Source organism: Dermacentor variabilis, chromosome 3, assembly GCF_050947875.1.
Source record: "Dermacentor variabilis isolate Ectoservices chromosome 3, ASM5094787v1, whole genome shotgun sequence".
Lineage (NCBI taxonomy): Eukaryota > Metazoa > Arthropoda > Arachnida > Ixodida > Ixodidae > Dermacentor > Dermacentor variabilis.
The window spans coordinates 151,070,626-151,214,804 of NC_134570.1; the positions used below are offsets into that span (position 1 = coordinate 151,070,626).

At 46.6% G+C, this 144,179-nt stretch overlaps 1 protein-coding gene across 2 annotated transcripts; it reads right to left on the minus strand.

The window, feature by feature from the left end:
• Positions 1–42,511: 42,511 nt before the first annotated feature.
• Positions 42,512–111,693, minus strand: LOC142576394 (monocarboxylate transporter 9-like). Of its 2 annotated transcripts, none has more exons than XM_075686513.1 (5): positions 111,585–111,693; positions 63,619–63,829; positions 55,855–55,998; positions 45,009–45,881; positions 42,512–42,935 (listed from the first exon to the last, which is right to left on the minus strand). In XM_075686513.1, exons 1-4 carry the CDS (start codon positions 111,585–111,587, stop codon positions 45,751–45,753), a joined length of 489 nt encoding a protein of 162 aa, XP_075542628.1. In that variant the 5' UTR covers positions 111,588–111,693; the 3' UTR covers positions 42,512–42,935; positions 45,009–45,750. The 2 variants fall into 2 exon arrangements, with proteins under 2 accessions (XP_075542628.1, XP_075542627.1); XM_075686512.1 differs by having other exon boundaries at positions 63,619–63,869; positions 111,585–111,692.
• Positions 111,694–144,179: the final 32,486 nt, after the last annotated feature.

A 144,179-nucleotide genomic window follows, 5' to 3' on the forward strand; every position in this document is an offset into this window, starting at 1 on the left:
ATATGTCGTGTCTGCATCACATATGTAGTTTAGTAGAACTTGTTGTTGGGCGAGTTGGTAGATGTTAGCGAACATTGTTTAACTGCGCGAACAAACGAACCACAAAGACTGCGCCCGTCCTTGTCCCTCGCTGTCTTTGTGGTTCGTTTGTTCGCGCAGTTAAACAATGTTCGCTGCATCACATAGTTTCACGGCTGCGTGAGTGAGCCCCCACTGGTTACCATGTAAGAGCGTTCATGATGTTTGCTATGCACTATCCACTTTATTTGCAGGTCAACCCTATCTTGAGATTTAAGCTAATGTTGCCTTTAGAGAAATTGTGGCTGCGAGCTTGCTTTCTGAGAGCCGGCTTTTAAGAATACAGAATGAGGTCAACACATTAAATGCCAGAACAAGTTTATGAGGATTTCAGATTGAGATTCTTAGGCTCCAATTTGTATAGTCGTGTTAATATTCTGCCCGAAAGTGTTGATTGTTACGTTCATTTCGGGCTCAAGCAATGTGGTAGCAACTTCTGTACATGGAGTACATAGCAAGGGTGTACTCCACAAAGCTGGTGGCTTTTTGCTCCATTTTAAAAAACTAGTTTCTTGTTCAGTTGAGATATTCAAATTTTGCATTGTTTATTAGGTGTTGTGTCCTGTTTTGTTTTTCTAGAGCTCCTTAGTTGAAAATCTGAATAGTTAACACAACTTGACCTTTTGCTTGATTTCCTAGGTTGCACGCCCTTGCCGCAAAACTATTTAACTTCAAAACTGATTGCACCTTACTGAAAGAATCACTTGAAGCAACCATAGCAACCAATAAAAGGAAGGACATGATTATGAAAAATGTAACATTGTTTGATCTACAAGGTGTGCGAACTGTCATGCCGAAAGATTTAGAAATATGTAAATGTCATGTAACTAGACAGAACCAAGGTTGTTTGCGGTCGCTTGGAGAGACTCAAATTATTTTTTCTTTGCATTCTGCCTAATTACATAATTACTTTTAATTATTTAATAAATGTATCAGATAATCAGAAGAAAAGTGTCAATGACAAAATATTAGAGCAACATGACAGCCTCCCGAAACAACTTTCTGTTGCTAAATGGGCAACAATACAAAAGTGTTTTTCCAAGAATGAAGCCCGCGAAAACACGTAAAGTGCATTGAGTTGCCAGTCACCCGGCAATTTTGTGTCGCAAAGCTGCGAGTACAACTTAAATGGGTTCTTTTAGGAAAAAGACTTAGCTAAGAAAATTATCATTTTTTACGCAACCTGTGGAGACAAGGTTTCCCAGATATGACCATGCTCCTCAATAAAGATGCCGAGGACACAGCAGTTTACTGCAGAAGCCAAGACCACAAGCAGTTCCTCCAGTGACTGTGAAAAGGTCCCCCGGGCACAAGTTTAATTCTGCGCCACCACCTTTCGCCTGCAGCTTTTATACCTTCTTAGGTAACCAAGTGGGTCAAAGATGGCAAAGGGAAAAATAATCAATGGCTTCAAAATAGAAGTAGCTCAAGCTCAATGCAGTTGGAGTGTGAAATTCTTCCCTTATCATTCATCAAAAAACGGGAAATAAGTTGATGGTATGGTCTTCATATGGACACCTCTTTCCCACAGAGAATTTGCAGTCAAAAAGAAGCAGCTTATGAAGGCTTTATTATCGGCCAGGATGATTTGGCATAGACGGGATAATCATTATGAATGTTTCTGGTGAAGGTAGTGGTAGCAGATTGAATCATCAAAGAGTTTGTATATAGGTTGGAAGACAGATTTCATTCCCCTGCCACAATTTAAATCATCCAATATTTCTTGCGTTGGATAGTCTATGCGTGTCGAGCGAGTTATTCCTGATACAGTGCGTCTTGATGCATGCTTCTTACTGACATCATTCTTATGCTGCATTATTAACCTGTTTAACTCCCAGTTTTTCCTGTACAAGTAAATTTACGTTCATCGTAAGAAACTTTGTAGATGATTTCCGGAAACTTGATGATGAGACTAGAGGGTGGCATGCGCCCTAGGCTTAGATATGCATTGAAGAGCCTCGTATCCTACAAATGTTAAATATATGCTCCCGCTAAGCAAGTTTTGGAATCATCAAGTTCATTTGCAAATACAAATTTGCATAAATTGGGAAAACAGTCAATTTAAAACATGTCAAGCGAAATTGCTGACAATGTATACACATTCGAACTTAAATAAATAAAAATAAGTATAGTGCCAAAGGCAAGAATCATTGGCATGATGCGATTCTTTCAGTGGGATGAAATCTGTATTCCGATCTAAATCCGGAATTATTTATAATTCAGAACACTAAATACTTCATGGAGGGTTGCAACGTGAAATATACATGTTCTATTTATTCCTCTTTTTTTCTACTGTAGGACCCAATGATACTTAAACAGCAGTGAAAGAACTGAAATCACAGTACTTAATACTTCATATTGTTCCAGAAATCAATCTCTCTGTCGACCGCAGCACCCCTCACTAACAATTTTTGACACTAAATATGAGACAGAAAGCACCTAACACTTAGGACCGCGCAATTCACTCTGATTGTTTGGATTAGCGTACATGTTATGGCCCAAATGTCATTTACCTTTAAACAACAAAAAGAGGGTTTTGCATTTTTCAAAACTGCGTGGACATTTTTATTGTATGCGGTTTAAATTAGAAACCTTCACAACTGATAGTACATGCACTCTCCAGAGCTTTAGGCTATACAGGCGTCCTAGTTTACACAGAACACTCTTCACCTCGTTATGGCCCTGGTGGCGATTCAGGTTCTTCAAAGGTGGTTCGTTGTATTGAATGGCACATAGCGCTTCACTTATTTGCAAAATATTGCATTCCAATTGTGTCATATGAGAAAAATTCATTAGAGAGTTTTAACTTGCCCTAAATATGTTACAGCTGTGTACCAGTAAACTGGCAGCAGCCTGCAGTAACTACAGCTTCTGCGAAACAATTGTAACTGTCATATTATATGTAACTGTAGTGCGAAGGCATCGGCAACAGCAATGGTTAGGGTACACTAGTTTCTTCAACTCTTGGGTATGCAACCTTCACCAGGAAATAAATGTTCCTCCTCCTCTTCTACCAGATTGGAATGTGAAGTGGGGTGTAATTTGTAGGGCATGCTCTTGCATAAGCTTCAGAAGCATTCCTCCTTGTCTGCATCACAGATCACTGTTACCATGACTGTAAAAGCAGGGTGCCTGTTTGCAGCACCCATATGGAACAGTCTGTGAATCCTCAAAGTGCAGTAAACATAATGTATAATCGAATAATTTTTTTATTTTTTTCTACAAATTTAGCGCTCTTTGCCTTACACTGTGGTGTTTTTCAAAGTCGAAGGTTGGCACGTCAGCAGAAGGTTTGACTGCAGGATGTAATCTTGCATGAGAGTGCACTTGTGGGCATAAAACCTCATTGCCAATGTTCTGCTGCGCAGAATGTCATGAGCTCTCGTATGCATCGGTTAACATATCACAAACCGGCTCCTCCTTTTTTAGTTGGAATGTTGCATTAATGTAAAGCCCCCTTGATGTTCTCAGAAAATGAATTGTGCCCTCTGGTTCTCTAATTTTCCTCACTGGATGGCTAGTTGTATAATAGCATGATCGACACCATGAGAGTCAGTGTGGTGTATAATTGTGTGTATGGTGTGGGGGGGGAGTAGAAGAATGTTAGCAACTTTTCCTGATGACATGAACCACTATTGTGGAATGCTGCTTGTGTCTTTCACTCATCTTCACCAAACTTCACTTTGGTTGTGGCAACAAGTATAATGTAATTTGCAAGCACTCCTGCCAACATATATAATGTGTAAGCATCTGTGTTGAAATTAAGAGCAACTAATGGTTTTCCAGGAGTTAAGGTCCATTTAGACAATGAAATTTTGAACTTACCACCGGTGGCTATAACTGTTCAATAATTGCTCAGCTAGGAGAACTGACCATAACATTTTCTTCCGTTATAGTAACGCTCAAGCTTTGAACAGCATTTGAACTTAGACGTGTATAAAAAAATGACCCATTTCTTTGTTCAAGTAAGACAAAGGTTACAAAGAAAGGCAGAAACTTGAAGCCATCAACAGCGGCATAAATATAAACAGCGCTCAAGGTTTCGCAATCTTGCACATCGTTATGATATTCGCCATCCCATTTTTTTCTCAGAGTGTTCTTTACAGTTTTATGGTCATACCCAGTTTAATTTTGATGTCGTTACTTTTTAATATTTGGTCAATAGATTTTTCTTCATCGGCTTTCAACAAAATGTGTAATAATAATGTGCCTTCATTTACGATATACACTGATCCTAACCAGATACATCCTGATACAAAATTTATTTTCCTTAATTCTTCGTTGCTTATTCCCAAATGAGCAAACCGTTTTTCTTAATTCCTATTTTGATTTCCGGGAAGACTGAATCGACTGGAATAATGATTGCTTATATGTGTAAATTGTTTTCTGTTTTGTTCAGCCCTACTTTTTGCAAGAACTGAGAGCAGTGCCCCTACCCGCTCCATCACGATCACCACTGCTAAGCCTACCATTCGTGCCTTTATTTTAACACTTTGGCTTCCCTTGGTCTATTTATGCACCAGCTCCTCCTCCCGCACTGATGCTAGGGGCTAGTGAGCTATGCCCAATATAATGCTGCTAAGGAAAACATTTGCTTCCCAGATGACAAGCACCTTTGCTGAAATGTGGGCTACAGCAACATCCCTTTTTCCAAGAATGTTGGTCTACGTACATGTTTTCCTAACACAGAAGACACTGCTTTGTTGTCTTCTGTGATTATCCTTCTTGCCGCTTTCTTTAGGATGGAAATTCACGAATACTATTTGTTTCTCCTAACAGCGGCAAGTTTATCCTTGCAAGGCGTTTGGGGTCAAGAACCACTTTCACTTGCAAAAAGTGCAAGACGAGTGATTGAAGAAAATAAAGTTCCTTCTGGGATCTAAAAAAACTTGAGGATTCAAATACTGCACCTTTGTTTACATATTCTATGCAATGCATTCATAACACAAAGTGCAGTGTTTTATCTCTGCAGCTATGTAAGTGCGTTGGCAACACAATTTTCTCAATGTGGACCTGCTACTTCGGATATGAACTGCGTTCATAATATTTGCATTAAACGATATGCATTATCGTGGACAAAAGGGCCCTGGAAGTGGAAGCGTCGACCAAATTGCGTCTCTGCGTCCAAGACCGCTGGAAACAGTGGGTCACCTATGCACATTCCGAACGCAAATGTTAGCGCGGCTGATCCCAGCAAATAGAGCACCAATAAATTCGGTCAACTTTGCGCGTCCTGGGCAATTTCGTCCCCAATGGTACATTATCCATAAATGAATATGCCCTGCAAAACGAAACACGGGAAGCACCTGTACTTTAACGCATAGTACAGATTCAGGATACAGAGTCTTTTGTTCTCTGAAAATGAGAAGAACCTGTATTTTAACGGTTATAATACAGATTCAGCATGCAGTGTGTTCCGTTTTCTGAATACGAGAAGCATCTGTACAATAACGGTTATAGTACAGATTCGGTATACAGAGTTCCGTTTTCCAGATACGAAAGAACTCGCATTTTTTCTTACAGTCTCTATTTTCGGCTCTCCGTTCCATGGAAATGACCGTTCTTTTTTTACGGAAGAACGCTCAGTCACAGACTACCAGCAGATTTTCTGTAAAGTAAGGCAACTTTTTTTTCAGTGCTTCGCGTTGTACTATTAGACGTGCGCGCCTCATAGCGTGAATATGTAGAAACTTTGTATTTCAGTTCCGTTGTATTCCATAAGGTGTCCCGACATGTAACAGCTGCACCCTCCATGTAGCTCACCCTGGTGTAGCCGGCTAGGTGACCATTTGTCACCATCCCGTTTCAAAGGGGATGTCATCATTATCATCACCATCATCGGCATGCCCGCTACGTACCATCGGCATGCGCACGATTTGCATTGTACTTGCATATTATTACACGGGGTAGAACGCTTTGTAACTGTACAAGGCAGCTAAAAAAGGTTTGAGGAAGAAAAATAAGTTTAAGGAGATGTATACAAGATTGGATTGGACAAACTTTAATAAAGGTCCTAGGACGCTCGTCAGCGCGCAGTCGGCGTCTCCCACACAAGGACCGATAGGGCGTACCTGGCGGCCGCTGCGCGAGCCTGCTGGACGGCCCATTGCTGGTCTTGTAGGAGCATGCTTCTTAGGGTCTTCTCCCACTTGTCGGAGGTAGAGTCGGGCGGAGCGTTTCTGCACCTCCATAGCACGTGTGAAAGTGTCGCCGTGACCCCGCACGAGGGGCACGCATCGTGAGTGTAGACGTCCGGGTAGATTATGTGTAAGGTGGCGGGGTCGGTATAGGTATGTGTTTGTAACAAGCGTAGCGTTAGCGCCTGCGTCGTCCTAAATAAAAGTGTTTGGTAATTTCATTACACGTTACTGGGGCATCCCTATTCGCCTCCAACTCATCGAGACGTGGTTGCCCGGGCGTGAAGGCGCGGTCGGTAAACGCGCGTGCAGCGTCGTGGGCTGCCTCGTTGAGGTTGGGCGGGGCGCCCGGGGTCCGACCCAGGTGGGCGGGAAGCCAGATGACGGTGTGGTGTTTTATGGTGCTCGGATCAGCGCTGCAAAGGACGCGTAACGCCTGGTCGAAGACGAATCCTGTCTCGAACGTTTTGATGGCCGGTCTCGAGTCGCTGAATACTGTCTTTCGTTTGTCGTCGAGCATGGCCAGGGCTATGGCCACTTGCTCCGCCACCTCGAGGTCGCGTGTGAGTACCGTGGAGCCGTTTAGGGTCCGCTGCGAGGATGAGACCGCTACCGTGGCGAAGGCTCGGTTGCATCGATAGGTGTCGTCGTCCGCTTTCTTGTTTATGCGTTTATCGGTTTGAGTTTGAGTTCCGGATGTGCGTTTCGCGGAACGGGCGCAATCGTGATCAGGTCGCGGAGCTCACGGGGAATCGGCGTAAACGCCGGTGGACCCTCGGTGTTCGGTGAGAATTAGCCGAGCTCGCGCAAGACGTGACGACCGGTCTTGGTCATCATCAGTCGTATTATCTGCGCTCTCTCCTGAGCCTCAGCGATCTCTTCGCGCGTGTTGTGCACCCCGAGCTCGAGGAGTGGATACTTCGGCGTGTGATAGGGAGCCCAAGGGCCCGCTTCACTACCTTTCGGATGAGTGTACTGAGCTTGTCACGCTCCGATTGTTTCCACTCGTCTATCGCTGCGGCGTAGCTAAAGTGACATACGACGAACGCGTGTACGAGACGCAGCATATTGTTTGCTTCGAGGCGGTAGGGACGGTTGGCCACTCTGCAAAACGAGTCGTATTGCGTTGTCCGTCTTTGTCGTCAGCTTGCGGACCGTTTGGGTGTTTGATCCGCCTGCCTCAATTATCATTCCCAGTACTCGGGTGGAGTCGACCCTGAGGATTGGGCGACCGTCTCTCGTGCGGACGATGATGTTGTGCTCGGTCGGGGGTTTCCACCCCTTAGGCCTTTTGCCTTGTCGTTTTGGACAGTACAACAGCAGCTCCGATTTGGCGAAGGAGCACTTGAAGCCCGTGTGATCGAGGTAGGACTCGGCGGTATCGACTGCCTGCTGCTGAGCGGATTCGACAAATCCTTCTGACCCAGCGGAGAACCGGATGGTGATGTCCACGTGTACCGTATGGTTGAGGTCTTGTATCTTCGAGAGGCGTTCGGACAGCCCAATCATCACCAGGTTGAACAGCGTTGAGGAGAGGACGGAGCCCTGGGGTTGCCACGCTGTCTGAGCTCGACTTCTTCCGACGTAAGTTCTCCGGCACGGAGCCCGACCTTGCGACTGGTTAGGAAGGAGCGGACGAAATCGTAGAACCTGCGCCCGAGCCCTACGTTCGCGACCGCCTTAAGTATTGCCGAGCGCTCATGTTGTCGAACGCCTTCTTCAGGTCGAGACGGGGTATGGCGCTAGTACCCCAAGTGGCCCCGGTGTCTATGGTCTGGTGTTTCAGGAGAAACATCGTATCCTGCGTCGAGAGCCCGGGTCGGAAGCCGATCATGTGATGTGTGAAACAGTGTTGGTCTTCGAAATACTGGCCGACTCTGCTGAGTACGACACGCTCGGCCACCTTACCCACGCACGACGTCAGCGACATAAGGCGAAGGTTATCGACACTAGGCGCCTTGACCGGTTTTGGAATTAGGATCGTCTGGCCGAGTTTCCTTGCATCAGGTAACTCGCCCCACCCTCATACGTCATTGATGGCACCCGTGAGGTACATGACCGAGGAGTCGTCTAAGTTTCGCAGGAGTTTGTTGGTTATGGCATGGGGGCCCAGGGCGGAATGGCCGTTCACTTCGTGGTGAGCCCGGCGTACCTTTTCGACGGGAAATTCGGCATCGAGGAAGTTGTTGTCGGTACCTGTGTAATCGGGATGCACGGTCGGTGGGCCTGTGGGTTTCGGCAGGCACTTATGCACAAGGGTCTTGACTACGTCATCCAGCGAAGCGGTGCCTCTGGCCTGGTAAAGGACTTTGGTGAGCGAGTGGTGCTGGTTCGTGGAGGTGTTGGTGTCGTCGAGCAGGTGTTCGAGGAGGTTCAACGTCTTCCCGTTGCGGACCTGTCTGTCGACGGAGTTACAGACCTTGTCCCATTGCTGTTGGGATAGGGTGCTGCAGTGTTCGGTTATTGTTCAGTTCTACAATGCGTTTGCTGGCCTGCGGTTGAGACGCTGGCTCTTCCACCGTGTCAGTAGAGACTGTTTGACTTCGAGCAAGTGGGCGAGGCGGCTGTCTATCTTTCGGTTGGCATATCCGTGCTGAATGTTTTCATGGCCTTACCGACGTCGGCCTTGAGTTGATCCGTCCGCGTCTCGAGGTTCGGTTCAGTGTCAGGAGGGAGTCGTGAGACGCGAGTCTTGCGAAAGAGGTCCCAGTCGACCCACGTGTACGACTTGGGCTTCCTGGCGATGGTGGGAAATTGCACTGCTAATACGAGAAGTCGCTGCCAAGATCCTCCGAAAGATTTGACCAGCGGCCACCGGCTGTGTTCTCCACGAAGCAGAGATCCGGGGTGGTGTCGCTGTGCGTGGACGTGCCGATGCGGGTAGGGAACGCTTTGTCCATCACTAGGGTGAGATCCAGGTCGTTCGCGTGCTAGCACAGCGCGGTACCCTTGGTGGTGCCATACAACTAACCGCAGGTGCGAGGCGCAGCGTTAAAATCGCCGGATATCACGAGCGGGTTTGAGCCTGCAAGACGGATGGCTCTCTGGAATCATCATCATCATCATCAGCCTGGTTACGCCCACTGCAGGGCACAGGCCTCTCCCATGCTTGTCCAACAACCTCGTTCATGTAATAATTGTGGCCATGTCGTCCCTGCAAACTTCTTAATCTCATCCGCCCACCTAACTTTCTGCCGCCCCCTGCTACGCTTCCCTTCCCTTGGGATCCAGTCCGTAACCCTTAATGACCATCGGTTATCTTCCCTCCTCATTACATGTCCTGCCCATGCCCATTTCTTTTTCTTGATTTCAACTAAGATATCATTAACTCGCGTTTGTTCCCTCACCCCAAATCTGCTGTTTTCTTATCTCTTAACGTTACACCTATCATTCTTGTTCCCATAGCTCGTTGCGTCGTCCTCAATTTGAGCAGAACCCTTTTCGTAAGCCTCCAGGTTTCTGCCCCGTAGGTGAGTACTGGTAAGACACAGCTATTATACAGTTTTCTCCTGAGGCATAACGGCAACCTGATGTTCATGATCTGACAATGCCTGCCAAACGCACCCCAGCCCATTCTTATTCTTCTGATTACTTCCGTCTCATGATCCGGATCCGCCGTCACTACCTGCCCTAAATAGATGTATTCCCTTACCGCTTCCAGTGCCTCGCTACCTATTCTAGATTGCTGTTCTCTTCCAAGACTGTTAAACATTAGTTTTCTGCCGATTCATTTTTAGACCCACTCTTCTGCTTTGCCTCTTCAGGTCAGTGAACATGCATTGCAATTGGTGCCCTGAGTTACTATGCAAGGCAATATCAACAGCGAATCGGAAGTTACTAAGGTATTCTCCATTAACTTTTATCCCCAATTCTTCCCCATCCAAGTCTCTGAATACCTCCTGTAAACACGCTGTGAATAGCACTGGAGAGATCTATCTCCCTGCCCGACGCCTTTCTTTATTGGTATTTTGTGGCTTTCTTTATGAAGGACTACGGTGGCTGTGGAGCCGCTATAGATATCTTTCAGTAATTTGACACACGGCTCGTCTACACCCTGGTTCCGTAATGCCTCCATGATTGCTGAGGTTTCGATAGAATCAAACGCTTTCTCGTAATCAATCAAAGCTATATATAAGGGTTGGTTATATTCCGCACATTTTTCTGTCACCTGATTGATAACGTGAATATGGTCTATTGTTGAGTAGCCTTTAGGGAATCCTGCGTGGTCTTTTGCTTTTGCTTGTTCCTGATTCTATCTGCGATTACCTTAGTAAATAGTTTGTAGGCAACTGACAGTAAGCTGATCGGTCTATAATTTTTCAAGTCTTTGGCGTCCCCTTTCTTATGGATTAGGATTATGATAGCGTTCTTCCAAGATTCCGGTACGCTCGAGGTCATGAGGCATTGCGTTTACAGGGTGGCCAGTTTCTCTAGAACAATCTGTCCACCATCCTTCAACAAATCTGCTGTTACCTCATCCTCCCCAGCTGCCTTCCCCCTTTGCATATCTCCCAAGTCTTTCTTTACTTCTTGCGACATTAGCTGTGGGATTTCGAATTCCTGTAGACTATTTTCTATTCTATTATCGTCGTGGGTGCCACTGGTACTTTATAAATCTCTATTGAACTCCTCAGCCATTTGAACTCTGTCACCCATATTAGTAAAGATATTGCCGGCTTTGTCTCTTAAGGCATACATCTTATCCTTGCCAATTCCTAGTTTCTTCTTCACTGCTTTTAGGCTTCCTGCGTTCCTGAGAGCATGTTCAATTCTATTCATATCATACTTCCTTATGTCAGCTGTCTTACGCATGTTGAATAACTTCGAACGTTCTGCCAGTTCTCTTCTAGCTGTAGGTTAAAGACTTTCATACATTGGCGCTTCTTGATCAGATCTTTCGTCTCCTGCGATGGTTTACTGGCATCCTGCCTAACGGAGTTACCACCGACTTCCATTGCACACTCCTTAATGATGCCCACAAGATTGTCTTTCATTGCTTCCATACTGAACGACAATCTCTCTGGAATAGGCATCGGAAACGTTGACTCTTTTATCTGGGGCTGCTGTAGACGTTGAGGATGAACACACTTTGTCGGGACGCGTCGCTTGGGAGAATCTCTATCATCATGTTGTCCACCTCGGACGTGCTGAGGTCATGCGCGAAGCAGGTGAGCTTTTTAGAGACCAGCGTGGTGGTACCACGTCCTCGCGCGAGGCCGGGTAACCATTGGTAAGCGGTGAACGTCGCTTTGAGTGTGAGAGCTTCTTGCAGTAGGATTTCGTGGCGCATGGCGTCGTGGCTGCGTAGGTATTGCTGCGGGGAGGCTTTCCGCGCAGTGAAACTTCTGCTGTTCCACTGCGCGCTGCAGAAAACTTCCTCTCGCCTAGCCATCTTGATGCTTGCGGTGATCGGCCCGGCCGCCTGACGGTTGGAAGGGGGCCGGGGGGTGGATTGGGCGTGGGGTGCTTTGGCGAGACCGGCTCACCAGCGGCAATGGTGGGGGCTACGACGTTTTCGAGATAATGTTCGACTGTCCGCAACCGGTTACCGTGGGCCGTTAAGGTGCACTGTACGCGGGCCATATTCTCTCGGAGAAAGCGGAGGCTCTCTTTAATTGCCGACAGCGTACAATTAGTCTTGGTTAGTCTATACAGCGTACATTTAGTCTAGCGCGAGCGACGGCGCGTTTCATGGGCGCACTCTGGCAGTCGGCACTACCAGCGCTAACAGGTTGCGGTGGTATACAAGGATGCTAGAAAAATAATGCATTGTGTACCTGATTAAATGAAGCTGGCTAGGTGACTATTTCAGCGCTGTGTTTTAAAGGCGATGCCAAATAATCACCATCATCATTAGCATTGTATCGTGCCACTTGCCTTGCAACTGGAGATTCGCACCGCGTAGCGTCTATACGTGCGCTCTTAGCATTGCAGATGCATATTGTTACACCAGGTGTCAAGCCATCTAGTAGCTTCATAGGTAGCGGTGCAAGGTAGAGTCTTGAGGAAGGAAAAGAAGATTACGGAGATGTATAAATATTGATGTAATAAAACACGTATATGACATACCTGGGTAATTCAAGCAGGCTAGGTGACTCTCCCGTTTCAAACGGATTGGTATTAAGTCATCATCATCATCATCACTACTATCGTATTGGGCCATTTGACATGCGCTACGCGTAGCGTCGATAGCTGCAAACTTTGCAATGCCGTTTCGTTATATTCCACGAGTTGTCCCGACATGTAGCAGCTGCAATAGCATTTACATGCTGCATGTAGTTTCCCCTGGATGTAGGAGGCTAGGTGACTATTTGTGGCGATCCGTTTCGAAGGTGATGCCATTACTATCATCACCATCATCAGCAGCAACATAGCGTGCCATGGGTCAAGGAATATGACATGTACGCCCCGTAGTATGGATACCTGTGTTCGCTATTCGGTGCAGGTTATGGCGCCTCCTCGCAAGGGACGAACCTAAAGAAACGATTTGTATAGCTACGCTCATGGCTGCACCCGTAAAACAACGGGCTCAGCAGACTGCATCGACGACTGGCGGACAGTGTAGATCGTTCTCCTGAAAAGGACCCGAAGTTACTTGTCCGCGAAGACCAGTAGTGCGTGGTGCCGAAAGTGGAGACCCTATTTAGCCACTCTTCCAGCTTACGCTGTGAATGTGCTACGTGTGCCATGCAGGCATGTGGCTTTTTCTGCTGTGACGCTCACGTTTGCGAACGCCACTGCACTTGCGATCCCTTACGACGTGATCATGAAGACATAGACAACATAGAGTCCGTTTTCTGCTCTTCTTGAGCTTCCGACGCCCAGTGATTTCACAGGCCTATTTCTCGTGCAGTAGACACGAGCCACAGAAACCGCTTATGGCTGGGGCAGTATGACCGAAACTACCCGCACTAAGGTACTTGTCACTCTGACTTTGGCTTCGTATGACTTGAAACGATGTCGAAGACGCTATTTGCACAATTTTGAGAAACAGTGCGCTACAGCAAAAAGAAAATAGCAAATAGAATTTAACACATTCACTTGTATATTTTCCTCCGCTGCTCTTGGCAACTTGAGTTCACTGCATTTTTAAAGTGCAACCTGATTGCTTATGCAAAGTCGGCTGCCCAGATCAAGTGAAAGGTGTGAATTGATAACCTCCATTGCATCATGCCCACATTGAAAGCTCTCTATATGATTTTCTGCCACGTGACTATAGTTTAGCTAGGAGGGTGTTGTAGTGGTATTCAGATCCGGAAATTGGAGACGTAAACATGCACTGCATACTAGTAGTGATTATCTGATTTTCTTAATGCACACATAAGCGCCGTGCACGACTTTCTTTCTTTTTGACAGCGAAGCTGTTGATGGGGCTCAAATCCGGGGATTCGTGTCGTCTTCGAGCAGAACTTGTCATCTTCAGCATTGGCAAGAGCGTCGTGAGCATCGTGACTCGAGCGTGGAGCTTCGTGGAAGAAGACCACCACATGCGTGTTCTTCTTCCACAGCTGGCTCCGTTGTTTCATCATCATCGCCGATGGCTGTTTCGTGTGCGGCTGACGTCACGGCTATATAGGTGAATGACTTAATTGATCTCAGTTTCGTTCCGCCGGTGCAATGGGTAGGCCGCGCGTCGTCAGGACTGCAAAAGAACAGCGCGTGTATGAAGAGTGACGGAGGCAGCAGCGATGCGATTGTGATAGTCCACGGCATACGGACGCTAAAGCGGCGGCCGACGAGCGTGCCCACGAGACTGCACGTAAGCGACTTGCGAGAACCATTGAAGCATACTGTGAGTAAGGGAATGACGCGAAGCGTATTCAGCGTCAAGGGGTCAACGGAAATGAGTTCAAGAGGGCGAAAGCGAGGTTCCAAAGAGACTTTACTGATCGTCATTTGGACTCTTCCTGCAACTTCTTTGACAGACTGCGATTCGATAACGATCTCACTATGGTAGCTCCCGTGAAGGATGACGAGAAGCGGCTTCTCCTGCGAGTGTGTATCGGACTTTTGTGTGTGTTACGTGTTGAGAGGCTCTACAAAAGGGTGCCTTTCATTTTCCTTGATGACGAAAGGCTCCGTGTACCCGCATGTGCCTACACATCTTCTGAAGCTCAACGCCGATTGCATCATCTTTGCTGGTCATCCACCTTCACACATTGGAATGGCTCGTGAATTTTGTTTTCACATTCGTGCCCCATCGGAATGTGCGAGCCCTTGCGTGAAATGAAATTCGTGGCCTTGTGGTCAGCACAGGAAAATTGCAGCGCCCACTGACGCCGCATCCCGGGGACGTTCTTGGAGTGACAGGCGGCCTCGGGTGCAAGGTTGCAGGCGACCTCCCTGTTGGGCGACACCATCTCGGTGCTCGGAAATCGCCCGTTGCCTTTTCACGTCTAGGCCATCAAGGACTTCCGAGCACCCAATACCCTACGTCAGCTGCGCGAGTTCCCGGGACTAGTGAATTTCTCGCGTCGTTTTATTGCGCGTTGCCCTGAGCTTCGACACCCACCGACTGACTTCCGTACAAGCAAGTGCAGTTCACTCCCCATTTCCTGGTCTTCAGAAGCTCAGGCTGCTTTTAGAGCTGCTGAACCAGCCATGGTCGATTCGGTATTGCTCATACACCCGAGCACAAACGTGCCTAGTCGCATCACGGTAGATGCTTCCAGCGTGGCCATTGTCGCTGTTCTCCAAAAGAGAATGGGCCCCGATTGGCACCTAATGGGCTTCTTCTCATGGAAGCTCCAACCTGCCGAGACTGGCTACAGCGAGATTAGACGTGAGCTGCTAGCCTTCTTCTTCACCATGCAGCACTTCTGGCACTTCCTGAAACGCCAGTCATTTTACGTTCTAACCGATCGTAAGCCTCTGGTTTGCCTTCCATAAGAACTCTTCCATGTACGTCGCACGTGAACTTCGACAAAGAGTATCGGAGTTCGAAACAGATATGTGGCACATCAAAGGTACTGACAACGAGGCAGCTAGCGCAGTTTCACGCATCACTTCCCTCAGCACTTCTATATCTGCTGTGGACTGGAAACCTCTAGCTCGGCCCCAGATGGAAGACCCTGGGTTTCAAGCGCTGCATGGCCACCACCATTCCGGCTTTCTGCAACTCGTTCCTCCCCCGTTTGTTCCTGGCTAAGTCTGGTATGGAATGTGAGCGGGTGCACCACGCCCCGTCATACTGGCTGCCTTTCGTGTGTGGTTTTCCAATAAATTTACATCTGCCATCCCATAATCGGAGCTACGCAGGGCCTCGTTGCACAGCTATACGTCGGACCAGAAAACCAAAGTGGCCGGTCACACGAGGACTCCCACGCAGTCTTTTTTTGTGACCTGGCTGTCGCATTGACCACGTTCACTTGGTTAGACTGCTTCCTCCATCTCACGACGGCTGGTACATTTTTATGATTGACGTCTTCATCCCCATTGTGGGCATCACTGTGGAAACGGTCGCGAAAGTCTTCGTTCCGCAAGGGTTTCCCGCTTCCGCTGCCCCAGCATTGGTACAGCTGATTACGGCAGGCAATTTAACTCAGCTCTCTTCACTTTGCTCAATCGCCTGCTTGGCACTAAGCGCTTCCGTACCACTGCATATCATCCCTGTGCCAAAAGCGTAGATGATTGTCTCCATCGCCAGTTCAAGGTTGCCCGCACTGCGCGCCTGGATCCAAAGTACTGGGTCGACCACCTTCCTATGGTGGTTCTCGGCCAGCGGCTTTCTGAAGACTTCTTCGTTCGTTAGGCCCCCTCGGCTCAGCCAATGCAGTACTTCCAGTGCCTGCAGGACAGAATTCAGTAAATGCACCCCGTCTTCGCCTCGATCTTCTGACCACACCATCTATGTGCATCCGCACCTTGCTTCTTCAACGCACGCTTTTCTCAGACGAGACGCTGTAAAGGCGCCTCTTGCGCCCTCCTACGATGGGCCGTACCGTGTCCTCTACAAGACGCTGAAGTCCGCCACCTTCATATCGAATGGTCGGGAAGAGGTCGTATCATTAGACCACCTCAACCGGCCTACCTCGATATGCCTCCCAAGGAGTTCCCCGCGAATATCGCCGGCGTTTCCTCCGATTTGCACATTACCAACGCAGCGCCGTCTCTACTTCTTCGTCGAGTGCATTTCGACATTCGGTCTGGGCGGAGGGCCTTGTAACGCCGACTCACACCGCAGCGGCGTTACATTAGGATCATTACACAGTAATTGGTGCTGGCTGCGAAAAACGACGGAAATAAAGTTGGGTGGCGCGTTCTCGAGGCGCAACCATGACACGCCCACTTCGGTTATGGAAGCCTGCTACGCTGGTCCTCTTGTTCAGGCACTCCGTTGCGGCCCCTTGGTTTCCGACGTCGTCATACCTGTGAGTCGCCACGGAGTACAATATTTGTCGCTAGCTTTCATAATTGCACGTAGGCAGGAGGGCTTTGGCTAGCTCACAGGTACCTTGCTTTTTAATAACTTTCTGCAAACGTTCGCTCAAGCGTCAAAATACGTCGAAAAAACCAACAATCTATAGGTTGCGCTTGGAAAGGGAGCAGTGTTTAAGCCTATGCTTCATGCACCCTGCCTATTTGGTCAGCTTGCCCAGACCATTAGATTATATTAGCCAGTTGTGATTTTGCGACCTACGGAATCCGAACTACTAACGCGAGCTAGATGGGAAAACTCGATTTTAACGTTATGCAAAATCATCCAACAAAAGCAAGTCGAGGTGTTTTCATCTCTCATTCAAAAAAATTTATGTCCTTCCGCTCTGTTGAGAAGGACGGGCAGCAAAGCTGTGGTTTGTTTTACCTCAATCGACGCGTCTATGTATATACATGTATTATTATTATTATTATTATTATTATTATTATTATTATTATTCCAAAAATCTATATCTGCCTCAGCCTTCCTGCCGAAGTTGTCGCAACTTGACTTACGTAGGATTATTTTCAGCTTGAGACAGAACAAACCACCCGGTCTTGATAGCCTTTCACTTCACTTCTTCACTTCACTTTATTACCTTAAAGGCCCCCAGGAATGGGGGTATTACATAAGAGGTGGGTAGCTATTAAAATAAATTATATACACAAGGGAAAGATGTTTAGGTACAAGTTTGCTCGCTGGTAAATATGTTAATTATACAGTTCAAAAACGTCGATGGGCAGGTGATTGCGGCGATGTCGTGTGGAAGGCCGTTCCAGTCCGAGGCTGAACGTGGGAAGAATGATGTGGCAAACGTGGTAGTGTGCGTACGTGGACGGGCGACTTGAAAGGGATGACCAATGCGGAGAGAAATGCGTGCAGGAGGGCTGATGTAGGGTGGATGATGAAGTGAGCTGTAAAAAAACCTATGAAATAAGTACATAGTAGCGATACGACGCCGACAAGTCAGGCTTGTTAAGCCGGATTCTGCTTTTAACGATGATATACTGACATTATATGAATAGCATGAATGGATGAATCTTGTGGCACGATTCTGCACTGATTCTAGACAGTTTGTTAGATATTTTTGGTTAGGGCTCCAGATGGCAGAGGCATATTCCAGCTTAGAGGGTACGAGTGACTTGTATGCAAGCAATCTTAGGTTTGGTGGCGCTAGACGTAGATGACGTTTTAGGAAACCAAGGCTTCTGTTAGCAGATGATATCACTCTAGTGACATGCGCGTTCCAGGTTAGATCGTTAGACAACGTTACGCCTAGGTATTTGTAAGACTGTGTTAATGCTATCGTGACGTGCGAAATTGTATAAGGGAACAGGAGAGGATTACGTTTTCGATGAAATGACATGAGTTTGCATTTATCGGGGTTTAGTTCCATGAGCCATTGGTTACACCAGTCCTGGACGCAAGTTAAATCTCTTTGAAGAGTTAGTTGATCAGAGGGGTTACTGATTGTGCGATAGATAACACAGTCATCGGCAAAGATGCGAATGTTACAGGAGACCTGTGTTGGTAGGTCGTTAATATATATTAAAAATAGAAGGGGACCAAGAACTGATCCTTGCGGGACGCCTGATGCTACTGCAAGAGACCTACAGGTTTGATTATTAACGTGAACAAATTGGGTACGGTTTGCCAGAAATTCTTTTATCCACTGCAGTATGTTATGATGCAAATTTAACCAAGAAAGTTTTAGTAGCAAGCGCTCGTGGGGAACCTTGTCGAAGGCTTTCGCGAAATCTTGGAAGATTGAGTCAGTTTGAAGGTTAGAATCAAGGGCCATGTGCAGGTCATGGACAAAAATAGCTAATTGCGTTTCACAAGATAGGTTTTTACGGAAGCCGTGTTGAGAAGGATGAAAGAAATTAATAGAGTCGAGAAAGTTCATTATGCAAGAATAGATTACATGTTCCATGATTTTGCATGGCACACTTGTTAAAGAGATGGGGCGATAATTAAGGGGCGATTCTTTGTTACCTGATTTGAAGACCGATTGATTTGATTGATTCAGCGCGCATGTTCCAAAGAAACTTGGAAACACTGTCGGGCATTCTTCTTTTCATGCTTAACGGGTTTCTGGACGATTCTTCTATCCCTGAAAGACTCAAAACTGCTTTAGTCAAGCCACTTCACAAGGGAGGAAAAAAGGATGTAATTGAACACTATAGACCCATATCCATTTTGCCTATACTGTCCCAAGGGTTAGACAAGATTCTTTTGGAAATAATGCTTTCCTTCATTAATAAGTTCTCGATTTTGTCCCCTCATCAGTTTGGTTTTGTCATTGGTAAAGGTACTACGTTACTTTTAGAATCCTTTTCGGCTGAAATTTTTTCCGCTTTCAACCAAAATTTGTTTGGCATTGCATTAATCCTAGATATTAGTAAAGCCTTTGAGACAGTTAACCAGGACATTTAGTTGAACAAATTACATTTATTGGGCTTCCGGCGGCCGTTTCATGACATCCTTAAAAATTATCTATCGAACAGATCGCAAACAGTAGTATTAGGCAATCACTCTAGCTCTATTTTGCCTATTAAACCTGGAGTCCCTCAAGGGTCCATCATAGCCCCGCTACTGCTTAATATGTTTATGAGTGACCTTGCGTCCACTGTTTCAAAATGCACAATTTTTCAGTACGCCGATGACACCGTTCTACTAACAAAGCGTTTACGCTACAAATCAGCAATCAATATGCTACAAAAACATGTCTATAACGTAATTGATCGGTTTTCTAAAAATTTTATTGTAATCAATCATTCAAAAACAAAGCTGATTTGCTTCAGAAATCCCTTGAAGATGACGTCGATAGATGAACATATCTGTTTGCACAATAAGTCATGTTCGCTTTGTAGCTGTACTCCAGTGGAATATGTGCAGTCTATAAAATACATCAGTCGGTCAGTCAGTCAAGAACTTCAGTGAGGTCCTGAGGAGTTTTAAGCCGTTAGAGATCCCATGCGGGGAGCTCCTCGGGCCGAAACCGTAGGCGACGCCCAAGTCGGTGACGCTCCGCCAGTTCTTGGGCCCTCTGGACGGCCTTGAGCTGGAGTTTGATAAAATACATCGGCGTATTTTTTTTTATTCAAACCTGTCGTGGGAATCGCATTTAGCGTATTTATGTAGTATACTCCGAAGCGTTGCCTGGGTACTCTATCACTGCAAGAGTATAGTTCTTTTTTCAGTCAAAAAAACAATTGTGAACGCTCTTGCGTGCGGAATATTAAGGTATGACATCACAATTTTCGCCTTCTGTTCTGCGCGTTGAGAGAGCCGGTTGGACGCTCTCTTTAAAAACATGCTCCAAAGTGTAGCGTATAATTCGCCTCTGCTTTCTTCTCGAAACATATTTACCGCCATAGATTTTCCTTCGTTCCGCTCATTGTTTGTTGAAACAGTGGTATTACGTCATTTTTGAGACTCGGATTTCAATGTTGAGCATAAACCTGTGCGCATGCAACGTTCGGGCTTGCGTTTCACTGTTCCTATTTCCGCAACCAGATACGGTGAGGCCCGGCGATGTGCGTACGTTCCTAATCTGTTTACCAATCTACCAGAGGGAATTCTCACAGCAACTTCGAAAATATCACTGAAAAAGATGATACGTGCTCTGTAGGTTAAACGTGTTCCATATTCACATTGCTTTGCCTTCTTATCTCGGGTAACAGTTATGTGGAAATTGTTTCAAAGATTTGAATTCCTGCTTTTTGTGTTGTCTGTTTTGTTTCTTTTATGTAAGCTTGAACTCTAGGTACTGCTGCAATAAATTTGCGCAACCAAATGTAATGTCGCGCGCTTTATGTAACAGCGTCATTATTTTTGTTTTGATATGTGATTGTTTTCCTATTTCAATGTATACTGCCTTGCCAATTCTGCAGGGCCATGTCCCACAAGCCCTTGCAGGCTCAGACAGGCCTGATTATAATGCTGTATATGTGTTATGGCAATGAAGATATTATTATTATGATTATTATTATTATTATTATTATTATTATTATTATTATTATTATTATTATTATTATTATTATTATTATTATTATTATTAGTTACGAAGGACAAAGACAATCAATGTATCTTTTGACTGTGGAGTGATTTATTCTTAGTATTTTATGAAGTAGTGACGTGTGCAAGTACCGCGGCATGGCAGACTGGAATTTCCCAATATTTAGAACTCAGTGTGGACTACGTAATTAAGAAAAGTAGATGAAACTCAACCCAATGTTACAGTCTTCTTAGCGGCTAATCGTCATATAATTTTTTCGGGATAGTTTCGACAGAACAAGAGTTATAGCATTTCTCTTTAACCATACTCCCTTCATAGACGGCCATGTATTCATAGCAGGCGGGAATTCTGTAACGTTTACAACTTCACAGTCAACTAACTAATCAGGAAAAGTAAATGAAACTCGGTATAATGATAGAGTCCTCTTAGCGGCCAATCTGAATATATTTTTTCCAAGATGCCTGCAATAGATTGAGAGCTACAGAGCATTTGCAAGAAACTGGAGACGAAAATTTTTACGCGTTGATGCGACGCGTAGACGGACGCGCATCGACCACCGCCGGAGGGTAGCTATACGGTTTCTATAAAAAGTATTCGGAACTGCTTGCTGACGTGACTGTACGTCGCAGCGTGCGCTCCCCGCGCATGCGTGGTGGTGGAGGATTTTACCTTCAAGGCACGTCAAGCGCCAGTCGGCCGCCAGCGTTCGTTGCGGCTATATCGGGTTCTTAGTGGACCGCTGTCGATTGACAGGGCGCAAGCTCAAAATGCAGCGAACAATTCAACAGCGGTACGCCATCGAATTTTGTGTTGGACTGGGGAAATCAGGTCTGGAGACGTTGCACTTAACTCGGCAAGTGTTCAAGGATGAAAGCCGGTCACAAACTGCAGTGTTTAGCTGGCACACGCTCTTGAAAGATTGCCTAGAAATAGCGGAGGGTGAGCTCGCGCGGATGGCCGTTGACGTCAAGAACCGCCGACAACGGGCTACGTGTGCGTGAAGTTCTGAATTCAAACTGTCATTGAAGTGCGCGAATAGTTGCAGATGAACTTGGTATTGATAAGACGACAGTGCACAGCATTATAATAGAAAATTTCGCATTGCGAAATATCTGCGGTAAACTCGTACCGCAAGTCTTGACGGACAATCAAAAGCAGAGGCGGGTGTCTGCTTGCGAAGAACTTCGGCAACGCGTTGAAGAATACCCCGGCGTTTTTCCCAACCTAATCACGGGCGACGAAAATGGGATATTTGAATGCAACCTGTAAACAAAGAGGCAAAGTTCCGAATGGCACACTCCGGCATCACCTTGTCCAAAAAAGTTTCGGATGAGCAAATCCAGAGTGAAGGCCATGTTCGTTGTTTTGTTCGACTCAAAGGGGGTGGTCCACTGCGAATTCGTAAGCGAGGAGCAGACAGTGAATGGTACTTTCGATCTAGACTTGCCAAGAAGGCTGAAGCGAAAGGTCAACTGGGTAAGGCCAGACATCGGCGGATTTGGAAATTGCATCCCAATGCAACCAGCCGCATATGCAACAAGGTCAGTGGCTTCCTGACAGTAAACAGCATTGCGACAATTCCGCAGCAGACTATTTTCTATTCCCAAAAGTGAAATCCTTCCTCAAAAGATACGACCATAAGACCCCAAGTGCTGTCAAACAAGTTTGTACGCATGTCCTTAAGGACCATCCGGAATACGCCTGCCTGGGTCCCTTCGGGTCGTGGAAAAGCCGTTGGCGAAAGCACGTGTAAGATGATCAGTTCTGGAAGCAATGTGGTCAATGCATGGATTCTTAAGTTTTTCTTTTAAAATTTCAGCGCCTAGTTACCTCTGTAATAACATTTTCGAGGCAGAATTCAGCGAATAAATTGAAGTAATTTCCCACTCCTGTGTTGCTTGGATTAGGCGTGCTAGTATTTAAATTACCCGCCGATATTAGGTTAGTAGCACCGCCGAATTTATTTTGAAGTGCCTAAAGCTATAGAAGCATTTCATTTACGACACCAATTAGCGGATGTTAAATTGTGCAAATAATGGACATTTTCCTTTCTCCGATATTTGAATAACAACTATTTCTGGGCTTGCACAAAACACAACCACTTTCTCTGAAATACAACTATCTTTTACATATAGAATGATACCATCTCCTCTTATTCCTTCCCTACAAAATAGTAGGAATGATACTTAGGCAGTTTACATGTCCAACACGTGGTTTTATAAATATTAGTGTCTGTTAAAATGATTACATCTGCTTCTTCGAACTCGAATACGTGAACAATTAACTGGTTCCAATGCTTTCTAATACTTCCAATGTTAATATGTATCAGGTCAAGGTACTTCGTGCACCCCTCTGCATTTAAAACTGTATTCCGTGTCTTGCGCCACACTTTTATATTGAAATAAGTTTAGTCGTCATGGAAGGGCTTGCACGTCGTCAACGCATTTTATTCGGACTGAATATCCCCCCCCCCCCTTTTTTTTTCTGATGAATAGTTTACATTGCGTGTCCATGTATATTTCTATGGTTTTTCTTTCGCCGCTGTCCTGGCTGCCCGCATCAATTGCTTCACTTACTGGGTCAGGTTATGATTAACAAATATCTCTTTCGATCTTAAATTAGTTATTTTTGTAGCCCACTCATCACGAATGCACCGGTCATAAAATCTAATCGGAACGGGCGCAACTTTTCCTAGCTTAGCCTTCATTCTGTGTGCCACTTCGACGTTGTCCACATTTGGTGTTTACACACCCACTTTGGTTGCGACGTTTTCCAAAATGGTCATAATATTGTTACAGGGATGTTGGGAGTATATAAAGACTGTATTTACAATATATATACAGGATGGGTCAGAGTAGTTAAGATGGCTGACCACCAACAACACGCAGCAGCCAGCCTCTCACGGTCTTCTTCCAATGTCTTCTTTAATTCCTCCGTAACAGGACTCTCGGGGGGTGAAGCACCTTCTCAGCGCATGGTAAACGAAAAATTGCGAGCGAAGTATGGCTTCAGTCGCGAAACGTGCACGATGTCAACAGGCGTTGAACTTGACGGCTGATGGCTCGTAACCCCTTTGCGGAGCATTTTGTCCAATTCCGACTGGATGACTCGACGTTCAGCATGAGATACGCGATAGGGACGCCGGCGAATAGGATTCGTGTCTCCAGTGTTTAAACGGTGGTGAAAAACAGATGTGTGGCCGAAAGGCCTGTCGCCGAAATCAAAGATGTCACTGTACAATTCAACAAGGGACCTCTGTCCGTGGCCTCTGCGGAGGTGAGCTCAGGTGCAGTAATTTTCACGAGGTCATGCGTTAAGGAATCAGATCTGTGAGCTGCAATTGGCGCTAATGAACAACTTTCGGCATTCAGACTCTCAATGTCAAATTCGGAACCACTAGAAATGCTGGCCAAGAACATGCCGGCCGGAATAACTTGAGGGCACAGACTGAAATTCAGGAGCGGTAGAACGACGTCGTTATTAGTAACCTTGACCAGCGTATGCGGAACAGCAACGTTCTGGTTCAAAAGCACGTCGATGATGGGGTGAAGCACATGTTCGCCGTCAGGAACCTGTGGCTGAGTGGTCAAAGTGACGTAAGTGACTGCCGCGGGTGGCAGACGCACATCGTGAAGCCAGCACAAGTGTGGTCGCGCGGTGCTCGGAGCATCGGCGAGTTGACGCAGTTCTAACTGAAGAACGCCGGTAGCGTAGTCAATGAAAGCAGAATTTATTTATTTATTTATTTATTTATTTATTGGTACCTCAAATACACCATTTGGGGTTTTATATGAGGGGTGGGCATATTTAGATATTATTTTCAATGAATGCCTTGAACGATGAATGACTGGAGCGGTGCACCGCTTCAGCACGTAGATGGTTCCAGTCTTTCGCTGTTTGAACGAAGAAAGAGTTAAGATGAACGGAGGTGCGAGCTGGAGGGGGATAAGCATCTTTTGAATGGCTATGACGGGATGAAGTGCGATGCGCTGGCGTGATGTCGGTCTGATGAAGTAGTGAGTGATAAAATTTCTAAAAGAGGCACAGTCTTGCTATTTTGCGGCGCTGCTCGAGGGTAGGAAGGTTCACAGATGACTTAAGCTTAGTAACTTTATTGTGGTAAGAGCACTCAGAATGAATGAACCTTGCTGCACGATTCTGTCTGGATTCTAGTGCTTTTGCCAGGTTAGATTGGTCGTGGGTCCCACACTGAGCATGTGTATTCCAGTTTGGGTCGAACGATTGTTAAATATGCGAGTAGTTTTACTGAGGGCGGAGCAAGACGTAGATTACGGCGCAGCTGGCATAGTACACGATTGACATCATTGCTAATGTTGCAAATGTGCGAGGACCAACTGAGGTTATTGGACAAGCTAATTCCTAGGTACTTATAAGAAGTCACAGCGCATGTTTCCGAACCGACGATAATGTAATTAGCTGATATAAATGATTGGCCACGATGAAAAGTAAGTAGCGACGTTTTTTTGACGTAGAGGGACATTAGCCAATTATTACACCAAGTTTCAACGACGTTAAGGTCGGACTGCAGAGCGCGAGAATCAGCGTCGTTAGTAATAGGACGGTAGATTACACAATCATTATCAAATAAACGAATTTTGGAAGAACAACCTATTGGTAAGTCGTTAATGTATATTAAGAAGAGTAGTGGCCCCAGGACTGTGCCTTGTGGCGCTCGGGAGATAACGGGTGATAAATTAGACGAGCATTGCTTAGCGTAAACGAACTGTTGACGGTAGTCAGAAAGTTGCGTATCCATTGGTGAACACAAGAATTAAGATTAAGACATGATAGTTTTAGGTAGAGCCGTTCATGAGGAACATTGTCGAAAGCCTTTTGGAAATCTAGGAAGAGGGCGTCTATAGGTAGGTTTTACTCAAGATACGAGCTGATGTCATTAATGAATAGAGCTAGTTGAGCCTGGCAGAACATGCCTTTCTGAAAACCGTGTTGATTAGGATTAAAGAAATTAGCGGGTGTTAGGTAGTTTACAATATGAGAATAAATTATATGCTCCATTAGTTTAGAACAAACACTGATGAGGGAAATTGGACGGTAATTGCGGCACGATGACGATGATTCTTTTTTTGGTACTGGAATTATCTTACCTATTTTCCAGTCTTGCGGCACCACTCCAGATAACAATGATTGCTGAAAGATATGGCATAAAAATACACCACAGATGTGCGCAGTGTTCTTAAGCATTTTGGAATTTATTCCATGGATGCCGGCTGAGGATGTTAATTTGAGGGATTCAATTAGCTTGGTAATACTATGAGCTTTGATTGTTATGTCTGGCATCGTTGGGTTATTGAGGTAAGCACAGTCTGGGAGGTCAGTGTTAAGTTCACAAGTGAACACGAAAGGGAAGACAGAGTTCAGTACTTCAGATACTTTATACTGGAACACGGTTATTGCCGTTATCATATGGTAATAATGGTTTACGGTTATTTGGGTTAATGTATTTCCAGAATTGTTTGGGATTGTTCTGCAGCATGTTAGGGAGTGTAGTTGAGTAGAAGGTTCGTTTAGCTGTTGCGGCCACCGAATCAAACTTCTTTTCACTTACGTAATATTTTTACCAGGCCGGAGCGGTATTGGAACGCTTGGCTTTACGAAACAATCTTTTCTTTTTATTGTTTAGTCGTTTTAATGTGTTGTTGAACCATGGGGACGAAGGTCGCGCTGTTAAAATGATAGTTGGTATGTAAGTCTTAGTGATTTCGATCATTTTATTTTTAAAAAGCGTCCAGTTGGTGTATACTATGCGCTTCGGGAAATCTATACTGAACCAGTTGTAAAACTCGGTTAGTACATTGTTGATGCTGATGTTGTCACCTTTATCGTAAAATCTTATTTTCTTTTTTGATTTTTTTTTTGCACTGAGGTAGCTGCCCGGATAATTCTGCATGCAGTACCGAGTGATCACTAAGTTCTGATAGATGTGTTACAGAAGAAACACTGTCGGGATCGGATGTTGAGATAAGGTCGAGTATGTTAGAGCACTGTTCGTTTTTTCGCGTTGAGGTAGATACTAGCTGCGTCAAACCAAAGGTGACGCATGTGTTAGGAAAATTACATTCAAGGTTATTCTTAGACAGTGTCATTGCTGGTTCGGATCATGTTATATCAGGAAAGTTAAAGTCACCTAAGAGGAGTAGTTGCGTATGAATAAATGACTTCGTAATAGTTTGCGGTGCCTCGTGGAACTGTATAGTGAAGGAAGCATCTGCGTCGGGGGGTCGACAGCATACACCGATAATAGTTTGTAGGTTTAAAGAACTGCACAATACGAATAAAATCTCTAGAGGTGAAGTGATATTGACAATGGAGCAACAATGGCTACGATGGGCAGCTATCAGAACACCTGTTCCGCGTTTGCCTACGCGATCCCGCCTAAACATGTCAAAATCAGGAAGGAAAGAATTAAGCTCTTTGTTATCGACGGTGGAATTCAGCCACGTTTCTGTTAGTACAAGAAGCTTCCAATCAGAAGAATCGATAAGCCTACAGAGTGCTTCGCGTTTGCGCAACAAGCTTCTAATGTTAGTATAAACGAATGATACAGGGATGCTATCTAGTTTTGCGGTAGTGTGTGATGGTAGCTATGAAGTTGATATAACTCTATTTGTAGTGTTATCATACTTGTAAGATCTGTTATCATCGATTAGTTTATCGTACCGGAGGTGGAAAGGTTTGTGTTGCGACTTGCTGAACTCGATTATTTGATTACGTGCATTCCGAGTGTTAGCTAAGCAGTCTTCTGATATGCTGTAGTTGCACCCTCTCAGTTGTTTAGCATTTGAAAGAATACGTTGTTTTACATTGAAATGGGCTAATTTGATAATTATGGGTCTGTTTCTATTAGAGCTCTATTTGCCAATTCTATGAGCGCGCTCGATATATAAGGCGTCTAACTTGATATTAAGGTTAGAAGTACAACGCTGCACAATCTTCTTCTCCGATTATCGCCACGTTTCACGTTCAGTATCAGATACCCCGAAAAACACAAAGTTGGAACGACGAAAAATTCCAATCCAAGGATAACGTCGTGAGGGCAGTTGTCGATCACAGCAAAGGAGAACAGAAGCAGGGCAACCGGCTATAGTTAAACGCGCAGTACGCATTCCAAGAAAAACTAGCACGCCGCCGTCGGCCACACGAAGCACCGGGCAGCTGCTGGGGAGACGACCTTGTTTAAACGTCTACGTAGGCTAGCACTCATCACAGAAACGTGGGCTGCAGTGTCGACAAGTGCTTGGACAGGTACGCTCTCTATTTTAACGTCAATTACGCTTCTCCTTGTGGGCACAGACAGAGGATTTGCTGCAGTAGTAGGCAACGCAACACCACCTCGGATGCCTGCATTTCTTAGCTTTCCGAAGGGGTGCGGCCAGAAGCCACAGGGGACAAAAGGAGACATGGCTTTGGCGAACGGGAAGATGGACGACGTGCTTGCAGTGAACGGGACTGGTGTCCGCGCGGCGATGGTGAGCGACCGTACCGCGTGTTCCTAGCATAGTTGTCAGCGGTGTTAGACTCGGCGGCGGGCGAAACATTACGGACATTTCCATCAAAACGTTTAACGTTGATCGGCGTACGAGGTTTTGAGGGTCATGAGTTGCGATAGTATAGGGCGACATGACCAATGCGCCGACAGGTGAAACAAATCGGCAGGTCGTCCGCAGTTTTCCACTCTGTCGGGTTGCGATAACGCGGAGAGAAGCGTCGGGGTGAAGCGAAAATAGTAGAAAGACATTCGTTAGTTCTGGAATTGGCGACAGCAAAGACAGCATGTCATCCAAAGTTTTCAAGTTCCTGGTGAACGATGACTTGTGCGAGGGGAACCAAGAAAGTGGTAGCACTAGGGCTACGCGAACAGAAAGCTGCGGGGGACATCGCATCGAACTCACGTCGAACGATTGGCACCACGCCCTCTGATGGCGACGCATGCTGCTGCACGAGTTCATCTTCACACGTCAACGTTGTGGCAGTATTGGGAAGTCTGGTGAAAGGTTGCAAGGCGCTTCTGCTTTGGCCTACTCGCATTGTCGGCACTCTGTAATGATGGCATCAACTGTAGAACAGCTTTTGTGCATGAGCAGATTCTAAGGTGTCGTCACTAATGCCCTTAAGCATGTTGCCAACCTTTCTAGCTTCTGTCAAGTCGAGATCGACTTTACCATGAAGTACCAGCATGTCCTGCATATACTACACATAGGACTCCGTGAGGGATGGGACACGGGAGGCCAGTTACCGCTTTACGGGAATATTACGGCCGGCTGATTTGCCAAAAAACTGTGTCAACTTCTCTTTGCACTGGTCCCAGCTGGTTAGCTCTTCGTAGTTTTCGCACCACACCTTTGCCGTGCCTCGTAGGTAGAACAACAGGTTAGCTAGCATAAGCGTGGGTTCCATCTGTTGATTCCACTCACGCGTTCCTACATAGCCACCCACTCTTCAACGTCGGCGTCATCGGTTCCGCCGAAAGTTCCAGGATCCTTGGGTTGCAGAATCACAACCAAAGGTGACAGCGACATAGATGGCGATGGTGACGTTGCAAGCGGCAACGACGTTGATCCCGCGTATTCACCGTCATTCATGGTGTGGACGGTGATGCGACGTCCACTGCGGAGCTTCTTTTTTAACCTTGGTACCCCGCACCTCCACCAATATTCTACGGGAATGTGGGGAGTATATAAAGACTGTATATACAATATATATAGAGGATGAGTCAGAGTAGTTAAAATGGCTGACCACCACAAAGAAGCAGAAGCCAGCGTCTCGGAATCTTCTTCTTCTTGTGTATTCTTTCATCCTACCGTATCAATACCTTCATTTGGTGTTACAGGAATGCTGTGGACTTTGATATTTTTTCGGCGTGAGTATTGCTCATTGCTTTCCAAAGCTGCCTTTGTTTCAGAAATTTCTTTATCTTTCTTTTCCGTGTGAGCCTCAAGCTAGTTAATGTGTTTCGAAAGGACTATAACCGTTTTTCTTTGTTCGTCTAGCTTTGTAGAGATTGCATCATACTGATCTGAAAGGTGCTGTACAGAAACTCTATCGTCCGAATCAATCTGCGCTGATTTTCTATTGTTGTGAGAACTTTTTCTTGCTTTTCCCTTTGGTCACCTTTTCTATCTTTTTCTATCTGTTCGACCCTTCGTTAGTATATTGCTTAGTTCACCGAGTTTCTGCGCTTTGCTGGATAAGCAAGGCGAGTGAATTGCCTTCCGTCTGACGCGCTTGCTCATTAGTTACCATGTTTTCCGGTTCGCTAACCTGTCGTTTCTCGTGTACCTGACATGCGGTACAGATCCTTGCTTCGGTTTCCGTGTCTTCCATCGCTTTCAATCTGTTCCTGCTTACTCCGGAACACTTTCTACTCTCATAGGTATTTCCACGGGGATGAGAGTAGCCAAAAGGGATAGAAAATTGCATTTACAAAATGTATATACAGAGAGACGGCTGCAGGCTAGATGATAGAACAACACCAACGCTACCCTGATCGTTGTCTTCACTGTCTTTCTGGCGCATTCTTCCATGCTCAGCAGGATGCGTGCTTCAGTGCGCGGCAATTCCGTGTAACATAGAACTCGCGCGGGCGAGAGCGCCGTCTCGCGCTTAGGGAGAAGTAGGGTCGTGTACGGCAACATAAGGCTTAAGTCGGGAGACGTGCACAATATCAGTGGTGGACGCGGCTGATGATCGACTGTCCAACGGGGCGATCACGTACGCGATGTCAGTGATCTTGCGTAGGACCTTGTAAGGCCCGGTGTAGCGGGAAAGGAGCTTTGACGACAAGCCAACGTGGCGGCAGGGCGTCCAGACGAGGACCAAAGAGCCCGGAGAGTAATTGACGACTCTGTGATGGAGATCATAGCATGACTTCTGGGATAGCTGAGATGCATAAAGACGATCCCTTGATGCAATCTGGTCAGCCATTGCGCCCCAAAAAGCTGCATCGCGGGCGTAGTCTGTAACAGGGTTCACAGGTGATGGTAAAAGAGTCTCGAAGGGCAGTGTGGTGTGGCGGACAAAGGAGAGATAAAACGGAGGAAAAATCAGCGGTGTCATGGCGGGACTAGTTGTAGGAAAATGTCACATAGGACAAGGTGCTGTCCAAATCACGGTGGTCTCAGTAAACGTACATCGACAGCATCGGGGTCAGCGTGCGGTTGAGGTGCTCGCTAAGCACATTGGTTTGCGGATTGTAGGCATTGGCAAGCTTGTGACGTATGGAACACAAACGAAGAATGTCCTCGAGCACTTGGCGCAGGAATGAGCGACCGCAGTCGGTCAGCAGCTGTCGAGGAGCACCGGGGGAAGTATACCGTCGTAACAGAGAAATTCCGCAGCGTCAGTGCCACAGCTTGTCGGCCGTGCTCGCGTGATAGCGTATCGTGTCGTGTAGTCCGTAGCTACGGCAATCCACTTGTTCCCAGTCAGAGATGTAGGGAATGACCCGATGCGATCAAGGCCGACGCGGTAGAATGGGAAACCGGGAATGTTTACGGGCTCAAGAGCACCGACTGGCGACAAGGAAGGATGCTTGTGGCGCATGCAGGACTCACATGGAGCAACGTATCGGCGCACAGAGTGGTGGAGGCCTGGCCAGAAGAACCGACACGAACGTGATCGTACGTGCGGGTTGCTCCGAAATGTCCAGCGGTTGCGGCATCATGAAGCTGTCCGAGAAGTGTTGAACGGAGTGTTTCGGGAACAACCACGAGAAGCTCTGGGCCATCGGTGCAGGCGTTGCGTCTGTATAAGATCCCATCACGAACCACGAATAATAGTACGGATGGGGCAGAGTGATGATGGCGTAGACGGTGGACAACCGAGTGCAAATTGACATCGCAGAGCTGTTCACTGCGTATGTCAGCAAATTCGGATATTGGGAAGACACAGGGATCCGAATCGTGCGCTGAGAATTCGGGAGGATAGGCAGTCTGCATACTGGTGCAGACTGCCAGACCTTTAAGTGACCTCAAGGCTGTATTCTTGCAGTTTGAGCGCCCAGCGACAAAGACGTTCAGTGGGATCTTTGAGGGAAGACAACCAGCAAAGCCGCATGGTGGTCTGTTATGACCGAAAACGTCCGGCCCAACAAGTATGGTCGAAACTTGACGACAGTCCAAACTAGTTCAAGATACACGCACTCACACTGGTCGAAAATTTGCACCCTGGAGGGGAAAGAAGGCGACTGGCATGAGTGATGACGCGGCCTCGTTCTTTTTGCTGCTGGGTGTGAACAGCACCGATGCCATGTGCACTGGTATCGGTGCGAAGTTCAGTGGGGGCTGATGGGTCAAAACGGGCCAAGATGGGTGGTGATGTAAGTCGTGAGCGTGTGAAATGGAGTGGCCTGTTCAGGACCCAAAGAAAATGCCATTTCTTTTTTTGAAGAGTTGAGTGAGTGGACGGGCAACGTCAGCGAAATTCTTCACAAAACGTCGAAAGTAGGAGCACAAGCCTACAACGCTCCGTGCATCTTTAGTGGGAAATGGCATGGGGAAGTCTCTGACAACGCGAATTTTTCCTGGGTCAGGTTCCACGCCTACAACACTCGCAATGAGGGCAAGCAAAATAATTTCGCGATGGCCATAATGGTATTTGGGAGAGTTGGCTGAAGGCCTGCTTGTCAGAAAACTTCAAGAGCTGCCGACAAGCGGCTAATGTGGCTTTCCAATGCCGGTGAGAAGACGATGACATTGTCAAGGCAACAGATGCATGTTGACTATTTGTATCCACGAAGCAGGGAGTCCATCATTCATTCAAATGTGACTGGGGCATTACACATTCCAAAGGGCGTTACCTTTAACTGGTAAAGTCCATCGTGCGTAAAAAATGCGGTATTTTCACGGTCTTCATTATCGACGGATATCTGCCAGCATCCTGACCTCAGGTCGATAGAAAATAAGTAGTCAGGGCCGTGAAGACAGTCGAGACCGTCATTGATCCGCGGCAGAGGGTAGTCGTCCTTGCGTGTTACTTTGTTTAAGTGGCGATGGTCTACGCAGAAGCGCCAGCTTCTATTTTTCTTCTTGATTAGGACGACCAGTGATGCCCATGGACTGCAGGAAGGTTCAATGACGTCCTTGATGAACATCTGGTCGACTTCACGCTGTATCACTTCTCATCGGCATAGGACACGCGATAAGGACGTTGTCTGATTGGGCTGGCGTCCCCTTTGACCTTATGAGTGACCACAGATGTCAGTCTCAAAGGACGATCATTAAATTCAACGATGTCGCGGTAGGACTTCGATATGCGCCGCATATCAGCTGTCTGAGCGGAAAGCAGGTAAGATGCTATCATCTTGTCAATATCACCGTTGACGAGATTGTGCGAGGAAGGGAAAGGGGCAGAGGACAAAGAAGCGTCGGTGGCAAATGCAGAAACGGCACGCTCATCCATAGAAGAGATGTGGGTTAGAGTCCGGCCGCCTGCGATAAGTTGCGTACACCAGCTAAAGTTTAATATAAGAAGAGATGTTTGATTATCCCTAACTCTAATAACGATATGACGAAGAGCGACGTTTTTAGCGAATAAGGCGAGCGTGGTCAAGATGTAATCGCCATCAGGAATGGGAGAAAAAGGCTGCAAGTTCACATAAATAATGGCTTGAGGAGGTAGACGAACGTAATCCACTGAGCACAAGCGCGGTTGGCGTGCAGTGCAAGCGTTATGTTAGCACGGTAGGTCTAGCTGAAGCAAGCCGGTTCGACAATCAATAAGGACAGAATGGGCAGACGAAAAATCAATACCGAGGATGATCGGTCAGCAACACTTAATCGAGCGGAGCACATCTCTAGCACGGGAAACGTTCCGCCATCGGCGAGATGAATGAACGGTAATGTGGATGGTGTTAGGACCTTCTCCGAGCGGCGACGAAGCCCTGAATTCATCATCGATAGCTGAACCCCAGTATCAACTAAAGCAACATGTGGGTCATCCAGTTTAACGTCTATCAGGTTCGTTCTGGTCTGTAGTGTGGTCAGAGGATTTTGCCGGGGAGTTGTCGATGCAGCATCACCTCTGGAGCTGCATGGTTTAGTTTTCCCGAGAGACTCGTTCAATCGGCCACGTAGGGCGGCGGAATCGGGGCAGGCGAGATGATTGGCGACGAGACAAAGGCGAACGGGACTGGTGACCACGTGGGGATGGTGAGCGACGATACGGCCTGGCGGGAGCGTCGTCGCCGGTGGTTTGGGGAGGCCTGCGGTAGGGCTGAAGTCAGCCATGATCCATGTCGGGGCGACGGTTGTATTCATAAGGCGCCTGATACCAATACCACTTACTGTTACAATGAGAGGCCACGCGTCCAATACGATGGCAGTTGAAGCTAATTGGACGGTAATGAGCAGTCCTCCAATCGGTCGGATTGCGAGTGCGGAACGGCGGCCTTTTACCTCGGGCGTGCGAAAGTAAAGGATGGCGGTCGATCGGCTGGTAAGGAGTTGCGGCGCACACAAGTGTACAGGCCAGCATTGGCGAGCTCCTGATGAACGACAGCTTGGACTTGTGGCACCATCTGGAAGCTATGGTCACAGGTACGGCCGCACGTAGAAGCAGAAGACACAGCGCCAAGTTCACGTTGGATGATTCTCTTCACGTGTTCTATGGCGAGGGGCACCGACGGCTACGGTTACGTCTTCGCACGACCACGTTGCTGCCGTGTGCGGAAGTCGAGCGAAATGATTGCCAACGCGTCGACTTTCGGAGGCCTCAGGGCGCTTCCAGTCCTGGATGATGGTATCGACGGTGTCAGAGTCTTTGAAGATTAGCAGATTGAATGCATCACCTGCATGCCCTTTAACGCTTGGCCCACTTTCTCAGACTCCGTCATGCCGTCGTCGACTACGCAGCAAATGGCAAGCACATCCTGTAAATAAGTCGGGTATGACTCTGTCTCTGTCTGCGCACCAGATGCCAGCTCCTTCTTTGCTGCTGCCTTTCTACCTTGAGACAGACTTGGCGAACAGGGAACGCATCTTTTTTATTGTATGCATCCCAGCTCCCAATTTCGTCTTCGTTATTCTGAAACCACACCTTTGCTCTTTTTTAGGTAAAATAATATGAGGACTTCTATAGAGATTTATACAGTACCAGTGGCACCCACGACGATAATGAAAGAGAGAATAGTCTAGAGGAATTTGAAATCCCACAGGTAACACCGGAAGAAGTAAAGAAAGCCTTGGGAGCTATGCAAAGGGGGAAGGCAGCTGGGGAGGATCAGGTAACAGCAGATTTGTTGAAGGATGGTGGGCAGATAGTTCTAGAGAAACTGGCCACCCTGTATACGAAATGCCTCATGACTTCGAGCGTACCGGAATCTTGGAAAAACGCTAACATAATCCTAATCCATAAGAAAGGGGACGCCAAAGACCTGAAAAATTATAGACCGATCAGTTTACTGTCCGTTGCCTACAAAGTATTTACTAAGGTAATTGCAAATAGAATCAGGAACACCTTAGACTTCCGTCAACCAAAGGACCAGGCAGGATTCCGTAAAGGCTACTCAACAATAGACCATATTCACACTATCAATCAGGTGATAGAAAAATGTGCGGAATATAAGCAACCTTTATATATAGCTTTCATTGATTACGAGAAAGCGTTCGATTCAGTCGAAACCTCAGCAGTCATGGAGGCATTGCGGAATCAGGGTGTAGACGAGCCATATGTAAAAATCATCATCATCATCATCATCATCAGCCTGGTTACGCCCACTGCAGGGCAAAGGCCTCTCCCATACTTCTCCAACAACCCCGGTCATGTACTAATTGTGGCCATGCCGTCCCTGCAAACTTCTTAATCTCATCCGCCCACCTAACTTTCTGCCGCCCCCTGCTACGCTTCCCTTCCCTTGGGATCCAGTCCGTAACCCTTAATGACCATCGGTTATCTTCCCTCCTCATTACATGTCCTGCCCATGCCCATTTCTTTTTCTTGATTTCAACTAAGATGTCATTAACTCGCGTTTGTTCCCTCACCCAATCTGCTCTTTTCTTATCCCTTAACGTTACACCTATCATTCTTCTTTCCATAGCTCTTTGTGTCGTCCTCAATTTGAGTAGAACCCTTTTCGTAAGCCTCCAGGTTTCTGCCCCGTAGGTGAGTACTGGTACGACACAGCTATTATATACTTTTCTCTTCAGGGATAACGGCAACCTGCTGTTCATGATTTGGGAATGCCTGCCAAACGCACTCCAGCCCATTCTTATTCTTCTGATTATTTCCGTCTCATGATCCGGATCCGCCGTCACTACCTGCCCTAAGTAGATGTATTCCCTTACGACTTCCAGTGCCTCGCTGCCTATTGTAAATTGCTGTTCTCTCCCGAGACTGTTAAGCATTACTTTAGTTTTCTGCATATTAATTTTTAGACCCACTCTTCTGCTTTGCCTCTCCAGGTCAGTGAGCATGCATTGCAATTGGTCCCCTGAGTTACTAAGCAAGGCAATATCATCAGCGAATCGCAAGTTACTAAGGTATTCTCCATTAACTTCTATCCCGAATTCTTCCCATGTAAAAATATGTAAAAATACTGAAAGACATCTATAGCGGCTCCACAGCCACCGTAGTCCTCCATAAAGAAAGCAACAAAATCCCAATAAAGAAAGGCGTCAGGCAGGGAGATACGATATCTCCGATGCTATTCACAGCGTGTTTACAGGAGGTATTCAGAGACCTGGATTGGGAAGAATTGGGGATAAGAGTTAATGGAGAATACCTTAGTAACTTGCGATTCGCTGATGATATTGTCTTGCTCAGTAACTCAGGGGACCAACTGCAATGCATGCTCACTGACCTAGAGAGGCAAAGCCGAAGGGTGGGTCTAAAAATTAATCTGCAGAAAACTAAAGTAATGTTTAACAGTCTCGGAAGGGAACAGCAGTTTTCAATAGGTAGTGAGGCATTGGAAGTGGTAAGGGAATACATCTACTTAGGACAGGTAGTGACTGCGGATCCGGATCATGATTCTGAAATAATCAGAAGAATAAGAATGGGATGGGGTGCGTTTGGCAGGCATTCTCAGATCATGAACAGCAGGTTGCCATTATCCCTCAAGAGAAAAGTGTATGATAGCTGTGTCTTACCAGTACTCACCTACGGGGCAGAAACCTGGAGGCTTACGAAAAGGGTTCTACTCAAATTGAGGACGACGCAACGAGCTATGGAAAGAAGAATGATAGGTGTTACGTTAAGGGATAAGAAAAGAGCAGATTGGGTGAGGGAACAAACGCGAGTTAATGATATCTTAGTTGAAATCAAGAAAAAGAAATGGACAAGGGCAGGACACGTAATGAGGAGGGAAGATAACCGATGGTCATTAAGAGTTACGGAATAGATTCCAAGGGAAGGAAAGCGTAGCAGAGGGCGGCAGAAAGTTAGGTGGGCGGATGAAATTAAGAAGTTTGCAGGGACAACATGGCCACGATTAGCACATGACCGGGGTAGTTGGAGAAGTATGGGAGAGGCCTTTGCCCTGCAGTGGGCATAACCAGGCTGATGATGATGATGATGAATATGTTTGCCAACATGATCGTCTAATCCCAGTTATTGTCCATACTTGCACTCTCGTATAGGGGTATCCAGTCCTCGATGTCGAGGTTCAGTCCCGCAGAATGTGCCTGAGAATTTTAGTTGAGCCAGGACAACCGTTGTCGTTGCAGTCACCTCGGTGGCCTCCAACCCCTTTTCCGTCATCGTGGAGAAGCCACGCATCCGCCGCTACAGACTACGGGGATGAGAGTAGCCAAAAATGATAGGAAATAGTATTTACAAAATATATACCGAGAGGAACGGCTGCAGGCTAGATGGCAGAACAACAACAGCACCGCTAGTCTTATCGTCGTCTTCACCGTCTTTATGCGGATCCTTCCATGCTCGGCAGGATGCGTGCTTCAGAGCCAGGGAATAGCGCGCAAGAGTGTTTTTACACTGTGCACAGCAAAGATTAACCGAATATTTAGTGACTAGCTTGTGGCATGCTAAGCGTAACAGTACTTCATCACCCATTACGAGCAGAGTTTCACAGCAGACCAGTGGAGCAGGAATGCAGATCTTAAAGTCGGTGGAGTAAGCGCCCACCTAGAAAGCAAAGAGCAGCCGAGTTAATGTCGCTCGCCCGATCTGCGCACCCCGGTTGTCTAAGTTGTTCCGTTCCGTCAACGTTGCTTATGTAGCCGTCTCAAGTAGGCGTGTCGCCACATTGGTCAGATGATCAGCACACACAGCGGTTCGTGAGCATGTGCTTGCGCTGTCGAGTCCTGCTGTCATACGTGTGTTAATAGACACCGCGTTTTTATTATCGGGCTTTGCTGCTGCGTCCTAGAAAGCGAAGAACAGCCGAATAAGTGTCGTTCGCTCGATCTGCGTGCCGCGCTTGTCTAACATCTGTGCATTGACAATTAGGTTACAATTGCATGCATAGTTTTCTCGTGCAAACGGCAAAATCGAGATGATTCGAACGTGCGGCCTGTTACATAATACGAAAGAGAGCACATGCGCACGTGGTATTTTCCGGTGCTTCCCGATAATCTGGATTGAAACGCGCGCATACTAGTCAGTATTATCACTGTCTTTCACCTGCGTCACTACATGTACCGCTATGTTGCTTATAAATGTGATAAGAATCCCAGTTTCTTCTATAGCAGATATAACGATTTGAGACACTGTTAGACGGCGACGTTATCTGAACCGGCCCGCATTCCCCAGCACTTTCCTCGCAGTAGGTAACGCTACGTAGACAGTACACGGCGGCGTCGCCCCATTCTGGATCGGGCTACCCCCCCCCCCCACACACACGCACGCATGCCCACACGCACACACACATACACACACTCGCTCACACGCGCGCGCGCGGTCATGTTACAAGCACAATACCTCGGCGTTACATGGACGCTTTCATCCATTTGATAACTAACGCTCGGCAGAATCCGAATCGGACCTGGGTAGCCAGGTACCTTCAAAATGCTTGCCATGTAATAAATTTTAATGGTGTATGGGACCTCCGTAATTTTTATTTGTATGAAAACATATGTGGGGCAAAATAGACAAATGGATTGGTTGTTTACAGTAGACACTAAACGTAAAAAAATTGTGACAAGCACCTACCTGCTTGTTTTTATTCTAGCATTGCTATAAACATTCCTAAACATACTTTTTGTCAGGGTAGCCATATTTCTGTCTTGAGAGAAATCTAAGTCATTGAACTTTCTAATATTTCTGAATGAATTGAATGACTAAACAGAGTTGCAAGCCATGGTTCAGGCTCATTTAATCCTACATTTTTAAAAACTACCAGTGTAATTTCCTCTTTGTTCGTTTCCAAGACTTTTCAGCAATCCATTGATGACGGCGCACTCCCTAATGATTCAGTCGAATCGCCGCCTCTTGCTTCTCGTCGTACGTTTTTCCGCCTTTGCTGATTCCACAAAGTTCATTATCATATTCCTTCTCTTTGTGACACTATTATCACTCCCCCTTCACACGCATCGGCTAGGATTAATTATTTTAAATAAGTTGGTGTTATGTCATGTAGACAGAACTTGGACCGATTACTTTATTCCCTGAAGATCGTATTGCTCGAACCACCTTCCTGGATCTGTCGTCCCCATAACCGTTCATGAGCGCTTTCATCTCTGAACTAGCTAACATTGCATAATGAAGTTATCCAACTTAACTGTCCTTCTTATAACTATATCACTGTTTCATAGTATTGTAGTTAGCTAACATTGCATGTGTTAATAAGACGATGTAACCACTCTTATTCATAATGCCTTTGGCCGGAGGGAATTACTGAAATAAATAAAATAAAAAATGGAGTGCCTCGGACGGGCTATAAATATCTAAATATTTTGATATTTACTTAAAATATTTGCCTGTAACAAAAACATAGGTCACATATCCAAACTTCGGCCAACATGTCTGACGGGCATTATATAGTTTATCCAACGTTTCTTGCACTGCCTTGAGAGGAAAGTGCTCGTGTTGGATGTTTAAAGTTGGTCTAACATTTTTTCATCGGTAAACTGAACATCGTTTGCTGAATTTTTGATCTCGTTGGCTGCTTTATAGGAGTACAAAGCACTAGCTTTTTGCTGCACTGAAAAAAAAAGGACCCACACCATTACCTACATTTACTTTCAGCTGTATATTTTTTTTCTCTCAAAGTGGTCTGTGCAACTACAGGACATTCTAAGAAAAAAGGGTATATTAGGTACTGCGCATCCACTAGCGTCAGATATTCCATGCGTCTCCCGCCTAAATCACTGGCTCGTTCGGTATTTCACTTTGGCCTTGTAATGGGGCATTGCGTGGAAATTATTAGCTCGTTTAGACGCATTACTTGCCCGAATTCGCCCAGAATAAATCAGGATCGGAGGTGAAACATTTGCGGCACAATAAGAAATGTAACTCTTTAAGTAATTGATTGGTTTGTCTATTACAGTATTTTGGCGCCCGAAGGGAACACAGGGGCTATGACAGACGCTTTAGCGGGGTGCTCTGGCTTAATCGTGACCGTTTGGGTCTCTTACGGCGTAGGCCCTCAGTGGCTCATGAGTGTCCGGGCGCAATCCGTCGTGGACGCAGGAAAGCGGTGATCACCGGGGAGGAAAGCAAGGAGAGGAGGTGCCATGCCAGTAGCGCTGTGGGAGTGGGCGCGTAGGGTTGCGTGCGTATCGGCGACATACCTTGCTGACGTATGGCTGTGATTGCATCCCATGCTCGCGGCCATGGCGGCGTCCGTTCGCAGAACAGTTCAGACAACAGCAACAGAGGCAGTCATCGATAGGCTTTCGCTTGTTGCAGTTTAGCTCAGCAAAGTGTCCATAGATTTTAACTTGTATGCAAATTCAAGCACCCAAACATTTATATTTTATTTTCTATTTGTTTATTTCATTTCCACTACTTGTTTGAGGTTGGCATGGCATGGAACGGAAACTGTAAGCTTGCTCACAGACGGATAGTGCCGCAGAAACAGAGCTTAAGTTGCAGGAGAAATTTTAGTTACCTCCGAATAACCATTGGTGATAGCAGGCAACGAGAAATGTTCTCAAGGTCAGGGAAAAGCTTCTTGTGTAACCTGCTGCAGATCCTTATGCCACCCATTTTTCGCAAAATCTTCTGGTTACACAGCAGACACACGAAGAGGCAGTCTCACTGTCAAAAACAATGCTGAGTGCCACCACGACACAGTTTACTTTGTGTGATCGAAGCAACGCCAGCATAAATGGTGGTGCTTCGCACTTGCGCTTTTTACTTCCTTTGCTTTTTACTCTTAACCGGGTTTCCACTTGTTCAAGATCGGCTGACATCAGTGTGAAGTGGAAGAAGTAGGTAAAAACACAAACATCGCTTTGCAATATTTAAGGCTGTGTACCCCTTGCGCGACCCTGGCGCCTTCATTTTCGGAGATTGCCCAAGAATGGCGAAGTACCAATATGAAATACGCACAGCTGAAGCTGTCACTTCGAGTACATGCCCAATGGCACATACGCAGTGACCAAAATTGCCTACTAGGTGTCTAAAAGTGGCACAGCGCAACATAGATAGGAAGAAACAACCCAAGCCAGCCAGATGAAAGTACAGTGCACTGCATTCTAAAACTTGTATAGCGCAACATAGAAAGGATGGAACAACCCGAGCCGCCCAGATGAAACAACAGAACGCTGTAAAATGCAATATCAACTCTCCCAATGCTCAACCCTAGTGCCTACTTGGCCACGCAGCAGACAGCAGCAAGTTGTCGACTCTGGCACATTAGCAGTGGCCCCCATTGTCTGGTCGAGAATACAGCAGCTAGCACAGACCTAGCGGAGAAACGTTTTATTGCGTCCTGTTTTTATCGCGCGTGATTGTACGAGGACCATTCGAAATGGGCGGCGAAGTAACTCAAGAAAGCTTCCGATTTAAAACACGTTGATACCGGATAAGGAAATGTATCGTAAAGCGTATAAGTTACTCGCTAGGACTGATTGCGTGGCAGGAATGAGGAGCATCACAAGTAGACTGTCAAACGCGTTAGTGGTACTCCAAAAGAATCACCAAAACGTGTGCAATGAGGTATCGCATATTTTATATGCGTTTTCCCCAGTAAACAATATCCTTCCGATGGAAAGATTTCTTGGCAAGCGGTCCCGGACTTTTATGATCATGCCTGCCGCTGTGTTGGAAAATTGCTCACACACTGAAAACAAGTGAAAGGTGTTCTACGAATGTGGGATTGAACCGCGCTCTTCCAGTAAGATACCCCGCAGCTCTATTTGGCCAGAATCGTAAGCATGTTTCCCTCTTGTTAACACAAAGCCACTCCTTGAAGCGATTGGCGAGTGCGTCACGTCGTGCAACACGTGCCACCACAGCGTCTGCGAACGAGAGCCCCTGCCTACAACGGGCCATTTGGTCTAACATGCAGCAGTCAAACGGAGGAATTATACACCCTTTATCATCTGTGATTTGCGTGGTGCTCATCTCTGCCTACTCATATCATCACCATTCGTCGTTTGAAAAGCATCAGGTATCCGTTCATCCTTTTGACGCCACCGCGTCGACTCGAAGCCTGCATTTCCATGAACTGCTCTGAGGACTTCGCCATAGTTTGGTCTCTCGAGAGAAACTGAGCATGAAATAACAATCTGCGTAGGATGGCAATAGAAAAATGTAGGCGTCACATTGGTTTTTTTTTTAGCGTTTAAATGATTATTTTACAAACGCTTCGCTTCACGCAGATTCCAACATGTGTGTTCGGCCAACATAATTGTTTCGAACTCTACAAGGTCATGAGTTGGCGGGATCCCCATTTGTCCTTAACCACTTGTTCGCGGATGCCATACTCTGAAATTTAATAAAATTCGACGGCTGATATTTGCGCCTGAAGTTCAGCGGAGCACTCATGGCCAATGCGTCCGGGCACTGGCAGCACTCATCAGTCATTCGTGCTGCATGAACTAAACCATGTGCTATCCTGAATAGTCGTCATTGACGGCTGTCGAGTTCAGTGGCAAGAACTATGTCTCTGATCAGTGCTTATAATAATACATGCACGATGTGACACTGTCATACAAATGCGGTGGTCTCATTCACATGTTTCGTCTCCAGCGTTGACGCAGAAGACAGTTAGGGGCACAACATCGCCGCTGAATCAAGGCTTGAAACACCAGCACTGTAAGCAGCATGCCTACACCAAGGTTTAGTCCAGCAAGCATGAAATAGAGCTTGTCATAGGAACCACGGTTGTCCCGGAAAAAACCTGAAGAAAATGAAATAAAAAGAAAACGATTGCCTATTTTATTTTAAAGCAAAAGTACGTAACCTGTGGAACAATCAATGAGCTTTGATGCATAAACAACGGATTTCAGTTTTCTCCTTATAAATGTTTAAATCTAGAGAGACATACTTTCATGAGTAATAAGGATGTAATTCTAAATAATACAATAGCTATTTAACTCTCGGCGTTGTCTCTGAAGGATAAATAGCGCCTGAATATAAACTCGGTGCTTATGTAACCACAAAAATTTTAATAAAGAAACCCCTACTGTTCCACGTGGTTGTGAACGGCCAAGGTTAACTGACGTTTTCATATATGACTGTTGTAATTTGTTTATTAACTGAAGTTTTAATGTTTAACAAACACTATTTAAGGATTTCACTTGTACCTCCACTAGGCATGTAGGTTCGATCCCAATTTAGCTGAATACGTTTTACTGAGCAATAGATCACTGGGTTGACGAAACACGAAGGAAGGCGAGCTCACGTTTTACTAAAAGACACTGGTCGTTTTTCTTTGCGTTGTGTTTCTCCAGCGTTTAATATCCGTAACTCTAACCATTGAATAAATCAGTTACCTGGCGACTGTTCGACTGTTGTATTCACTGTATACTTATTCGCAAAAATAACCTCCACTGACGAATTCGCAGGGACTGCACTGAAGGCTGTATTCTGTATAGCGCGCCCGGCCTAGCTTCGAACCTGTGTCGACTACAAGCACTACGTCTGGCTTGTCAGCACTTATTTCAGGCAAGATGATTGAAAGCAAGATTACGTAGTGCTGCCAAGATTGAAACCACTACTTCAGCACTTAGTGGTGCTGAAGTACACGCTTGCATTGCGCACGTGCCACGTTTACGAGCCTGCCATGTACATCGGCAATGTGACAAGCGCATGTGCATATCATCCACAGATACCGGGAAACGCGCGAACACACACGACCTTAGGGATGCTTGCCCGGGCCTGACGGCCATGAATTGAACAAAAAAGTATCAACAGCCGGCGTTAACACTTTCAGTATCACGGACGTAGCGGTGCGTTTCCGCGTTTTGGCCCCTCCTGGTTTCTTTCCACATTTCGCTTGTGAGACAGGAATGTAAGGACCACGCCACGAGAGCGTTCGCCATTATCGCTGCTGTTTTCTATTTCTATGCGACCAAAAGGAAGTCGTTGTGTTCGTTTCTGTGATAATCGAGAATAAACTTCATTGGCCTCATAATGACAACATTTATCATCATCATTAGCCTATTTTAGTTTCATCTAGGAACAGAAGCCTCTCCCAGCATTCCCCATTCATAGTTGTAATGCGCTAGCGGGTGCTTAGCGCACTTTACAAGGGCTGTCTCTGTCATTCATGTTTTTTTATAAAAGTGTTGCCACCTACATGAGTCACTGGATAATTAGCACTCGAATACGTAGTGGATCGGGTCGCTGTGCTGAGGTAGCAGGTTTCAAAACAAACCATCGGGTCAACTTGAGCCTCTGAGTATATGGCGATGTGGACACACATGCCGCTCCTCACGCCGTCATGGGTGACGGTATATTAGGGAGTGGGTAGTTACCGCTGTTCGAAGAAACTGTCTGGCGCCTGCTTGGAACACTAAGTACGTGCCACTCGATGTGTCCTGAACTTCAATCAACCTCTTGGATGCCAACTTGCGTCACTGGGTATGTGCCAGCAGGTGTGTGCCGCTCTTCAATGAACGTTTTTGGCCCCAACTTGGGTGGCTAGATTGCCCTAAGAACGCCCACGCATTAATAAGCTTCTCTATTATTAGAGTACAGTGGGCCGTTCTCTACACGGTATGCACTACGACGCGTGCCTAGCTCAAAGCGGTCACCCCAACTTTCTCGCCTTGCAGTCAGTAACCCAGACCCAATGACTGCGCAAACGAAAAAGACACTTACACAGACAAGTTATTCAAATGAACATTTTAGTTCGAGAGTTAAAACTATGAATTAATGTTGCATACTACTTATCATGTCATATACTACAATAAAACAACACAAAACCACTAGTGCGTTGCTCATTTGAGGGCTTTGTACGTGTACTTACCGAGAATTGCTGGGCCAGAGAGGCACAGGGGCGCACCGACAAGTCCTCCAATTCCACAGCATAAGCTGAATCGATCCATGCCGACATGGTCGGCGACCAGCGCCGGCCTCATACACTGGATGTAACCTTGGGCCACCCCAGCCATGCAAGCGAGTGCTACGACTTGTTCAAAACCTGAGACGCGCGCAATGACGGTAAAACACACAGCCGTCGCAAGAAGGCATGTCACGGCGATGGGAGAGCGGCTGAAAGAAATTTTGTCCGACGCCAAGGGCACAACCACCCGCCCCATAGCCTGTCCCATGGCAGTGAACATAATAACTGTCTTGGCGCGCTCGAGCTCTGCTCCCTTGTCTGCAGCGTAATCTACTATGGTGGTCATGAAAGTTGAAAAACTGTAGTCTGATATGACCTGCAGCAGCACCAAAACAAAAAAGGGGTACCATTTGAACACTGTGAACATATTCGGAGAGCAGCTTGAGGACGCCAGCCGTTTCTCATTTGCAGACGGCACAAACCTTTCCTTCCGTTCCACCAACTTCGTCGCTATTTCCACGGTGGGAGCGCTTTCTGCATTAGCTTGGGGGGAGGTCAGAGTTATAGCATTATCCTTGTCGCCTTGGCAGATTTGTAGAGGGCGAGGCGTCTTGATTAGCATGACTAGTGGCAAGATGTGCATCATCAGACCACCCGTGAGAAGAAGGCTGCCTTGAAGACCGTATTCCTTTACAAAGAGCGATGTTCAGGGAACGCCTGCTACACCAGCTGCGACCGTACCTACATCTTTGATGGCGATGGCAGTGGCCTTGTACTTGTCAAAATAGAGAAGCAAGTACATGAGCACACCTAGTAGTGTGGTTCCGATGCCGGCTCCTGGAATAAAAACGTTCAAAAATAAAAAAAATGTTAAAGAAGAAGCTCGCGAATGGAGCTTGGTAATAGTTTATAAAAATGAGATAAAAATTCAAAAATGTAAGTGCCATTTACTTTCACTTTGTCCAATTTCATATTACATGGAGAATATAAGACATAAATATATAAATTACATACAGTTTGTATTCATTTTAGCAAAGTTTCATTAATGCATTCGGTTTTGTGGTACTTGTTCTGCCGATTAGTTGTAACCTTTTAGATTCGCGATACTTTCAGCTAGAAATTTTCCTTTTATAAATTTTAATCCACCTACAAATTTCTGAAGAACTCAATTTCACCAAATATTTGTGCAATTAATTCAAATTGGTTGATTAAAAAAAGCAGAGCAGTATAGCCATTTTTAGTGGAGCGGTATCAACTTACAGTTGTCTGACAGCTCTCAACGGCGTGATAGAGGGCACAACGAAATAACCATAAGAAAGCTCTGGCTAAGAACCAAATTGTTTAATTCAAGGAGTAGCACATAAAGGCAAGAGGGAAGAATATGCAAGAAAAGGAAAGGAAGAAAATTCTGATAGAACCCGTTTAAGAAGGAATGTCGGCGTTAATGCGATTAGCATTGAAGTAACGTAGTGACAAGTCACGGTATTGGCACCGCCGGAACGCCTCATACAAGAAGCTTGTGTGCATCCGGGCGTGCATCTTGCGCCTCCCAGTCAACACGCTGCCCCACCCAGCGGTGGCACCACAAAGTTCGCGCTTCTCTCGAGCGCGAGTATACAATCAGACACGAATGTCTAAATATATATGTGACGCCGATTCGATTCCGCCCTGAGGCGGATAAATTTTAAGGGCCTTTTTTTTGAACCCAAGCCTTTTTGAACCCAAGTTGGGTTCAAAATCTTATATATATAGAGAGAGAGAGACAAGCTATGATGATATGCAGGAGTTGTTAGCCTAAGGTTTATTGAAGCAGCCATGGCTGGGGACACATATCCAGTGACCTAAGTAGGTGTGAAATAGCCTCTTTAAAGGGGCACTTAGCGTCACATACCCAATAGTCCTAGTTTGATCAATTGCTCGTTTCGAAGTCGGTTTCCTGAGCACAGCAGCCTGGTGCATTGCCCTTGCCGAAACAGACAACTTAGTGAAACAAGTTGGCAGAAAAACGGTTACAAATAAATATGGCTAGATACGTCGCCAGCAGAAAGTGCTGGAAATATTGACACGTGTACTTATCTTTATCGGGCGACCACGTTTCGCCGCTTAAGAAATGTAATCGCACAGGGCGGCACGCGCCTGCATGTATCCGAAGTTTCTCGAAAGTTATCGATGCTTCTACCCGGCTGTCTGTTGTCGCCGAACCTTGTGTTATCTGATTTCATCGCGTGACGCGAATGGTGTAGAACTTTGTGGAAGGCACGCGGGTCCGAATGATTAGTCTGGAACATTCGACGACTGCTCTATAAAAGCCGACACACTTGACCCGCTGATCAGATTTCCGACGATCGCCGACCGTGTTCGCCGCTATCGTTGTGCTATAAGTGTAGCCTGTTTTGTGGGCACAGGTTCGCCCAATAAAAGCTAGTTTTGTATTCCACCGTACTGCTTCTTTCTTCACCGTCACTACCACGTGACATCTGGTGGAGGTGCTTGTGCGTTCATGTACCGAACGCCCCCGCAAAGCCGCGATCCAAGCCCGAAGCCCGAGGATAAAACCCACATCGCCCAAGACCAGCGTGCTAGCCGCCGACTGCAAGGACTGCCCCCAGAGCACGGACTTCTACCTGAGGCGAGCAGGAAGATTGCCACCAAATCCACCCCAATGGCAGCCCCAGCGTCGCCCGTCGTGCTGCAGCAGCACAGGGAGCCCCCGACGTTCCGCGGTTCAACTTTCGAGGACCCGGAAAGCTGGCTTGAGACGTACGAGAGAGTCGCTACCTTTAACAACTGGAACAGCGACGACAAACTGCGATATGTCTTCTTCGCTTTGGAAGACGCAACCAGGACGTGGTTCGAGAACCGAGAAGCCACCTTAACGACCTGGGAACTTTTCCGAAGCGGCTTTCTGCAGACATTCGCAAGTGTCGTACGCCGAGAACGAGCCCAAGCGCTATTAGAAACCCGGGTGCAGCTACCTAATGAGACGACCGCGATCTACACGGAAGAAATGAGCCGTCTCTTCCGCCACGCCGACCCTGAAATGCCCGAGGAGAAAAAAGTCCGCCTGCTGACGCGTGGTGTGAAGGAGGAACTTTTTGCCGGAATGGTACGAAACCCACCGAAGACCGTCGACGAGTTTCTTCGCGAGGCCACCAGCATCGAGAAGACACTCGAGATGCGAAACCGGCAATTCGACCGCCGCACGAACTCTACAAACTACGCCGGATTTCAGTCACTGGCCACCGACCACCTACGCGAGACTATCCGCGCTGTCGTGCGGGAGGAGCTACAAAAGCTGTTCCCATCATCACAGCCTCAAGTGGCTTCGATTGCCGACGCCGTGCGTGAGGAGCTCCAACAACAACTTGGAGTAGCCCCTGAATCAACCCAGCCTGAGCCGCAAGCGATGACCTACGCCGCCGTCGCACACCGTCAAGGTCCCCCTCCGCGACCGCGCCAGGGCCCTGTCACGCCGCAGTTCCGTCGTCCGCCGCCGCCACCGCCAGCACGACCACCCGTCGCCCAGCGCACCTACGCGAGGAAGACGGAGATTTGGCGCGCTCCTGACCACCGCCCGCTCTGCTACCACTGCGGAGAAGCGGGCCACGTCTACCGACGATGTCCATACCGGGAGATGGGACTGCGAGGTTTCGCCGTGAACGCTCCGCGCCCGCAGCAAGGTGAGCGCCCCCGCGATATCGCCGATTACCTCGCCGCTACTCAGTAGAGCTCTCAAAGACCGTCGCGTTCGCCATCACCAGGCCGCTACCTGTCGCCGCAGCGCCGACCTTACACTGGCCCAGCCCGGCGCCGGTCAGCGAGCCCATATCCGGAAAACTAAAAGCAGCAACCGATGGAGGTGCGGTTGCTGTTCGTCGAACTGACGAAGATCCTCCGCCGCCGACGAAGACACCGAAGAAACTACCTGGACGACATAACGACACGCCGCCGTCCCGACGAAATCAGGAATCCAAGACTACACCGATGAAAGACGACTTGACGACGCGACGTTCCAGCTTCAGTTCAACGCGACGCAGCCGTGATCCTACGCCAAGACCCAACTGCAACGCCAGACAAAGAACCACCGACCTCGACGTACTTCTCGACGGCCACGCAGTCACTGCCTTAGTCGACACAGGGGCCGATTACTCCGTAATGAGTGGACACATCGCCGCCCAGTTGAAGAAGGTTAAGACTGCATGGGAGGGCCCCCAAATTCGGACCGCTGGAGGACACCTCATTACGCCGACTGGAATCTGCACGGCAAGAATTACCGTTCATGACCGGACTTACCCTGCCACCTTCGTTGTCCTCCAACAGTGTTCACGAGACCTCATTCTCGGCATGGACTTCCTGAATCAACATGGCGCAGTCATCGACCTGAAGTTGAAATCGATAACGCTGTCACAAGATCAAGCGATACCGCCGGAGAGCTGCCGTAGTCAGCACGCCTTGAGTGTGCTCGAAGATCAAGTGAGCATCCCGCCGCGCTCCAGCGTTATTATTTCCGTCGGCACTGAAACACCCGCTGACGTAGAAGGCTTCATCGAGGGCGACCAACATCTACTGCTCGACCGTGAAATATGCGTCGCAAGAGGGATCGCTCGACTCCACGGAGGGCAAGCGGAAGTTATGCTAACCAACTTCAGCCAAGAGTTCAAGCATATCAACAAGGCCACGACAATCGCATACATCGAGGAAATTGTGGAAACCAGCAATGCCTTTGTCCTCTCGGATTCAGCCGCATCTACCCCGATGAGCATTGTCCCCGAACCAGACTTCGACGTGAATCCAAGTCTTCCTATGAGTAAGCAGCAACAGATCAGAAGTCTTCTCCGACGATACAAAGACTGCTTTTCGACGTCATCGAGGATTCGACAAACATCAGTTGCAAAGCATCGCATAATCACCGAAGAGAGCGCTCGACCACTCCGCCAGAGCCCTTACCGAGTTTCGACGCGAGAACGTGAAGCTATTAGGCAACAAGTCGACGAAATGCTGCGCGACGACATCATGCAGCCGTCGAAAAGCCCGTGGGCCTCTCCTGTAGTCCTGGTAATGAAAAAGGACGGAACCCTACGCTTCTGCGTCGATTATCGTCGACTGAACAAGATCACGAAGAAGGATGTGTACCCCCTTCCACGGATAGACGACGCATTGGATCGGCTCTGCAACGCTAAATACTTCTCGTCGATGGACCTCAAGTCTGGTTACTGGCAAATAGAAGTCGACGAGAGAGATCGCGAAAAGACTGCCTTCATCACGCCAGACGACCTCTACGAGTTCAAGGTCATGCCATTCGGACTGTGCTCGGCGCCTGCAACGTTTCAGCGCGTCATGGACACTGTGTTAGCCGGACTGAAGTGGCAGACGTGCCTTGTTTACCTGGATGACGTCGTTGTCTTCGCCGGAAATTTCGACGATCACCTTAGGCGGCTTGCGACAGTGTTAGAAGCCATCAAGTCATCAGGGCTCACTCTGAAGCCGGAAAAGTGCCGTTTCGCTTACGATGAGCTTTTGTTCCTAGGCCACGTGATCAGCAAATCAGGAGTACGCCCCGACCCACAGAAGACAGCTGCCATCGCAAAGTTCCCGCAGCCAACTGACAAGAAGGCAGTGCGCAGATTCCTTGGCATGTGTGCCTACTATAGGCGCTTTGTCAAGGATTTTTCACGCATCGCTGAGCCGCTAACACACCTAACCAAATGTGATGTGGCGTTCAAGTGGGAAATGCCGCAGTCCAAGGCATATCAAGAGCTCAAACGACGCATGCAGTCGCCGCCGGTACTTGCACACTTCGACGAGGACGCCGATACCGAAATCCACACTGATGCAAGTAGCCTAGGCCTCGGTGCCGTCCTAGTCCAGAGGAAAGAAGGACTTGAAAGGGTGATATCGTATGCAAGCCGGTCGCTGTCAAAAGCGGAAAGCAACTATTCTACGACTGAAAAGGAATGCCTCGCCATCATTTGGGCTACAGCTAAATTTCGCCCTTACCTCTATGGCAGGCCATTCAAAGTCGTCAGTGACCATCACGCATTGTGTTGGCTAGCTAACTTGAAGGACCCTTCAGGACGGCTGGCGCGGTGGAGCCTCAGACTACAAGAATATGACGTCACGGTAACATACAAGTCCGGAAGAAAACACTCCGACGCCGACTGCTTATCACGCGCCCCCATTGACCCGCCGCCGCAAGACGACGAGGACGACGACGCCTTCCTTGGGATAATAAGCGCTGAAGGCTTCACTAAACAGCAACGAGCCGACCCGGAGCTAAAAGGCCTCGTCGAGTATTTGGAAGGGAACACCGACGTTGTCCCCAGGGCATTTAAGCGCGGATTATCTTCCTTCACGCTTCAAAACAATCTAGTCGTGAAGAACTTTTCACCAGTCCGCGCCAGCTACCTTCTTGTTGTACCGTCAGCGCTGCGTCCAGAAATACTGCACGCCCTACACGACGATCCAACCGCTGGGCACCTCGGATTCTCCCGGACGCTGTCGAGAATACAGGAAAGGTATTACTGGCCGCGTCTGACCGCCGACGTCGCCCGTTACGTCAAGACATGCCGAGACTGTCAACGACGCAAGACACCACCGACAAGGCCAGCAGGATTACTACAGCCGATCGAACCTCCTCGCCGACCATTCCAGCAGATAGGGATGGATTTGTTGGGGCCGTTTCCGATATCAACATCCGGGAATAAGTGGATCGTCGTGGCAACGGACTACCTCACCCGTTTTGCTGAAACTAAAGCTCTACCAAAAGGCAGCGCAGCCGAAGTGGCGAAATTTTTCGTCGAGAACATCCTGCTGCGACATGGTGCCCCGGAAGTCCTCATCACCGACAGAGGAACGGCTTTTACAGCAGAGCTCACCCAAGCCATTCTGCAGTACAGCCAGACAAGCCACAGGAGGACAACTGCCTACCATCCGCAGACGAATGGTCTCACGGAGCGCCTGAACAAGACCCTCGCCGACATGCTAGCAATGTACGTCGACGTCGAACACAAGACGTGGGACGCGGTCCTGCCGTGCGTAACCTTTGCGTACAACACGGCGGTGCAAGAAACAACACAGATCACGCCGTTTAAGCTGGTTTACGGCAGGAACCCGACGACGACGCTTGACGCCATGCTGCCCCACGTCACTGACGAAGAGAATGTTGACGTCGCTAGCTATCTACAGCGCGCCGAAGAAGCCCGACAGCTCGCCCGCTTGCGAATCAAGAACCAGCAGAGGACCGACAGCCGACACTACAACCTCCGACGACGCTTCGTCGAGTACCAGCCCGGCGACCGTGTTTGGGTATGGACCCCGATACGCCGACAAGGACTCAGTGAGAAACTACTGCGACGCTATTTCGGACCCTACAAGGTCATCCGACGTATTGGCGCACTGGACTATGAGGTCGTGCCAGACGGCATTTCGCATTCACAGCGGCGCCGCGCACGATCTGAAGTGGTCCACGTGGTGCGCCTTAAACCCTTTTACGGACGCTAACGTACTTATTTTTTGTTCTCTGTGCTACAAGTGCTTTTGTTTATTTCGTTTGTTTGCAGCATCGGGTCGATGCTTTTTAAGAGGGGGGTATTGACACGTGTACTTATCTTTATCGGGCGACCACGTTTCGCCGCTTAAGAAATGTAATCGCACAGCGCGGCACGCGTCTGCATGTATCCGAAGTTTCTCGAAAGTTATCGATGCTTCTACCCGGCTGTCTGTTGTCGCCGAACCTTGTGTTATCTGATTTCATCGCGTGACGCGAATGGTGTAGAACTTTGTGGAAGGCACGCGGGTCCGAATGATTAGTCTGGAAAATTGGACGACTGCTCTATAAAAGCCGACACACTTGACCCGCTGATCAGATTTCCGACGATCGCCGACCGTGTTCGCCGCTATCGTTGTGCTATAAGTGTAGCCTGTTTTGTGGGCACAGGTTCGCCCAATAAAAGCTAGTTTTGTATTCCACCGTACTGCTTCTTTCTTCACCGTCACTACCAGGTGACAATATGTTAATAATGCTAAACGTAAATAAAGAGATCAGCATGACCGATATTTATTTCTTTTCGCCCAACAGGACGATGGGCGAAGAGCTGATGTAAGCGTGCGTGACTGCTAAGTTTCTAAATATTTGCCTTGAGCAGTTGCGTTTTCTCTCAACTTTTGCACAATGTGGCCAATTTACGTTTTACGAACATTTCGGTATGTCCCTTCTGCGTTGGCATAAGGTCATGTGGTGCCGCAAGGGTTGTTCGCTGCCGGTTGATTTGAACCGAACTTGTTCACGCGTCTCTTGCTTACGCAATTTCATCGTTACTGACGGGACGGGTTGTGCGGAAGGCGTGTTAAGACCGGTGATCAATGCCAGCAATCGCTCCGCCTCGTTGCTCTGGTGAAGGTGGCTTTAAAACGAAGTTTCTATGTGGCGCTGATATCTTCTACAACGTGCAGTCTCTGAAGTTTGCTTTCTGTACACACCAGCAGTACCGCATTGGTACCCCACATGTGCACGTCAACCAAAAAGACATCGCTGCACATATCTTACTGTGAGAAGCTCTCCACGTTCCATCAGCTGCCGTCGCTACTGTAATAGTAATACCCATCGTCGCTATCTTTATCGTCCCTCGCATATATGCACCGCAGCCTCAAGAAACTTCCACAATGTCCACATTTAAGGATGAACCTCTTGTTTAAATGCGAAGCATTTCATTTCATAAGCCACAGGGTTCAGTGCCGATGTGGGTTCGTGCCCACTCGTTGGGCGCTATCGGCTGGGCCCATCTTTGCTCATTGCGCATGCGCACGCTCTCCCACGCGCCCGTTCGCACGCTGCCACGACATGGGCGCATGCTTGGGTGCCTTTTTACTGCACTAGCTTTACAGGTGCGCGCCCCACAAATAGACCCAGATAGGTAGCATTTTGTGCGCTATCTTTAGCTCAGGCCTCTTTTAGAGATACAATGAGCCCTCAAAAGTATCAAGTGGAAGAGGAGCGTATAGTGCAAAGGCTCCGCAGACACTACAGAGGTTCGTGATGCCTACGGAAGCCGCAGGCGACGCGACCGGCCGACGAAATACAGGCGGCCGTGCAGTGCGAGAAAGGAGTGGCAGGCGCACAAAGAACAGACTCACGCCAAACGAACGGCCGCTGAACAGGCCGCCGAAATAAGGTAGCGCCAATTGGGGGACGCGCCCTTGCGGAACGCAGACGCATATTCAAAGGGACACTTTTTTGAAGACGAAGGCGTCTGCGACCACCTCTTGTTGCTATCATACGTCATTTGGCCATCGAGGCCTGCGCCTGTGGCGGCCCTCGAGAGAGCGTTGTCCCGGGAGGACGTCAGTTCACTTGTGCCTTATGCCCCGTGCAGGGAAGAAATGCCTCTCGTTGACCTATATAACCGCCGAGAATATACTCAGTTGTAATGTTCTTCTACTAAACTCGCATGCACGTGGAAATGAACGTGTACAGGCAACAGCTGTGGTAGCCCCTCCGCATTTCTCAGGTGGAAGTGCTACATTGGATTGAAAAAGCATCCAAATTTATTGCGTTCGTGAACTTATTTTGAAGGCTAAGGAAAAGTCTATGCATTAAAAGTTCTACTTAAAGTGACCTCAATTGAGTGGCATGTCTAAAAAATTCCCAATGACGTGACGTGGGAAGACAATTGAATAGCTCACAAGAGTGACATCACTTGCCCGTGATGCAAGGTGGTTCAAAATCGTGTAGAGTGACGCCGCCGCGACCACTAGCGATGAGAATTGCGAAAACAATAATGTGTTGCAATACTTATGCATAGCACCTGAATCTGTCTTTTCATGATCGGAAGCACCTGCCCTACCGAAGCAGCAAGTTTGTGCACAACCGGCTAAATCTTTTCAGGGCGCCTGTACAGGCTCCCCGCAGTCATCGCGCTACCCACTGTCAAAGGTGTTTGTACCCCTGTCTTTGAAGAAGAAAGGTATTTGGATGTTATTCAATGCTCTGCCCTGAGGTTTGGTTCCAGTGCTGTGCCCTGCGTCGCGCTGTTGATAGCTGTCATTCAGAAAAATGTACCAATCTGCCCAAAGGAGCGCGTTCTTAGCTGGCAGCTGGTTCCATCAGGTGGTGATATTGGAGAAGAATGGCTGGACACGCAGCATATCGCCTTTATACAGCAGTCAGAACAGCTTGCACACGTTGCAGGCCGCCTATAGAGGGCATCTTGGCTAACTCTAGCCCTGGTTTTAAAGTATGCTAGTAGACCAATATCAGGAAGTGACAAAAATTCCGTGTTGGTTGCGAACTAAAGCAGGTCACACTATCTCTTTCCACTCTGTACAATTTTGCATTTAGACGTATGCATACTAGTCTAACTCGCAAGGCTTGGGTTTCCTTGAAAGAACTTGCGTGGATAAATTTGTGCAGCGTATTGTGGATCTCTTGAAGTTCAGTATTGCTATATTACCTGGCTTGAATTAAAGAAAACGCAAGCATTTAAAATCTCTTCTCATAACAACTTAATAATATAAACTGCATAATTTGTGCTTCATATAATTTTCTTGCTTCATGCTAAATTATATGAGATTACGGGAAAGTATAACAGTACAGACTCTTCATGACGATAAAACTTGATTCCACAGCAGTGTATTGAAAATTGTGCGAATATTTTGAAAACAAGGATTACCCCGGGGTTTCGCGGAAAAAACACAGGCCCTACTATCACTTGATCAAACGACCTTTCGTAAAGAAATTACAGCCGACTGTTTTCGTTAGGCGCTAAAACGACCGATGAACAATGCTCGAAGATACTCTCACCACTACTGGTACCTTGTATCACTCCGAAAGTCAGACAAAGCCAAGCAATATTTGGTGCGAAGCTAGATGCCACGGCGCCTGCAGAAGCCATGAGTCCACCCACAAGGGTTATGTGGTAGATGGAGAACTTCTTTTGCACGACGCTGACAAGAAGCCCTGAAACAGCAATATGTTCAATATACATCCACATCATGCTTGCTGAAGGCCGTCCCTACAATGCATGCGGACATTCCGGAGCTGTAATTATAAATTTGAACATATCTGATAATACTGGAGATCAAAGAATCTGCTGCGCATGTACTTCAGCTTCGATAAACTGCCAGAATCATTACGTAGCTTCTCACTATTACAACCCAAGACTCACCTTCGAGAAGATAAACAGCCATCCTAATTTTACCATTACCGCACTTCAATGCTCGGTACCGACTGTGTTTTTTCCATGTTTCCTTCTTCTCCGTCACATTGCGACGCGTAGGCGGTCGTCCCTGTTGTCCTTGCGCATTTTCCAAGTTACACCTGCGCTTTCTCCTTAAGCGGAACGGTTGCCACCTTCGCCGCAGAAAAGGGCAGTTACGCCGATATAGTAATGTGCTGCTGAGGGCCGAGGGCTTTATTCAATTAGCGTTATGGTGTGCCAGCTTTGGCCAGCGTCAGACACAGACTCGAACATTGGTGGCGTCCTAATGAATGCACGCTTTAAAGGGACAAACTTGGGATTTATTTGCGACGGGTTGATTAAAAAAAGCTTGACAGCAATTTTACTCAGAGCGTCCATTCAACCTTTGTGTCGCCGTAAGTGCACTCAATATTCCAGGGAAGCTAACTGAAATCAAGGTGAAGACATATAGTGTCTCTGCGCGGACGGGTACAGAACTTTTGTTACTCGGCACTGCACCTGCATTGAAGAGCCACCTAAACTGTGGGCTGTTTTCACCGAGTCTAAAAGTCTTCCCCAAACCGTGTAAGGTGTTGTGAACTGCTGAGCTTATTGGCAACTGGTTTGCTATATTCGACCACTTTACTATCTTAACAAGCAGTGGGCACGTGAACCTACTATTTCAGTGGAATTCGGAACATTGCCGTATTTGTTGGAGTGAACGCACCGTTGAACGCAACGTCAAATAAACTAAGTGGTGCGATCAGCGCGGTCTATCTTCCGATTTCGGAATTCGTACTCATCGCCGCTATGGCAATCAAACGTTTGAGTCATATCTCGTCTACATTTGCTACGCCCTGAAAACTAGACAGAGAGAATAACTCTGTGGCACCTTGTTTTAAACTGTACTCTTCGGGAGAGGGAATCGGGAAAAAAAGGAATAAGGAAGTGAGGAAAAAGAAAGGAATGAAGAATTGTGCGCCCATACACAGCATTGTTCTCCCTGCAGTCAAGGCTGGCCGCAGAGAACATACGTTTTTTTTTTAAAGTGCAGCAGGGCTCCGGTGGCTTTCTGCGCAGAAAGCCGTCGAGCAAATAGTTCCAGTATACTTTCTTTCGTGAACGCTCTCATCCGTTCGCACTAACGAGGCACGCAGACTCACTTTCGTCCTCGAAAAGAAATAATCGTCGACAAGGATTTGTTGCTTGGTCCTGCTGCACTCACCTAACTTCAATGAGGCACTGCCTATCATGGCAATGCGAAAATAGTAGGCGCTTGTAGAAACGACGCGAGCCACAAGCGACACAGTGCAACGGCGAAGAATCTTGACAGAGGTGGCAGTGATATTAAGGGCCAAGGAAGCGCAGTTCTGAGTTGACACATATATTACTGAATTGAAATGTTTTTATGCATCGCAAATCGGCGAAGTTGCCGTGCTGTGTCAGATGTTGAAAATAGAAAAGGTCACGCTAGACTTGTTTAGCGGGCATGCTGCTTGGTTTGTTTCTCGACCCTTTCTTTGCAGACGATGCCGCAATAACGTGGCAGCCAGTAAAACTTGACGGTATGCCGATTTTAAATATGTCACCAAAAAGACTGTCTTATTTAGGATACCATTTCTTTATGGACACCGTGATATAACCTTGACCGTTTAGTCAGCAGAACTGCCTTCGACTCATTGGCTATGGTGCACCGCTTCGTCGGCTGCTCATAAGTGTAGCTGAGAGCCGCAAGTACCGATCCCGTGGATATTTTGGTTTTAGTGAACTTTAACTTGATTGACACCAATCTCAATATGATTGCAATCAGGGGACGAGTTGTTAGTAGTAGCAGAATTATTAATGCATACATGCACAGAATAAGATTATAACTGGTATAATTGCTGTATTGGAATGCATTATGTAACCGGACAAACTACAACGGACGAAGAATCAAACACACAGGACAAGCGCGGAACTTCAACTCAGATTTACTCCAGGAAAGCCACACGTTAATACATGTGTCATAATCACACACGATAATCATCGGACAACCATCACTCGAAAGTGGCATGCGGGCGCGAGTGGCACAAATTTGCATGTAAATAATTTAACGCTTTTTGATAAAGAGTTAAATTATTTACATGCACATATGTGCTACTCACGCCCGCATGCCAATGTCAAGTAATGGTTGTCCGATGATTATCAAGTGTGATTATGACACATGTATTAACGTGTCGCTTTCCTGGAGTAAATTTTGGTTGAAGTTCCGCGCTTGTCCTGTGTGTTTCCTTCGTCATTCGTAGTCGTTTGTGCGATTACACAATGCATTCCAATATCGACCACCAACTAGCCCGTCTCTCCCTATTAAACATTTGCTGTATAGGGCTCCCTTTAAAACTACCTGGGGCAAGTTAGCCTTCTCTCGAATATCAAGAAAGCAAAAATTTAAAGACGATTGTCCGAGGAACCACAAAACAGTCCGTGTCGTTGCGGAAGATGTGAAGCGTGACGGAAACCATGAACGGCGTGCGGCCATTTTACCGGGAAACGCAGCGCGTGGTCTTCTCACTGCCGGAGATGCTAGGTTGTGTGATTGAATTCGAGATAAGTGGCGCATGCAGCTCTGAGCGATTCGATGACCCTATGGATTCACAAAGAATGGTTAAAAAGTATCTGTTTCTGATAACATTTTTAAATAAAACTTAGCCCTTAATTGGCTATTATGCAGCCTGCGCCGCACTATATGTCGCACCCGAATGCGAGTAAGCTCCATTTTGTCGCTAAGCCTCCTAACACTTGCGTCACAAGGTATGTGCTTAACAGTTATTTTGCTTACTGGCGCCATTTGTGAAGTTCAAGGAACGTCACACCGGATGTAAAATCTAAATTTTGCCTATATAATATGAGACACTGCCAAAATGAGACGTTATTTTGCAAGTCTGACAACGGCAAGGTAGAAAAGAGCGGGACAATACCTCACCCACGACAAGCATATACCTCATTAGTAGGGCCTGTATAAAATCAGAATCTACTTAAGTGACATGTTATTTTAAAAGTCCTTCAAAGAAATAGTGGAAAATAGTTGAAGTCAATACCTGTCCCACGAGAACCATATGCCTCATCGGTAGGGCCATCTTCAGTGATAATGACGCAACACCATGCGTACAGGTCGCTTCTTAGCCATCAAAAAATGTGACCATCAATTTCTGCTTTCTCTAGTACATCAATATTTTCTCCATCGGTGATTTTCTCAAAGCCCATTTCGTTCCAAGCAAAAGTGCTGCAGAAAGGTTGTTGTGCATCGTATCGGAGAACTTGTAGTGGCTCTTGCCACCTGTAGGCAGTCGTCGTCGCTCAGCACAAATGAGATAACGTATGCTCTCTTGTGTCAGAATGCATAACAGTCACTGTTCTATCAATACACTCAGTATTGATTTGATGGCACCGCTCCTCAGGAGTGGAAATCGGCTCGTCCGTTTCCGTACTGAAATCTGCGCTTGGCCTATCGCAGTCGCATCTGGGTGGGCAAGAGCATGAAAAGGGATGGCACTTGAACGAACCTCGAGCACCTCAACACCTGTCCTCAGATCATGGCCGGCTTCCAAAGTTGCCACTGAACTGACCTATACAGTGCCCACTGTTCAGTGAGATAAATTGACAAAGCCTGTTTATGAACCCTGACGTACAGTAACGTCTACCGCCTAAGTCACTCCGACAGGAACGGACAAGGATTTGCCACCTGTGCCTGAGTGTTGCACTTACTCAGCTTTATGCTTGATTCAGAGGCGTGACCGACAAACCCCCATGAAAGGCGACACAAGCAAATCCGACAAAGGTATAAAGCACCTTCCCTCTATTTACGCTATCTTATACAAAGAGGCTATTGCATGCAACGTGACTTAAAGTTTCGACACTCGTCCGCTATCAAGACACAATCTTCTACGTCCGATCTCTCCAAAAACTGAGCGCATAAACTACACTTACATGCTGCTAGAGTTCGCGAGGTGCATGGGCTGCTCACTACATATGGGTAGTTTGAGCGCAATAAATTTGCCTGTTTTTCACGCAGCGCTTTATAGCGAACTAGAACACTTCTGGTAAGCTTATCTACCTTTCTAGACACCCTTTGTAAATATTTTAAGGAGGCAACAGCATGCTTAAAGAAGGGAATTGCGCTAAAGAAAGACACGGACGAGTAAGTACATGGACGGGCGCAAACTCGCGACTGATTTTATTCAGAAAGAACGTAAATATATACCTAGATTCTTAATCAATCATTGCCTAAGCGCACATGCCAAGAACGTTTTCTCTTTCTTATACAAATTGATACTAGAATCGCTTACGCATTCATCACCTTACTTATCAATGTAAAAAGCCTCTGCGAGTTCACGTGCTACCTGGTTACGACTGCGCCTTAAGATTTTGGTTCTAGCCAGCAAAGGCTGGCATGCTTTATCAGGCGTAGCCAAAGGGCATGCGCCGCAATGTAAGGGCAAATTTGACCCTTTTTCGTTAACCATAGAAAGCTTATGTTCCCTTAGTCGTTCATTTATACAACGGCCCGTCTGGCCAATGTAAACTTTTCCACATGTCAGGGGAATTTCATACACAGCCCCGACCGAACACCTGACAAACTGGGTGGCGTGACGTTTCGTGCAGTCTCGCACGCATTCCTCGCCGGAGACAATCCGGGGGCACAAAGAGGCCAACTTGCGTGGGGCAGAAAATACCACCGGCACACCGTAGCGATTGGCTACATTCTTTAGGTTGTGGGAGACCCTATGAATATAGGGGAGAACCGCCGGTCTGGTCTTCGGTTGACCGCCACCTTCTTGAGGTGTTCTAGGTTTCAAGCTTTGCAGAAGCTTCTCTGCCACAGCAGCCACGACGGAAACGGGAAAACCAGCCTTCTGTAACATGCCAATCTGATTGTTGAGGCTGTCCTTTACCAGGTGAACACATGATTTCTGCAGGGCTTCCTTCAGGCACAGCATAACGATGGCGCGTTTTACCGTCTTAGAATGAGCGGACTCAAAAGGCAGCAGGTCTTTCCAGGCTCGTGGTGAGTACATCCAACACGTGTGATCTGGTGTTAAAGTGATGTTAATATCAAAAAACTGCAATCTATCTTGTTCAGGTAATTCGTGGGTGAAGGTTAGAGCCCTCCCGTGTCGTTTAAAGACAGATAAGGTCTCTTGCACGGTAACCGTGTGCGTCAAACCGGGTTGCTTCTTAAAAATCACCAAATAATCGTCCACGTATATAAGAACTCTCAGAACTATCTTGTCGTCCAAATAACACACCAGATCACGATCAATGCTGGCCAGGAAAATGTTAGCCAGTACCGGTGCCACACAAGACCCGATGCAAATGCCCTGACGTTGAACATGAAAATGGTTGTCAAAAGTTACAAAAGTGGACTCAAGATAAAATTCTAGTAGCTTCATGAAATTGTCCACGGTTAGGCCGCTAGTATTCTGAAAATCTACTACACCATTCTCGTCGATGCAAGACCTAATTGCACAAAATAGGTCATCATGTCGTATAGAAAAGAACAGGTTTTCTATGTCAAAAGAGACAGCGTAACCTAAAGATGAGGAACCCTGTAGGAAAGAAACCACATCACCTGAATTCTTCACAACAAAGGGTCTTCTATAACTAAATTCCTTAAACACTTTTGGAGAAGAGAGCTAATCTCTCGTTGCCACGTATCCCTTTCACTCACAATACACCGGAACGGCTTGTCATTTTTGTGCGTCTTCACGGTAAAAAACAGTTGTAGGCTATTGCGCTTACAGTTGTTAACAGCCCTTGAAAGTCTATCTAAAGCCAAGTCCTTGCACAGTTCTATGGCTTGAACCTTTACCTTGGAAGTCTTCACGTTTTTGGTGACAAAGTTCCTTCCGACGGCCTCAACGGCTTTGTCGTGAAACATCCCCTTTGGTAGCACGGCGAACCCTCCCTCCTTGTCCGCAACAGCATGAATTACTCCCACGCAAGTCCTGGTGCAAGGTGTTATAGGGTAAACTTCTCTGTTGCAGTAGGGCTTGCAGTAGAGCAGACATTCTGCGCATTAACATGACAAGTATGCTGTTGGCTCGCGTTAATGTCAACTGAAGAAGCGCCGTCATGCCAGTCTATACATGGCGTTTTCGCTGCCCTGCCGTTGTCATTGTGATACCGCTGTTGAAGCTGTTTTTCTGCTGTCATGGTCGTCATCGTCGGCATTATGGTTTTGACCTTGTTACTCACGGATGGAGGAGTTCGTGAAGTTGTGCGAAAGTTAGGGCTTTGAGACAAGTTGGACGAGTAACTCCTGTTGCAACACATAAATGCACGGCCGAAGCAAATCTGCCGTTGTTTTATTAATGCAGCTCGTGACGTTACGGCAATGAGGTCCTCGTAACCTATTAGATTTCTACGGTGAGAATCCTATGAGGAATGGTTCGCGAAAAAAAAATTGTCCTTGGCGCCTGGACAATGCCAGCGTAGATCGCCAGGTGGATTGAAATCCTTATTGGTTCATCAAAATGGTATGGAATACGAAAAGCTCTTTTGTAAAAAAATCGCACATATTGCACAATAATTTGTGGAACAATGATCTATAATATAGGTAAAAATTCTGTTGTTGCAGATATGCCGGGAATGGCGAGACCGCGGCAAAGATTGTTATGATAAATCCTGCCAAAATTTTAACGACAAATTGCGGATTTACCATTGAATTGACAGTTATTCAGATTGCACTTCAACAGTCGCAGAAACACGTGTGTGGTCGTAATCTACCTATTTTCCACAATTCTTTTCTGAAGCTGTGCAACAAAGTGCATATTTAGAGTACAGATGGGAACTCCACTCGTGGCCAAAATGTTTAGGCAACCATACTGCTACGGAACAGGAACATCGCCGATACACTGAGTTCTATAGAGCAGAATATCGAACTGATTTTGCATGACATAACATTTGCTAAGCATCTTCGCAAGATGCTCCAAAGAATTTGAATTATGACCCAAGAGATGGGCCAATGAAACAGCGCCATAGAATTCTGTGACGCAAAAAAAGGATTACCGCGATTAACAAAGGTCCTAACAAGAGAAAAAATAAGCGGGATGTAATCTGGGAATACTGCCATCACTCTCTCTGTTGATGGCAGTTGAGAAGCATTTTAAGCCAGCCACCAACAACCATGAAAACAGCATAGTATCTAATTGAGCCGCCTAGCTGGTTAACATTACTGGGACACGTTCGACTCATGGTGCATTGTTAGACCTTGAAACGCGAAAGCTCGTCAAATACGATGGGTGCAAACAGGTAAGTTGTATAGTATTTCGATTTTTTAGAGTTTTTAGAGTATTTAGAGAGTATACCCGCAAGCACGCAATCAAGCATCGAGACTGAGGAATATGGGTGAAGCTTATTACCCGCGCATCCACCAGAGATGGCGAGTGCAGTCTGCGGCCAGGCAGCTTTCTCGCGCCCAACGTGATGCTTTTCCATGAAGAGTACATACAGGTAACCATAGCTGCTTGAGGCTATGCACGAGAAGAAGGTGATGCAGGCAGTGGCTATAGGCACACCCCAGCACGTGTCCAAGTCCACGTAACGCCGCCGTCCAGTTGTGCCACTCTGCATCTGCAAGCCATATTTAGGATGTTGACGCACGGGGCATTCGCTGAAACACAGACAAAATAGTGTGGCTTTGTGACAGCACCACGACACGATGATCAATAAAGACGCAATAAGTTGGACTGCACAGGGTCTTCAAATCCGTTAACAAGAACTCGCCGTTAAACTGCTGACCTATCACCATATTCAGATTATTTGGCGATCTCATAAAACACGTCGTTTAATCTCGTATAAATAACTACCGCAATATTATCAATTTGTGTCGTCCTTACCAGCTTCGGTTAGGTAGGGGTTTCTTTTGCGAGACAAAACTGGAAATATTTTTCCCCGATCCTCATGTTAAACTCGACGTTGACAATCTGACTAATGCCATTTTTCTTGAGCCTTGGGTTTCGACAGAGTAGCATGTTAGTGCCTAATGTTAAAATTCTCCTGCTTTATCTTATGCCCTAACGTACTTTCTTGGATCTGCAAGTGCTTCACTAATCGTGCCCAGTAGGTATGTCTAGTTAACCATTTGTCTAAGCCCACATACCTGTCACCTGGTTTACGTCGAGGCTTTACGCTCGGCCTACTCTTATTCTTCATGTATATTAACCAGCTGCCCTGAATTTTTCTTATATTCGCTCGTTTGCTGACGACTATACTGTCTGCTGGACCATTACTAAGTCAAGCCATTTAACCAAACTGTATCTAATGAAGACCTCCACCGCATCCAGAAGTGGTTCCATGATGAGCAATGACATTGAACTGTACTAAATGTACAATTGTATCCTTCAGTCACCGCTGTAACTCATTTCTCTTGCCTTACAACTTCACTGAAAGACAACTTGAACTGGTATCCTTTTACAAATGTCTTGGCGTTACCTAATCTTATCATCTATCTTGGAACACACTTGTGGCCAACATCATCTCAGCAGGGATCAAAACATTGAGCTTTATTACACGTTATCTGCGCATTGGACAATATCTGAAACTTCTCGCTTATATATCATTAGTCGGATGAAAACTAGATTACGCGTCGTGTGTGTGGAATCCCTCCGATGTTGATCGCACCAACTGTATTCGATCAGTGCATAAGTGTAAAGCATAGTTAATTCATTATTTATTTATTTATTTATTAGTACCTCAAAGACCCTATTGAAGGGGTATTACATGAGGGGGTGGAATTTTAGCAGTACATTTCTTCTATGGACGATCTCAATGACGATGAGTCGATCTGATCAACGATGGCGTTTGGTAGGTCATTCCAGTCCCTTGCAGTATGGACGAAAAATGATGACAGTTGCTCAGAAGTGCGGGCAGGGGGAGGGTAGAGGGCCTTCCCGTGGTTTGTGCGATTGGAAATGCGATGTGCGGGGCTGATAATGGAGTTCAGAGATGGATGATAAAAGAATTTATGAAACAGACACCGTCTGGAAATTTTTCGGTGGTTCTCTAAAGTTGTGAGAAGAGCATTACGTTGTAGTTCAGTTACACTTACATCACAGGAATAGGCTGAGAAAATGAAACGAGATGAGCGATTTTTTACAGATTCGAGAGTAGTGGAAAGGTTATTACGATGAGAGTCCCAGATCGCTCATGCATATTCTAATTAGGGAGGGATAAGTGTTAAGTAAGCAAGGGATTTCACTGATGCGGGTGCTAGTCGCAGGGTTCGGCGAACGAAACCAAGGACGCGATTTGCCTCGTTAGTAACCTGTGATATATGAAAAGACCAATTTAGATCAGGTGTCAAATGGATGCCTAAATACTTGTAAGTTGATACTGAAGCGATTTCTGCATTCCCGATTAGATATCTTGAAGATGGTTGTGAGTGATGGTGGAATGATAGCAGCATTCTATGGAGGCGCGTTATTTTGTGCCAGTTGCACGCCCCAGTGGTGATGAACATTTTGAGAAATGCTGATAACAGCATGCATACTGCTGAAGGCAACGTTTATGAGGAGCTTTATATTCTCCTAAAGCAGTATGAACAGGCTATACTGATGCAAAATGAGTTTCTAGGCGAGTTATGCATTCCAGACAATTTTTCATCCGCATGATGAGATGCTTTACTTTGTGCGGCTGATCTAGTATTGCTTGTGGCACATCCCTTTTTGTGTGCGTTATTAAGCGAAAGCCTTACATCTCTGTTTTAAAGTCGCCCTGTCATCTACAGAAAATATCACGTGACCGAAAGAACGCCTGAAGCGAACCGGAGCATGTCATCATCATTATCAGCCTGGTTAGGCCCACCGCAGGGCAAAGGCCTCTCCCATACTTCTCCAACAACCCCGGTCATGTTCTAATTGTGGCCATGTCGTCCCTGCAAACTTCTTAATCTCATCCGCACACCTAACTTTCTGCCGCCCCCTGCTACGCTTCCCTTCCCTTGGAATCCAGTCCGTAACCCTTAATGACCATCGGTTATCTTCCCTCCTCATTACATGTACTGCCCATGCCCCCCATTTCGTTTTCTTGATTTCAACTAAGATGTCATTAACTTGCGTTCGTTCCCTCACCCAATCTGCTCTTTTCTTATCCCTTAACGTTACACCTATCATTCTTCTTTCCATAGCTCGTTGCGTCGTCCTCAATTTGAGCAGAACCCTTTTCGTAAGCCAGAGCATGTGCAGCCATGTAAAGAGTTGATTACTGATTACCAAATTAATGATTGGTTAATGATTGTGTGACGAAGAAGATCGGCAGGCTAAAAAGCCCCGTTGCCATCGCGACGAAGCCCGTCGCGACGATGCCAATCGACGACGCCGTTGACTGTTTGCAAGGTGCGGAGTTTTTTCCCTCCTTAGATCTCCGCTCAGGCTACTGGCAGGTGCCCATGGCTGACGCTGACTGTTCTAAAACTGCGTTTGTAACACCAGACGGCTTGTATGAATTCACTGTCATGCCGTTCGGTCTGTGCGACGCGCCCGCCACTTTTGAACGCATGATGGACGGCATCCTGCGCAGCCTGAAGTGGCACACTTGTCTCTGCTACGCCGACGACGTTGTAGTCTTTTCCCCTGATTTTCCGACCCATCTTTGCCGTTTACATCAAGTTTCGACCTGTCTCCGGAATTGTGGGCTCCAGCTCAACTTAAAAAAGTGCCGATTTGCAGCTCGAAAATTGACTATATTAGGCCATGTTATCTCCAAAGAAGGCATACTTCCTGATCCTGCTAAACTTCGTGCCGTATCCGAATTCCCGAAGCCCACTAACCTAAAAGCACTACGCAGCTTCATTGGCCTATGCTCCTATTTTCGACGTTTCGTTCGCAATTTCGCTACTGTGATCGCACCATTAAACCAACTCCACAGGGCGACAATGAACTTTCTGCTTGGTCGGAAGCCTCCGATGATGCCTTTACGACTCTTCGTCGCCTACTCACGTCTCCGCCGATCTTGCGCCATTTTGACCCAAGCGCACCTACAGAACTCCACACTGACGCCAGTGGTGTCGGCCTTGGTGCGGTGCTCGCGCAGCGTCAGAACCCTAATGCCGAATACGTGGTCGCTTATGCCAGTCGTATACTCACAAAAACTGAGGCCAATTACTCCGTAACAGAAAAAGAGTGCCTGACTATCGTATGGGCTCTTCAAAAATTTCGCCGATATCTCTATGGTCGACCCTTTGACGTGGTGACGGATCATCACGCTCTTTGCTGGTTGTCTAACCTCAAAGACCCGTCGGGCCGCCTCGCTCGGTGGGCCCTCCGAATTCAGGACTATGATATGCGTGTGATCTATCGCTCTGGACGCAGACACTCTGACGCCGATGCCCTCTCGCGCTTCCCAGTAACTTCCGACAGCAGTACTTCTACCTACACACCTGATATCTCCCCGCTTGACATCCTGGACATGGCCTGAGAGCAACGTAAAGACCAATGGATCGTCATGATATCGGACTTTTTGTCAAATCCTCTGACAGCTTCGGCACCTCGAGCGTTACGCCGACAGGCGCAGCATTTCACCATCTGCGACGGACTTTTGTACCGCCGCAACTACCACAATGACGGCCGCAAATAGCTCTTAGTAGTGCCCCGCCACCTTCGACAAGATTTATGCTCCGCTTTTCACTCTGATCCGCAGTGTGGTCACGGCGGAGTGTCGAAAACCTACACACGGCTTCGCCTACGATATTATTGGCGAGGGATGTACAACTTCGTCCACAAATACGTACGCTCCTGCATTGCCTGCCAATGCCGCAAATGTGTCCCGCATTTCTCCACCGCACCTCTCCAGCCGCTTCCCTGCCCAGCTCAGCCATTCGACCGTGTCGGCATTGATTTCTACGGGACTCTTCCACCTAGCTCCGGCAACCGATGGATTGTTGTCGCTGTAAATCATTTGACACGATATGCCGAAACCGCCGCCTTGCCTGCCGCATCAGCAAACGACATCGCCTCATTCATTCTCAACAGCTTTGTTCTCCGCCATGGCGCACCCCGGGAACTGCTCAGTGATCGGGGTAGCGTATTCCTCTCGGACGTCCTGCAGTCACTCCTATCTGAATGCCAAATTATTCACCGCACTACTACTGCTTATCATCCACAAACCAATGGCTTAACAGAACGATTCCACAGAACTCTTGGTGACATGCTATCAATGTATGTTGCGTCTGACCACTCCAACTAAGATCTTGTACTTCCATTCGTCACATACGCCTATAACACTGCCTCTCAAGCCACCGCCGGATTCTCACCATTCTTTCTGCTTTACGGCCGCCATTCCTCCAGCACCATTGATACGGTTCTCCCGTACGGGCCGGACCCTGCTGAGTGCTCACCTGTTTCTACGGTTGCTCAGTACGCCGAGAAATGCCGACAACTGGCCCGTTCTTTGACGTCTGCTCAACAGTGCCGCCAAAAAGAGCGCCATGACCTCAGCCCACCCCCTCACCCCTTCCCTATAGACTCACTCGTGTGGCTTTGGGTACCGCCTGTTGCTGCCCCTGGCTTTTCGTCCAAGCTCCTCCCAAAGTACCACGGGCCCTACCGCGTGGTTGCGCAACCATCACCTGTTAATTGCGTGGTCGAATTCGTGTCACCATCTCCCGATCTGTGTCTTCGGGGACGAGAGACTGTGCACATTGACCAGCTGAAGCCATATTACGATGCGCTCACCTCTTCCTAGATCGTCAGTATGGCTACTCTTCAATTCCGGGGGTGATTGCGACGAAGAAGATCGGCAGGCTAAAAAAGCCCCGTTGCCATCGCGTGGCTCATACCCAGTTCGTTCACTGGCTGCGCCCTAGCTTGGTCGCTGCTTCTCTAGGACCCGAATAAACCCCCTTTACAATTGGAATAAAATGAATCAAGGATTATCAAAGAGGATTAAGGTGTAGTAAAGAGAATTAAGGTGGATTAAAGCCGAAGAAGGTAGATAAGGGTGAGTGAAGATGGATTAGGGTGTGTTAGGGAGGATTATGGTGGAGTAGGGGAGTTAAAGTAAATAAAAAAGGTGTAGGGCGGATTAAAGAGGTTGAAGGTGCATTAGGGAGGCGTATGGCGGATTAAAGTTGTTGAAGATGGATTAGGGCGCATTATGGAGCATTTTTGTGGATTAGGCTGAATGAAGGATGATTACGTGAATTAGGAGGATAAAAGTGCATTAAGGAGGATTAGTGTGGATTAAAGTCGATAGAGGTGGATAATGATGAATTAAGAATTATTGTGGATTAAGGTGAATGAAAGAGGATTGGGGTGGATTAAAGTTGATGAACGAGGATGAAAGTGGATTATGTTGATTTAAGACGGATTAATGTACTATCAGCGTCAAATGAAACGTGAACTGCGGAGCGCGTGGCCCAAACGTAAGTGAAGGTATAGTGCTCGCCGTCCAGTCCACCATTGACAGGCGCGCACATCCGCTTTGGCCGCACTGCGCAATACTCCTCTAGGGAGATAATTTCGATTCTGTTCTGGTTCTTACATTTGACAGGTGAAAATGAAAAATAAAAATGAAGCTAAAATATTGCAGCTCCCGGGGAGTCTTGTCGCACAGATCGGTGAAACCACAAGTGCTGTCGGCGCGAACAGGGGTGCGCGTGGTCAGTTTGCACCGTCATCGCAAGGTAGATTCGCCCGCGCGGTTTGCAGTTTGTGCGCCACATTCGTTCTTTCGATCGGCAAACTTGCGCTGCGCGGTATCGCTGGCAGCCGCGGCGGCGGCCGGCGTGGGCGTTCCCAGCGCGTTTGGCCGTTTGACGTGAGAGAGAGAGGGAGAGAGACTCTTTATTAGAAAAACAAAGAATTTTGCCCGCGCGTATACAACCGCTGGCACGCTACTCTGTATAGAGATGGGGAATGGGATTAAAAGATTTCAGAAGAGAGTGGAAGAAAAAGAGAATAAAGATAAATTTGAAATGTGCAGGTGGACTTGATACCGATAGTTACACGTGAGATGGCTAGTAAACTTAGGCTTTTGTATATGAAATGTAGAATCTTTAAAGCTTTCCTATTAGACCAATTTCTGACAGGTGTTTCAACAATAAATCCGAAACCCACCACTGCTTTGAAGGCCGGGCTTTGGACCTAGGATGCTGGGTAACGTTAAAGGATCGTTGCAAATCATGTCCATTTGTTGCTCAAAAAATTGTTCCTCGTCGCGGTAGGCCTGGCATTCTAGTAATATGTGCCCCATTGTCTCTAAGTTGCCACAGTTATCACAGTAGGAGTTAGTGGTAAGCCCTATGCGGTACAGATAATTGTTCGTGTATGCCACGTTCAGTCGAAGACGATGGTACAATAAGTGTCAAGGAAGTGGTCGTGGAATTTTCTGTCTCATTTGTGGGGAAATGTACCGCAGGAAGTTATCTTGGTGAAGCGGCATATTCCAGATGTGGTCTTTTTCTTTATAGGCATATTTTTTCGCCATGTTTGAAGCGTCAGGTTTTGTAAAAAATTTTCTTTTTAAGTTACGGTATTGGAGTTCATTTCGGGCAGCTTCATCCACTTTTTCATTTCCCGAAATACCAGCATGGCCAGGTATCCACTGGAACTTGATGCACTTCGCAGAAAGCTTAGCCTTGTGGTGAACATAAGCAATGTCAAATGCTGCAGGTTGATTATTACAACGATTGTGTCTGTTCCACATACTTTGTAGGGCTGCTTTTGAATCCGTGAAAATCACCCATGTCGTTGGCGGCTGGTGTCGAAGTACATACGCAAGGGCCTCCTTTATGCTAGCTCTGCTGATGCAGATGATGTCGTTCGCTCAAGACGAAACGAGACTCGTTGCCCTGTAGAGGGAACAAAAAATCCACACTATGAGCGATGTGGAGTTGTAGAGCCATCAGTGAAAATGTGCGTTACGGCTGCGTATTTTTTTGTGCATATATTCCAAAGGTATTCGATAAGTCGCAGCATGAGGCATTTTCTTTTTCGCCCTGATTCCAGGGATATAAGCACGATAACCAGTGGGGACAGCGTGCATGGTGAAATGTTTCGTGGCATAATTTGCCACGCCTGAGCAGGAGTCGAAATAGATATGCTTCCGACGGCCTGTCCAAAGCTTGATGTGGCAGGGGTTCTAGAAATATCTTTTAAAAAGTGGGTGTTCGTATGAATGATGCGTCGGAGGTGAATTCGAATTGTCTCCTGTGAAGATAGCACTTCAAGAGGCAGGCATCCAGCTTCTGCTACATTTCCTGAGCGGGATGACCCTTCGGAAGGCCTAGACATGCGCAAAGGCAGTTGTTCCGTGCTGCCTCAAGTTTTCTCTTGATTGTGGGAGATATATTGTGCAGGATCGGGAGGTAATACTGTTGTGTTCCGTCGACGTAGGTCTTATGGAGAAGCACCCTTGATCGACAGCTGCTGCCCCACTGTGATCCGGCTAAAAATCGGAATACGGGCGACACCGAGGAAATCTTCTCACTCAGTTTTTCACTTTAGGCGACCATGTGAGGTTCGTATTGATCGTCACTCCAAGAAACCTTTGCGTCTTGACGTATGGAAGGGTACGACCTCCCAATACTAGTGAGTATTTCTCCATACACCTCCGCGTGGAAGCCATAGCAACGCTTTTGTCGGGGGACAATTTCAGACCCCTTGGATTTAGGTAGGCCGATATGTTTGCCAGCGCTCTCTGGAGACGTCATTGGGTGGTACTGCGGGAAATTGCCGCACTCCAAATGCAGATGTCGTCCGCATACAGTGTGTTTTGACGCCACGGGGCAGGTTTCTTCTAAGATGAATGAGGAATAAATTAAATAATACCGGGCTTAACACAGCTCCTTGTGGCACTCCCTTCTCGACGGTATAAAGCGTCGTGGGGCCATTCGGGGTACACATTATAAGTTGGCGTCCTTGAAGATAGTCTTCACTCCATGCATAAAGCCGTCCTCCCAGACCAAGGGTTTCCAAAGCATCAAGTATTGCTTTATGATAGACCGAATCATATGCTGCCTTAATGTCCAAAAATAATGCAATAGGTTTGTTTCCACAGACCAATTCCTCTTCAATTGAGGAGACCATAGAGTTTCTCACTATAACACCTAGAGGGTAATCTGGCGCCACCGTCTATGGGAGTTTCTTAAGGGGGCACCGTACCGTCATGGGAATGACGGTATATGTGTCTGCGAGGCTCGTGTTGGCTGGTGTTGTAAGAGGCTTCGTCTAAAGGGTGAATATGGCTACGCAAATAACGCGTTCTCAAAGTAAAATCTTCATAAAATGTTTCCATTCACGCATATTACATCTTTACTCACCCACCCAAGCGAAGAAAAGCAAGAACAGACGACCAACTGTTTCAAAGCGAGCGCGAACCTTGTCGTCTGTCCTCCAACTTTAGCGGCCCGCTGATACTTTTTACGTAACATGTAGTCGTACACACAATAACAAGTTCTCATAGTTAAACAAAACATGTTTTCGAGTAATAATAAAGCTAAAACAGCTTTTCACGTGCTGTTTTAGTAGAAAGTGAATCATTGTGACAGACGGAACGGTACTTGCCAAGCTCGTCTTCAAGGTGTCCTGTCTCTACGAGAACGATGCCAATCCGAAGTCACAATATACCAGCATTCCCATGCATACCACAGCGCAGCAGCGCCAGATTTCCCACTAGGTAATGTAGTGAGAAACTCTATGGAGGAGACCAAGGCAATGACATTATCAACTGCGGACCTATTTTGCCGGAAGCCATTCATTTCCTCCGGGTAAACTTTTGTAGTTTCTAGGAACCAAATTAGTCGTTTGTGAATCATTTTTTCGAATAGCTTGCCTACGCAGCTAAGCAGAGATGTGGGTCTGAAGGAGGCGTAATTTGTCGGCTGCTTCCCTGGCTTCAGAACAGGAATAATTTTGGCAAGCTTCCATTCCGTGGTAACCTTCCCAGTTGTCACCCCCCCCCCCTTGAGGCATTGTAGTACTCCAGAAGGCGTAGGCGCGATGAGTGGCATAGATTTGCGAGCGCTTCATAATTCACACCGTCATGGCCATGTGATGATCTCTTGTTTGCGTCGCCGATCGCTGCCGTGAGTTTTTCAATTGTATATGGTAATTCAGAGTCAGGAAGGGCCGATCGAGGTGCAATAGGCTGGTGACTTGCAATTTGCCGAGAAGGTTGTGTCCCGCGAGAAAGAAGCCTATACCGTACTGCTCTGCCACCTCTTTGAGGGATACGCGCTCATGTAATGAGCGGGCGATAAAAGGATAAAGCTGTTGCGGCTCTTTGCGAATGCCTCTGACGACTCGCCAGATTTTGCTCAGCGGTTGTCGTATGTCCAGTGTCCCACAAAAGTACCTCCACCTTTTTCGCTTCAGTTTGGTGAGGTAACGCCATATATGTCTTTGTGCCTGTCGACAAGCTCTGAGGTCTTCGGTATTCTTAGTATGTACGGCCTTCCTTTGGGCACGCCTTCGAATGGCACATAACCTTTCGAATTCTTCATCGTTTGTAGGCACATTACAGCTTCCCAGTCTGCCGATTTCAGTTTAACTTTTCTGGGCGACATCGGAAAACGAAGGGCAGAGATTAGGATCGGGTAGTGATCACTACCTCGAGGCTCGAAATCTGCACACCACCCAAACATAAGGGCAACTTGACTTGATGCGAATGTAACGTCAATGCAGCTAACGGTTTTCGGATTTTCAAGTATGTTATGCTGCCATTGTTCAAGGGCTCTATATTGTATCTTGCACGAAGCTTCGCCAGCTTAGCACCCAGAAAACATGTATGTGAACTGCCCCAGATCTCCTTATGTGCGTTAAAATCGCCACGAATAGTATCTGAAGATTGAGTGCTTGTCAACAAGTTTTCCAATCTTGACACGTCGAAAGGTGATCCTGATTCCAAGTAGACGCCGATCAGAATAAACACTTTAGATGCAATCACTATGGTTGAGCAAATATATTCATTCTTGTCCTGTGGTGCTATGTCAATCACAGAGAGAGGCACGTCGTTGCGAAATCCAACGAGCAGTCGGCTAATTCCGTTTTGTCGCCTTGAGAGATGAAAATTATAACCTTTTATCCTAAACAGCTCGTAGACGCGAGACTCGGAAATAACCATAAAAGGGAATCGGTAGACACGCGCAAGGTAGTTGAAGTCTGCTAACTTCGAGCGCAAGCCGCGAGCGTTACACTGGAATATAGTACATGTGCGGAAGTGTTTGTTGGTGGTCACCACTTGTGAAGCGATGGTTGGCGAAGCCATCGTTGTTACTGCGAAGAATCACGGCGTTGCGCCGTGAAAGAAGACGACATCAGTGGTTTCAAAGCCAGGATGGCCTCAATCTCAGGGTTTTAAACAATAGACTGGCACGGAGAATAGCCTTGATTGCTGCGAACATCATGGGAATCAGCACACTTGATATCTCATTTACAGCGCTACCATCTAACTGCTTTTCTCGGTTCTTCATGTTCTTCTGCTGCGAACTTGGGGATACTTGTTGTTGTTGTGAGCTTGCGGCTATATCTTTTGAGGACTTTGATAGACTCTTTGCAGATGAAGGACTTTGCTGGTTTTCTCTCACGACTCAGGCGAAGGATTTTTTCGATCAAGGAAGAAAGCTGGGCTAGTTGGTGTGACATCAGTAATCGAAAGACTAGCGCAAATAACAGGGACACAGAAAGAGGAGGCGACAGGACGAGCGCTAATACTGTCGCCTCCCCTGTATGTGTCCATGTTATTTGCGCTAGTCTTTTGAATAATGACTTTTTCGAAGCCGTGTCGCTAAGCTGCACCGTGTCGTGTTGCTTTTGGTTTCGGATCCGGATTCGGTGTTGGTTCTCGTCGTTTCCGCACTTTTCCGGGGATTTGCTCCATTGTCAAGGGTGGCTGATTTCTTTTTGGTACACCCTCCGTATGATGCAACATGCTCAACTACACAGTTTGCACATCGAGGCTGGGAACGTGACGTACACTGCTTATGCGTATGTGCAATAGAGCATATCTTGCAGCGTATGGGGCCTTTACAGTACTTCGCTATATGCCCATATATTTGACATCTGGAACATTGAGTAGCGGACCCCGTGTATTCCATCACAGTATCACTGTAGAAACCAAGCGACACTCGGTTTGGTAAAGGGGCGTCCTTGGAGAATTCAAGGATGACCGAGCGTCTTCGGGTTTCCGTTACCACGCGATCTCATTAGGGAAGTACAAAACTTGCCTTTTAGCAGATATGACTCCTTGTTCGCTCAAATGCTGCTTGAGGTCGTCATCCGAGTACTCAACAGGAACGCCCTGTATCCTCCCGTACGGGGCAGAGTAGGAGTATGGAACTCGATGTTCTACAGGAATACCCGATAGATCTGTCAATGTGAGGGGGCGATTAGCAGCAGGAAGTGTAGACACTGTCACCATGAGGCTGCCATTCTTGCTGAGACGATGGCTGAGTATCTTTCCTTGAGCTGTCGTCACGACCGCAGAAGCCAGAAGATTTGAGTTTACTTTCCATAAGCTGCTGTCAGGCTGAGTTGGCTTGAATATAACAGGAACACCTGCGGCTCTTTTCTTTTTGTAAGAGAACAGTGAAGGCTGTCTGGTTCATCTCTTTGTTGTCTCCTGTAGATTCCCTTGTCTCAAGCTCATCTTCACGTAGGCTCTCCCTTGCTTGCTCATTTTCTCTGTGGTCTACAGAAGGAACATATTGATCTGATTGCTGATTTCTTGCGATGGATGCCATTAGAGCATCACGACGGGCGGGCGACGGCGGAGGCTCGCCGCGCTGCTTTGGTCCGGTGCGCTTCGGCAGCTGCTTGCTGTGCTTCTCTCGCGGGATGGTGAGCCCCAGACTGGCGTTCGGTGAGAGAGAGGCACAAAAAGCAAAAATGAACTCTACACTTGTTAAAAAAAGACTTAAAATTACAGACGGGCTTTCGCAAGCGAGCCTATCGCTCGACGTCTTCTTCTAGACATGTTTTCACTCTCAAACCTGCAGCGCTTCGCTTTTACCACAGCGTCGCAGCGTTATCGGCGTTTGTGCATGAGACAAAGGATGAGTAAATATCACCGGGTTATGCTCCATGTCCAAGGAAACTCTTTCCAGATTCGCCTGTCTATAGTGATCAGCAGAACGTTTTCTGCATGCCTAAGACAATACGGAAATCTACCAGCGTCACGCAAAGAAAAAATGCCGAGCCTTTCGTCCGAAGAGAGAGTGCGAATTGTTTTGCTTTACGGGCACCAAGTACGTCAGCGAGAAATTGCCAGGATTAGGAATCGCTCTTTGCCTACAGTTAATAGAATTTTCCAGGCATTCCGTGATGATGAACGCCTCTGGAACCTCCCCCGTGGACACAGGCAACGGGTGACGTACAGCGAGGACCTACTTGTCATACAAGCTGCGGAAGACGCCCCTTTCCTTAACTTTTAAATCTTGAGAGATCTAAGAGAGCTTGTGATGTAATGTCAGCAATTCACGCACGCCATGAGCGCATGCGTCAATGCCGGAGTCACATGACGTCACGCCAAAGTTGACTACTTAAACAACTAACTGAATAAATTTGCGTTCAATTCTGTTCCTGCGTCCATTATTTCAGTGTCGACGAGGATTAACCCTACGGCCAGGGTAAACAATGGCGACGCAAGCCAGGCCACCTATTTTTGACGAAGGGGACGACAAGTGGGACGCATGTCAGGTGCGATTAGGACCTTTTTTCGAAGCCCACGAGATTGCAGATCCGAAGAAGCGTCGGGCCTTACTTGTTGCCGCCCTTAGTACCAAGACGGTAGACCTCCTGGCAGGCCGTCGTACGCCTGACAAGATTCAGGATCTGACGCACTAAGCAGCAGTTAAAAAAACTGGCCGAGTAATTTGCACCGAATTGCAACGAGATAGCCGAGTCTTATCGGTTTTTCAGAAGGAATCAACAAGCTGACGAGTCGACCAGCGACTTCATTGCCGGGCTACAGAAGATGGCTAATAGGCGAAATTTTGGCCAGGCGCTAGAGAGAATGCTGCACGACAGGCTTGTCTGCGGTCTACGGGATACAGAAGTGCGTCGCAATCTGTTAGCAAGGCACACTGCCATGCTGCAGGAAGCAGAGGATGCCGCGCTAGCCGCTGAGATAGAGGCACGCAACGTACAACAGGTGATAGATGGAGCAATCAAAGAGGGCGTCCGCGCAGTACGAACGAAGCAAGAGCGGCATTTCTCCAGAAGACCACAGCCAGACAGGATGGCAAAATCGAACAATGAAGTCCAGACCGGCTGCCTTTGCTGCGGGAGCGGCAGCCACAAGACCGCCAAATGCAGGTTCCTCCGCATTAAGTGTTTCTCTTGTCGGAAGAGGATAGTGACATGGCCAACTTATGCCCAGCATCGCCACCGCTGGCCCATACTTGACAAGTCGTCATTTCAACTGAATTGCTTCCCAGAGAGCCTACTGGACCACTGAAAGTTCCTGTCACCTACGATGGGAAAAACGCCAAGGCGACGCTTGTGGTGATCGGCTGCTCAGGCCCAAACCTGTGTGGGCGAGACATAATTCAAGCATTCTAGCTGACTGGAGTCCTAGTGCTCGACGTGGACGTCAACGAACGTAAGCCGCCAGCTGCTGACGAAATTGCCATTGCTGCTACGCTAAGGAGGGAATATGCCGACCTGTTTTTGTCAGGGCTAGGATTAATCAAGGGGTCTCGGGTTCATTTACAGTTACGCGAAGGAACCGTACCGCGATTCTCTAAGTCCCGTTCTATACCGTAAGCGCTACAAGAGCCTGTAAATGCAGAAATCAGAAGGTTGTCTGACACGGGCATGCTGACGCAGGTCGCTAGCGCCGAGTGGGCTGCACCACTCGTTCCCGTCGTCAAGAAGGACGGCTTCATCCGCTTGGGTGGTGATTTTAGAACGACAGTTAACACAGCATGCCACACGGAACAATATCCGCTGCCAAAGATAAGGGATATATTTGCGTAGCTCAGCGGAGGGGAACTATTCAGTACAATAGATTTGAAGGATGCATACTGAAGTGACGGAACGTAGCCGGCGGGTAGGGGCAAATCAAAGGACGCTTTCTTGCTTGGTGTTGCTAGTTTTATAGCGAAACAGAAAAGGGTCACATGACTGGACATGACAGCAAGAGTGCGACACGTGTAATCTGTCTTGGTTATGCTATACATCAGCACGCCGGCTTGATAACACTACATCCCTTGCCCCTAAGCTGGAGTAAGTGAGACGATCTGGGGGCTTCTGTAGGCGAGTCGAACGACGTGGTGGCTGTTGGTCTTCGGCTTGAGAGCCGACATCCCGTGCGTCTGAAATTTCATGAGCTGCGACCTGCTTGGCGCTACACTGAGCTTCGTCGCCGGTCTGGACTTCGCTCGGCTTGCTAGGTGACAACCCTGTGCCGAGACGTGGCCGGAGTTGGTCTACGTGGCGCCGCTGCGATCCCTCCGGTGTTTCCAGTGTAACCATGCGTGCTCCCGTCGTGGACACTACTGTCGCCGGCATCCACTTCCGAGCAGACTGAAACTGGCGTGACCATACTTGCCTGCCAGGTTGATACCGTGTTGGTGCTTTTGCCGCTCCTAGAACAGGTTCGCCGGAACCATCATTTTCTGTCACCTTTTTGTCTGTCAGTGAAGCTGTCAGCCTGCTTCGGGGACGGAAGCCCAACAGCAGTTCTGCGGGCGATTTTCCTCCTTCCAATGTTGTCGTTCTATAACGAAATAAAAAACTTAATTAGTCGCTCCTGTAATGTACCTGCCGGATTCTTTCGAAGTCCTTCCTTTACTGTCCGTACAGCCCGTTCCGCCAATTCATTTGACAGAAGATGGTATGGGGCTGTTCTGATGTGTTTCACTTGGCTTTCCTTCAAGAAACTGGACATAGTGGCACTTGAAAACTGTGGTCCGTTATCAGATACTAAGCAGTAGGGCAGGCCGAAACGTGCGAAAATACCTTGAAGTACTTTAATGGTCGTCTCCGCTGTGGCGGCCTTCAAAGATATGGCCTCAATCCACTTCGTCTCGGCATCCACTAACACAAAAACTTGGCAGCCACTGATGGGGCCCGCGAAGTCCATATGCAACCTGTACCATGGTTTCTTGCTCGCCGGCCATGGAGACGGAACTTCAGCAGCCGGCATGTGCCAACATTGTGTACACTGAGGGCAGCTTATAACCAACACTTCGATGTCCCTATGTAGTCTAGGATACCAAGAAAAGGTTCGCGCTGTGCGCTTCATGGCACTGATACCGGGGCGACTTTAGTGCAGTTCCTTTAGCATGCATTGCCCAGACATGTTTCTCCGGTTTTCGCTGCTAGAGCAGAAGCTTCTGCCTCCGCCAAGGTCAACTTCTTCTGAGACAACATGTGTCGTCGAGCTTGTTTTTCACGGATTCCGCAGACAATCCGACCCCGTAACACGCGATCCAAAAACTTATCGAAACTGGAATCTCTTGCAAGACGTCTCAGGTCGGTTATGTAGTCCCGTACCTTTTCGCCTTCTGCTTGGTTCCTCATGAAAAAAAGCATAGCTCGCTGCTATCTCATTGACTTGGGGATCGAAGTGGATGTCCAGGTGCTGTACGACGGCCTCATAGCTCAGGTGGTTTACCGATTCTGACTGGCACTGGCCTTGAATTACGCTAACCACGTTGTCACTTAGTGCTGTCACAAGAACCAGCTACCAATAGATGACGCGGCAGAAGCTGCTGGTGGTAAACACGCCAAAAGGGTTGTATAGCTTCAACCGGCTACCGTTTGGGGTGGCGTCAGCACCGCTGGTTTTTCAGAAGCAAATGGAAGCACTGTTGCAAGGTCTACCGGGTGTGCAAGTGTATTTAGACTATGTGGTGGCCGCCGAGAAAAGAGGAAAATGTTACACGTTGCGCAAGGTGTTCCAGCGGTTCAAGGAAGCCGGTGTTAAGCTTCACCCAATCAAATGCAGATTCAGTCAGCCGGAGGTGGCGTTCCTTGGTACCCGCATTAGCGCAAAAGGCCTGAGACCAAAGACGGAAAACATCGACGCGCTCTTACGAAGGCCTCCACCTACGTGTGTAACGGAACTTCGCGCCCTACTGTCTTCTTACGTATTACAATACATTCTTGGAGAACTTGGCTACAGCGCTTGCGCCGTTATATGAGTTATTAAGAAATGACAGGCCTTGACAATGGGAAGCTCAGCAAGAAATTGTATAAGAGGTAGTGAAGCGGTTTATAAAGGAGCTGCAGATTTTGACCCACTATGACCCAACAAAAGCACTCATTTTGGAAACGGACGCGTCCTCATGCGGTATCGCAACCGTCTTGTGCCACAGAGTGGACGGCGTAAACCAACCAATCTGGTTTCGATCTCGCATCCTCTCTTCACCCGAGCGAAATTATGGTCAGATTGAGCGCGAATCCTTAGCGGTAGTATTTCGGCGTGACGAAGTTTCGCGAATATTTCCTGGGAATCCAATTTACTTTGGTCACAGATCATAAGCCGCTGATGCGTCTTGTTAGACCCGATGAATCAATAGCACCCTTGGCTGCAGCAAGGATACAGCGTTGGGCTATTTTACTCGTTGGTTACAAGTATTCCATTCAGTAAAAACCGGGAAAGTACATAATTATAGCGGATGCATTGAGCCGTCTTCCCGCGCAAGCGCCATGATGACAAGACAGTGAAGTCAATGTTGAAAGAATAACTAGAGCACGTGCTGCTAACATACCATCTGAACACAGGGCTGGTGTCGTCGCACAATTTGGCCGAAATGACGGCACGCGATGGCACGCTCATGGCGGCTATGCGTTATGTTCGGGAAGGCAGGCCAAAGAAATTGCCGGCAACACAAGCACCATTACGGCCTATGTTCCGAAAGAAAGACGAGCTGACATATAGCCATGGTATTGTTTATTGGGGCCATCGGGCCGTGATACCCGCCGAAGCTCGGGAATCAATGCTGCAGCTGCTGCACGATACCCATCAAGGCATGTCAGCGATTAAAAATCTGGCTCGGGCACTTTTCTGGTATCCCGGACTTGACAAGGATATCCAGAATATCGTACACGCATGTGCAGTGTGCCAGCAAAACTGCAGCATGCCACGCGCAAGAGCCGGTTCCGTGGCCGGACACATTTGAGCGATGGTCTGGAATCCACGTTGATATCGCAGGACCAGTCGAAGGGCGAATGTTGATGATCGTAGTGGATTCGCATACCAAATGGATCGAGGTTGTTCCGCTGAATGTAACCAGCGCGGATAACACTGTTGATGCCTTGCGGCGCATATTCAGCAGATTTGGGTTGCCACGAAGAGATGTCCCCGACAACCGGGCCCAGTTTACAAGTAGACAATTCCGCCAATTCATGGAAGGTAATGGCACAGTACACCTACGATCTCCTCCATATCATCCGCAATCCAACGGGCAGGGAGAAAGGGCAGTGTGCACTGTTAAAGAAGGTCTGCGCAAAAACGTGCATAGTACCCTTGAAAGGCGCCTGACCCGATGGCTACTGCGTTATCGGCGCACCCCACTCCAAAAGGAAATACACCTGGCTTCTTTCTTCTTGGTTTCGAACCACGTACGGTTGGATAATGTGGTGTCACGACCTTTTTATGCTGCAGGTGCACTTCACCGCAGACATTCACCCGGATAACCGGCGTGGTGCAAGGACTATAGGGCACGTGCCAGCTGGAGACCCACAGTCATACAGAATAACAGGGGCGCCCACCTCATCACGGTCAAGATGGAAGATGGGGAACTATGTGAGCGTCATGAAGATCAGCTAAGACACCGCGCGGAGTCTCAGCAACCAACGTCGTTGCACGAGGAAGGTGCTGAAAGAAAAGGAGGGTTAGCCCCAGCAAACGAAGATGCAGACCCTCTGGCGGGATTTTCGGGCACCAGCCCCAATTTCTCGGCTAGCGAAGAGCACGAAACGGGAGCTGCCAACACTGGAGTCCCGCAAGAGCACGACACGGGTACTGCCAATGCTCGACCTCTGGCAGTTCCAATTCGCAGATGAAACGGGCGTCGCAAGGCGCCAGACCGTTTCTAGAGCTCCTCTTAAGGGGAAGAAATTGATGTAATGTCAGCAATTCACGCACGCCACGAGCACGAGCGTCAATGCCTGAGTGACGTTATGTCACGCTAGAGTTGACTACTTAAACGAATAAATCTACAAACATGCGTTCATTCCTGTTCCTGCGTCCATTACTTCAGCTTGAACCTCTCCGCCACCACATCAGCAATTAGACGTCGAAGCGGGGTGCCGTCATGAAAGCCTGCGCTTTCAAAAGCCAATAAGCACTAAAGGCTTGTGTTTGCCCAAGACCTCGCAACATGTACTGCGGAAGACTGGCGCTGCGTGATATTATCCGACGAATCCACATTTTCCACAGGCTGGGACCAGCGTCAGCGAATTTGCAGAACTGACAACACCAGGTTTGACATTTACTCCATTTAATCATGTCGGCTGTCTCGTTTTTTGCATGATTACTATAATTCAATGCCCATTACTTATTGCTATTGCGATTCGAAAAGGAGTCCATAATTTGATATATTCAATAGGATTTAGTGTATTTTAGAGGGCATGGTTATTATGCTTGCCATTTTTCGCCATCTTTGGTGGTGACATAAGATACCGCAAGTCATCTAATTCGGGTTTACAATCCTTCATCAGATATGAGCACAGGAACCTACAGCGCCTGGCAAGCAGAGGCCACTGCTCCGCCAGTGTGTGCGGTGCGCTGTCCAAGGAGGGCATTGCACCACTGGTTCGTCTACAGGGCAAATTCAATGCTGCCGCATATCGCGATGTAATCGAGAGCATCGTTGTGCCCTATGCTCTCGACGGCCCGTTCGCTGACGGCATCTACTTCTACCAACAGGACCGCAGCCCCATCCACATGGCTAAATCAATAGCATCCTTACATGCACAGCTGGAAGTGATGCTGATGGAGTGGCGTCCACAATGCGCCGACATGAACATATGGGAGAGTGTGTGGGGTGCCATGAAGAAGACACTCTCGCGGCGGCCAATTCAGCCGGGCTCCCAGGACGCGCTGTGGGTCGCCATGCAAGAGGAGTGGGAGCGCCTACGGGCAAAGGACATTGCGACCCATCTCTTCGACAGTCTTCCTCGAAGAATGGAAGCCATTTTGGCCGCTGGAGGTGACTCTACTAAGTACAAAACTTGAAAGAGTGTTAAAATTTTCTCGCGGAAACCACCGTGAATTAATCGTGCCGAGACCTCATTAAGGCCTCGCCGAAGTTTAAGAAGCCCGATGGTTATTGGTTGCAGATTCCTGCAATTGCCTGCAGTAAAGTTTTTTTTTCTCATTAGTATTTTCTTCTTTTGCTTTCTAGTTATGATAACTTGGGCCCTTATACTCACTTCGGTGCACCTTTGTTTCCAGGTACAATTAAAATGTGCATGGCTTCGCTGTCTCGGAAACCTTACACGCGCGTTTATTTTAATGCTCGTGATCATAACCAGTCAGATTCAATATTGTATAGCGTACAGACGCCGATAACGCTGCGACGCTGTGGTAAAAGCGAAGCGCTGAAGGTTTGGAAGCGAAACCATGTCAAACAGCCAAACGCCCTCGGATTACCATGGATAAAGGTTTATTACGATAGGCTTTACAACAATAATCCTCCTTCATAAACATTAGTCAAACCTAATCCAACTTAATCTATCCTAATCCATCCTTATTGCTCTTAATCCTCCTTTACCAACCCTAATTCACCTTAATCTACACTAATCGACCATAATACTCCTGCATCCACCTTAATCCTCGTTCATTTACCCTAATCCACCTTAATTTACCCTAATCGGTATTATACTCCTTTATCAGTCCTAATCGGCCTTAATCCTCCTTCATCCACCTTAATCCTGTTTTATACACCTGAATACTTAATCATGCACCTTAATCCTCCTTGAAACACGCTACCCACCTTAATTCTACATAATCCATCTTAATTCGATCCCCAATGAATCATTAGTAAAGTTGGCTAATCATTGTCTTATATAGGGGTGGACATGCTTTGGGTCGCCTCTGGCCTTCCTTAGGTCACAGGATATTTTCTGTTCGCAACGCCACCTTGAAACATAGAGATCGAAAAACCTTAAACAAAACAAAAAACTAAATGTGGACTAGCTAGCGCTCGTCACCTGAAATACACGGGTATACTTGCCACTAGTTTTTTCATAGCTTGCATTCATTGTATCTGACTGACGCACACTTGGACGTAAGCTAGAAATAATAGCTCCTCTACAAGCCCCTAATTGAATTTTTAGTAAGACGGGCAGCGGTTCCTAACAATCGCGAAAAGTGCGGTCGAGAGGCTGTATCTTCCCACATAATTGTTCACAGCGGAAAGCGGAATCTATTCGGTCATTCCAGCGACTATAGGCGGCGCGACGGTAGGACAAAGTAGCTGCCGAGACGGTGATAAGGCGATCTCGCAAGCGTGTGCATCTCGAGCAGCAAAGCTTGTGAGGCGCTGTAGTTTTGCTGCAAACCATACTTTCTCTCTCGCTAAAGAGACGCAAAGGTGTGTAAATGAAGGCGAAGCTACGTTCAACGCCGGTCACATCATATGCTGCAGCATCAAGTCCATTGGAGACGATTTTTGCAGAGCGGAGCACAGAAGCGTTGCGTAAAAAGGAAAGTGGACGGGAAAGACGCTCACTTGTGACAAAGTATATGGTCAGTGACAAACAACCAGGAATGTCATTGCGCATGCGCTGTCATCGAGAATTGTAATAAAAATGTTTACATTTTGTACATACATACATACATATATATATATATATATATATATATATATATATATATATATATATATATATTGCAAGGGCGCACAACCGAGATAGCTTGAGAGGAGCTGGGAAGACAAGGTCGACGCCGTGTTTCTTCCCGATTCTATTTAGGTTGTGTGAAATCGTTTTGTCTCTGAAAATATACTTAGTTGCAAGTGAGCGTCTTTCCTGTCCACGTCTCCTTTCTCCGGAATGCTTCTGCGCTGCCCTTTGCAAAAATGATGTCAAACCAACTACTCCAACAGCTTACTATTCCATAGAGAAACCGAGGTCAGCGTCGAATCACTGTACCTGCAGACGAATGCAGTCAAGGGCCCGCGGCACTGCGTTAATGCTGCAGTTCGTGAAGGTTCAGGCTCTGTAAAGGTCAGTATCTCGTTACTAGCCTTGAAAATACTCAAGGGCATGAAGCCATATAATTGTGTTTTCGCAAACCCTTAGTGAACGCAAGCGTATATCGGTAACAGACGTTAGTTGTTATTCAAGCGTTCCTGTTTTCAACAAATTAATCCTATGCAGTAAGAAAGAAACTTTAGTGCATTTAGAAATGTAAACTTAGAAAAACGGCTGTATAATACAACAATTTACGAGACTCCTAATGTACAGGGGTGACCACGCTCGTCTAGAGCCTCGAGCAGCGTACGGCGGAGCAAATGAAGTGAACTTTAGCGTAGCTGTTTGACTAAGCACAAAGTACGTACTTGTGCCTGAACGGGTTTCACGTTTTTCCACTTCCGTTTCCAGTTGTTTCTTCGTAACTTGGTACCTCCCTTAAAATTTATTTCTTCCTTGCGCGTAGCTCGGCTCGATCACTGCAGACAAGTGGTATCCCCTCTGTAAGCGACTCAGTTTCATTGAAATATAGTACGAACTTCGTAACTTGTTGCAGTGCCTCATGTCGTTACGCCCGCCTTGAAGTACATTTTAAAGATACCGTTGCAGTGAACATTGGCTACGGCACGGTTTGAGCGCTGCCGCACGCTGCACATGTGATTACTATTCTCTTTTTTCCTCATCAGCGCGTCCATGCATACCGCCAGACCAAACCGCCGAAGTGCCTCGCAGATTTCTATCACCGGGTGACTGCTTCGGAGGAAGGCCGCGTAGCACCGCCTGCGTCGCTGGAATGACCGAATAGAGCTGCGTTTTCGACTGAATAACAACAATCGGCGACGTGCGAGGTGATGAAGCTGCAGCTGAATAGTAAGCATACTGAAGACAACCACATTTTCATGCAACGTGCAAATTGCCCCACAATAACCTAGGTGAGCAGGCCGGAAGAATGAAAAAAATGCAGCATTATGGGATGCTTTGCTACGAGCAATAAGAAAGACGCCTCGGCTCGCAAACAACGGTGTTCCTTGTCGGAACAAAGTTCTTTTGGCCAATGTTATGCAAGCACTGCTTCATGCGCAAGCCGTCACGCTTTCATTGTGGTGTCATAAAAACGGCATTACCATCTTCAGGCTTCTTGCTGCAGTTATTTGCGCAACAGCACGGCATAGTGCTTGCACATCGAGCGGGAAACACAGCGTACCAACGTTCGCTATGCTGAACTAAAGCGCCGAGCCAGCCGAGCTGAGAAAAATGGCGCAAACGGAAAAGAAAAACTCCAGCAAAACGCAAGATCCGCGCGTTTCCAAGGACAGCGGCAGGGAGACCAATCGTCGTTCAGGAAAACGGGGGCGAAACAGGTTGCCTCGAGGGAATGCGCAAGGGGCGAGGAGGAGGCGAGGAGGTCGCGGTGCGGCGGCGGATTTCAAAAGGTTTTCACTATCGAGGGTGTTGGATGGATGGATAAAACTTTATTGAATCTATTTGAATGTGGTTGGGCTCCTAGACGTACGGGAGCCCCCTGGACGACATCTCTAGGCAAGCACGGTCCACCAGCCAGAGCTGGTTATCCGAGCAAGTGGCCCGAAGAGCGGCCTCCCACGAGGAAAAGGAAGGGTTGGGAATAGGTTCTACCGCCATGGGCGTGGGGCAGCTCCACAGACAGTGGAAAAGATCTGCCCGGGGCGCTCGGCAGGTGGTACATTGTGGATTATGGAGACCGGGGTGAAATAAATGTGCCAGAGAGGGAGAAATAAATGCTTTGGGCTGGATCTGGCGCCAGATTGAACTTTGATGGGGGGTAAGGGAATGGTGAGGGGGAGGTAAATCTCGTCTGCCATCCCTGTAATACGTGGTAATCTGGTGGTAGGTGCAGATCCTCTCTCCTGGATTCATGCGCTCTGCCATCACGCGACACCTGGCACGCCGTTGCGGCAACAGTTCTTTCTTTCGCCCGCTCTGCTCCGTCGAGGCGCGCTCGTGACGCGCAGTTGTGGCCAACGGGAATTTAGGTGCTGTTTTTCCCTTTTACTCACGACAAGCATTCTTGGCTAAAAATATCAACTGATGGTTGGCGCATCAATAATAATTTTTGTAGCCTAAAGAAACTCGTACTTCGACGAAACCAAAGGGGCTGAAGTTCCTATAAATTCCTTTTGCTGATGGCAAGGCATGGAAGTTGAAGAAAGGCAGCGTTACGCGATAGTCTAAAACATAGGACGGCAGCTAAACTTTTCCAACGAAGCTTGCATTGGCTCATTAGTATTGGTGGTGATCTGGTCACGTGAAAACTCAATTGCTCCCCGAGCAGAGAAGCTGCGGGAAAAGGCGGTTTGATAGGTTGTTAGCTGCGCCGGCGCCGGAGTGTGAGACATTAGCAACGATTCTAGCTGCATAGGCGGGCGCTCACGCAACACGGCCAACCAATCAGAGCCGTTTCGCTTACGCCGGGGAGGCAAATAGGAGAAAGAGTTTCGCGCACGCTGCGCCGTCTTCGTCACCATTCGGTTCATTCTTGGATAACGTACGGGATGGTCACGCGTTGCGCGTTCCCCGAAGGAACAGGCAGCGTTCGAAGAGTGGCGGCGAGAACTCGCCCGTGAAACCATTCACCGTCGGCGCACAGATCCAGCTGTTAAAGCCTAAATATAGTCCAACGTAGCGTGAGCATGCGCACACATTACGCCACATTGGCGAGAACAACAGCGCCTGTAGTTCGACCGATGGTTCGACGCCCTGGCACCGCCAACGTAACCAGACGCGCTCCGACGCGCCCGGCGTCTAACCACGCTTGCCCGCGTGCCGATAACGTCGCAATGTAAACGCGCGTTTAGAGCTGCCAGAGCACTGGAAATCTGAGAACAACGAGAAGATCGCGAGCTGGGGGAGCGGGAGGGTCGAAGCAATCCCGCATCGTTACCTGTGGGTTACTGAACCGTGACGAAGGTTAAGTGCACGAAGGACAAGCTTCGCTTACCCCCATTTTCCGGCAGAGGAAGGGTTGGTCATTTTTATAAAAGAGTGCCTCAAAAATTGGAAGGGCGCTTAAGCTTCGCGATTAAGAGTGGAACGCGGTAGCATTTAGATATCCCTGACTGCTTCTCCCACTTCCTGGCAACTGTAGCTTATGTAATCGTATTATATTGCGCATTTATTACCTATTACCAAAGAATCCCTGTACGACGCAGTTAAAGGGACACTAAAGGTTACCAGAAAGTCAAGTTAAAGTGGTAGAGCAATGTTCTAGAACGCCTAAGGCGTCAATCTAATCCCGAACAGAGCTTTAGTAACCGAGAAATTGAGGTAAATGTATGACATGATCTGAGACCCCCCAGCGACATTCCGGTACTAGCCCGATGACGAAAGCACTCCTCATAATTTGTGCTACTAATACTCTACTCGTATTAAAAATATCATTTCATTCGATTATAAGACGGAAGAAAATGCTACTTGTCTGCGTCTATTCGATTCTAAGGAAAAATAACATTGTGACGTTACCCTTCAGTAGTACGGGTGGTCGAAAGGTTTCGTTTTCGCTCGACTCTGCGCGCTCGACTCTGCGCCGTGCACGCTATGGAGTTTCAGTAGTTTCGTTATCGCGTCGTGCTGTGCGGGTTCTGCAGGCTCGCAAAACTTTCATTTCGAACGAGCAGTGGGAATGCCACGTCCTTGTGATGTCGTGGGAAGACATCGTTGCTTTCCCGCTCCGGAGAGCCGGTGTCGAGGCCGCCGTCGTAGTACGCAACGACGCTGGCAGCGCGAGCCCTCAGCAGCAGGTCGCGCCCGTCAGTGCTCAAATCGATGAAGTTGAGCCCAGCATCGCGAGCCAATCTGTCGTTGTCAGGCTCCATTGTGACGAGCGTCGAAGTTTGCGTCATAGAATAATGTACCAGCTTATGGTCGCGCGTTTCTCCTTCCGCTAGCCACCATAATCCCGCTTTCGCTCTGCTGTCGGCTCTGTCTTGGCTCTGTTTCTGGCCGCGCGTTTGCGTTTTGCGCAGAAAAGCCGTAGCGCCGTCTGCGGATGCCGTTCTACTCACCGATGGCGTAACGTCACTATGAGACCATGATGTAAGTACTCCTCGATCGGAGGGCGGGCGATTTGAACTGCGCTAGAGGTACACGGACGCTTCAGAACGCATTTTCTCTTAAAATAAGTCTCTCCTTGGCACGAAACGAGCGTTTCGAGGTTTCTGGGATGGTATTTCAGCAGCCCACGTTCACTTAATAGTAACCTTTAGTGTCCCTTTAAGGTACTGCCATACTATCAACTTTACAGTTTCTCATTGGCTGTGCTTATTTTTCATAACATTAAGCATGATTTTACATCCTTCTGCACTAAGTACTTAAACAGGAACCTTACCCATAAATTGCGCACTGTATCTATGGTTTGTTCGAAGTCACGCACAAATTGTGGTACTCTGATCATAGACAATCAAATAGTTACACTCTGTAAAACTTATCCTTAAATGGTCAACTGCATAAATGATTGCAAAACCCTTTCTCAAATTAAGAAAAAAATGAAAATGATGCTTTCTTCTCCTGCCTCTTTTGCTTAGACTTGTACCTTTCTTTTATCATGAGCAAGTGCAATCTGAATGATTATCTACACCATTGTTTACGTGAATTAGAATGATGTAATCAATGTATAATATCAAATCATAGGATAATTTGTCATATGTGACAAAGCATTGCATTTCTGAATTTCCACTGATTTCATTGATCTCACAATGTAGTGCAGTGTTTTGTCATGCCGAGCTGCTGTCGTAATGTGCGATCCCGAGGTGAAGGCCCAGTCAGGAGGCATTGTTGCCTCCTTTTGCCGCGCCTCGTGGACACCCTGTACCACCTATGCATGGCCAAATAAACTGAATTGAAATGCTGGCAGTGAACGCTATGCACGAAGGCGAGCTTTCTGGTGCGCGCTACTTCTGCTAAGGCATGCCTCAAACGGCAGCTGGGAAGGGCTTCGTGTTTAAGTTGTCGCGTTTAACAGAATTATATTTTCTCGTACAGACAAATTACAATCTGACGCTATCATGTCTGCAGGTTGTGTGTAAGTCGTACTTTACGAATTTTCTGCCGCGTTTTACTATGAGAATTTTAATTATTTAAGTAACACATGTGCACCATGCGGAGGGTCGGAGTGGATCGGGATGCATGGTTCGAGATTTTTCTCATATGGACAACGTTGCAACCGCCTACGCCAATGGCGGGTGTTCTGCGACACGTAGTCCTTAACGCTTTCGCGTTAAAATGTCTGAATAAAATTTGGACGACCTAAACTTCGTCTTTAAGAGTGGGACACGATAGCATTCAAATATCCCCGGCTGCTGCTCACGGTTCCCGGCAACTACAGCTTATGTAACCGTAATGTTTACCGGGAAACGCTGGTAGGGAACGCTATGCAAGCAGGCGAGCATTTTTGTAGAAACGTGGCCTCTTGCGTGGTCCGATACTGGAGGCAGTACACAGCATCGCCAAAAAGAAAGAAAGTTAACGTCATTCTCAGGTTTCTGCTTTGTTTTGTACTTTTAATATTTTAGTCTGACAATATTTAACATGACAGGCACGTGCTTTCGGCGTTTTGTTTCATGAAATTTGTTTGCGGACTGTCATTCTCAGAATTCCGAGGAATAACTTTGTCAGGAATGTAAGACAAGGTATTAGCAACTTTAGTAACAGGATGGTCCGGCAATAAAACCTGCATGTGCTGCATGTCATACAGCAAGGCGTGGCTTATACATATACGTAAATATATACGGAAATTTTCACTCGCGGACAACTCCGTCCACAGCGCATTTCCTGCGACACGGGTCTCCTAACTGTTTGAATCCCACCGATGGCATCGGTTGTTGGGATCGCACCGATGGCGCGAGTTGTTGTGGTCGCACCGCTGGTGCGATCGGTTGGGAACTCGGCGCTGACGCCCGTGGTTGTACCTGGGTCGCAAGCCCCAAGGGTAGCGTTGGCCTGGCGGCCTGGTGTACAACTGGAAGCATCCGAAGGTCCCGGCAAAGCATGAGTCGACTGGTAACAACAAAACAACTTGTTTATTTTAACATCGCAAAGAGTTGGCGGTCAGGTTGACCGAAGTAGAGAGACGGGAGAGCACTTTACTCAACAGAAGAAATCGGAGCCCTCCTTTTGGCGTCCGGGGGCAGCTGTTTTTATACTCTCGCAGTTGAGGGCAAGAAGGAACCCCTCAATAGACGAGCACGTGATTGTACAATGGGCTAAGGTGACGCACACTGTCGTAGCGCCGCCGGTCGGGCACAAAGACTGGGAGGAGAAGGTAACTTCGGCTCTCGTAGCGCCTCTGGTCGGGCACAATGACTGGAAGGAGAAGGTAACCTCGGCTCTCGTAGCGCCTCTGGTCGGGCACAATGACTGGGAGGAGAAGGTGACCCCCTGCTGTCGCATCGCCGCCGGTCGGGCACAATGGCACATACACTCACACACGCACATGAAGACACGTGGCATCGGAACATGCCTGGAAACGCCTGGAAACGCCTGGAAACGCCTGGAAACGCCTGGCGGGGAGCGTAGCGGCGACGCCGAACGGGCCAAAATGTCTGCCGCTTTGTTGCAATCGCGCCGGCTAAACCGCGCGTCGTAGGCGAAACGTAACAGACCGCCCCGCCGGGGGAAGGAGATCCCGATGGACAGGGGACTGCATCCGCTGTCCGGAGGGATGTCGCTCGATGATGCTCATAACAGAAGTCGGGCGTCCCTCGACGTTTCTTGAGCGCAGCGCACAGAGAAGGCCTCGTTCTCTCGTTCAGGTTCGCACAGGACACTGCAAAGTGACTTCGGGAGAGTTCACATTCTTGTTCTCGTTCCCGGCAAGCGTTAGAACTACGCTGAAACTCAACCGCTCAGTCAGCAAGCACGGCAGAACCCTCACTAAGCCCTGCCAGGCTCTTTCCCCTTTTTATACCACTGCCTAGTTCCTTACAGTAGTCTAGCATCACTCAGAACGCGTCCACAAATTGGAAAATTGCACTAGAAAGCATATCATCACTTTGAAACACTAAACAAAAGCAATATGTTAAACAATCCTGCCTCAGGAAGAAAAACATCAGTAACAAACAATTTTGAGGCTGATTCCTACGTTAGGGGCTTCGACTTAAGCCATCGGCGTTACCGTTGAGACTCCCCTTTTTGTAACGCACCTCAAAGGAATATTGTTGCAAAGCGAGGCTCCAGCGCAGGAGGCGGCCATTTTTGGGAGAGATGGTCTGCAGCCATTGGAGAGGGCAGTGATCCGTCTCAATGATAAACCTCGAGCCGGCTAGATAGCATGACAATTTCTGAACGGCCCACACGAGACATGCACACTCTTTCTCGGTGGCGCTATACGCCTGCTCACGACTGGTCAGCTTACGACTAGCATACAGGACGGGGTGTTCTACTTCTCCATTTTCCCGTTGGCACAGTACAACGCCCATGCCTCGCTCACTAGCATCGCACTGAACAACGAACCCTTTTGTATAGTCTGGCGATCGTAGCACAGGCTGGCTTGTTAGGGCACTCTTTAGGGCGCTAAAAGCTCTTTCCTTTGTCTCGTCCCAGACGACTGTTTGAGGCTCTGTTTTTCTTAGAGCATCCGTCAGGGGAGCCGCGATATCAGAGTACCTAGGGATGTACCTCTGATAGTAGCCGGCGACACCTAAGAACGACCGAATATCGGTCTTCGTGCGCGGTTGCGGAAAGTCACGCACAGCGGCCACTTTTATTTCAGAGGGGCGGCGACGACCCTGACCAATCACGTGACCGAGGTAGACAACCTCGGCCTGTGCTAACTGGCACTTAGGAGCCTTGACTGTCAAGCCCGCTTCGCGCAGGCGGGTTAGCACTGCCCGCAAGTGTGCCATATGCTCAGACCAGGATGCGGAGAATATCGCTACGTCGTCTAGATACGGTAAAGCGAATTCTTGCTGTCCCCGCAACACTTTATCCATGAGGCTTGAAAAACAGTATGGCGCGTTCTTCAAACCAAAACTCAACACTTTAGCACGAAATGTTCCCATTGGTGAAATGAACGCCGCATACCTACTAGCCTCTTCTGTAAGTGGAACCTGCCAATAACCCCTGACAAGATCTAGGGTGGAAATAAACTGAGCGCTACTAACTTTCTCAAGGCGCTCCTCGATGTTAGGGATCGGATAAATTTGATCCTTAGTGATGGAATTAAGCCTGCGGTAGTCGACGCAAGGACGAGGTTCCTTGCCCGGTACCTCAACTAAAATCAAAGGGGAGGTATAATCACTCTCACCTGCCTCAATAACACCGAGCTGTAGCATTTTCTTTACCTCAGCCTCCATAATATCGCTCTGGCGGGGTGACACCCGATACGCCTTGGATCGTACTGGCTCTGGGGAGGTAAGTTCTATATCATGAGTAAGTACAGAAGTCCTACCAGGCCTCTCAGAGAACAGACTTTGAAACTCTTGTAAGAGCTGGTGTAGTTCGGTTTTCTGTTCCGGCGACAGCGATGCTCCACTGACTAAGTCACTAATGACTTGACCGGTGTCTTCCCTGTTCGTCACTGAGCCTAGTCCCGGAAGGTCGACCGGAAGCTCTTCAGGAACGTTTACCATCATGCACACCACTGCTTCCCTTTGTCTATAAGGTTTGAGCAGATTACAGTGGTAAACTTGCTGTGCTTTCCGCTTTCCTGGCAGACTTACCACGTAGTTAACGTCCGACAGTTTCTGAACAATTCGTGCTGGGCCCTCCCACTGCACGTCTAGTTTGTTGTTTAGCGATGTGCGCAATATCATGACCTCATCGCCCACCACAAAACGACGGGCCCTGGCGGTCCGATCATAATAAACCTTGGCCCTCTGCTGGGCCTTTGTCATTGCTTCACCTGACAACTCCTGTGCCCTTCTTAAGCGTTCGAGGAGCTTAAGTACGTACTCCACCACGACTGGGTCGTCGCCCCTGCCTTCCCATGATTCTCGAAGCATGCGAAGCGGAGACCGAAGCGAGCGACCGTACACCAGTTCAGCTGGCGAAAACCCCGTAGCTGCATGCGGCGCGGTTCTTAATGCAAACATCACCCCAGGCAGACACAGCTCCCAGTCAGTTTGATGTTCAAAACACAAGGCTCTCAACACGCGCTTCATGACGGAGTGGAGCTTCTCAACGGAATTCGACTGTGGGTGGTACACTGAGCTGTGTAGCAGCTTTACCCCACACCTTTCGAGAAAAGTTGTCGTCAAAGCTCTAGTAAACACTGTGCCCTGATCTGATTGGATTTCTGCAGGAAAACCAACTCGCGCAAATATGGACAGTAGTGCATTGACTATCTCAACTGAGCTGAGTTCTTTAAGCGGCACTGCTTCAGGGAACTTTGTCGCTGGGCAGATCACAGTCAAAATGTGTCTGTACCCCGTGGCTGTTACCGGCAGAGGTCCCACTGTATCAATAACGAGCCGTCTAAAAGGCTCCGTAATGATAGGTACCAATTTCAGCGGCGCCCTCGATTTGTCCCCTGGTTTGCCCACCCGCTGACAGGTGTCACATGACCTCACGAAGTGGTCTGCGTCCCGAAAACACCCTGGCCAATAGTACTCTTGCAAGAGACGGTCCTTAGTTTTCTTAACTCCTAGGTGTCCGGACCACGAACCCCCATGCGTCAAGCGCAACAGATCCTGACGATAGCATTGAGGCACGATCAGCTGATCGAACTCCACTCCTCTGCGGTCTAGATACTTCCGGTACAGGACTCCACCTCTTTCCACAAAACGCGCATTTTTCCTGGCGATACCTTCCTTGACATTGCAGCGTATGTTTTCTAGGCTACCATCCTTCTTTTGCTCGGCTATCAAAGCCGACCGGCTGACTTTTAGCAACCTATCAAATCCGTCTGACGTAGGCGCGATGAGCAAATCAGTAGATAGCTCTTCTAACTTTCCCGTGTCGGGCGTTTCCTCTCCAGTATCTGGCGCCTTCAACGCTACAGGCTCAATTTTATTCAGTTCGGGCGTGCTCTGAATATCGGCTTGCTGCGCCTCTGACCCTTTTTCGTTGTTTGATAACATCGGCCCCGCAACTACCGCCTTTGCAGCGAGCTCCCGAACCTTCGATCTGGTTAAGGCCTGAACGCTAGCCTCACCAAACAAAAGCCCCTTCTCGCGCAGGAGGTGATCGGACCTGTTTGAAAATAGGTACGGGTACTGGGGGGGCAGCATAGATGACACTGCCGCCTCCGTCTCAAGCGCTCCGAAAGGTCCTTCAATAAGCACCTTTGCTACTGGCAGACACACGCTATGAGCTTCCACGGCTTGCTTGATCCATGCGCACTCGCCCGTGAACATATGGGGTTCTACGTAAGACGGGTGAACTACATCCATCGTAGCTGCGGAATCGCGAAGCACTCGGCACTCTTTCCCGTGCACGAGGAGGTCTCGCATGTAAGGCTCGAGAAGCTTCATGTTCTCGTCAGTGCTGCTTAATGAAAAAAACACAACTTTTGGTGTTGTTTCCGGACACTGCGCCGAAAAGTGACCCGGCTTCTGGCACGTATAACAAACGCGCGCTTGCCTCATCTCGAACCGCTTTCTGCGTTCGGCTTCGGCTGCCGCCGTCTCCTTAGGTTCGGTCGCACTGCTTCCACTCGCATCCGCACTACGCGTGTTCCCCTTTGCTCTCATGGGTGTGAACTTCGGCCTCTCAAACTTCGAGCCAAATTCACCCTTTTGACCGTCCTTAGCTCCGCGAGCCCGACGCGTCACAAACTCCTCGGCTAGCTCAGCGGCTTTAGCCACCTTACAAACGTCTGGCCTATCCAAGACCCAGTATCGCACGTTCTCCGGTAACCGACTATAAAACTGTTCTAGCCCGAAGCACCGCAGAACTTTATCGTGGTCACCAAACGCTTTCTCTTCTTTGAGCCACTCCTGCATGTTTGACATAAGCCTATACGCAAACTCTGTATATGACTCACTTTTGCCTTTCTCATTTTCCCGAAACTTCCGACGGAACGCCTCCGCAGACAGCCGGTACTTTTTTAGAAGACTCGATTTCACTGTGTCGAAATCCTCTGCCTCCTCTCTATCCAAGCGAGCGACTACGTCGGCCGCCTCGCCGGGTAACAAAGTGAGCAAGCGCTGTGGCCACGTTTCCCGAGAGAACCCCTGCTTCTCGCACGTTCGCTCAAAGTTAACCAGGAACAAACCAATGTCCTCTCCAAGCTTAAACGGCCGCATCAGGTCAGTCATTTTGAACGATACGCGTTCTCCTGCACCGTGTGCCTGACTTCCATTACGAGCGCGTTCTATCTCTATCTCGAGACGCTTCATTTCCAAAGCGTGTTGACGGTCGCGCTCTTCTTTTTCTTTCTCTTTTTGTTCTTTAAGTTCGCGCTCCTGTCTTTTTGCAGTCTCCCTCTCTTCAATGGTCTCAAGGCATTCCGACAGCTCGTCATCCTCAGCCTCTAACTCCAGAATAGCCTTTAGCAGTTCAGGTTTTCTTAGTTTGTCTGAGACATCCAGACCCAACTCTCTTGCAAGCTCCAACAATTTCGGTTGGCGCAACGACTTCAAATCCATGGCTGCTCTGAATGCTGCTTTCTCTACTGCTTACTATTGTCTTGCCGCAAACTAACCCGGCAGCAACGACAACCACAATTACCAGCTCTGTTTCTAACACTAACAAAAGCCTGGCAAAGCTCAGAAGAAGAAAGTCCCGCACTCACCAAACCTCGCAGCCAAGAGTTCAGCGCAGTCGTTCCGCTGCAGGCAACCAGTCATCACACAGGGCTCGTTGCACTGCTCCCGGATCGTTGTTGAGCTGCTCAGCATACCGTCAACTGCATCTCTTTGCTTCTGACCTCCGTTGTCGCGATCCCACCGCTGGCAGACAGTTATTTGGGTCGCACCGCTGGTACGAGTTGTTGTGGTCGTACCCGCTGGTACGATTTGTTGGGAACTCGGCGCTGACGCCCGTGGTTGTACCTGGGTCGCAAGCCCCAAGGGTAGCGTTGGCCTGGCGGCCTGGGGTACAACTGGAAGCATCCGAAGGTCCCGGCAAAGCATGAGTCGACTGGTAACAACAAAACAACTTGTTTATTTTAACATCGCAAAGAGTTGGCGGTCAGGTTGACCGAAGTAGAGAGACGGGAGAGCACTTTACTCAACAGAAGAAATCGGAGCCCTCCTTTTGGCGTCCGGGGGCAGCTGTTTTTATACTCTCGCAGTTGAGGGCAAGAAGGAACCCCTCAATAGACGAGCACGTGATTGTACAATGGGCTAAGGTGACGCACACTGTCGTAGCGCCGCCGGTCGGGCACAAAGACTGGGAGGAGAAGGTAACTTCGGCTCTCGTAGCGCCTCTGGTCGGGCACAATGACTGGAAGGAGAAGGTAACCTCGGCTCTCGTAGCGCCTCTGGTCGGGCACAATGACTGGGAGGAGAAGGTGACCCCCTGCTGTCGCATCGCCGCCGGTCGGGCACAATGGCACATACACTCACACACGCACATGAAGACACGTGGCATCGGAACATGCCTGGAAACGCCTGGAAACGCCTGGCGGGGAGCGTAGCGGCGACGCCGAACGGGCCAAAATGTCTGCCGCTTTGTTGCAATCGCGCCGGCTAAACCGCGCGTCGTAGGCGAAACGTAACATAACGCTGTCGTGTTGAATGCCTGAAAGGTTTTAGGACGCTGCTTAGCTGTGACAGCTTGCTAATGTTACGGTGTCCCTCCAGCTGGTATTTAGCAAAGAGGGCACTGTTGACCTTGGCGTCGATGTTCTTCTGGTCTCAAATGTTCACAACGGGTTTTGTTTCTGCGTTTGATCAGTACAAACGACATTGTCAGTTATTTTAACGACCCTTACAATTCTAAAAAAAAGGCGTGTTGCTGGCTTCCATAAGAAAGTACCAAACGCCAGTCTTGGACCATACAATTAACTGCCAGCAAAAAAATATTGTTGACCTATTTGTTCCACTTCGCTTTTCGAGAAGCGTTTTCATATTTCATTTGGTATGGATTAGCGCAATATGAAGAAGAAACAAAATAATGAAAGAACTCGATGCCAGGTCTTTCGGATCTGCGTGATTAAAGGGTTAACTGAACGAGATGCCTCGTTGTGCATTCGCGGCACATGTGGCTGTCCTTAGTACAGCAGAGTCCGATAAGCAGGAATAAGAGGCTCACGTCGAGAGTTCGGAGCTCAGTCCAGTGCCCACGTGCACATTCAAATTTTCTTCCTGCATTGAATGCGCTGCACCGGATACCCTGCAGTACAACATAGGTATTTCTCGGCCTTTGTTATCGCTTTTTCTACATTAAAAGATGATTGAACGGAATGTCTCATTTCTGTTTCGGTGGGGCAATCTAAGCATGGCAAAAGGTAATTTCGCCCGGTGGTATTGTAAGGCTCCTTTCTCAAAACAATTTTTCTTTCTGATCTACCTTGCCTAATGAACAACGAATCCAGATGATAATGGCGATGCAGCAACATTATTGTGAAGAAAGTACTTGGTATTCACAATATTAATTCAGCAATTTGCTGTATGACCGCTTCTCTATGATTGCTTCTTGAAGCACGAATTAGAAGCGCCAAGTCTATAGCAGAATGCACTCTGTTGTTAGTGGTATCACCCTAAAGTATTTTCCCCTAAGAGCATGGCCCCGGATCTAAAACACTTATAGATGTGCACCTGCTAGACAAGAAAATTATTTATGTAAATGGGCAATAGTCTAACACGCCAAGTTAGCAAACATAGGTGCCTTTTTCGCGTAGTTTTTGCAATGTCCAGCATGAACGGGAATGCGTGTGCGTACAAGGCTCGTAGTGGAAGTCAGAACTCATCGCTGGTTACAGCAGAGCCCATTCAGCAAAGCGTGAGAAGGCATCAACCAAGGAGGTTAAAGAAAAAATTATGGAGTGGAAGTCACCTATACAGGCCTATGAGCTCGGATGAAGCCGGCGGCGGCCTTCATGTGCAGGGCAAGAAACGGCCTGCCAAGGGTTTTGCAATGCTGTTCGCCGACTTTTCGAACGGCTTTTATTGCTTGACTGATTTTGAATTCCTAATGCAAGACTGAGACAAGCCATATTGGAGGTTTCAGGATCACGGGTATCCGAGTACTGGAGCATTTTTCCATATTAGCGGCATATCATTATGCAGACTCGCAAAGTAGAAAAAAATTCGCTCAATAATTAGCGTTTATTCACCTTCTTTTGTGCACTGTTGAAATTGATCAATCATGAAAGCTGTCATAATAAAGCAATAAAAACAGAAAATGACAGCATGAGAAATCGCTGTACACGCAGCAAACATAAGTATTCATTATTATCTTAATTATCATCAGGTGCAGCCGTCGCTTTAGCATCCTCATTGCACGGAGGGTGTCTGAACTTTGGTGGCGGCCGTTTGCTTTTAGCGAGGAATATAAAATATTCCTTTACTCTAGAGCAAGTCAATGCTTATCTGCAGCCTTATCTATAGTGAAGGATAGTGCGCTTAGCAAGGTTATCAAGGGAGATTCCCTTGATAACCTTTCTAATCATACCACACGTGCGGCAAGAACGATAAGAAAAAGTAGATCTAATGGAAACCGCTCTTCGACAAAACAAGTCTTATCAGGCACAGAGGTCAATCGTGCGTGAGCTCGTGAAAGCCTTTCATATGCCTATGAGCGGAGATAAGAGCGTCACTCAGACTTCCGTTCGCTTCTCTGATAGGGAGTTTCGGTTCTTGGCCAACTCAATCGGGTACACGGGGTAACATGTGATGTTCAAGACGCCTTGTTTTCTTCTGTTTCGGTGTTGCTATTTATTCGTGTATGTGTGTGGAATAAGCACAAGTTAGCACTCATGCTTGTTTTTTTCTTGACTTGTCGTCTCTCCGCGCAAACTTTCTCAGAATGTTTTCTGACTGGTACCCATCAGGAATACTTGTTCATCAAAATTGACAGCATTATATCTACCGATTCGTCCTGCAATCCACTGCACGAAGACATTGAAGGCTGCAACGAAGCACTCTGCACAGTGTTTCATGCTGCCTTTACACTCGGCATGGCTGCTAAAGCATCCAAAAATCAAGGTACGACGCAGCTAAAAAGGTCATGAACAGTGTTAAAAGCGCGCCCCCGAAGTTTATTTAGGAACACCGAGCGTTTGCTGTCGTCACCATCCTCCCATTTATGTGCCCTAAAATTTATTTTCTGAATGTCAGAGTCAATTGAGGAAGCTTTTGCCTAAAGTATTCTGATGTACATTAAATATCCATTGATCTATATATAGTCTATACGGTAATGAGCGCGACAAAGACGAAGCCGCATAGATGATTCAGCGTTCAATTGGTTTTGATCAGCAGGACGTGAAATTCGCGCTCAAGGCGCTGAAAAGATTGTGGCTTAGAAAAGAAAGCTCAACCTACGCGACAAGAATAACATGCGTAAAGACCTGAAAAGGACATGTGAATTTAATGGATATGGAAGAAAAATCATACTTCCAAGAGTAACCAAGAAAAAAAAGAATAAAGATAAAATCACGCAGGAAATTTTAGTACCGTGACATCGGACGAATAATTCGTGGGACACAGGCACATAGCGCGCAAGGCTATCACGGTCGTGACTTCAGATGAACCATCGTACGGAAATGCCACAATTATCGGAAGCATCGCTCGAAACGGGCGTCTTCTTGCGCAAATCCGAATATCCTTCATCTATACTCATTGGACTCACCGGGAGACTCACCAAACGTGACTGCAGTATGCGCCGTAGACCTCAGTCAACGACCAATGATAATCTTTGTCTATGCCTAAATAAAGGCTATCCTCTGTCAAATAATTATTTAGGTAATGACATACTTTAGTCTTTGCCACGCTTCACGAACCCCTGAGTAAGCATTGACCGGTTTTATGCTCATCATGTTCCCGTTGCCTATAAGCTAATGGACATCATTATTCCATTCAGTTCAACTACCAAATTCTCCAAGGACGTGAAAATTCCCAGAAACAGGGGCGGTCATCCAATGGATCAAAATGCGGTAACATAAAGCCGTTAAGAGGCAACTTAGAAAAGCAGCAGCTAAGATTAAACTCATTTGTGCACATGGAGGACTGCAACGTGCCGTTAAGTGTAAGATTGTCTATTGCCGAGGAGAACATGGCGTGCTCCTAGAGGATCCTTGCAAAACGTTGACATGTGCGCATCCGACTCCAACTCTAACTCTACTTTTTCCTTCCAATATGAGGCAGCTGCTGTACAAGGTGTTAACTGCGATTTCATTACGGCCGCCTACAAGGGCTAAGTTGTTGCGCGAAAGAGTTTCTTGGACTGTTTCAACTACTTAGCGCATTTAACTTTATCAAGGGAGAAAAAAATTTCCAAATAGTAGGCGAGGACAGCCGCGATCAAACCAAACATACAGGGTCTTATCTGTTCCCGAGTTCCTTTAAATTAGAAGTTTTGGGCAGCTTCGCCTTGGGTTCTGTTGTTTTAGAGCGCAGCTCTGCGCACAGTCCTGGGTTGAGTGTAGGCGTTCCTCGGCGTAACTGCGCGAACGCGCTCATGCCGCTGCTCGCGCGTTCGTCATCCGCTTCTTCCACAGCGGCCTCCGATGCGCGCCATTCAGTAGCACAAAAAACGAAATCACAGACAACTCCTCGTCCTGAAGGAAGTGAAACATGCGACTGAATAACTAGACCAGGCAGTTTTTTGACAAATATGACACACACGGCAGAAGTACCAACTGCGTGACTGACAACGGCGTAAAACCTAGACGTGAAACGCTGCACCATGCTCTCAGTCTCTTCTTCCCCTTCGACCTTTGTTTCTTGTAGACCAAGCATATCGACATCTTGGTCAATTAGAAGGCGCAGCACATGACTCTGCTTTTTCTTTGTGGCTAAGCCTCGTACATTTAGGCTGGCAACGTTAAGCGTGAGTACGGAAGCCATTTTGCTGCGGAACATCGCTGTCGCCGCGATGTTCCGTTTACATTCCAAGAGCTATAACACTAGAGAGTTTCAGCAGAGCATTTAACGGTTTGCACCGTAGATAGCGGCGTATCATAAGAATTTGCACACACCTGCTCCGCAGAACGATACCAGGAACACTGACGCACATGCGCACAACGCACATAGTGGCAGCGGAACGTGGAACGCTGACCACGTTTCATAATCGTTTCACAGCCAAGCTGAGGGCACGTAACTGGCTTCTCTGAGAGACGCGCTTGTTAGATAAGCGAAATCAATGCGGTTTATGCCGTCTCCGGTAAGCGTGAAATATGCACGAAGAGGAGCGTAAGCAACGCGCTGCTAAAACTGTCTACTGTCGCCGTGCGCCGTATGCTATGTGTGCGAGTGAGAGCACGCGAGGGGAGCCGACGATTGCAGCCCCATCTGGTGCGCGCTAGTGACGAAGGAGGAGAGAAAAAGAAGGGAGGGTGCTTAAGCTTTTCCTTCAAGAGTGGAACGCGATAGCGTTCCCGTCTACCCGCCAAGGGGTGTAAGACATTGCGCCACGGCGCAGCGATCACTTGCGAGGTGCCCTGCATCGGACTTTGCATCCACCAATCACGCGCTGAGCGCCGAGCAACGCAGCGTTCGGCGCGGCAACGAAACGTGCGCCCGAGCAAGCGGAACGAACCAAAGAACTCGGTGTCTCGGAGGGAGAAATTATCTACGCGAGCCAAACGTCGTTATTAGCACGGAAAGCCGGGCCGCGACGCGACATGAAGGCCGACGCGATCATGGGGCTGACGCCTCGATGGGATCGTCCTCTCTCTCGCTTGGGAGCACCACGCAGACGCATTACTCCTCGGAAGCAGCTCGGCACACATCGCAGGGGACGCTTTCCCACTAGACGCGCTACGGCGCAGCGATCAGGTCAGAGGCGTCTCTCATCGGACGCTGCACCTAGGAATCGCCCTGTGAGCGGAAAGAGGAGCCACGTCCCCAAAACGTGAGGGTGCGAGTGACGAGTGAAGTTGGAAGGGGAGAGAGCGAGAAAACTTATTAAACGCAAGGATAGTGGGGCATCCTCGCACCGGCCCCCGCACGGCCCGAAGGGGAGAAGCGGGCGAGTGGCGCGGCACGTGTCGGGGCAGCGCCGCACATTGCGAGGAGAGGGTCTTCTGTGTTTGCCGCAAGATGGCTCTGCGTGTGCGCAGAGCGCAGAAGATATGTACAGGCCCCGCACACTCTCAAGTTCAACAAATGGCCACAGAGGGCGAAAAATCAATCGAGGCGCGTTTCAGCGTAAGCGCGCAAGTGGAGCTACTGTAATTTGGTCGAATACTTTAATTTGTGCTTTCTCTGCTAGGGGCGCTGAACATGCTGAACTTTTTAATTTACACAAACCATTCACATGAACAATCGAGGTGTCTAAGGATGTGTTTTTACCGCAGGCAAATAGGCAGTTGATTTTTTTTTAATTTGATTGTTGAAGCTGCTTTTTAGTCATAGCGTCAAGGTTTTTGTACTTGATTAAGCACCGACAGCCGACAGCCTATTGGTATCGATGTGTTTCCTGGCCGTTGGCGTTCGAATACTACGGCGGTAAAACGTTTTCGAAAGCATGCTGGTTACGTCTGCGAGTCATTACACAGACTTGCTGTAAAGAGGTCTACTCTCGGCAAAAAATAGTGCCTGATTTTGTTTAGGCGTTGATTATCATAATGAATGCGGCGGATGTTGACGGAATACGCTTGAAGGTATGTTTTTATGCCGTTGATCTCCATAACACCGTAAGAACGCAAACCGATGTCACAGAACACCCGATGCATCGTTGTGTGTTCTCCGTCATCGCTTGTTTGCTGTACGCCTACTAATTCTTCACTTCTTCTTCAAGTGTTGCATCCTCCTTTTGTCCTTGTTCTCTTGTGCTTCACTTACAGTATGTCGTTCCGTCAGCTGTAATGCGCATTTGCAAAACCAATACGTTTGATAAGACGCAGTGGTTATCATAATTTCACTACACATATATTAAGCTGGCACATATGGTTCAGATACAGATACCTGTATGCGGACTTGCACGACGTTGATGCGGAGATTAGGATAATTATGACACCCGTAAGGAAGAGGCAGCTGACGGCTGTAAGCTGTTGCGTTCTTTCCGCCAAATTGCCCGGCCTGGTAGTGCTCTAAAGATCCTGTATAAAAGTGACACGCGGTGACAGGGAAATTATTATGTTTAGCAGCCGACTGTACGTTTTGTAGCTTAGGTCTTCTTTCTTGTGCGTTTGTGCTACCCTTAATGAGCCATTTCTTGACTATGTTCTTGACTATGTAACCGCGTTTGTGTGGATCCGTAGACGTGTGCTTTTTGTTGTACTTGTAAAATGCAAATAAAATATTTTCAAGCTTACTCAATCTTTGGTGTGTGCGTTTATTCCAGTCGAGGCCATCGTGCCACCTGGAAACCGCACTCTGTCAGTAGCCCTACACGAAATGCAACAGCTGGAGCGCGGCGGCACAACTCGGGGTAACGGCAGCTCGGGATGCCCTTAAAAGCTCGGGATGCCCTTAAGCTCGGGATGCCCTTAAAAGTCAGTTCACAGTGTGCCTTAACTCGATATGACTCAGCGCTACATATATTCTGCTGCGCCTTGATCGTGCTCCCGCCAGTTTGGTTGCTGTGTGGCAAACGTAGCGCCAACATACATCTGTAGGCGCTACGTTTGCCACACAGCAACCTAACTGGCGGGAGCACGATCGATGCGCAGCAGCCAGAACCCAGTAGGTAAAGCGACCATACTGTGCAAAACCCCGTTTCCGTTTCCTGTTGTACAGCGCCACCTGTGGTCACATACTTTAGTTCACGACGCCACCGCTACGCTTATTTCCGTAGCACTATGGAAGGTACAGTTTCCCTTCTCTAAGTTTGTATAGGTGTTCTGTGATATGTAGCGGAAACGTACTTCGCTACTCGTGTAACTGCGACTTCTGTAAGTTACGTGCTCATAAATACCGATATACACCGCAGTATAACTTTCTCGGCACGTTTCTAAGGCAACACCGCATTCACTAGAGGCACTTTTGTACCACTTTGAAGCATCGAACAAGTGTTACATTGTGCAAGGCTCAATGTACAGAAGCTGCATCGAATTTTCGCCATTTTCGTGTGGGCTGCGCGATGGGAAAGGTGCAGCCGTGCGAATTTGTTCAAAGGAGTCAAGAATGGCGGATTTGGCCTGGGACATCTTTTTTTGCGGCAGATTGTTAACAGGTTTCTTTTCCTTCGCGACGTCAGCGATCCTTCTTTGCGCACCGCATGCCAAGTAAGGCTTGCGCGCGTCGCCAGACTTTGTTGTTTCAATCGAAACACTCACGGGAGGCATTTTTGGATATTTTAGAAAAGTTGTCACAAGTGTAGGATTCCTTGCAACGAGGTTTTCAAATGAATATTCATCTACTGTCAGAAAGAAAAAAAACTGTACAAGGATTTGTGTGGCGTTGTTCTGCCGGAGCCCATGTACATAGCCTTGTACAGTGGAGGCCCGGGTAGGGATGTCTTAAAGAGAGTAAAGAAAATGCAAGTAGCGCCAGGGGTTAAAACCTTTTCTTTAAGTTACACACTCGTACGTTGCCAGTAAAAATGTTTTTACAGGAAAAGGGCTTATTTCTTCCATGGGGATCTCACTGCCTTATCTGCAAACAACCAGAAACGATAGATCACGTTTTTCTTCATTGTTGGGGAGGGGTACTTTTTGGGGACGTACTACAAAGAACGTCAAAGCAACAATTACCCCTCAACCCCCATGGAATACGGTATCTACCCATTACTAATGAGGATAGTTTTCCGTTTGATTTAATAATGTTAATTGGCCTCCACAGTATTTGGCGCTCTCGAATGGCAGGATACTACTGCGATCCCGACGCACGACCTACGCGAATTTATTTCCGTGAAATTGTGCATCGGTTTGTTGAGATTTTGAAGGCCGGTGGCGATACTCCCGCGTGGCTGTCGAGGGTGGAGCTATTGATGGCTCTAAATGAATTTTAATGTGACGAAGCCAGCCCCCTACCAGGCTGATTATGTCAATACGACGTGGTCATTGTATCCTGTATATTTTGTTTTGTGTACTGATATTGCTGTTCTTTCTTTGTCAAAGTCAGGCAATAAAGAAAAAAAAACTCGTGGTAGCGTCTCCGTCTCACACTCCGGAGGCCCTGGTTCGATTCTCACCGAGCCCATCTTGCAAGTTGTTTTTTTTATTCGTGAAGTGCCTCCCGGGATTTATCGCTCACGGCCAACGCCGCCGACACCAACGACACCGGCTTTTCTGCGACACGAGGTCTCTAACGCTGTCGCTTTAAAAAAGGCGGAGTCTTCAATCGCCCGAAAGGCCGGGGGGGATGGGAGGAAGAAAGGGGATGGGGCGGCATTGGGCTTAGGCAGCATCTGCGTATTTCGCGACCGGGAGCAAGGGGAACTGAAGATCACGGCTCACACTCGCGCACGAAAGGGAGGAAAGTGGTGAGGTAGCGCGGGAGGAAAAGGGAGTACGGCTTCTACTCCGCCAGCAACTGCGTATGTTGCGTGGCGGCGCGCACCGTATCTTGAAAGCGCTCTGCAAACGGCTCATACCATTGTGCGAGTTGTTTTCTCACCGCTGTTTGCGTGAAGCGATAGACAGCACGAAGGTCACTTCGCTCGCTGCTGCTGTCGCGCTTGCTCGTGCCAGCGTTTTGACAGCGAGTGTCCGGGGTCATTGTGTGTGATGTGTTCATGTTTGCCTGTGCGCGCATACACATTGCTTGTTAATTGAGGAAGTAAGCGAAGTTTAGACGACCAATATTACTGCTATCATTACTTTTAAGGCTGAGTGGGTGAACCTTACGCGTGCAGTATGCACCTCGAAGGAACACTATTTCAATATAGTACTACCAAACTTTATTGTTGAACAGCCCGAAAAGTTCTGGAATTACTTGAGCGAAAAGAAGAAGCCAGTAGCACAAATCTGCATCGGTGGTTCAATCAATACCGATTACAGGGAAATTGCGAGTCACTTCAATTATTATTTTTATAGTGTATTTTCTAACTCTGGCATTAGTTCATCTAGCGACAAAACGTTTCACCCATCCGAAGCTAATATTATTTCATACCCTGGCTTAGTTTCGATGCTGGTTAACTTAAAAACTAAATCTTCTTGCGGTCCTGACAGCCTTCCGAACATTTTTTTTTTAAACGTTATGCTGAAACTATTGCAAAGTTCCGTCTTATTATATTTCATGCTTCGTTGCTTGCTGGAAAACTACCGGATGACTGGAGGGTAGCCAGAGTTGTACCCGTATTCAAGAAGGGCGACTGTTCATTGTTAAAAAATTACCGGCCAATATCATTGATATCCTCATGTTGCAAACTAATTGAACATATTGTTGCCAATCAGATTAACGAATTTCTAGATAAGCATTCAATACTGTCTAATTTTCAACACGGATTTAGAAAAGGCTATTCAACAGTTACACAGCTTGTCACCGTAATTCATTCACTCACTTCATGCCTCGATAAAAATGGTCAAATTGACGCCGTATTTCTTGATTTTAGCAAAGCCTTTGATACACTTCCACATGACAAATTAATACTAAAACTTAGACATCTTGAGCTCCCTGAAATATTACTCGCATGGATAACAAACTACCTAACAAATCGCCGCCAGTTCGTGGAAATTAATAAGCAACAGTCTGGCTGTCTTCCGGTCAACTCGGGAGTTCCTCAAGAAAGTGTCCTAGGGCCACTGCTCTTTTTACTCTATATAAATGATATTACTACTTCAATACATCCCAGCGTGCAAATTAGGTTGTTTGCTGACGACTGTGTGCTTTTTAGGGAAATCACTTCAACAAATGATCAAACTGATTTAAATGCTTCTCTAGCTGGCATTACTGATTGGTGCAAAACATAGGAAATGCGGCTTAACGTTGAAAAGACGGTCTTTCTTCGCTTCACTCGTCAGAAAGCTCCACTAACCTTTAGTTACACGTTACGTTCGTTTCCCTTGCAGGAAGTAACAAAATATAAGTATTTGGGCGTCACAATTACTAACAACTTATTATGGAATTTACACATTGATAATATCTGTTCTTCAGCCTTCCGTAAATTATATTTTTTGCGACATAAACTTAGAAATTCCCCACCTAACGTAAAACTGCTTGCTTATTATTCATTAATTAGAGCTAAACTTGAATATGCATGTGTTGTATGGGACCCGTTTACTAAACAAAATATTAAATATCTCGAAAGGGTACAGAAAAAAGCCGTACGATTCATATATTCTAAATTCTCTCGCTATGATTCCCCCTCACAAATAATGCGTGATAATGGCATCGAAGTCCTTGAGCAGCGAAGGCAACACTTAAGAATTCGATTTCTTACCATGCTTATTAATGGAGACTTATCAATTAATCCTGCATCGTATCTGTTCAGTACAACGTCTACGCTTACTCGACACCATCATCCGAATTCACTAACACCTTTTTTTGCACGAACGGATGTATTCAAGTATTCTTTTTTTCCCCGAACTATAACAGACTGGAATAACTCATTGTTGCCTGTTTCAGTTGATTGACTCATTGTATTACTGTTGTGTCTTACCACCTTACTTGATTGAATAATGCATTGTAATGTTGTTGTGTTTAACCACCCTGCTTGGACCTGTTTTAGGTCTGCAGCATGAAATAAATAAATAAATAAAAAAATAACTGCCCACTAATTTGCTATCGCAATCGGTGCTTCACCTTTCGAGCGGAACTGAGACTTTTTCCGGCTAGAGAATTTTAGAAACAACAAAGCAAAAGACGAATTATGGTTTCTATAATTAAGTTATTTATTTAGTCATACTCATAACCGTCTCGTGAGGGTCATTACAGGAAGGATCAGTAACTGAACTGAACATAGAAGAAATATTTTAAGAACATTTCATCTAGAAGAAACACAGTTACTTACAGTGGGGTAAAGGCTAGAAACAGGGATCAGGTGCCTCAGAAAGACTGGCCAACATTTCGATAGGAGGACCTATCTTCGTCAGAGGCCGCCTTGTCATCCTCGGCATGTTAGTTTATAGGCTTAGTGCAGTGATGTCACGTGTGGTTGTTGTCGAAGGCGGCTGGTTGTAAATGGAAAGACTTCCAAGTGAATGAGAGCTGTCGTCTGACGTCTGTGAGCGTGGTTCGCAAGGCGAGGGGACGAGAGCGGGAGAGTGGGAAGGCGGGGAGAAAAGAAAAAAGAAAAAGAGAGACAAAGAACGCGGAAGGGCACCAAGAGGAAAGACAAAAGAAGAAAGAACAGGGAAAAAGAAGAAGAAGAGGGGCATGAGAGGGTGTTGGAAAGCGAGAGGTAGGGAGCATTCAGGGGTGTCATTGGCGGCATGCTTTTGTGGCTTTAGAAGAGCCGGTCAGGCGGTCAGTGCGCGAGTAACAAAAAAGACCCAGAAAGGCATCAGTTGAAAGAGTGACTTTAGTAGCGCAGTAGCAATGCGTCGGCTAATTTTGAAGGGGTTAAGATGGCGACAAGGACTCTGCGGTGCAATGCATGGGATAACTGGAAGGCAGCGGCATGGTCTTGCAAGGGACGTTAGCCCCAGTATTTCACCGTAGGTGGCGTTACGGCGGTATGCAGAAATGGCGGTACCCTGCGTGGCTGAGGCGCCAACAAAGGTATACTGGCGTCTGGGACTTTCGAATGTGTTGGTGAGGGTGTTTAATCTCTCTCTCTCTCTCTCTCTCTCTCTCTCTCTATATATATATATATATATATATATATATATATATATATATATATATATATATGTGGGAGTGTGTTTGTGTGTGTAATAAAGAAAAGAAAAAAAGGGGTGGAACCAAAACCGGCAGGTGTACATGGGAAAAGGGGGTCGTACAGTTGACATAAACATAAAATCAAGAAAAAGTATATTAAATTGAGTAGTACGGAGGAAGATTTTTTTCTTCCCGGAATGGAGGAATAGGTCAGGTTAAGGAATTAAGATTAGCTGGTGGCATAACTTATTTTGTGCCTTGGTTGATATGAGAATTTCAGATTTAAGTTACCGCTTTTAAGGTATCCAAGTTGCAACGTGCCAAAGTGATTCCCGTCGGCTCTAGGTAATTAAACTTGTTATGAGGTATGGTTCCGTACATTTCCTTTCCCGAGGTGAACGTAAATTTCTTTGTAGTATATAGAGCCCTGCTTTGTCGAATATATGACCATGGTTATTATATGACCATGTTATAAGACCATATTAACGTGGCTGGCTACTGCTTTAGGTAAATTGTGTTTTGTATCCGCGAGGTGACCAGTGAGTCTGGTATGAATTTGTTGATCTGTCTCACTTCTGTATTGTTTGCTACAAGCGGCACATTCAAGATAGTAGATTACGTTGCTTGATGTGCAGGTTGAACCCGAAGTTACTTTGTGTGAGTAATTCGACGCTGTACTTTTTACTGTAGTAGTAGATTGAATATGGTCGCATGTAGAGCACCTGAGGCGGCCACAGGGACCGCTTCTCAGCTTCGTCTTTGTTTTCAGATTTGCATGCACAAGAATATCCTTAAAATTAGTGTTGCGCCTGTAGGCTACTCTGGGCGGGTCGGAAAAAAAATCTTAAGTTTCTTGTTGCTGGTGAGAATTGGTTAGTATTTACTGAGGACGTTATTCGCCTTTGGGAATGTGTTTGAGAATTTAGTAGTAAGAAGAGGCATTGTTGTTCTTGTGATCCTCGGGCAGGGCTTGAGGACCTCGGCTTCAAGTTTGTTGCCAGCGGCACGGACGCGTGTACGTCTTGTACGCAATCGAATTGACTTCTTCTGTTGCTTGGCACAATTTCCTTCGCGGGAAGCGCAACTTCTGATATGTTGATTGACAAATATTTTCAACATGGGGACGCCAGCTAAATTTAACTTTTATGGCCGTGCCCAAGTATTTGAAACTACATACTTTTACCATTATATTATCAGCAATGTTATGACTTCGGCCACATGAAAGCAAGGCTTGAGCGGGAAAATATTAGATTATTTTACTGTAGAGTTATGATAAACACTGCTTCGTGTGAGTATTGGTCGCCCAAAATTACAGAAACTTTGCCTACTGATAGATACAGGGCTGCGCTTCTCCGCCAACATTTTCGTGCAATTTTCTGCAATGCAGAATCTGTAAGACGGTCTTACGAGGAAGTTTTAGCTCAAACACTGCTATCTAAATACATGAGAACGGAGAAATCGCCGTTCTCGTCAACTACTAGAAACAAAAGACAGGCGTAAAGTTTCATCGCTTACCATGAAGCAGGACACAGTCGTCTGACCTCCGTCATACCAACCACTATGGTCACTGAAAGCACGTGTTGTGACCCGTTAAAGCAGCGGTGGAATTTGGTCTGTGCTTATCGAAGCTGGGTATCTGCCCTCTTACTCTTGCAATTTCTCGCTTCCCCTCTTCACATATACGATAAAAGTCCACCTTGAGATATGTTTCCTCATCTACCGTTTGTTTTTATTCTAGCTGATATGATGCGTCTAACGGGTTCGCTGTTCTCATTATTTAATTGATAAGCCTTGAACAAACAAAAACGATAAAGATGTGCTGTTGTAAACACAATTATATCGTTCAAGAACAGCTGGCACATTTAGTCGGATTGATATCGCACTGGGTGTCCATCGTCGCCAGCATCTAATATTATCGAGCAAGCGTCAACCGCATGGCATGTCTACGTCCACGTAGCGGCGAGGGGTGACATGATCGGCCACAGCGTACGCAGGCACGCGATCAGAATTCTATGTCAATTGTCATGTGCTCCTTTGTTCGCTTCAGGAGTGCCCCTCGCCACTACAAGACTGCTGACGCAAAGTGCGGTCGATGCTGGCGCGATAATTATAAAAATTGCAATGATGTGCAGTTCTCAGCTATTCAAACTTATGGAAACGCATGGGGATGCGGCGCTTCTTGTGCTGGTAGATTGGTAGACTGAGAGCTGGCAGATTGCTGGGCGGCCAAATGCAGCCACAATGCATCACGAACTTTCTCACTTTCATTGTGCACTGCGATGCATCATCTCGGTGTCCTCAGCGCCGGCCGGGGGCGCAATAAGCGTTGGAAGCCATGAGCTCCGAGTAACACGTTTGAATCGCTCAGCATTGCACACGGTTTATTCATATCAGGTTTATGCGAATGTTGACACGAAATTGGCCTATACCGCTGTCTAGTGAAAGACGGAGACAACGCACGCGCGAATACCTTGACATATGATGCGAATATTTAAGGTGTTTTTGCAGTGAAGCATCACTATGCGAAGCAAAAACACGAGGCTGAATTTTCGTCGGCATGTTAGAGCAACTAGAAGTGCCTTTTATCGGACCTAAGTTCAAGTTTGTGCATGTGTCGCCCGAAACAGTAACAAGCCGCCCAGTTATTACATGACGGGTTACTGTAGAACCCGTCACTTATGAGTATTCAGGTATTCGATATCATGTGATGAATTTTTGGACAACGCATACTGAAAACCTTGTTAATAATGCAAACCGTATGCTAAGTTACTTACGTCGCAACTTTTCTGCTGCTCCCTCCTCAGTGAAGCTATACAACTTCACGAAACCTTAATGACATCAAAGCTTGAATGTGCTGCTTCAGTATGGGATCCTGTGCATAAATAGCTTATCACTGCCCTGGAACTTTTTTGAAATAACTTGGCTCGTTTTATTCCCTCTAATCGGAATAGCACTGCGAGAGCATAACAGTATCGAAAGCCAGCCTTTCCTTCCCGTCTTTAGCAGCTCGACGGAACTTTTGCCGCCTGAATTCAATTCATAAAATGCACTGTCATACAATTCCTCACGAAAAACATATTCAATAATTACAGTACAATGCACTTCGCTTTTATGATTGCTAAGGTAGGCATCCTATTCTCTTAAACAAAAATATTTTCTGTTTATTTTCTATTGCGCAGTGCAATTGCGTGGAACCACTTTGACACGGACATGAGAACTATTGTTGATAGTCAACGTATTCGCGATGAACTAGCCAACATGGCCTACTGTCCTATTCCTTTTGATTTTTCAGCCTTATTATTTCACAGTGCAGCTTTGATATTTCCTCTTTTTTTATTTTTACCCCCTTCCTCCTCTATAACGCATTTGGCTGTTAGGGTAAACTAATATCAAATAAATGAATAACACGCACGCGCAAGTAGCAATTTTATCTACGCACGTGGAGATGGTGATTCCAGAATACAAGAGTAGTACATAAATAAAAAGGTTTGAAAAAGGTTTCCGGAGATATCAGTCGGTAATAAAGGCTCTAAGAACGACTATACAGCCAGCCTCCTTCGGTTCTGGGAAGCAAAAACAACATTGCTAAGGCTAATTGTTGGTCGCAGGCGGAAAAAAGAAAGAGGAAATGCACGTAGGTTAACCAGACGCGAGTATTTGGTTTGCCAGCCTGGTCTGGGGCGGGCGAAATATAGCCTGGCAGAAAGATCAAAGAGAAAGAGAGGCATGAAAAAAAAACAGGATGGGTAGTTGCATTTCGAGACATTTACACAGGCCAGTATATCACAAGAAGCGCCATAGCGCTTACGCGGCATCCTGGTGTGACGTTAATTCCCGCCGAATGTGTAGAAATTTGTTCCGACAAAGGCCAATCGCCCACCTGATGGAGCATTGGGGAGAGTGATTGGCCATCTGCATTGCTCTACCAGGCACTGGCAAAGAACATAACGCAGAGTTGCCATGCCGCCTCAGTGACAATTGGTTGCGGTTACTATACGGACCAATTGGTTACTATACGGAACGCGTAGGCAACGGTAAATGAATCTATCACTGGGTATACAGCAATCTGTCTTCGCGATTCCACTTAGGGAGTACGCAGGAAAAATGTTGCGGCGTCTAGCAATACCGCAGTGCTTATAAGCACTATGGATTCATCCGATGAGTGGTTGACTGAGAGAACTGTGAGCGAAGCAGCTTCCTGGACTGCCTCATCGTATTGCCGACCAGAAGCGAGGGATTTGCTTAGTTGAGTTTATAAGACGTGCTTTTTGCGAACTGTTCAGAATTTCGTATGAGTGATTGTGTACTCTATAACTTCATCACTTCCCACATTTGCGATGCAAATGCCAGTCGTGAAAGGGAACTTTCTCCAATTAAACGTAATCATGGTGAGGGTGACAACAGATACCTGCAAAGTGAAACAATGGGTTGTTTCGCAACTAATGACTGGCTGTTTATGGCAACTCTCGAATAAGGTATAGTGCGACGTCGCTGAAGGATAAATATTGAGCGTTGTACCTTACTACATGGCCCAGACAGAGGCTGTCTGGCGGGACGAGTTTGGTACTACTTGACATATAACGCTTGCCATTGAAAAACACTTGCTGTCGCTTCAAATCGGGTATTAAGAAGTAGCTCCACTGTGTACGGATAAGCACAGAAAAGGTATGTTGTTGAATATTCATTGGACCGAGTTTGATGACGTCTGTTGCACGTAAAAGAAAACGTCAGATTTTGTAGGTTCTAGAGAGCAGTTGTTTCGTATTTCGATTATAATTAATTTAAGGAAGTCGTTTATTAATGCAAAATTTACGAAAACTTAAGCCACGAGATGTTCCAACTGCGTAACCTGTCAGTAAAATGGCAACAACAATGCGAGAAGTTCTCCTATTGAGCCATATAATGGGATCAGAGTTAGGGAGTTCTTTTTGGATGGCTCCTTATTTCACTGCTAATTTGGGAATCAAGATTTTCCAAAGTCTATGAAATAATAGACACTGTGACCACAACGCATTACACAGGAGACGACCGCAGAAACAAGACAGGAAAAGCGTCGCTATCGTTCCTTGTCTCATGCGCTGATTTTGCTACACAAGACCAAGTAGCCCAAATTTCCATTTTAGTTACCTACGAAATACTGTAACGACATATGTATTACGCATTGGAACTTAGTAATCATCGGTAATCCTTGTGGATAAGTTGAGGCCATACACCAGAATTCTGCCTATCATAATAAACAGAATTCAACTTTCTCACCTGAATAAAAGCCCGCGCACCTGTTCAGACGGTAACAATTTTTCACCAAACTATCACTTACCAACATATTGTTCGTTGCGAGGCTCACTTAATCTAAGCGAAAATTCTTGAATGCTCTTATATATACTGCAGGAAAGTAATTTTGTCCCATCAGACGCTGTGTACATCCCTGCTTGCGAAAAAAATTATTTTGTACATTGTCTGATGTTAACGAGCGCGAGCAATCAATATGGAACACGAGGTGACACATGTACGGATAGTGAAAGGACTTCCCCCCTGAGATAAGATTTCAGTGGCAGGTGACTCCGCCCGCCGCTATCTCTCTGCTTCTAGTAATGCTTGTTTTTCTGGCCACGAGTCTGCCTGATAAAATGTCACAGGTACAGGCGCGCGTAAACACGCGGCAGCTTGTCTCCTTGGGCTTACACGCACGTGTAAACGCTTCTATGTAGGAACCCGCGTACGTACGCTTACGTACGCACATTGGTGTGCAAATAAATACTTTATCGTCATCAACATCAGCCCTTTTTATGTCCACTGAAGGACGAAGGCCTCTCCCTGCGATCTCCAATTACCTCTGTCCTGCGCCAATCGATTCCAACTAGCACCCGCGAATTTCCTAACTTCATCGCTCCACCTAGTCTTTTGTCGTCCTCATTTGCGTTTTCCTTCTTTTGGTACCCAATCTGTGACCCTAATTGTACAATGGTTCTCTGATCTGCGCATTACATGACCTGCCCAGCTTCATTTTTTTCTCTTCATGTCAATTAGAATATCGGCTACCCGTTTGCTTTCTGATACAAACCGCTCTCTTTCGGTCTCCTAACGCTATGCCTAGTGTTCTTCGTTCCATCGTTCTTTGCGCGGTCCTTAACTTGTTCTCAAGCTTCTTTGTCAGTCTCCAAGTCTCTGTCCCATATGTAAGCACCGGTAAAATACGCTGATTGTAGACCTTCCTTTTCAATGATAATGGTAAGCTTCAAGTGAGGAGCTGAAAATGTCTGCCGTATGCGATTCAACCCATTTTTAAAGCGAAGCTTTCTTTGCCTTATTTTTCGACTTTCCCACTGCTGCTGCTGCTGCTGTTAGCTGCCGTGGCTGCTGCTGTTGCGCACACCACGTCGGGGGGTGGTTCAGAGCCTGTATATAGATGAAAGGCGCGAGTAAGACAGGAAAGGCGACGGGAGAAACTCGTTTTAACCGCACCGTGTCGAATGTGCACAATGCCTTCTAGAGCTCCCTGGCCGTCGCCACATTAGCCGCTTCAAAACTGTAATTATCTGTAACTGCCCTCAGAAGCATTGCAGAAACTGCAGCGCTTCCCTTTCTACTAACGTGCGAGGCCAGAGGGGACGAAGATAGAACAGTAGAGAGGAGAAAAACACGAAGGAGAAGAGGGAGTTTCCATATAAGAGAGGCAGGAAGTGACGTGAGTAGGCAAGAAAACACCACCACTGTACGATAGTGGTAGCGGGGAAACAGGATATGCTTAAGTTAAAGGTACGGTACAATACGTTGCTACTATTTCTGAAAAATAAACACCATGCAAATATGTCAAGCGGGCAACTTACGCAGGGCGTGCCGAAGCAGAGCCGCATTAAAGAAAGCGCACCGCAACGTCCATTGGACACTACGGAAGCGGTCGACCGTTAAATCAACACTTCTGTGCCCGCCCCGTTAGCTTTGCAGCTATTACATTGCTAGAGGTCGTGGATGTAATCCCAATCGTGGCAGCCGCATTTCGGCGGGGGCGAAATAGCGTGCACACGTGCACTTAGAGTTCGGGAAACGTGTCAAAATTAATCCGGAGTCCGCCACTACGCCATGCCTCATCATCAAAATGTTGTCTTTCGTTTCAGTTATCGATCACCTCATTCTCTAATCACGGCTTCTTATGCACTCGATACCGTTCCTGAGATTATCTTGATATAAAACAAAGTCCATTTTTCTTCATGGGTTACATAAACATTCACCTAGTTGATGCTGCTTGCTCATGCCTTCTCCAATACGTTAGTTGTGTTCACGGTTACGGCCTTGAATCTCTTCCTTTTCTACCTACCCGTTGCTCTGTTTATGACTCAGGAACACGCAGTGATCATGCGCCGTCCATTTTCTTCTCCCCTTCTACCGAATTCGCTCTTCAAAGTCTTATTACAGATCATTTCCGCATAGCTCTCTGCTTTCAGAAGTCTTCGCATCAATAACACATATCTTGTTAATCACATGCTTGATCCGGTTAAGCTTGGAAAATTATTGTCTAGCTCTGATTGGTCCTGCGTGATTTCAATGGACGATGTTGAGTCAGCTTATAGAAACTTTGCCTCAATAATAGCCAATTGTGTCACTTCATCCACGTCTGTTCAGTCCCATAGAAGTTGTTCCTCTCCTGGGAATCCACGATTAACATCAGGATTACTTAATACCTTACGCAAAATGGGTAACTTATATAAAAAACTAAAAGGCAACCACTGAATCTTCTCTTAAAAGATCGCTACACACAATAATGTAGGCTCTTCGATTCACAGATGAAGCGTGCGAAGAAAAGCTGTTACGAAAATAAAGTAACTCTTTCTTTTTCTGACCTAAAAACAGTGGCGTTTGATCAATTCTTTTCCCAATAAACCTATAAGCCCTGCTATAACTAATATTACTCACGAAAGATCCTTTATCTCTACCCCAGCCGGCATCGCTAACTCCCCATGCAGTGAATACTTCTCCCTAATTCCTGTTCCATCTGTGCCGCCTGACAAGCTTTGTCGTTGCGGTCAATCATTTTTTTCCCCATAACCTCGGAATGGGTAAACAGGATAATAACCTAAAACGCTCTAATGCTGGAATAGACAATATTCATTCTGTTCACACAAAATTGGTTGCCAAAGTCATTGAGAATGCGCTCGCCTTCATAATTCACCTAATTTTTCAAACATGTATATTTCCCAGCAAGTTAAAAATAATCAAGGTAATCTGTGTATTTAAAAAAAAGTAAATTAATCACTAATTTCCAATAACAGACCAATTTCTGTTGTTCCAGTTTTGAGTAGAGTTATTGAAAAACTAATCCAAATTCGTCTGCCTAGCTATCTCGAAGAAATTAACTTGATGCAGCCTAAACAATTTGAATTCCGTTATGGGTATTCAACTACTCTTCCTCTTATTTGCTTTACTGATAAATGAAAAATCGAGATTGACATAGCTAACTTCATTGGCTCTCTTATTTTAGACTTCACTAAAGCTTTGAATAAAATTAATCATGTTATTTTGTTCTGTAAACTTGTTTCTTATGGCATTGAAGGATTCCATCTAAACTTCTGCTGAAGTTACCTATCTGGTCGCGAGCAAATATACACATTTCCGGCAAAAACAAAATAGTAATTAGCTTCGGGATTCCACAAGGTTTAATTCTCAATGGCCGAATGCCTAATTTTTCAAACAGAAATCATCCTATAAGCCGATAACTACACTCTTTTATGTTCGGGTAACTGTTTAAACAATGATATAACGACCCTAATGCTGATCCTATAGATATACCTACTAGTGCTTAAACAAACCTCTAATTAACCCTTCCACAATTAGATTTCTAATCCTCAGTGCTATACCCAAAAATGATTCGTAAGATCTGCCAATCTTTATTGATTTGGATGCTATTTATCCCTCTAATCATTATTCATTCCTTCAGGTTGAACATGTCTCACGTTTATCATTTAACTTGCATATGAATGAACTACAAAGTAAAACTTCATACGTAATTAGAATTCTACTCAGAGCTAGGTGTTATCTTGATTTACATTTGCTGGTTACTCTCTATTACACATTCATCGATAGCAATATAAAATATTGCATAACTTCCTTGTGTCGAACCTATCACTTTCATCTTTCGTCCTTACAACATGTGCAAAATCAAGCCATCTGCATTAACTAAAGAGTAATCACGGCTCAGATGTTACAGAACTGTAGCGCGGTCTTAATATACTCTGCGTCACTAATCTTGTGAAATTTAATGTTTGCACATTTGCATATCGACCAAGTAAAGACCATCACTTTCTAAAATTTGTTTACATGCAAGGACTTACCACCAGAATTTACACGTTTTTATTCAAAGAACAATCTTCTACTTCCAAAAGTCAGAAATAACAGCGGTACCCAAACAGTTCGTTTTGATTTGATTAAATGGTGGAATTATTTGCCTTATAATATTAAAGCTGCTCTTTCCGTGGCATGATTTAAACATTTCCATTGTGATTTGAATCGTAACCAATATCACGATTTGACAAATGAAATAACCTGTCCTTTATGTTTCTTTTGCTGAATAATGCCTATCTATTGATCGACTAGAATTGTTCAATCACTGAAATTAATGTGCTTGCCTTATTGTTTTATCAATAATTGGGGTATTGCTCGTATTTTAATATAACTGTCTTTATTACCCTTCTTTTGCTGTTTAGTAGTTTTCCATTTCATATAACATATAGAAGGGTCCCTACGGTCTTTTCACCATGGCACGTCCTTCTGTACAACATCATCAACCTTTGTATGTGGTTTTTATTGGAATAAGCTTCAAAATAAACTTCAAACTCAGTATGGCGACCGTAGACGTCACACGTGATCAAGCGGTCATGACATATACTTTATTTTGAAAACGAAGGCATCCTGTCCCCTAACCAGCATGGTTTTCGCAGGGGTTTATCGACCATAACTCAATTAACAGAAGTCATACACGATCTCGCGCTGGGTATTGACAATCACGGCCAAACGGACCTAATCCTACTTGATTTTTCTAAAGCGTTTGATTGTGTTTGTCACACCAAACTAATAAATAAACTAAAAAGCATTATCGGAGACACAGAAATTGTTGCTTGGGTTCGTGGGTTTTTGTTTAATAGGTGTCAGTTTGTTATTTTCGAACATACAACATCAGATATAGTATCAGTTACGTCAGGAGTACCACAGGGCTCCGTGCTTGGACCCTTGTTATTTCTCGTGTATATTAATGATATAATCACTAACATAGACTGTAAAATAAAGTTATTCGCGGATGACTGTATCATTTATAGAGAAATTAAAAATGATCAAGATCACTACTCCCTTAACAAATCACTTAGTAGTATTACGAAATGGTGCTCAGACTGGCAAATGATGATCAATGTAAAAAAATCAGCATGTATGACCATAACGAGGAAAAAAGAACCTTCAGATTTCTGCTACACCATAAATGGTACAGTTTTGACTAAAGTACAAAAATATAAATATCTAGGCTTAACAATAACGTCAGACCTAAGGTGGGACGAGCATATTCACCACATTACCTCATCTGCTATGCAAAAGTTATTTTTCCTTCGCAGATCACTTCAACTCGCACCCTTGTCAACAAAACTCCTAGCATACAAAACATTTGTTAGGCCGATCCTCGAATACGGAAACACTGTATGGTTCCCTCACACCCAAACTAACATAAAGAAAATAGAAACAGTACAAAGGAAGGCCATTCGATTTATCCACAACAAATTTAGACGTGAATGCTCTCCCTCTAACCTTCTAGCAATTTCTGGGCTCCCTACGCTCGAAGCACGAGCGAAACAGGCACGTTTGAAATTTCTTTATCAACTTCTGCATAATTCTTTCAAAATGGACCTTTCAAATTACATTTCTTATTCACAAACACGACCTACCAGGCACAAACACACAAACACCTTAGTAGAATATAAATGTACTAATAATGTGTTTAAATATTCCTTTTTTCCGGTTGCCATCCGTGAATGGAATATGTTATCGCCTCTCACCACTAACACAGAGTCACTGTCTCAGTTTGAATTAGAAATTGAAAAAATTGTTTAGCAAGTTAAAATTGCTAGTGCTATTATTGATCGTGCAAACCACCATGTACTTGTGTCCTGTGTATGTAGTCGGGTATGCACTGTAGCATACCTGAATTGCCATTTCTTACTTTTTTTTTTAAAGTTCGCATGTACTTTTGTTTGGTGTATACATTTTGTAGTAAAAATTGTTCATGTTTTAAGGTGCAAAACTGACGTTATACATGTATTCATACTTAACATTATCAGTGTTCTTTGTTTATGTGCATATATATAGTGCCCTCCTGCTATGGTCTCAGTAGAGACTGGCAGTATTGTAAATAAATAAATAAATAAATTTACGTGCCTAAAACATATAGAAAACGCCTTGCCAAGCTCCCAACAGACCATTTAGCTTGCCTGCCTACAAGTAAACCCTTCGCAAGGCACGCCAACATCATCGTACAAAGCTATCCATGCCTGCCATTAGGTTTTACACCTGCTGCAGGTCGCCGCCGTAGCTTGTGCACCAACCCAATGTACACCTTACTATTCCTGGCTTCAAAAGCAAATTTGGAGAGCCATTAGCATTGTAAAACAAGCAACGCTACAACTTCTTTGCAAAGTGCAGAGCACCCGACTACATGTTTATTCTGATGGTTCTGGTAAGCCTGATAATTCGAGATGCGCTGTTGTCATTCCAACAAAGTCTCTTGTAATCAAGCTGAAGGCATCTGTTAATACAAGTCATACGGTTGCTCAGTTTTCGGTAGCCGTCAAGGGAAAAACATTCTTTGCCAGTACAGTAGGCGTTAATCCTTAGCTCTCAGCCACACAGGAAGATCATATACGCAGACCTTTATGCATGTTCAATGATTGTTTGCTTCAACATCAAGAGTAAAACGGACTTCACTGGTGGAGCACTACATTATAACGCAACACACCAAACGGCCCTGGCGTGAGCAGGCCTACCGAGTGTCACGAAGAAGCATGAGGCGATTAGTTGTTAACGAAATCCTCAGTGACGACGTAAATGAACCTTTATCCAGCTTATAGGCGTCTTCCTTTGTATTAGTGAAACAGAAGGATGGTACTTCTCGATTTTGTGTGAATTACCCGCAAACTGAGCCAGATGACCGAAAATAGGCTGCCTACCGTCTTACCCGCATGTACGACTGCTTGAACCAACAAACGCATGCCCAGTACTTTTGCGCTTTGGACGACGCCTACGTCGTCCTCTGGGCGCTGGCGGCGCGGCATGGCTCCCGCTCGCTGTTGCCGGCACGCTGGGTCTCTGCTGGGGTAGCCCCTCGGTGGCCTGCTGGACAGCCCAGAGTTGTTCTTTTTGATTGTCGCTCCCTGCGGCTGCTTCGAGTCGGGGCGGGATCCTCCCAGACTTGGCTTTTCCCTAGTACGTGGTGCAATTCCACAGCATGTGTGCGAAGCCAGCCGTCTCCTTTCTGTAGACTCTGCACTTCTCTGTCTGGTATGTCTCGGGATACATTCTGTACATCAGCGACGGGCTGGGGAGTGAGCCCATCTGCAGCAGTCTAAATCAAACGGTTTGCTCTCGACTCAACCCCGAGCAAGGGGGTGGGAGGGTTCTGCGAGCCAGGTGGGAAGCCTTGGTTATCTCGTTGTATTCAATCATTCGGTCCTTGGTGCTGAACGACAGCGGCCTGTCCACCGAGGCGCAGTCAGTTAGCGTGCTTGCCTAGGCGTGCACCGTCTCGTTGTGGTGGGCGTTGCGGTCCGACGCCTCGCTCGTATGCGCCAAGAACCACTTCGTTCTCACTTGTTGTTTGCTGCCGTCGTCGTTCTTTGATGCCTGCAGTACGCGCACCGCTTCCTTCGCTATCCAGCCCTCGGCGTAATTCTCACGGCCTGCCTCGAGTCGCACAGCACCATGTCGCAGTGACGGTCGGCGATAGCCAGGGTCATGGCCACCTCCTCCGCTTGCTCTGCCTTGGTGCATCTCGTCTTGGTGGTCGTGCGAACGGTGCCGGTCACGTCGACGACGACCGTCGTAGCTTGGCGTACTCAGCCGCATCCACGTAGCATGCGTGTCCATCAGCCGCATCCTGGTTTATCAGCGCCTTGGTTCTCGCCACTCTCCTCCCTTTAATATACTCCGGGTACATATTCCCCGGTATCGAGTCCACTCTGATGTTGCACCTCACCTCGTTGGGGACGGGAAGGTGCGTCTGCTCCTAACCTTGGTATCCAATTACGAGGTTGGCCAAGATTTTCCAGCCGGCCTTACTAGTAGAGAGCCTTTCGAGTTGAGTTGGCGCGTTGGGCCTCCACTATCTCCTTTAGCGTGTTGTGCACCCCCAGCTGCAGGAGACGATGGGTGCTCGTTGTTTCGAACAGTCCCAGTGCCGTCTTGTAGGCTCTGCGGATGAGTACATCTATCTTTTTTCTCTAGCTCTTCTTCCACTTGTGGTAGGCCGCCACATACACTACATGGCATATGACGAACGAGTGGATGAGGCTGATCAGGCTCTCTTTCCTTATTTCGCTTTTCTTGGTCGTGATTCACTTGAGTAGTCTCATGGCGTTCGTCGCTTTAGCCATGAGCTGGGTGACAGTCTCGCCGTTGCTGCCGTGCATATGGATCGTCATTCCCAACATTCTGATCTTGTTGACTGCTGCGATTACGTTTCCTACTCTGGTCTTGACTTTGGTTACCTCGTACTCTCTGGGTTGCTCTTGGGTTTCCGGTGCATCAAGGCGGGTATACGAGGAGCTCCGACTTGCTCGGCGAGCATCTTAGCCCCGTTCCGTCGGGTTGGTCTTTGATCGCGTCGACGGCCGCCTGTAGAGTGGTTTCGATGTGGGCATACCTGCCCCCTTCCACCTACAGCGTTATGTCGTCCGCGCAAATCGTGTATCGGACCTCCTTGATGCTCCTGAGCCTTTCGGGTACTTCTATCATCACAACGTTGAAAAGCATCGGTGAGATGACCGAACCCTGAGGTATGCCTGTGGTTCCCAGATTAGTCTGCCTTTGCAGGTCCCCCGCTCTGAGCTCAGCCATTCTGTCTGTGAGAAAGTCTCAGAAGTAATTGTATGATCTTTCTCCCATCTTGAGTTTCGAGACTTGGGATAGGATTGACGAGTGCCTCACCTTGTCGAAGGCGCTCTGCAGATCGAGTCCCAATATCCCTTTGTTGTAGCGGGTGTTGCTGTCGATGATCTGATGCTTAACTTGTATCATTGCGTCCTGGGTACTGAGGTACTGCCTGAAGCCGATGATCGTTCCCGCGTAGAGGTCTTCTTTCTCCAGGTATTCTCGCCAGCTGTGGAGCAGGACGTGTTCCAACACCCTACCCACGCAGGACGTGAGCGATATGGGTCGGAGGTTGTCGGTGTCGGGTGACTCGCCTGGCTTGGGGTTGAGGATGGTCCTGGCCTTCTTCCACTGCTTCGGCAACGTTCCGGTTGTCCAGCATTTGTTGTAGTAGCTCGTGAGGCTTTCGATGGATTTGTCGTCGAGGTTCTTGAGTGCCTTGTTGGTGATGCGGTCCGGCCCGGCCGCCGACCTGCTGTTGAGGTGCTGCAGCACCGTGCGAACCTCTTCTACGTCTATGTCTCTGACGAGACGCTCGTGGGGCAGCCCCCCGTACGGCCCGTGGCGCTTCGTGGGCGTAGTTGGCAGGTATCTGTCGCTGATGCCCTTTGTCACCTTATCGGCTCCGTGTTTCGTGACTTCCCGATGGATGAGTTTCGTCAGTCGGTCCCTTTGGTGTGAATTAGTTTCGTCGAGCAGATGGCTAAGCAAGCTCCATGTTTTCCCGTTGTGCATCTGGCCGTCGGCGGCGTTGCATGATTCGTTCCACTGTTGCGAAAAAAATAAACTGCGTTCATAACACGGGACAGTACTTACAAACTTAAACAGCTATCCTTCTGAATATTCTCACCGCCCGCGACATTTCCAAGGGTGGCGGACACTGTGTTGTCAAATCTTACGTGGTAATTGTGCCTTGTCGATTCACAAAATGTGATTGTTTTTTCACACACATTTGAGCAATAGTTCTATCGATTTTAGACGGCGTTTCTTCCTATTCATTTGGCAGGCTTATCATTAAAACTCCAGAAGCGTCATTTCGGTTATTAGTAGGTGAAGTTCGTGGCTGTGCTGTTAGCCTTTATGTTATTCCGCCCTACCCAGAAAAGAGTTTGGCTTCTGACGAATTTCCACCACTAGTCTAGAATCGCAACGTGCGGTGCTTCGTGGGCCTCTGCACATACAAAAGACGCTTTGTGGAGAAGTTTTACAAGGTCTGCAGAACCCCTGATCCGTTTAAAAAAGAAGGGTATTCCGCTTGTTTGGGGTCCGGAGCAAAGGGAAGCCTGCTCCGAACTACAGTGGCGCCTGCTGACACCACCGTTACTGGGGCACCTTGATGAAGACGCCGGCACTGAACTCCACACTCATGCTAGCAACATCGGCCTTGGTGAAGTTCTCGGGCGATGGCAAGATGACGTTGAACGAGCTATTGCTTATTCTTACTGCACTTTAACATCTGCGGAAACAAACTGTTCTACAAGGCAAAAGAAGTGGTTGGTTGACGTGTGGGTGATAGCTGAATTGCAGCCGTATTTATACTGCTGTCCGCTCGGAGTGGTTTCCACCCATCATACCCTATTCTGGTTCGCCTATATCAGAGACCCTTCCGCACGTCTCACCAGATGGATCCTGCCTGTTACATTTACTCGTGCTTAATAAGATTCACGTAATTACTCGGACATCGATACTGACCGAAAATTAAGAGGACGCTTAAGTTTCAGCTTTAGTAGTCGAAAGCGCTATCATTCAAAGATCACTGAGTACTTTTTGACGCTTCCCGGCGACTGTCCCATATGTGACTAATTTTAACCGGGAACTGCAGGCGGTGAACGCTGTGAACGAAGGCGAGCTTTGCGGTTTTTTTTTTTTTTTTGATGGTGGGCAAGGAACCGATGGGGATGCACCGCTACTGCTAAGACAGACCTCAAACGGCAGCTGGAAAACGCTATCGCGTTAAAAGGGGTTTGTGTCTGAGATTCCAAGTAACAGAATAATATGTTCTCGTATATGGAAATTACAATCTCACGCTGGTCATGTCTGCATGTTGTGTGTAAGTTCTACTCCACGATTTTTCTGACGCATTTTACTTTGAAAGTTCAATTATTTCAGCAACATTTTTTGTGCTACACGGAGGGCCTCCGTGGTTGGGTATGCGTGGTTCGGAAACATTATTCACGAGAATACGGTGGACACCGGGCGGGGGAGGCCGTACAAGGACGCCGGTCAAGGACACCGGATTTTCTTCGACACGCGGCCCTTAATGCTATCGCATCTATAAGTGGATGATACTCATGTCAATATTCTGAAACCACCCACTTGCTAATTTTCTTTTTATTCTGGAGTTTTGCGTGTTAGAACCATGATCTGATTATGAGGCACGCCGTAGTGGGGCACTCCGGATAAATTTTGACCACCTGGGTTTTTTTAACGTTTGGCCAATGCAGAGCACACGGGCATGTTTGCGTTTCGCCCCCATAGAAATAAGGTCGCCGCGGCCAGGATTCGATCCCGTGACCTCATGCTTAGCAGCGCCGCGCCATTGCCGCTAAACTAGCACGGCGGCAGTGGCGTAGCCAGAAAATTCGTTCGCGGGGGATGGGGGGGGGGGCGCTCACGTTACAGCTCGGTCTCTTCCTTCTATATTTGGTTGTGGGACTAAATACATCAATAATAAGTGCATTGTCATTGCCAAAGATGCTGCAAACGAATTTTTGAACGCGGAGCACTGTCCAGACAAATAAAACATGTAATTTTTTATAAAGGAATATACTCGCACGTCCCAAAAACTGTACAGGACATAACTCATATCAATGCATGGTTTTCTATGCTTCTTGTCTATTTAATAAGCAAAGAAAATATCACGCGAACTTTAGAACTATATCAGTTCGAAACCAGCAAAGCAGTGCCTGCCGCTTATATGGAACATGTAAAGGCCGTGAAATGAACAAGTTCAGGACAAATAATTTAATGAAACTTTGGGCCAAACAATGAAATCTTCCTTACCTCAGTAAGGGAGCCTTCATTGCGGTGAGGCTACCTTATGTCACTCTGAAAGCTTCCTTACTGAGGGGCCCTCAGGGAAGGCTTCAGTGCTTCCTCAGCATAAGGTATCCCCAAAGCTACCTTCATGCGTCCTTACGCCGCTCCTGGCCCTGAACGGGCGCTTCACCTCACTGCTTAACCACGTGACGCTTGCTTGCGCATGCGCGCTGTCGCCCACCTGCGGAGAAGCGCAATCACGATACGTCTTGCCAGGCATGTTCGTTTCAGTCACGCGTGCGGCATGGAAGCGTTGCTAGGCGTTGCACGACGCCGGCGTGCCAGCGCTGCTGGAGCACATCAAGTTTTGCACTGTAATGAGCTACTTTTCTGAAGTTTAGTAAAGAAAACTAGAATAAAGCACCACACTTCTCTATATTAGCTCTTCAATTTAAAGCTGGTGTGACGATACAACATTTTTTATTGAATAATGGTGTTCGCGTAAAGCTTTTAGGAGATAATCTCGAACCCAGGCATGCGGCAACCGCTCCTTACGTGAGGACGGCTGAAGGGAGCTTTCAGAGTACGCTTGCTTCCTCCGTCGGTCCTTCGATGTAAGGAGGCCTCACGTAAGGTTAGGAAGCGCTCGAACGAAAGGAACGTTTCATTGTTTGGGCATTTGTCATTGAAGAACCTGGTTTATATTTTTCGTAGATATGTAACGGCCAGCGAAAAATCTCAATGACGGTGTCTTGTGTTTCAGTGTATTGCGAAGGAGCAGCTGTCACCGGTCGTGTATTTTCCTTGCACCGAAATTATTGTCGCCGCCGAGAGCAAATATAAAAAGCAGGAGATATGCAATATATACGAGCACATTAGCAATGTTAAGATAAAATTGATAAATAACAGAAATGCGTCACTGGAAACAAAGTTCTGTGCATGTATACATAAAACCTCGCAACAAGATATCTAAACATACGTATAAATCTCCCATAAATACACGTATCTAAGAAAAAGTGAATGTATGTAATGTGTTGTTCAAGGTAAATAAACATGTTGAGAAATCACAAATTCACAGATCACAGAATCCGAGGATACAATGGAATATAGCCGGTGTGCCAGTGGGCACACCGACTGGCAGTCCAACAATATCACGATGAATCCATTCCTGCTTTTCACGCAGGTGTTGCTACTTGGAGCGACAGAGACGGCCAGTGCAACGAATGAAGCTGTGTGTCGAATTGGCTCGGCTCACTCGAACGGAGTCTGCGCACAAGAACTGCCGCATCAAGTCGACACTAACTGCTGGACACCGCCCCTTTCATCGTCGTCGTCTTCGCTCTACATAAGGAATAGCCCGGTCTGGGATTCCTTCAGTGGGCACACCGGCTGGGAGTCCAACTAGATCCCGATCAATCCATTCCTGCTTTTTCATGCAGGTTAGTAACATCATCATCATCAGCCTGGGTACGCCCACTGCAGGGCAAAGGCCTCTCTCATACTTCTCCAACAACCCCGGTCGTGTACTAAGTGTGGCCATGCCATGCCTGCAAACTTCTTAATCTCATCCGCCCACCTAACTCTCTGCCGCCCCCTGCTACGCTTCCCTTCCCTTGGGATCCACTCCGTAACCCTTAATGACCATCGGTTATCTTCCCTCCTCATTACATGTCCTGCCCATGCCCATTTCTTTTTCTTGATTTCAACTAAGATGTCATTAACTCGCGTTTGTTCCCTCACCCAATCTGCTCTTTTCTTATCCCTTAACGTTACACCTATCATTCTTCTTTCCATAGCTCGTTGCGTCGTCCTCAATTTGAGTAGAACCCTTTTCGTAAGCCTCCAGGTTTCTGCCCCGTAGGTGAGTACTGGTAAGACACAGCTATTATATACTTTTCTCTTGAGGGATAATGACAACCTGCTGTTCATGATCTGAGAATGCCTGCCAAACGCACCCCAGCCCATTCTTATTCTTCTGATTATTTCCGTCTCATGATCCGGATCCGCCGTCACTACCTGCCCTAAGTAGATGTATTCCCTTACGACTTCCAGTGCCTCGCTGCCTATTGTAAATTGCTGTTCTCTTCCGAGACTGTTAAGCATTACTTTAGTTTTCTGCAGATTAATTTTTAGACCCACTCTTCTGCTTTGCCTCTCCAGGTCAGTGAGCATGCATTGCAATTGGTCCCCTGAGTTACTAAGCAAGGCAATATCATCAGCGAATCGCAAGTTACTAAGGTATTCTCCATTAACTTTTATCCCCAATTCTTCCGAATCCAGGTCTCTGAATACCTCCTGTAAACACGCTGTGAATAGCATTGGAGATATCGTATCTCCCTGTCTGACGCCTCTGTTTATTGGAATTTTGTTGCTTTCTTTGCGGAGGACTACGGTGGCTGTGGAGCCGCTATAGATATGTTCCAGTATTTTTACATATGGCTCATATACACCCTGATTCCGTAATGCCTCCATGACTGCTGATGTTTCGACTGAATCAAACGCTTTCTCGTAATCAATGAAAGCTATATATAAGGGTTGGTTATATTCTGCACATTTCTCTATCACTTGATTGATAGTGTGAATATGGTCTATTGTTGAGTAGCCTTTACGGAATCCTGCCTGGTCCTTTGGTTGACAGAAGTCTAAGGTGTTCCTGATTCTATTTGCAATTACCTTAGTAAATACTTTGTAGGCAACGGACAGTAAGCTGATCGGTCTATAATTTTTCAAGTCTCTGGCGTCCCGTGTCTTATAGATTAGGATTATGTTAGCGTTCTTCCAAGATTCCGGTACGCTCGAGGTCATGAGTCATTGCGTATACAGGGTGGCCAGTTTCTCTAGAACAATCTGTCCACCATCCTTCAACAAATCTGTTGTTACCTGATCCTCCCCAGCTGCCTTCCACCTTTGCATATCTCCCAAGGCTTTCTTTACTTCTTCCGGCGTTACCTTTGGGATTTCGAATTCCTCTGGACTAATTTCTCGTCCATTATCGTCGAGGGTGCCACTGGTACTGTATAAATCTCTATAGAAATCCTGAGCCACTTGAACTATCTCATCCATATTAGTAATGATATTGCCGCCTTTGTCTCTTAACGCATACATCTAATTCTTGCCAATTCCTAGTTTCATCTTCACTGCTTTTAGGCTTCCTCCGTTCCTGAGAGCATGTTCGATTCGATCCATATTATACTTCCTTATGTCAGCTGTCTTACGCTTGTTGATTAACTTCGAAAGTTTTGCCAGTTCAATTCTAGCTGTAGGGTTAGATGCTTTCATACATTGGCGTTTCTTGATCAGATCTTTCGTCTCCTGCGATAGTTTGCTGGTATCCTGCCTAACGGAGTTACCACCGACTTCCATTGCACACTCCTTAATGATGCCCACTAGATTGTCGTTCATTCCTTCAACACTAAGGTCCTCTTCCGGAGTTAAAGCCGAATACCTGTTCTGTAGCTTGATCTGGAATTCCTCTATTTTCCCTCTTACAGCTAACTCATTAATCGGCTTCTTATGTACCAGTTTCTTCCGTTCCCTCCTCAGGTCTAGGCTAATTCGAGTTCTTACCATCCTGTGGTCACTGCAGCACACCACGTCAACATCTTGTATGATGCCAGGGTTAGCGCAGAGTATGAAGTCTATTTCATTTCTAGTCTCGCCGTTCGGGCTCCTCCAGGACCACTTTCGGCTGTCCCGCTTGCGGAAGAAGGTATTCATTATCCTCATATTATTCTGTTCCGCAAACCCTACTAACAACTCTCCCCTGCTATTCCTAGTGCCTATGCCATATTCCCCCACTGCCTTGTCTCCAGCCTGCTTCTTGCCTACCTTGGCATTAAAGTGGCCCATTAGTATAGTGTATTTAGTTTTCACTCTACCCATCGCCGATTCCACGTCTTCATAGAAGCTTTCGACTTCCTGGTCATCATGACTGGATGTAGGGGCGTAGACCTGTACAATCTTCATTTTGTACCTCTTATTAAGTTTCACAACAAGACCTGCCACCCTCTCGTTAATGCTATAGAATTCCTGTATGTTACCAGCTTTATTCTTTTTAATCAGGAATCCGACTCCTAGTTCTCTTCTCTCCGCTAAGCCCCGGTAGCACAGGACGTGCCCGCTTTTTAGCACTGTATAGGCTTCTTTCGGCCTCCTAACTTCACTGAGCCACAAATATCGTTCTATTCGAACGAGTGATCGTTGTTTCGTCCTGCTGGTGTGCCCTCACTATGTGTGTACTATATTTTCGCACTTACGGAATGTTTTTGTTGCTTTTCTCATGCTCTGCGGGGACGTTGAGTGTAACCCTGGGCCCGGTACTACTGAGGAACTCTTTCGCCAGCTACTCGAAGGACAGAAAACCATGCAAAAAACGGTTGGGTGCAATAGAAGTTCAGTTAAAACAGGTGGAAGAATGTATGTCAACTGTAAAAGAACTAGGCTCTAAGATTGCCGGTTTGGAAAGCACTGTCGAAAGTCTTGAAAGAAAACTGGTCGACCTTGAAGATAGAAGCCGCCGTAATAATCGTATCTTATTTGGTATAACCGAAAAGGTGTATCAAACTTCGGCATCACTTTCTGAGACAGTGGTGAACCTATTTCATGACAAGTTGGGCGTACAGGTCTCCTCGATAGAGAGAACCCATAGGCTAGGACGCAAACAAGCAAACAAATCTCGGCCAATAATTCTTAAACTGTTCAATCACTGCGACAAAGTGAATATACTTAAAATTGTCATAAATTTAAGGGAAGCGAAGTCTCTGTGTCTGAGGATTTTTCCGCTGCTACAAGGACAATTAGAAAAAACTCTGCGCGAGTGCAGCTGAGGACAGAAAAGAAGGCAGGAAAGTGAAACTTGTATACGATAAGATTATTATAGATGATGACATGTTTCAATGGGACAGCACTTTGATGAAAAGGGTTCCAATTTTTCAGGAAACCCGCAGTGTAAAACGCCCACAATGAATAAATGATTGCCCTAAAAAGACGTTCCGGTGCATCAATGTCAATGCCCGAAGTATCGCGAACAATTTAACTGACTTTGACAGCATTATCTTAGCACATCACCCTCACGTTGTAGTAGTGACGGAAACGTGGTTACATCCAGTTATGACAGTGAAGTAACACCATGTAGTTATAATATTTTCCGGAGTGACAGAAATGGTCTCGGTGGTGGCGTCGCAATAATATACAAAGAATCTCTGCTAGTGTCAAGGTTACCAAACATTGACGGGCTAGAAAGTGTAATAGTCAAAGTATTCCTCGAGAAATTCCTTTTAATATTTGGGGGATTTTATCGCCCCCCAAACTCCTATGATACATTCATAGAAAAGCTGAATGAATTCTTATGCCAAAATGAAATCCGTTCTGCTAACTTGTTGTTGACAGGGGATTTCAACTTTCCGTCAATAAACTGGTTAACCAATACTCCAGAGGCTTTAACTAGCGCCTGTCAATCATGCCTCGACGTGGTGCTCTTGCATAATCTGACTCAGCTAGTCACTGAGCCCACCCACGTACGAAATTGCTCACAGTCAACTCTGGACCTCTTCCTTGTTACCGCCAACCGGCTACGCCGTAAGCCCCATGTGGATGTCTTAGAAGGAATATCGGACCACAAAATGCTAAATCTAACCTTGGAGAGAGAGAGAGAGATAATTTAATCGTAAGAAGGCAGAGAGGTCGGCCTGAGCTAAGGTGCTCTAGCCTGCTACTCTGCACAGGGGGAGGGGGAACGGGGACATAAAGGTGTGATCAGGGATGATGATGACATAGCAAGAAGGATGCGCAAAGGTGAAAGCAAGTTCAGCACTCTGATGATACATTCACAAATGTCATCCATGAAGCCACAATCAGGTTTCGCATCAAGTCCGTAGTCACCAATTCGAGTGAACTTAAAAATAGAGGCAATAGGACGAAGCTGGTGTGTGGGCCTCCCCTGCGTGAACAGCACAGGCGCCAAACAAAATCTTTATAGCATATAAAGACCTGCAATAAATGGCTCTAGCACGGCGAGCACTTGTAGGGCACCTTTAGCGGCCGGAGTCTCGAGACCACCGAGAATCACGCGCATTGACTCCACTAGGTGCTTCAGCATTTTTTGTACATTCTCCTTCTCGTTGTGTTCATCTCCTTGCTTGCCCGTAGTGTCACCGGTTTCATTGGCCCTATAATTCTTGGCTTCATGGCGCAGAGGACCGCTAGTGCCCGCTGGCATGGCCGTGGGCCTAGAGGGCAGCAAAGGCCATTCCGTGTCTGTATCAGCCGGCGGAGGTGAATGTTTTACGCTGCTCTCGTGGACCTTGAATTATCAGTAGACGCCGTTACCGTCTTCGATGCACGCACAGGCAGAGGTGGTCGTGGTACTCGTGCCACGCTAGGTAGTTCTCCTGAAATGGATTTGTGATGCCTCTGTCGCGAGCGTTGGTCACTTTTGCGAACAGATTGAGCAGCCTCTTTACGTGAAGATTGGTCTCTGGCCATTTTTTGAAGAATACGAACCTCTTGTTTCATCTTCGGGCATTCCTTCGAAGGCGCTTCGTGAGAGCCAGTACAGTTGGGACATTTATATGAGGACGCATCACAGTCGGTGGTATCATGCTCTCCGCCGCAACGCGAGCAGGTGGCTTTGCTTCTACAAACAGCGCTCACGTGTCCTACCTTGTGACATTTACGGCACTGAATAGGCCTCGGAACGAATGCTCGTACTCGGTGTATAACGTAGCCCACTTTGACAGACGCTGGTAATGTCGAAGAAGCAAATGTTAACTTGATACATCGGGAGTGCCCCAAGCGGCGAATCTCAAGAATGCGCACCGATGACTTCAAAAGACTCTTGAGGTCCGCATGCTTGATTCCAAGCTCCACGTCGTAAATCACTCCAGTTGTTGTCTCCTTCCCGGAAGTAATAAAGGAGCGGACGGGGATTGCGCTTAACTGTGGAATGGTCTTTAACTTCTCAAGTATTACGGAATTTTTTACATCTATTGTCAGGATGTTCTTGCGAGCGTTGATCCTGATCTCGTTAATTTGCCCAGGCGCCACACTTTCAAAATATTCGGTTAGAAACTGCCTGCTGAGGGAGTTCATGCTGTGTGACGCCGAGAGCGGCACGTAAGAAACCATGAAGGATTCTTGCTCACTCTTATGCGATGAAGTCGCCTCAGTCGACATACGGCACATCTTCTTCATGCGGCGGCCCATGACTACGGTGTAGTCGCTATCAGAGTCCATGGCTTCTGGCGTTGAGCTCTCCCAGGAATCGAGCTGGTCCGAGCTTCCAAAGGCACGCCGTCCAAAAATGAGCGATGAAGTAGACAACTGACCTTGTTCAGGTGGTCGTGGGAACATGTTCTTACTCATCCTTGATGCAATGATTCTCACGAAAATGGCAAGAACGTAAAAAAATGCATAACAGCGAGAGGCCCAGAGCACCAGTGAGCTCTGGGCACTTCTTTCTCTTCACAGCCCCCTCTAACCTTGGAACTGCACACTGCACCAAAGCTTCAGAAGAAAGAGATAGTTATTCCCTTGTTCTCACGTGCAAGTGACGTCGATATTTTAAATGAACTATACAGTTCGTTTTCTTCTTTTTCTTGTTTGTATGAATCACAGAGTTCTTCTGTTGTGCACATGTGGGCATTCTTCAAAAACTTAGTTCACCAATGCATAAATGATTTTGTGCCAAGAAAACGGAAAATAGTGCGCAGCAGCAATCCTTGGATGACAATGGACATTGCGCGTCTGGGGCGTAAACTGAAGAAAAGCAAGACGTCAGCACAGAAAACGCCTTTCACAGACCACATCCGATAAGATTTCCGCACTACGCCAGTCGTTACGGGACTCTATCAGTAAGGCTAAGCACTATTTCCACACTGTGCGTATGAAAAACTTTCTTGTCTTATCTCCAAGTAAGTTATGGCGATATCTCGCGCCGCGCAAGAAATCGGTTCTTGGCCTCTCTACAGATAGCGCGACTACGAACGACAAGTTAGAAATTGCACAAGCGCTCAGCCAGTACTTCAGTTCGGTATTCACACACGACAACGGTTTCGCACCGCAGTCCTATTCCATGGTTGATTTACCTCCAATCATACACAAGTTTAGTAGCCTACACCCGACGGGAATTAATTTGGCACGTGGCAACTTAGAATCTTTAGAAGCGGTAACTTAAATCGGAAATTCCGATATCAACAAAGGCACAAAACACATTATGTCGCCAGCTAACCCTAATTCTTAACTGCACCTACTCCTCCATTTTGAAATATGTTTCCTGCCTCCTACTCAATTTGATATACTCTTTCATGTTTTTACGTTTATAACAACTTTACGTGCCCACTTTTCCATATATAACTGCCCCCGCCCGCTTCTGCGCACGTCACCTTCTAATTTGTTATTCCGGTTACGGTTCCCCCCTATCTTTTCTCCTTTTTTGTCGGTTTTTTATTATATGATTTTTGAAACACCCTCACCAACACATTCCGAAGCCCCAGACGTCAGTATACCTTTTTTGGCGTCTCAGCCACACAGGGCATCGCCATTTCTGTATGACACCGTAACGACACTTTCGTCCCCCCCCCTCGGTTCTTTTTTCTCTCCTTTTCTTTCTTTTCTTTTCTCCCCGCCTTCACACTCTCCCGCTCTTGTCCCCTCGTCTTCGGAACGACGCTCACAGACGTCAGGCGACAGCGCTCTTTACCTCTGAAGTCTCTCCCTCTATAAACAACCACCACCGACAAAAATTTCACGTGACGTCACTGCACCAAACCTTTAAAACTAACATGCCGAGGATGACGAGGCCACCTTTGATGAAGATCGGTCCTCCCATCGAAACGTTGGCCAGCCCCTTTTGGGGGCACCTTATCCCTGTTTACAAACTTTATAAAACAACTGACATGTATCTCAAAACTAGCAAGCCAATACTGTATATATGAAGCACATATATTTCTGAACCAGGCGTTGTTTATCTTGTAGTAGCAGCCAAAGTTCACACAATGGCCTTGTTGTAGCAGGCAGCAGCTTCTCTTTAGTGCGTGGAGTGTACTGCTTTATACCGGTGCCGGTCTCACTACTGCATGTCTCGAACAGAAATTTTGACTGCATCAAACATTAAAAAATCACAATTTTTCAATATGAAATGCAAAAAGGTGTGACATATATATTGTAACTGTTGGCGACTACAGTACACATGCAAATGTTCGCTGTTTGTTCTAGGATGCTTAAGCATCGTGTTGAATATATATTGCTACTATCCATGAAATTGATCTCTGCCTAACTACAATGCATGCCAATAGCTTAAGTATTATTAGGATCACAGATAAGAACATTAGTGCGCTGATTTATGCACTAGAAGAGGACACACTGCTGATTCCACAGGCAAATGCATGAAAGTCACGAAGCTATTAGAAGTAATGCATTGTTTTTCTGCACGAACTTGATGCACCGCTTCACTATACAAAAATGGATGCCCTAAGGTAAACCAAACAAAACAGCATGAACATTTGGAACCAACAATACGAAATATGGGTGAATTATTACGCTTGCCCAACAGTTGATTACATTAAATTCTGTACATTCACTTCATTTTACGAAAGGGCTATACGGTTTTGTGGAAGAAAGAAGTTGCCGGTGGACTCGACAAAGATACATATATATATATATATATATATATATCCATGCATATTGATAAGGCTAATCAGTCGCCTTTGGCCACGGCTACAGTAAGATGAAAAATGTGACGCGCGTTCCGATATCCCCTTTCTTTCTTGATTGTGTTTGTGTGTAAAACGACGGCCTGGCAACTAAAGTTTTATTTGGGAAACAGCAACGGAGGTTCCGAAGCACCCATATGTAATGCCGGATCTAGTTCTTTAACTTGCCTCCGCCCGTAAGTTAACGACATGAATATTACATAACGATTCAAGCAGCAATGTTAAACGATTCACCGTTATTGCGTCGTCAGTCACAGCAGAACCCCGCTCCCGTTTCGAAGCAGACGTGTTTAGCATGGCTCACAATTGAAACCTTGCTTTCGCGCTTACATTTCCGCTCGCAGCACGTCTCTTCAGCCCAAGTTAAATAGCGCGAGGTGTCGAAGCGTGACTGGTTTTAGCACAAGATGAACAACCAGATTTAGGTGGGCGAACGAATGAATTCGTGCTTGCCATGCACACGGTCATACCGGTAAAAATTATTAATCCAGGCCAAATGTCACGAGGAAGATCGACAATGCTAAACGCTTTCTGCATTTATATCGGTCAAAAAAGCAACAAAGTTATTAATGAAGAGTACAAAATCATATTAGCAATGATAATTTGGCACTTTTTTATGTAGTAAAAATGCTTCGATAAATGTGGGAGAAATATTGTAAGATAATATGCTGCTTATTAAGGCGCCTCTAGCGGGAGATATTGAACTTACGCAGGCATCATTTAAGGGACTTTGCTATGCTTGTTTTATTAGCAGAGGCGCGCGGTACATTTTTTCGCCCTTTGTGGGCATTTGCTGAACACGAGAGTGTGCTACTTCTCCTTCGTCTCACCGGACCTCGCTGTGTGCTTTGTCAACTTGTTTGAGAGTTTGTTGATTTGTGTTTTTTCGTTGTATGGCCGGACGCACGACTTTAGAAAAATCAATGCACCCTTGCCGTCAAATGTTTAAAACAACATTAAAGCCACAATGTTTGGGAATTTAATGCCTAAAGCACGACTTTTGATAGGTCAGTGCACCGTTCGCAGCAAAAGTTTATCAGAACTTAGTACCCGCAAAGATCCGCAATTGAATAATATGCGCTCCGGAGAAGGGGGGAGGGGGTAGTTCCGCCTCCGCGATATGCCGCGACGAGCCCGCTCGCCATCAAAACGCACATGAAACTTTCTGCTCGGAGAGGCTCCTTGCGATTTGTGATTCCACGTGCATGGGCGTTCTCGCAAATTCAAGGCCAAGTTCGCAATGTTCACTGCGAAATGTCTTTGTGCGCGTGCAAAAAAAAAAAAAACATTCTACACAATATCCAGAATTATTTCTGGCGCCGGGGCTTGTTTGGTCGGCGGTGAATGACAGAACGAAAAGATTTCGGGTGGAGGGGCTGAAGCCCCATAAGCCCCCCCCCCCCTCCTCTGGCTGCGCCCCTGCAAGGCCGGTGCCATTTTATTCGTACTCAACGGTTTATAACCCATATAAATGACCACCACACTAATGGGTTTACTGACGCAGAGCATGATCAGAACGCGCTTCGAAGTCTCGTACCCGCTCGTGTCTAAAAAAATGCAGTGCCATGCACTAAGTTCAACACACCGCTGTCCCCACTCACATGTATTCTTTTCCACTCAAATTGAAGTCAAATTTTTACTCACCGGTGTTCATTTATAACCAAACCAGGTTGTCGAACCGAAAAAACATACTAGCAATCACTAAGTATAGCTAAGAGAGCATCACGAAAGAAGAACCTTGTACGTAGTAATCAGAATACAGCCAAGCACCTTATACCTGCGCACGCCTTATATCAAGGGCCACTGTATCTTTAAAAGTGCGACATAAATTTTTCACGCACTGCCGAGTATCTGAAGGCACGATAAAAGGCGCTAAGCTAGGCGTACTGGAGAAAGCGGCCCGTCTATACCTGTATGTCATTAGGCATGAGAAAACATAAGGCAGCATATTTTAGCGATTTGCTTCGCTCTGACCGAATGTACTGCGGCCGCAGCAATCTCCTTGATTAGTGGTGCCCACCTGCGTCGTCTTCAAGTAATTACGCTCACCCACTACGCGGGCACCATGTAAGATATTACACGTTGCTTTACTTTAATTAATGATAATTACAGGTAATTCTACCAACAACGCTGACAACGCCCTGAAGAGATAAGAGGCCACAAAGCGCATTTGTGCGCGTCAAAATAGTACGCAACATTTATTTTTACTTTGTTGCGAGGCTTGCGCTTCTTTATATACATGTGAACAAATAATTTTTTTTGGCATCCATGGCACCAAATTTGATAAGGTTTGCTGTAGTTAAAAGAAAAAGCTCATATCTAGTGGCTGTGGGCAGCTAAACCTCGGTAGGCTGCCAATTATTCAATATAGATTTGTATAAATCGCAAAATGAAGACAAAAGCAAACTATTTCACTTTTCAACTCTTTAACTCAGCAACCCAAAGCGATACCACCATTCTGAAAAGAGTGCTTAATAATTCGTGTAAAGCTGAGAAAATTGGTGCATTCTGACAATATTTTGTGGATTCTACGCCGCTCTGAAATATAACAATATTATGGGAGCAGGATTTCTTCGAAACTCTTGAAAAACATTGTAGCAGTATTGAATAAGGTGTACGTTAAAAAATGAATTTTTCTGCTTTAGCTGTTCTAAAGGATGCAGTTTACGGAACTATCATTTCTGCTTTCGGTGAATAGTTGGGGATTTGGAGACTTGCTGATTTTATTTTGTGAAGCAAAAAAATTTTTTTTGAAGATCTGCTAAAAAAGTCTTAAGCCCTAAGTCAATTTTTGCTTGGAATGACGTAGATGTCGTTTTCTACCAGCCAATAGAAAATGGGGAAAACAAGGAACAATAAGTATAATTGTTACTATATGCTTCCCAAGTTCCGGTAGAGACACGTTCGGGAGTTCCACAATCAAGATAGTAGGCCTACTGCTAGTATAATTTAGCGAGATATGCGTGGCAAACAAGTACTGAACAAATTACTCGTTACGGAAAATGCCTGACCAGTAAACCATGTCGTATAGCAAATATGTGCATTTGAAGCTATTTGCATTTTTTCATTGTCTGCATTCATGGAAGAGGATCAAATACTGCAGATAAGCAGAACATTGTCGCTCCACGTCCAGCATGATAATGTGAAAGAGCGCAAGCTTGCGTATGTTGGTATTACATAACTTTTACGTTTGTAGCGTAGGAAAAGGGACGAGAGAGAGAAGTACGACGCGGACACAGCGCTAACTTCCAACAACGTTTTTTTGTTCTACGAAGCGGTACACACACACACACACACACACACACACACACACACACACACACACACACACACACACACACACACATATATATATATATATATGTGTGTGTGTGTATACTATATTATATATATATATAATATAGTATAGTATAGTATAACATAATATAGTATAGTATATATAATAATATAGTATAGGGAACAGAAAGCAGCGCACGTATGCGCATATCTACTGGTCTTGATCAAATAAAACAGCAACGAGACATTCGGTTTTTTTGGCTGTGCATGGATGCCTTTTGCATCTGTGACATCATCTTAACATTCCATTACACATGTCTCGTTGCTGTCTCATATGTTCAAAACCAGTACATATGCGCATGCGTGCGCTGCTGTCTGTTCGATATATATACACACATATATATATATATATATATATATATATATATATATATATATATATATATATATATATATATATATATATATGTATGTATATATCGAACAGACAGCAGCGCACGCATGCGCATATCTACTGCTTTTGAACATATGAGACAGCAATGAGACATGCGTAACGGACTGTTAAGATGATGTCAAAGATGCAAAAGGCATCCATGCATACCCCAAAAAACCGAATATATATATATATATATATATATATATATATATATATATATATATATATATATATATATATATATATATATATTCGGTTTTTTGGGGTATGCATGGATGCCTTTTGCATCTGTGACATCATCTTATATATATATATATATATATATATATATATATATATATATATATATATATATATGTGTGTGTGTGTGTGTGTGTACCGCTTCGTAGAACAAAAAGCAATTGTTGGAAGTTAGCGGTGTGTCCGCGTCGTACGTCTGTCTCTCGTCCCTTTTCGTGGGCTAAAAACGTAAAAGTTATGTGATAACATGAGCGCAAGAATACCAAGCAGCGTCACGCCAGCTCTTGAAAATCCTCTTAACACGGTAAACGACTGTAGATAACGGCTTAGCATGTGATTGATGTACGTATGCTCCCTTTCCCTGGAGGCTGAAGCACAAAGGTAGAGTGCTTTTTTTTTCGTCTCTCTCCCACGCAGCCATTCCCTTGAATGATCACTGGTGAGCGTGCTTGAAGCTGCAAACTTCCAGCGTTCGCAAGAAAAAGGCAATATCACATGGCCACGTGGCTTTCCTCTTTTCACTGAGTAGTATATTATTTCACTGGATAGCATTTTCACTGGATAGCATTTTCACTGGGTAGCACACTGAGAGTGTCGAAGCCCGTCCACGTATATTGAATTCCGCATGCATTCCTATACAGGGTGATTATTTTTTTAGTTTCCTAGAATTCTGAGGAATCGCTTATGGCTGATAGCATATTGCTTGTCGTTGAGCAGGATTGTTCGAAGAGGCGAACATTACTAACACAAGCAATCAAAACACATATTCAAATAATTAACAAGCATTCACTAATAACCTTCTTAATTAATAACATTACGAAACATAGTGCAATCTACGAATTGTAGCCGTTGAGCTTGCGGGACTTATTCACTTGAAATTAGTTTGCAGAATGACTCTAGTTTCGAGATACCATTTCCCAATGTATGGGATTAAACACATGGCGTTCCATTTACTTTTGTGCTTCAATGTATAAAAGAATTTTGTTACAAAAGGTAAGTGCAACGACAGTGCATTTTAGGACGAATTTTATGGCGCATATCTGTAAAATGGTATAATTCTGGAAATTCATTGCAAGCTGATACGCTTGCAAGCTTGTTGTTACAATTAGTAAACTGAAATATGTACCGTAAAGTGGTTAAATCAGATGTTAATAGGTGGATTTTTGTTAATTCCCTGAATAGGTGTTCCGAATTCTCGTGCAAGTAATGCCCCCCTTCTGAATTATCGAGCTCAAGGAGTAGAACTATGCTTTCTGCAACAGGCTATTTTTAAACATTCTGTAGAACTTAAAATTTATCACCCTGTATAATGGGGAAAGGAAGTTGCGCACATCACAAAGAAGATCAAGTCAAAAGATCTTTATGCAAACAACACGTTTCTTTCTGTATTATGAAATCATTTTCATAATTATCGTTTAAATATTATATAACTATTTTACGTTTCTAAAACCGTTACGTTAAATGTCTTCATCTAGGGCGTTTTTTTTCTTTTCCCTCTTGCTAGTGGCGTTTGTTGTCAATTTTATGCGATAATCATGAAACTTCACTTGTGTATTTTCACTGTTAGTTGGAGTTTATATATCTTGACTATATTTCTTTCTTTTGTTGATGACAGTTTTGTATACCTGCACAGTTGCCTTTATTTCTTACGTTTGTTTAAAGGGATTATGATGCCACATGTATATGGGTATTCTTTAGCTATTCTACAGTTCAGATTTCTATTGCCATATTCAGATTTTCATTTTCCTGGTCGTTTGCAATTTGCCTCTATGAATCATGTATAGTGGGTGCCGGTACGGTTGCCTGACCTTGAGACATTTTTCTGCATATTCTAGTTCATTAATCATGTTTTGTTAAACCTAAACTTGAAACATGAAGCGATCTTCTTCGACTGGGCCCTTGCACTCAGCCAATAGTTCTATAACCGCTCATTTTTTGTCCATTGCCCAGCGATGGGCGAGCGCAAGCATTATAGAAAAAAATCAGGCGACTAAAAAAAAACGGAAATAAGATGGCGATTCCTTGTGGACGAATGCTGTTGTCGCTATATATAAGCGCAAACCCAACTAAACTGCTGAAGCTTGCTGTCTCTTTTCGTAGAAATCATTGGATACTAACCACAGGCCAATCTACTGGCATTTACGCGAGGCAGCCCACTGGCGTGCTCTGCCATCTTAACGGCGCACGACGAGTCAGTGAATAGAGAAAATTGCAAACAATTTTCCAGCACTAGCTAAGAACTTTTGCACAATTATCGCAGATGGCTGCGGCTCCGATGTGGCTTCGTAAGTTTCTCGATTGTTATCTTACGCATACATATTCAAACCTGATTATTTGGTTACATTACATGTTTTAACCTCCTTTTATGGTATGTTAAAATGGCTCATACTTTCGCCACTGCCTCAGCATTCATGAAGGACCAGCGCTGTAACCTAATGAATGAGGAATCCTTCCCCATATTTTTTCATCTTAGGAACGCCGTCTCAGCACTCTATTGGTAATAAGTATAGGTGTGCGAATGGGAAGTTTCGAAAGTCAATCGAATATGAATCGAATACTGCCAAAGCAAGTTTATTCAAATATCGAATGCGTTCGTAATAGTGTGGGAATAGTTATGATTAAAGTACGCTTCATGAAAAGTTCGAGCGCCTCAATATAAACAAACAATAAGGTTTCTTTGGACCTTCAGCGTTCGTGCATTACCAGAAGTAGGTATTAAAGGCAGTCTTATGAGCTTTGTTAGCCTCTGCTTTCGAGAATAGAGCGGAATTATGCATTGACTGCACCGTTGACGAAGCGAGAAAATCACTTACGCTGTAGCAATAATTGTGGTAGCATATGGTACCATGGTTATACCAAATGGTGCTGCAATAGAGTGCATTCAGAGTTAATCCCACGGAGAACACATATTTAGTTTCCGCTGTTCGGTCAATGTAACGAACTGCGACTGCTGAAGAAATGAACGAGTGTTATTTATTTAAAGGGCACGGTTTAACACACAAATGCAATTCTCTATCACAGTACTCTGAATACAACCTACAGGAATATTTCGATCGACACTCACATCGCCCTGTTTCGTAGTCTTCTAATTGACCGCGCCTTCTTTACACAACTCACTCGGTATCGTCATTCCCATGCGCTTGCGGCGAGGGGGTGGGTGGGTGCCTTTTTATATCATTTTACCTTGTTGAGCACCACATAGGGGCATCTGCAGTAAGTAGGTGTGCTTGCAGGCGCTGCTACGAATAGGTGTGCCACATTCTTCCCCCTCCCTGTGGAGAAATATAAACCCGTGAATCAGCTCAAGCTACATATTACCCATCCAATGCTATATGTAACTATCCCATGAAC

Excerpts from the sequence above, each read along its gene's own strand:
- LOC142576394 (XM_075686512.1), bottom strand. The coding sequence starts at position 111,619 with ATGACGGAGGTCAGACGACTGTGTCCTGCTTCATG. Across the intron at positions 55,999-63,618 it reads CATCTCTGGTGGATGCGCGG|GGCTTCTTGTCAGCGTCGTG; the intron begins GTAATAAGCTTC and ends TTGCTGTTTCAG. Across the intron at positions 45,882-55,854 it reads GACTTTCGGAGTGATACAAG|GAGCCGGCATCGGAACCACA; the intron begins GTACCAGTAGTG and ends TTTTTATTCCAG.